This window comes from Hydra viridissima, unplaced genomic scaffold, assembly GCF_058129835.1.
Source record: "Hydra viridissima isolate aposymbiotic clone 2 unplaced genomic scaffold, HvirCarnegie_v1 scaffold_1, whole genome shotgun sequence".
In the NCBI taxonomy this organism is placed as follows: Eukaryota; Metazoa; Cnidaria; class Hydrozoa; order Anthoathecata; family Hydridae; genus Hydra; species Hydra viridissima.
Window position 1 is genome coordinate 13,756,833 of NW_028324300.1, and position 132,607 is coordinate 13,889,439.

The 132,607-nt window shown below is 28.7% G+C and overlaps 17 protein-coding genes, 2 long non-coding RNA genes and 2 pseudogenes across 31 annotated transcripts in view; 8 read left to right on the forward strand and 13 right to left on the reverse strand.

The window, feature by feature from the left end:
- Window positions 1-6,668: 6,668 nt before the first annotated feature.
- On the forward strand, window positions 6,669-8,090 carry LOC149893451 (lysophospholipase D GDPD1-like). The gene is made up of 2 exons (XM_090097743.1): window positions 6,669-7,024; window positions 7,178-8,090. The coding sequence occupies exons 1-2, from the start codon at window positions 6,785-6,787 to the stop codon at window positions 7,898-7,900; spliced, it is 963 nt and encodes a 320-aa protein (XP_089953869.1). The 5' UTR covers window positions 6,669-6,784; the 3' UTR covers window positions 7,901-8,090.
- An 858-nt stretch (window positions 8,091-8,948) lies between these two features.
- On the forward strand, window positions 8,949-10,728 carry LOC149893452 (lysophospholipase D GDPD1-like). Its single transcript, XM_090099764.1, has 2 exons — window positions 8,949-9,425; window positions 9,977-10,728. Exons 1-2 carry the CDS (start codon window positions 9,192-9,194, stop codon window positions 10,673-10,675), a joined length of 933 nt encoding a protein of 310 aa, XP_089955890.1. The 5' UTR covers window positions 8,949-9,191; the 3' UTR covers window positions 10,676-10,728.
- Window positions 10,729-15,959: 5,231 nt separating this feature from the next.
- On the forward strand, window positions 15,960-33,689 carry LOC145187353 (putative insulin-like peptide receptor). The gene is made up of 21 exons (XM_090100460.1): window positions 15,960-16,274; window positions 16,611-17,023; window positions 17,792-17,969; window positions 18,199-18,380; window positions 18,458-18,629; window positions 19,751-19,894; window positions 20,044-20,191; window positions 21,101-21,312; window positions 21,686-21,863; window positions 22,206-22,444; window positions 22,688-22,912; window positions 25,792-25,910; window positions 29,473-29,724; window positions 30,024-30,238; window positions 30,338-30,610; window positions 30,750-30,820; window positions 30,912-31,151; window positions 31,294-31,385; window positions 32,142-32,298; window positions 32,418-32,550; window positions 32,646-33,689. The coding sequence occupies exons 1-21, from the start codon at window positions 16,193-16,195 to the stop codon at window positions 33,400-33,402; spliced, it is 4,482 nt and encodes a 1,493-aa protein (XP_089956586.1). The 5' UTR covers window positions 15,960-16,192; the 3' UTR covers window positions 33,403-33,689.
- Window positions 23,961-24,749, forward strand: LOC149893453 (uncharacterized). Its single transcript, XR_016456400.1, has 3 exons — window positions 23,961-24,105; window positions 24,283-24,458; window positions 24,654-24,749. It is a non-coding gene; the product is annotated as an uncharacterized LOC149893453 (long non-coding RNA).
- A 2,650-nt stretch (window positions 33,690-36,339) lies between the features above and the next one.
- On the forward strand, window positions 36,340-45,538 carry LOC145187235 (casein kinase I-like). The gene is made up of 10 exons (XM_080063553.2): window positions 36,340-36,883; window positions 41,141-41,181; window positions 41,509-41,578; window positions 42,326-42,474; window positions 42,558-42,792; window positions 43,235-43,405; window positions 43,979-44,127; window positions 44,259-44,327; window positions 44,400-44,584; window positions 44,658-45,538. Exons 1-10 carry the CDS (start codon window positions 36,703-36,705, stop codon window positions 44,707-44,709), a joined length of 1,302 nt encoding a protein of 433 aa, XP_079919679.2. The 5' UTR covers window positions 36,340-36,702; the 3' UTR covers window positions 44,710-45,538.
- A 3,019-nt stretch (window positions 45,539-48,557) lies between these two features.
- LOC145187365 (trans-1,2-dihydrobenzene-1,2-diol dehydrogenase-like) lies at window positions 48,558-51,942 on the reverse strand. The gene is made up of 4 exons (XM_090100499.1): window positions 51,484-51,942; window positions 50,826-51,156; window positions 50,552-50,729; window positions 48,558-48,889 (listed from the first exon to the last, which is right to left on the reverse strand). The coding sequence occupies exons 1-4, from the start codon at window positions 51,862-51,864 to the stop codon at window positions 48,763-48,765; spliced, it is 1,017 nt and encodes a 338-aa protein (XP_089956625.1). The 5' UTR covers window positions 51,865-51,942; the 3' UTR covers window positions 48,558-48,762.
- On the reverse strand, window positions 51,939-53,552 carry LOC145187364 (histone deacetylase 3-like). The gene is made up of 2 exons (XM_080063732.2): window positions 52,271-53,552; window positions 51,939-52,147 (listed from the first exon to the last, which is right to left on the reverse strand). Exons 1-2 carry the CDS (start codon window positions 53,539-53,541, stop codon window positions 52,078-52,080), a joined length of 1,341 nt encoding a protein of 446 aa, XP_079919858.2. The 5' UTR covers window positions 53,542-53,552; the 3' UTR covers window positions 51,939-52,077.
- A 3,092-nt stretch (window positions 53,553-56,644) lies between these two features.
- LOC145187442 (peroxisome assembly protein 12-like) lies at window positions 56,645-58,499 on the reverse strand. The gene is made up of 2 exons (XM_080063839.2): window positions 57,336-58,499; window positions 56,645-57,246 (listed from the first exon to the last, which is right to left on the reverse strand). Exons 1-2 carry the CDS (start codon window positions 58,104-58,106, stop codon window positions 57,043-57,045), a joined length of 975 nt encoding a protein of 324 aa, XP_079919965.2. The 5' UTR covers window positions 58,107-58,499; the 3' UTR covers window positions 56,645-57,042.
- A 293-nt stretch (window positions 58,500-58,792) lies between these two features.
- LOC145187441 (N-acylethanolamine-hydrolyzing acid amidase-like) lies at window positions 58,793-60,566 on the reverse strand. The gene is made up of 4 exons (XM_080063838.2): window positions 59,967-60,566; window positions 59,667-59,827; window positions 59,122-59,309; window positions 58,793-59,027 (listed from the first exon to the last, which is right to left on the reverse strand). The coding sequence occupies exons 1-4, from the start codon at window positions 60,430-60,432 to the stop codon at window positions 58,799-58,801; spliced, it is 1,044 nt and encodes a 347-aa protein (XP_079919964.2). The 5' UTR covers window positions 60,433-60,566; the 3' UTR covers window positions 58,793-58,798.
- Window positions 60,567-67,871: 7,305 nt separating this feature from the next.
- Window positions 67,872-74,295, reverse strand: LOC145187236 (uncharacterized). Of its 3 annotated transcripts, XM_090098253.1 has the most exons (11): window positions 74,110-74,272; window positions 72,887-74,033; window positions 72,544-72,714; window positions 71,276-71,479; window positions 70,759-70,818; window positions 69,958-70,038; window positions 69,741-69,842; window positions 69,475-69,607; window positions 69,247-69,395; window positions 68,878-69,116; window positions 67,872-68,758 (listed from the first exon to the last, which is right to left on the reverse strand). In XM_090098253.1, the coding sequence occupies exons 3-11, from the start codon at window positions 72,595-72,597 to the stop codon at window positions 68,566-68,568; spliced, it is 1,215 nt and encodes a 404-aa protein (XP_089954379.1). In that variant the 5' UTR covers window positions 72,598-72,714; window positions 72,887-74,033; window positions 74,110-74,272; the 3' UTR covers window positions 67,872-68,565. The 3 variants fall into 3 exon arrangements, with proteins under 3 accessions (XP_089954379.1, XP_089954370.1, XP_089954388.1); XM_090098244.1 differs by lacking the exon at window positions 72,887-74,033 and having other exon boundaries at window positions 74,110-74,295; XM_090098262.1 differs by lacking the exons at window positions 69,958-70,038; window positions 70,759-70,818; window positions 71,276-71,479; ... (1 more) ...; window positions 72,887-74,033; window positions 74,110-74,272 and having other exon boundaries at window positions 69,475-69,603; window positions 69,741-69,836.
- A 4,630-nt stretch (window positions 74,296-78,925) lies between these two features.
- Window positions 78,926-85,625, reverse strand: LOC145187240 (uncharacterized). Its single transcript, XM_090070440.1, has 11 exons — window positions 85,474-85,625; window positions 84,881-84,923; window positions 84,068-84,136; window positions 83,531-83,595; window positions 83,324-83,370; window positions 82,921-82,991; window positions 80,362-80,404; window positions 80,184-80,249; window positions 79,981-80,027; window positions 79,674-79,862; window positions 78,926-78,983 (listed from the first exon to the last, which is right to left on the reverse strand). Exons 1-10 carry the CDS (start codon window positions 85,517-85,519, stop codon window positions 79,676-79,678), a joined length of 684 nt encoding a protein of 227 aa, XP_089926566.1. The 5' UTR covers window positions 85,520-85,625; the 3' UTR covers window positions 78,926-78,983; window positions 79,674-79,675.
- A 6,147-nt stretch (window positions 85,626-91,772) lies between these two features.
- On the reverse strand, window positions 91,773-100,655 carry LOC145188343 (WD repeat-containing protein 93-like). Of its 7 annotated transcripts, XM_090089262.1 has the most exons (15): window positions 99,632-100,557; window positions 99,443-99,504; window positions 99,275-99,338; window positions 99,091-99,179; window positions 98,959-98,977; window positions 98,613-98,812; window positions 98,439-98,506; window positions 94,554-94,628; window positions 94,271-94,396; window positions 93,938-94,103; window positions 93,752-93,809; window positions 93,412-93,568; window positions 92,695-92,717; window positions 92,430-92,563; window positions 91,773-92,231 (listed from the first exon to the last, which is right to left on the reverse strand). In XM_090089262.1, the coding sequence occupies exons 4-15, from the start codon at window positions 99,150-99,152 to the stop codon at window positions 92,171-92,173; spliced, it is 1,149 nt and encodes a 382-aa protein (XP_089945388.1). In that variant the 5' UTR covers window positions 99,153-99,179; window positions 99,275-99,338; window positions 99,443-99,504; window positions 99,632-100,557; the 3' UTR covers window positions 91,773-92,170. The 7 variants fall into 7 exon arrangements, 4 of the variants coding, with proteins under 4 accessions (XP_089945388.1, XP_089945371.1, XP_089945377.1 ...); XM_090089245.1 differs by lacking the exon at window positions 98,959-98,977 and having other exon boundaries at window positions 99,632-100,655; XR_016452991.1 differs by lacking the exons at window positions 91,773-92,231; window positions 92,430-92,563; window positions 92,695-92,717; window positions 98,959-98,977 and having other exon boundaries at window positions 93,938-94,002; window positions 99,632-100,655.
- Window positions 95,634-97,757, reverse strand: LOC149893454 (uncharacterized). The gene has a single exon (XM_090089273.1). It carries the CDS (start codon window positions 96,838-96,840, stop codon window positions 96,070-96,072), a length of 771 nt encoding a protein of 256 aa, XP_089945399.1. The 5' UTR covers window positions 96,841-97,757; the 3' UTR covers window positions 95,634-96,069.
- A 3,523-nt stretch (window positions 100,656-104,178) lies between the features above and the next one.
- LOC145187678 (uncharacterized) lies at window positions 104,179-107,096 on the reverse strand. The gene is made up of 2 exons (XM_080064133.2): window positions 104,986-107,096; window positions 104,179-104,595 (listed from the first exon to the last, which is right to left on the reverse strand). The coding sequence occupies exons 1-2, from the start codon at window positions 105,299-105,301 to the stop codon at window positions 104,246-104,248; spliced, it is 666 nt and encodes a 221-aa protein (XP_079920259.2). The 5' UTR covers window positions 105,302-107,096; the 3' UTR covers window positions 104,179-104,245.
- A 1,081-nt stretch (window positions 107,097-108,177) lies between these two features.
- Window positions 108,178-110,909, reverse strand: LOC149893455 (uncharacterized). The gene is made up of 2 exons (XM_090089282.1): window positions 110,774-110,909; window positions 108,178-110,266 (listed from the first exon to the last, which is right to left on the reverse strand). Exons 1-2 carry the CDS (start codon window positions 110,784-110,786, stop codon window positions 108,291-108,293), a joined length of 1,989 nt encoding a protein of 662 aa, XP_089945408.1. The 5' UTR covers window positions 110,787-110,909; the 3' UTR covers window positions 108,178-108,290.
- Window positions 110,910-111,469: 560 nt separating this feature from the next.
- Window positions 111,470-120,285, reverse strand: LOC145187429 (cyclin-dependent kinase 7-like). Of its 4 annotated transcripts, XM_090089291.1 has the most exons (13): window positions 120,010-120,285; window positions 119,831-119,915; window positions 119,688-119,750; window positions 119,306-119,339; window positions 119,146-119,213; window positions 117,344-117,412; window positions 116,810-116,920; window positions 114,680-114,798; window positions 114,415-114,514; window positions 114,106-114,192; window positions 113,707-113,856; window positions 113,121-113,265; window positions 111,470-113,012 (listed from the first exon to the last, which is right to left on the reverse strand). In XM_090089291.1, exons 2-13 carry the CDS (start codon window positions 119,891-119,893, stop codon window positions 112,984-112,986), a joined length of 1,038 nt encoding a protein of 345 aa, XP_089945417.1. In that variant the 5' UTR covers window positions 119,894-119,915; window positions 120,010-120,285; the 3' UTR covers window positions 111,470-112,983. The 4 variants fall into 4 exon arrangements, with proteins under 4 accessions (XP_089945417.1, XP_089945424.1, XP_089945427.1 ...); XM_090089298.1 differs by lacking the exon at window positions 120,010-120,285 and having other exon boundaries at window positions 119,831-119,972; XM_090089301.1 differs by lacking the exons at window positions 119,688-119,750; window positions 119,831-119,915; window positions 120,010-120,285 and having other exon boundaries at window positions 119,138-119,213; window positions 119,306-119,322.
- Window positions 120,286-120,461: 176 nt separating this feature from the next.
- On the forward strand, window positions 120,462-121,119 carry LOC149893456 (uncharacterized; annotated as a pseudogene).
- A 1-nt stretch (window position 121,120) lies between these two features.
- LOC149893457 (uncharacterized) lies at window positions 121,121-126,489 on the forward strand (annotated as a pseudogene).
- A 1,147-nt stretch (window positions 126,490-127,636) lies between these two features.
- Window positions 127,637-128,523, forward strand: LOC149893458 (uncharacterized). The gene is made up of 2 exons (XR_016450553.1): window positions 127,637-128,326; window positions 128,424-128,523. It is a non-coding gene; the product is annotated as an uncharacterized LOC149893458 (long non-coding RNA).
- LOC149893459 (uncharacterized) lies at window positions 128,311-131,847 on the reverse strand. Of its 2 annotated transcripts, XM_090081189.1 has the most exons (7): window positions 131,041-131,847; window positions 130,744-130,832; window positions 130,621-130,671; window positions 130,372-130,441; window positions 129,276-130,031; window positions 129,090-129,188; window positions 128,315-128,584 (listed from the first exon to the last, which is right to left on the reverse strand). In XM_090081189.1, the coding sequence occupies exons 1-7, from the start codon at window positions 131,216-131,218 to the stop codon at window positions 128,541-128,543; spliced, it is 1,287 nt and encodes a 428-aa protein (XP_089937315.1). In that variant the 5' UTR covers window positions 131,219-131,847; the 3' UTR covers window positions 128,315-128,540. The 2 variants fall into 2 exon arrangements, with proteins under 2 accessions (XP_089937309.1, XP_089937315.1); XM_090081183.1 differs by having other exon boundaries at window positions 128,311-128,584; window positions 129,090-130,031; window positions 131,041-131,800.
- Window positions 131,848-131,878: 31 nt separating this feature from the next.
- The window catches only part of LOC149893460 (uncharacterized), a 4,161-nt gene continuing 3,432 nt past the window's right edge, over window positions 131,879-132,607 (reverse strand). The window contains exon 2 of the mRNA XM_090081173.1: window positions 131,879-132,607. This exon is cut by the window's right edge and continues 1,847 nt beyond it. Coding sequence (XP_089937299.1) covers window positions 132,217-132,607 — 391 coding nt within the window. The 3' untranslated portion in view covers window positions 131,879-132,216.

Below are 132,607 nucleotides of genomic sequence, written 5' to 3' on the forward strand. Positions count from 1 at the left end.
ACTTACTCGGAGGCCCGGGCCACAAGAGCCTCCTGAAGTCGCCAAGGGGCTCCACAACTTAGGAACAAGATAATGTTCGCATGATTATCCCATATGATCAAAGCCTGAATCTGACTGAGTTTATAGATGATAGACGCACGGACCCCCAAAATTACAGGCTCTTAGGCTGCAACCGAGTTAACCTAATAGACAGTCCGTCACTGGTTTAAGGTCTAACATTCTGCGGGCACCTCAAGAAATATTTTTCAAAATGTTTTTCAACTTTTATAATGAAGTTTAAAATCTTTTGATCATATAATCAAAAAAAAAATCATCTTTTGGGAAATTATGATTTTTATTACTTTAATTCTATCAATATATATACATTTTTTTCTTTAATAAAAGTTAAAGCGTTTAATAAAAAAAAGATGTGAAAGAAGAAATATTAAACAAAGTATTCATCAATTTTTATTTTAAACTAAATAATAATTTTAGTGCATCAGTATATGAAGATAAAATATTTCAATTGAATTATTTATTCCTGTTAATTTTATCTATTAAAGTTTCAAAATTTTACTTCGGTGGTCTCCACAAGCTTGAACACAGCATTGCAATCATAACTATTGACGCTTTTTTCCATAAAGTTTTAAAATCTCTGATGTTTCTATAACTTCTTTTTTTTTTTTTTTTTCTTTTGTTATTTTTAGTTAAATATTCTTTTCAGTAACTCTCGATTTTGGACAGTTTGGAGTATCAGCTGTTTTAGGCATCCATTCCATATCCAGTTTACCATAACAACTTACTCTTAACTACTCTAATTAGAATAGTTAAGGTTTATTAAGAATAATTAGAATAATTAAGGTTTATTAGGAATAATAAGAATAGTTAAGGTTTACTAAGAATGGTTAAGAATATAAGGAAAGAAAAGAAGAGAATGAAACAAGAGCAAAGAGACTCTAGGAGAATCCAAGATTTAGAAGCAGTAGAATACAAAATTCCGATTCAAGAAGAAGTGTGACAATTATTTGTGTTCCAACAATTTGCAAATGCCATCGCTGTTAGGATCAGTATAAAGTTCATCTGCGCTAAAGTTCCAAAATAAAGTTGTTGGCGAACCAATCATGGTGATTCTAAACCTAAAAAAGGTTTCTTAAAACAAATCTTACAAAAAATCGTTTGAGCATTCATTTCTACTGATTTAAATGAATTGGGAACCGTGAGAACAGAAAAATCAGATTAACTCCTGCTTCACCAAAAAAACTTATTGTTTTAAGAGCTTTACGAAATATAAGATTAAAGAGGAGTGCGAATTACAAATACAAAAAGTTTTTAATATTTATTATTTTTTCATATATTCTACAACGAAGTTGCGTAACAAAACAGTAAGCTTTCAAATCTTAAAAAATCTAAACAAGATTTTCACACTGTTTTTGCTAAAAACAGTTTTTAGAATTTTAATCAAGCGTTGTTTGCAAAAATAGACGCATTAACCTGCTTAAATTTAAAAACTGGTAAAGAAATCGAAACCTTAACTTGCGCAACTTAAAAACCGATAAGAAAATTTCTTCATGAAAGAACTGCAGCTTGTAATGAAACTTTTAATTACTTGAAGAAAATTCTACACATTTTTTTACCGTAAAAATTAGGGCCGTGCAGCTTATTTTTGTTCCAGTATATGTTTAAAGATCCTATGAATAGACTTTCCAGTTTTTTTTTACCGATCAAAAATCTAAGTTCATTTTTGTCAAGAAATTTGAGACTTGTTTTCCTTTTTATCTGCTGATATAAGGGATATCTGCTGATATCTGCTGATATGACTTTTTGTTCACTTTATTTTGTTAAATATCAACAAAGTTTTCTTTCAAATAAAAGGTAATCTGATTCTTGAGTTTTCTCAATCTTCCCCACAATGCCCCACAAATTTTGTGACATTTTTCGCCTATGAAATTTTAAAGAATGGATTTACCACACGTAATCTTGTTCCAAACATAGTTTGGAACAAGATTACGTGTGGCAAATCCATTCTTTAAAATTGGACTAACGAAAATACTTTGCTTGGATTCCCTAACAATTGTCGTGGAGACAAATTGAGGGGAGAAATCAAATTTACAGAAAAAGAGGTCACATTGTCACTTTAAGTAAAAACTTTTACGTCACTAATCGGCAACATGATATTTACTGTTTGAATTGTTTGCAGTTTCAATAATGAAAATTATTCACATTATTGCACGCAACTGTGGCACAATAATGTATTAAACCATCCCAAATTAATCAACTGCGGCTTGCATTGAATTTTTTTATATTTTTGTTCTTATTATTTTTATTCACTTTAAAGAAGTGTGGAGAGCATATACAAATTTTCAAGATGTTTGTGATTGAAAACTTTGCATTTCTTGCAATTTTTTTAAAAGCTTTTTTCCATAGTTAGTATTCTTTAGTTAATACAAATAATTTATAAATATGTAAATTATATAGAACTTAAATATAAATTAAAATCAATTACAATCAATTTTATAATTTCTTTATTTAAATTATTTTGTTAAAATTAAAAACATTAATGATGCGTGATATGAATTTAATGAACGACAACAAATATATGCTCTCAATTGCTCTTAATTGATAAAACCCTATCGTAATGAAAAAATATTAATTATAATTATAACTTAATTCATGATTATGTTTTATCAATTATCTTCAAGAGATCCAAAAATAAAAAATGATTTCATTTGTTTATCAGTATTTAAAAATATAAACGTTCAGAATCAATAAACGAATATATGACTATTTTGACGAGATATACAACATTAATTGTTGTATAGTATATGTAAAACAGTATGTATAATATAGTTATTCAAAATTTTTTATAGGAGATATAAGCAACCATTGTATGATTAAATTTTTCAAATATTATATCAGAGATTTCAATTGAAAGTATGTTAATTGGATATTTTTAAAGTAAGACATCCAATATGATCGAACTTTCGGTGCGTTTTTTTCTCATATGTAAGAATAAAAATAGCTCTATTTAAAACATCTATTTTTATAAATGCGATTTTTATTTACAAGTATTATTCTTATTTTATTGCGGTTTTCCGGGACAAAAAAATACGCTTCAATAGAGTTTTCAAATTCGAAAGTTAAAAACGTTCGAAATTTATAAAAGTTCTTAAAGACTCCAATGGAATTCCAAAAGTGTATAAAGTTCTATAACATTTCTAAATAACTCTTTTTTCTGGGTGACGAAATGTAAATGGCTGACATAATTATTAGAATTTTATATTTTTATTGTTTATCTATTATTAATTCATTTTTATAATGAGGAGTTTAGCTTTTAGATATTTTATTTTAGTTAATTTTGCAATTTTAGATATTTTAGTTAACTTTACAATTTTATATATTTTATTTTTCATAGACAGACCTTTGTAGCAGGTATTTCTGGAGACTGGAATATATATAATTTATACTTAAAAAGTATATACAGACTTCAACAGCTAGTTTTTCAATAATTATTGAAACCGCCTATACTTTGATTTTCAATTTAACATTCGTTAAAAACTGTATGTATAAAAAGATTAGAGTAAATAAATAAAAAACAACATATTAACATGGTCATCTTAATTATGATGAGTCAGCAAAAAACAGCTTCAGTTGAATTTTTAAATTGTGATTTCTTCTTCGCTAGTCAAAGTTTAAGGGTAAAATTTTTTAAAAAGGTCAACCACCTGGTGATAAAAAGATATGAGCAGAGTCGCTGTAATAACTTTTATAAATTCAGAATGGTGACATTTTCAATTATGGGTTGTTTTTTTTTACTTTATAGTAAAATGGGTGTCAATATCTCTATAATTTTGGTAAAATCACTTCACAGTGACCTCATGAGTAATTTGTGAAAATTTTGGCCATGCTCTCCATATTTTAGCCATCGTCTTCAAGTAATTAATAGATGAATTTTTGCTCAAAGTTGAAAAATTCATTTATTCAGAAACGAAAGAACATAAAAAAATTTTTCTTTTTAAACAAATGTGAGTCACGATAAAAAAAATGATTTGTTATGGCTTTCAACTTTTTCCTTTTCAATTGTTTTCTTTTTTTCCCTTTATTTGAGTTATGCGATTATTTTCCTTTCATACGAGTTATGCGATTATTTTCCCTTCATACGAGTTATGCGATTATTTCTAAACAAGTTGTGCAATTTTTGTCTTTTTCAAGTTTCAACCAAAAAAGAAATATTTTCCACAATCCAAGTTTTTGAAATGTTTCTTTATGCGAAATGTAACCCCTCCCCCCCCCCCTCCATAAATGAACAAACTGGTGAGAAAACACCTCTAAAATATATATTGAAACAAAATGGGTTTTTAGGTATTAACCCTGTCACAAAATTGATGGTGATTATCTATTAGCTTAAAGGAAGCATCGTTAATTGTTGGTATGCAGTTGCATTGCAACAAGCACTCATAAAACAGGGATCTTCTCTCTTTTTTTTTTTACTAAAACAGGGATTTTCTCTCATTTTTTTTACTAAAACAGGGATCTTCTCTCATTTTTTTAAACTAAAACAGGGATCTTCTCTCTTTTTTTTTACTAAAACAGGGGTCTTCTCTCTTTTTTTTTAACTAAAACAGGGATCTTCTTTCATTTTTTTTTACTAAAACAGGGATCTTCTCTCATTTTTTTTACTAAAACAGGGATCTTCTCTCATTTTTTTTACTAAACATTTAGTAACTTCCATTTTTGAAATCTACAAATAATTACATTTTTCAAAATTGTAATGAAAAAAACACATTGAGTTTATATATTTTTTAAGTTAACACCACCAGCTTTTTTTAAAAAGCTTTTGCATACACAGTCTATAAGCCACAAACAACGTCACAAAGCATAAGTTATGACACAAATAAACCATGACACTAATCAATGTCTAATCTGTCTCAATTTTCGTTATTTTTTATATTTTTATATATTCTTTAAATGTATACTAACGTATCCAAGCGTTGAAGATATTTTGAGTTAAAAATCTTAATCTATTAAGTGTTGTTCTGTAAGTTTCAAATTGCAAATAAAAGAGTAATTTAATGCGTTCGAGCAAAGTGTAGTTTTTCTACATTTTGAATTGTGGTTGATATTTTTAGCGCAAAAGTTGTTCGTGCTTTTTTTCGAAAGTACAAATTGGTGTCCGCTTTGTCTCGAATTACGCAAACTTCAGTCATCATGGTCTTTGTGATGAAAGAGACACTAAAGAAAACTAAAGCTTTTTAATCATTTTTAAAAATATTCTTTTTCTTTAAATCATACAAGTTCATACATTAGTTAAATATATGTTTTCTTCTTAAAAAAATAATTTTTTGGAAAAAGCAAGTACACAAAAACAATGTGAGTGAAAAACTTTTTTAATATCACTTTGCGGGTGTACTGGATGGCTCCTTGCCAATGGTACCTCAACATGTGATCGAATAAATTGCTTACAAATGATTATAATGAATGCTGATCTAATAATTACTCCTCAGGGAATCTCTCAATAATTGCAAGCACAAAAATGTAGTCAGTTAAAGTTTTTCATAAAACAAATAGCTTTCATAATGTAAACAGATTTCTTCTTAACGTAAACATTGTTTGTTAAGTAAATGATTTTTCTTCTTGTTAGTATTGTGGGGAGCATTCTCCAGCTTTTTTTTTGTTAAACAGCGGAATTTTTTATTATTTTTTACTTTATAAAAAACGTTTTTAGACGAAAGAGCTCCTCAATTGATTTGATTGTGTCTGGATTTAATTGTCACTTGATGGAAAGTTATTGTTACATTTTAAAAACACAAGGTTATCAGACAAGTGTGTTTTTTCACAGACTTAACTTTAATCGAACAAATCAATATTTTCGTTTGCGTATTTAATTTTACGAAAGCGTCGTTAAGAATTACGAACTCACGCATTAAAATAGTCGACATAGCCCTAACTGCAATGGTTCTAGTTATTTTTCTGCGTCTTGTCTGTTTTCATTTAAAAATTTAAGAAGCGGCTGTCTTTGTACCAAGAGCACTTAAGATCGGTAGACAACATATTTTTTAAAAGTAATCTGAATTTAAAAACTGGCGTCAAGTCTAAAATGACGCCAGTTTTTAAATTCAGATTACTAAAATGTCTTCGAAAAATAAAGAAATTATGCCAATATAATACAAGAATCCCAAAGCTATTAGCCAATTTCTGGTTGTCAAATTTTTAACATGATAAAACTGTTATTTAAGTCTGTCATGAAAGAAGCGACCGGCAATATGCTTAAACAATAAAATTACTTAAACACATCATAATATTATTTTTACTGAAAAGTCCGTCATAAATGGACTTTGGTAATGTTCTAATTTTAATTACAATTAATCATACTTTACTACTATCTTAAAGCTAATTTAGGATAAAATTAGCTATACACCTATTTATATAAAAACAACAGTTGTTTATATATATATATATATATATATATATATATATATATATATATATATATATATATATATATATATATATATATATATACACACACACACATACACACACATGCATATATAAATTTATTGCTTGCATGAGCTAAACGTGCAAAAAGTTTGATTTGCTTACTTAATTTAGGTGCTTTACATGATTTTTAAAATTATATTTAACATATTAACTATGCATTAGATTATTCTTGAAGCTTTGTTGCAGATATAACAAGCTGTCTATGTATATCTGTGATTGAAGTATAGGTATTAAAATATTCATTCTAAGATAATATTTAAATTAGAACATTTCACAAGCTTACAACCACATAGACTTGCTACTTAATATGCTGGCATTGTGGGTTTTTCTGGGAGTTTTTGGTGTGTACTTCATAACATCAGTTTTCTTTTTAATCAACCCACACCTACTCCATCAAAAGAAAAAGCATCCCTTCAAATGCAGACATATAAGTCATCGTGGCGGTGCTGGAGAAAATTTGGAAAACACGATGAGTGCATTTCGCCATGCAGCAAATGAAGGTACAGAAATGTTTGAAATTGATGTTCAACTAACTGCTGATTTGCAGGTAAAACTTATTAAAATTATTTGTGAAATATAGTTTTTCAAACTGGATTATAATTTGTTAAATTATCTTGTTAAATATTATTCAATTGATGTTGATCTAATATTTTTAAAACTTAAAAATGTATTTAATTTATAAAAAATCTTTTTATTTGAGGTTGTAATTGCTCATGATAATCACTTACAGAGATTAACTGGTGAAGATTGCTATATATCTGATTTGTGTTACAAAGATTTGCCTTTGCTTCTCAATACTTTACAGATAACTTTTACTGCAAAAGAAACTGTAACTTGTTTGAACAATGATCGGAAGATACCTTTACTTCAGACCCTTTTTGAGGAGTTCCCAAATATGGTAGTAAACATTGATGTAAAGTCTCATAGTGAGTTGTTGGTTAATAAAGTTCTTGAACTAATAGAAAAATATGAGCGAAAAAACACAGTAGCATTAGGTTCTGTTAACAAAGAAACAGTGGATTTAATGTATAGCAAAGAAAAGAGTATTCATTATTTTTTCTCAATTAAACAAGCCATTTTAATAGTTTTGTCTTTTTACCTTGGAATTTTACCTTTTCTCAATGTGAAAGAATATTTCTTTGAAATACCATTAATAAAAGCATTTTTAAAACATCCAGATATTCCAAAAGTTTTAAAATTTATACTATGCATTGTTGACTGGCTGTTAAGAAGTCCAATACTATTTAAACATCTTCAGAAGCGTGGTATTCAAGTTTTTATTTGGGTTATCAATAATGAAGAAGATTATAAGTATTGTTTTGAACATTTAAAAGTTGATGGTGTAATGACTGATTATCCAACAAAGTTAACTAAATACCTACATAGCATGAAGAATGGTTATAAAACCTTTGGTTCACAGTAAAGTTGTCATTATTTTAAAGAAAATTTTAGCTAGAGTTTCAATGTAGTTATTTCAGTTTATTTAAAATTTTATTGGTTTTGTGCAAGCGTTTAAATATTTAATTGTAAATAATCTTTTTCATTATTTAATATTTGTTCTGTTTTTTTGTTTTGTTTTTTTGTTTTAAATTGTTAATAGATATAAACCTTCATTTCAGAGTTTTTTATCAAAACTCACTTAGATGTAATTTTTTGCAGAAATTAAATCTAAGTGAATTTTAATTATTAGTGAACTTATATATTACTTTAAATTACTATTTTAAATTGTAAATTGTGATAGATTAAATTATAATAAATTACTATTTTGAATTTTAACTATTTTAAACTATTTTAATTTAATTTTAAGCGGGTTTAATCTTAATTAAAGAGATTGTGTCAATGTTCAGCTATGCATCTCTTTTTTCAAAAGAGCTGACAGATTTTAAAAGTATTTATCACATGTTAAATATATTGTAATTTTTTATAGATATACTTCTTTTTTAGGCATGGTTTAATGCATAACATAAAAAAAGAAACTCTTGATATTTATATTGAGAGTTTGTCTAAAAGTTGATTAAGAATTTTCTACAAATAAAAAAATTGCTTAAAAAATTGATCAAGAATTTTCTACAAATAAAAAAAAATTGCTAAAAATTTTTTTTGAACTTTTCAATACCAGTTTCTGATAAAGAGTTTGCAGGATGATCAGTGGTTCTTACAACTGATAACTTTTCAATTGCATTTTCAGGTTGAGGTTCTTCAGAAAACATTCTAGTCAAAATATTATTTTCATGCTTTGTTAGAACTTTCTGTCATGTTTTCTGATACAGGTTGATCAGTGCCTGTCACAGTTAAGAACTTTTCAATACTAATTTCTGATACAGATCTGTAGGATTTCTATCTTTTTTTTTTTTTTTTTTTTTGCAATTTAATTAGTTAAATTAAATTTTGACATTAAACAAATTATATATTTCACATCAAAAGTAGAACAAATAATAGCAGATTTTTGTAAAAAAAAAAATAATAATAATCGTAAAGAATAGCTTTGTAAGTGATTTTATGTCATATTAAATCTTCCAGGAATATCAATTATTTAGCATGTATTCTTCACAAAATTTTATTTTGTTTATGTCTTTTTTTTATCAGTTGTTATTTATTTTGCTTCTTATAAAAAACTTTTTTGAATTATCTTTTTTATATCACTTTATTGTTTAAATTTGAAAAATAGTATTAGTTTTTTGTTTGTTTTAGTACTGAGTTGTATAGGATAAGAAATGCTAAGAATTGGAGCCATTTTTACAGCAGGCTATGTGACATCATCATTAATACTTTGGCACAACCCCCTTCTAATTCATAAAAAAAAGAATATTTCTTTTTCCTGTCAGCATATCAGCCATCGGGGCGGGGCTGGAGAGAACTTAGAAAATACCATAACAGCCTTCCGTCATGCTATTGAAATGGGGACACAGATGCTAGAGATTGATGTTCACCTAACAGCAGATGGTCAGGTAATATTTTTGTAAAAACAAAATTCAAAACCCCACCATCTTCATACATTTGTTTACTTCACATTATTTTGCCTCATTAACTTTGAAACACTTTTGTTATGTAATTTATTTAAACTTACAAATTTTATTTGCTTTACTTTGTAATCCTAATACAAACTTGGGAAAGAAAAAAAATATTTTAAGGCTATTTTTTGGGGGGATCCACTAACCCTTCATTGCATGATTTTTTATTTTTTGTAAAAAAAATCACAGTAATGGTAATGATGTGTTCTTTCAGGGAAAAATAATTAAATATTTTAGAAACTAAATTAAACAAGTACTTGCAGTATGTAACATTATTACAACAATATGAAACGGTTGGCTCTAAGTTTATATGGAATTTTAATCAGGTGTTTGAGTTTGTAGCAAGCTTGCAACAATATGAAAAAATGGACTAAAACCTTATCATTGTTTTTGTAAGTGAGGGATTCACTAAATCTTATCATTCAACAATATGCCAGTTTTCTATAACATTGAACTTTGAAATCTTATATTTTGTATGATCGTTTCAGGTTGTTATATCTCATGATGATAATTTGAAGAGACTCACAGGTATTGATGTCAATATTTCAGATTTAAACTTTAACGAACTTCCAACATTGCTGCAACAAATCCCTGTGACATTTAGTCACCAGAATATTGCAAAATGTCAAAATAATGACTGTAATATTCCTTTACTGAAAACTCTTCTTGAAGAATTTCCTACTACTCCCCTCAATATTGATCCAAAGATTTATAACAAAGAACTCATTAATAAAGTTGTAGCTTTACTAGGTGAGTTTAAAAGGAAGGACCTGGTAGCAGTTGGAAGTGCTAACAAAGAAGTAACAAACTATATTTATAGTCAAGACCCATCCATACCCATAATATTCTCAAAAGCAAGATGTGTAAGTCTTATAATCATGTTTTATCTTGGATTACTGCCATTTATATCACTTAAAGAAAGTTTTCTTGAGATACCTTATCCCCCAAGTATTCTGCAACGAAAAGACTTAAGTACAGCAGAACGAATTTTACTTAAAATTACAAACTGGTTGCTCATTCGACCTGCGCTATTTCAGCATTTACAAAAGCGTGGTATTCAAGTTATCCTGTGGGTGGTAAATGAAGAAAAGGATTTTGATCATTGTCTTAATCAACTGAAAGTGGATGGAATAATGACAGATTACCCAACTAAACTTACTAAGTTTTTAGTAAAGGTGGCTAAATGATGTTTTGCCTGCCTATCTTAAAACTCAATTTCAGCTGTGATTATTTACCTCACTCTCCTACTTTATATATATATTTATATATATATTTATATATATATATATATATATATATATATATATATATATATATATATATATATATATATGCATGTATGTGTATGTATGTATGTATGTATGTATGTATGTATGTATGTATGTATGTATGTATGTATGTATGTATGTATGTATGTATGTATGTATGTATGTATGTATGTATATGTATATGTATATATATACAAATACATATTCAGAACAGAGTAATTTTTAAGTAAACTAGGTTCTTTAGATGTGTAAATATTGTAACTTAGGCAAGTTATAGAAAAAAAATTTTTTTCTAAAAACTTCCATTTGAAGAAAGACTTTTATTGATATTTTTTTTTGTAAATTACTTAATGATTTAATTTTTTTAAAAAAAGGATTCAAAAAATAATAGCAGAGAAAATAATTGTACAAGAAATTGTTGTTTACGTACTTAAGCTATGTAGAGTTATTTTGTAAAATAGTTGAAGTTTTTATCTATTTTCACAACATATATTTCAATCAGGGTTGATAAAAATCAAGATTTTTTTTAAAAAAAATTTTAAAAATCGAATTTTTTTAATTTAAGTTACATTTTGGAGGAATAAACTTTTAATTCCATAGTTTTTAAAAATATAATGAAATCATACTTAAATTAATTTAAAACATTGAAAAATCTTTTTTAATGTTGATAATTTACAAGTTTTCAAAGATTCAATCAATTAAATTCATTGATTCCATTGCTTTTTGATTAAATAGTTTGAATAGGATAACCAATTTGCCTGCTTTCTCAATTCCAAGTCTATTTCTAATGTTTGAATGCACAAGACCAAATGATGAAATTATTCTTTCAACTCCTGCAGATGAAGCAACAGCAGTAAGTAACTGTTCAACAACTTTCAGTATTTCCTGATTCACAAGATCGTTATGAGATTTCCACCAATCACATGGCTTAATAGTTTGAACAATCTTATTATGGAACATAAACTTTTGAAATGGTGCTGCTTCTGCTTTAAAGTTAACCAAAAGTGGAAGAAAATCTAGATTCTTTGAAGCTGCAAAGTCCATTCTAATCTCTATTTCTTTATCAGTTAATTCTTTACCTATGTATTTAGGATTTACAATATTAGCCAAAAAATGAGCTGGGGTCATTGCCTGTTGTATTCTTTTGGATAAACTCTTCTAAGCATCTTGGCTAAGCTTAGGACTTAATTTTCTCCAAAGATTTTTCCATATCAATACACTGTCTCCAATAGTACTACTGTCCTGCTGTATCAGGTCTAATACAACACCAATTGGTTTAAGCATTTGTAACAGTTCTTCTGCACTTCGCTTTACACCAAGGTTATTTACAATATTGGGGCATTATAAGTTGTTGCCCCTCTTTTACTTTGTATGTAGCAGCAGCAAAGTGGTTGTTTCTAAAATATTTAACAACTTAAACAATCTGCTCCTTGATGTTTGGAACTGCCAAGTCTTGGGCTAATAGATTGAGAATATGAGCTGAACATCTGTATGCAATAACATTAATATCATCTCGAGTTTCCAATTGTTGTCACATTTTCGACACATTTACTGTGTTATCAGTTACTACACTGCGAACTTTACAACCAAATTGTTTTTCGCATTTGTTGATAGAATTAACAGCAACATCAACCAAATAGTCAGAAGTATGTGAATGGCCAGAGTTATTAATTGTATCTGCAAGATAGATATCTGAATTCATTGTTGTTACTGTTGCACAAACTATTGGTTCATTATGAACATTGCTCCACCTATCAATACTCATAGTTACAGACTGATCATGTAGCAAACCTAAACAGCTAGTTAAACTGTTCTTGTGAACAGTATCTAGTAGTTTTCCACCAATATCAATTCTAAAAAAATGGATCATCTTGATAAACTCTGGATGGTCAACCATTCTGAAAGGCGAGTTAGTAGCATAAATCATTCTTTCTCTCTTTGCTCATCAATAGCTTCTTTTTCAGATTTAGTGGTTTTAGTAAGGTATGAATCCAATTTAGTTGTCACTGTCTTGTTACTGCTTGGTCTTGTCACTGCCTTTTTATTTGAACACAAAAAACTTGTTTTATCTACAGCAGATTGACTAGATTCAGTTTTCTTAATAGAACATTGTAGTTTGTAGTAGTTTGTGGTTCTTCAGTTGTCTGGTTGATATTTACCAAGGTGTCTTGACAAATAATAATGCTTTTGTCATCTTAAACATCTTTCAGAAAATTACATTTACCAGCACTTTTGTGGCTTCTCATTTGAGCAACCAAACCTTGCATTTGAACACCACAGCTTTTGCATTTAGCTTTATTATTCTTTTTCCCAAACTTTACAGGTATTTCTTCAAACCATGTCCAAATTGCATCTCTTTTTCTACCAGCATCAGACATTTTTATATCTAGTTGTATCATTTTTATTTTCAACTAAAAAATAACAAGCAATTATAAATTAATACTGTGATTTAAAAAAATTTGAATATACTCTTATATAAAAGAAATATATTTATATTTATTGTATAAATAGTAACAAAAACAAAAATTAATGTAATTAGTCAATAAGTTAAAACAAGAAAAAAAAAATTTACTTATGGATAAAAAATCTTACAATAAATTTAAAAATTTAATGATTTGTATGACTACTATGTATTTTATAATGCATTATCTGACTATTATAACTAATGTTAGTTTATGCAGTAGTTACATTTAGCTAGTGCAATTTACTTTAATTTGATTAATCAATAAATAACAATTAAAAACAATTAAAATAAAAAAAATCATTTTAAATCATGATTTTTATTCGTCTGATTTAAATCAATAGATTTAAATCAAAAAAACTCTGATTTCAATATTTAGTTGCTCCTCCTTTTGCTTTAATTACTTCTGCTTGGCATTTTGACATTTTGATTCCACTAGACATTTGATATGATTACTGTCAATATTACATCATGATTTAACAACGCCTTTTTTACAATCTTCTATTTTTGTAGATGATCTATTTTTTAATGTAATAAAATCCATAAATTCTCTATTGGATTTAAATCTTTAGGCCAGCCATTCTAAAACATTTGTCATTTTAGAAGTGTGTTTTGGAAAATTGTCCTGTTGAAACATTAAACTGCTTCCTTATCTAAGTTTTTTAGCTGAAGATTTTAAATTTCACTTCAATATAATAATATAAAAATTAGCATTCATATTTTCATCAATAAATTCTAATTAAACAACACCATCCCATGACATGCAACCACAAACCATCATATTTCCACTGCTATGTTCAATAATTCCTCTCATACAACTCAAATGAAAAGCTTCTCCCTTCTTTTACCAAACCTCTTTACCAAACCACTTTACCAAACTTTCTGCTCCAAAAAATTTTTTTTTAAGTTTTTCATAAGACGGATTCATAAGACCAAAGAAGTTTTTTCCAAAAAGAAAATGGCATCTAATAATACTTTTATGCAAAATCAGTTGTTTCTTCATAAAATTTTTTGTTAGAAATAGTTTTTTACAAACTACATATTTGTTAAACCCTGCTTTGTGAATAAGATTTCTAATTGATGTTGGTGAAATTGTGGTTCCTGTGAGGTTTTTCAGATTATTGGCATTTTTTTTTTTTTTTGCATTTTCAAATCGATTTTTTTTACAATCCCTAATATTTCAGTATCATCTTTTGGAGTTGTCTTTGAGTTTCTTCCTTGACCAGTACAAATTCTTTTTCTTCTCTGCAAGATTTTTCTTGTTTAACCAGGTCTATAACAAGTTTTAGTTGAGTTTCATTAAAATATTTTTGTTTAGGTGCCATACTTATTGACATACAGAGTATTTTTTTTTTTTTCAAAAAACTGTGATTAGTTGAATAATATTGTTGAAATGTAGCATAAATAATAAAATGGATATTCAATAAGTTAGTAATATCAAAAACAATCATTTTCATTACAAACTAGCAATAAAACAGTGTTGTACAATTAATTTCTGTGCAAGCAAATTAACACCTGTCTAAGAAAAATAGCAAAAATGTTATAACATACAAACTTTTTTGCACTTCTGATGAAAAACTGTAGACAAAGGATTGCTATAATGATTTGTAAAAATATCTTGTAATTATTTTAAACCATTAAACATGTTCAAAAATAATTTTAGCAAAATCGAACTGGAAATTGACTCTGTAATTTTTGTTCTGACTCTGTGTGTATATATATGTGTATATATATGTGTGTGTGTGTATATATGTGTGTGTGTGTATATATATGTGTGTGTGTGTTTGTGTGTTTGTGTGTCTGTGTGTTTGTGTATGTATATATATATTGAGAAAATATCTTAAAATACTAAGATATCATTTTATTATTTAATGATATCCAATCAGTGATTGGGCATTAGTTTAGGCCCTGTCTATATTACTTGAGATTTCCTGATGTTTATATATATATATACTTGTTTCTTAATTTTAAATTACCTTTAAGTAAATAGCAAATTTTCTTTATTAGAATTCAAATTCATATATAGTTGCTTTTAGTAAATCTTATAATTTGAGATTTTTATTCAATTGTGAATTTTATTAAGCAGAACAATATTTATTGAAAAAAATTATTAAAAATAGTTCTTTTTTTTTTTCTGACTAAAAGTTTTTTGCAAGAGGCAGAATAATCTCAACACCAGGTGTATTTAATCCTCATTTTAAAGCTAAAAGAAAAAATAGTTGAAACCTTTGTCTTTTGCTCGGTTGCTCAGTTCTATGGAGAGTTAATTCTGGAATTTCAGTTATTTAAAGAAATAAAAACATTGTATTTGTTATTAATATCTGCAGATCATCTGTATGCTGCAATCAATAATTGCAATCGCTCATTCATTTAGTTGTTGGTTGTTTGTTTTTTAATATTATTTGATATGATATTTATGTAATATTTATTAAACTTTATGTAATATACCAATAAATAAGTAAAAAACTAAAAAAAAATTATTTTTGTGATATTACCTGTGATTTACTGACAACAATGGATTATATTAGATAAATAACTCTATAATTGATTCAGACAAAAGATTGTTTAAAAATGACGCAAAGGATTGATAGTCATACCTATACATAAAAATATTTCTTTATCTTGCATATTGTAATTGTTTGTGACACAAACTTTTTATTAATTGTACATATGTGCAAATTGTCTAATCTGATATTAGATAAATTGTATGATAAATGATGTCAGTCAATATTATACTTTTTTGTATCATTCATTGTGTTTTTATGTTGAAAAAAAAAAGCTGCATTTTTGTTATTTTTTATTGATTTAATCTTTAACTTTTTAAGAAAAAATATTGTTTTGAAATAAAAAAAAAAAAGACAACAGGCCATATTTACCGTTTATAATTTTTTTCTTGGTATACAAAATAGTAGCTATAAACAAGTATGAGAAAGATGCTAGCTTGACCATGGTTTAGAGTTTGTTAGATAATGTAAATGATGCAAGATGTACAGAGTTTCTTTTTTTTCTATATATTGATTGTATTGACTTTTCAAGAGAGAAATTCTTTGTATGAAGGTATTTTTTTTTTCATCTGTTTTCTTTTATTTTGTTTGTTTTTTTTGTTTGTTTGTTGTTGTTGTTGTTGTTGTTGTTGTTGTTGTTGTTGTTTATGTTGTTTTTTATTCATTTTCTTTTTCTGTTCTTGTGAAGAAAGCTTGTGAAGAAAGTTAACTCAAGTGTTTATTAGAGTTGCAATTTGTACAAGAAGCATTGTGCATTCATTTTTATCTGATTGTAAATTTGGGTTTAAGTCCCTTCCTTTTTTCTCTTCACAAAAAAAGTCCACTTAACAAAATTGTGTAAAGCATAAGGAGATTTTGTTTTAATTTAATTTACTTTAAATTATTTTAGACTGCACTGGTCACCAAACTACTATTTGGTTATATCAAAATGGACATTGTCAAGATGTTGGTTTTTGCCAATACCTTCAAAATTGTACAACTTGGTATGGTAATCTTATTGTAAAATGTTCTTTAATGGAGTCAGATAACACAATTGAACCTCATTTTCCAAACCTTCGAGAGATTACTGGGTACTTAGTGATATCAATTTACTGTCAAACCATTTTTGACCTGTTTCCAGCACTGTCTGTAATTCGTGGAGACAACCTTCTAGGAAATTATGCACTTATTATATACTACAATGATGAAATGAAACAAATATACTTCCCAAGTCTCACCACTATCCTTCATGGTGGTGTTCGTATTGCAAGAAACAGTCGATTATGCTATGTCAAAACAATACGGTGGAAATCTATTGTGAAGGTAGCAGTGTTACTTCTTTGCATAAAAGTCTAAAAAATATTGTTGCTAAAAAAATTTTTTTTTTCTTTTCATGAAGAATTAATTTTATAAATATTGACTTCAATAATAAATGCTGTTGAAGTCAATATTTTGATAGTAAGAAAACCAGTTGCTTTTTTTTTAAGATATATATTTATCAGATTGTTCCAAAAATGGGACAATGTGATAAATATATTTTTATTTGGTCTCCAAAGACATTCTCTTTGAAGAAAATAATTCTGGCTGCTTCTATACTTTATCTCTGGCTGAATCTCTGCTTTATCTAAAGCTTTGATGGTTTCTGTTTTTTGTAACAAATTCATATAAACTTATAAACTTTTTATTTTATTTTTTCAAATATAAAACACTTGAGAAAAGATAAAAAAAGTGTAAAAAAAAACAAAACAAAACAAACAAATTATATAGATTTCTGTAATCACCTTGTGCGAAAGAATTTTTTACAAGCACCTGAATGCATAACAAGAGAGTGTCTTTTGCTTTTGACTGTAGATTTCAGAGTATTAACAAGCTTGAAGCCTGACTTATCTGAACTATGAATAGTCCCAACTAAATAGCCCCATCCATAACATCTATATTTAAACCTTTTTTTTTTATGGGATTTTTTTCGGGTCCATTTCTCCAACTGCAGTTGATTATGAATTAAAAATTAAAAATATTTAAAGTTAACAAAATGAAAAATAAAGTTAATTAAATTGATATAAACTTTTTATGGTTTGTTAAAATTTTTAGGATATTCATCAAACAGAACAGTATGGAATTGTTTTAGAATCCAATAAAGTAAACTGTGATTCTGGCTGTCTTAAAGATCATTGTTATCCCGCTCCAGGACATGATAATAATCCTAAAGCCCAATACTGTTGGGGACCGGGACCTGGAAAGCCGCAGCGAAAAGACCAATGCCAACGTTGTAGGTATCATTCAAATATGTAATAATAAAAAAGGGCTTCATAAACATTAACTTTTAGACAATTCTTGAAATGACTCTGCTATTCTCTCAAAATGTAGCAGATATTAATTATAACAACTTTACCTGTATTATGACCTGCATAACCAACTGCTACTTCAATCAATATATACATTATAAATTGATATATACATTTTATAATATATTGTAAAAAATTTTTCATGTCTTTTAGTTTGTAATATTCAGTGTGGTTATGAGGGTTGCTTAGATGGCTCTGATAGCTTATGCTGTCATAGTGAATGTTTGGGTGGATGTTCTAAACTGAATTCTACAAATAGTTGTCATGCATGCAAAAATTATCGGGTAAAATCTACAGGGGAATGTGTTAGTCAATGCCCAAAAAACCTTTACCTGGTAAATTAACTTTGAATTCTGAAGAATTTGTTTTTAAAAAATCTTAATCTGTTTTTAAAAAATTTCCTGTTTTTCAGATTAACAAATTACTCTGTCAAGAATCTTGCCCAGGTTGGTCAGCCAATTCCACAGTGTCTCCTCACTACTCATTAGATGGGGAATGTGTCATGAAATGTCCAGCTAATTATGTAAACAATGAAAAAACTAGAAAATGTAAGAAATGCAAACCTAAACAGAAATGTGATAGAGGTATTCTAATGTTTATTTTATTGTTCTCAAAGCTTACTGTTTAAAGTTTCATCTTGTTTAAGAAATATATATATTTTAAACAAAACCAATCAGAGGTTATTACAAGGCTCAGGAAAACGTTGCAGTAACTATTTTATGTCAGAGTAACACTTGCTTCATGTCAAAGAGGCCCAAAATATTATACTTCTTCCTATATGTTTGACTGTTGGTATACCATACTGAGGAGCCATATTTTCCTTTACTATTTATAAGCTCTCTTTGCCATGGAGTTAAGATTCTAAATTTAAATTGATTGGCCCAAAAAATTTAATTTTGTCTTTCATATTCTAGTTGCTATGTTTCTTCACAGTTTTTCTGATGGAAAGATATATACTTTTAAGGGTTGTAATGGTCTGGCTGTCTTTTTCTTATTATAAAAGTAATATTCTATATCTTACAGAGAAATGCAACAAAACTAATGCCTTAGAGGGTTTAAAAATAAAAGCTGACACTTGCATTATTAGTCTCAACTTTTATGACTTAATCTACGGGAAATCTGGGAGTTCAGTTTTTGGCAATCTAAGCTTTTTTTCCCAACAATTTTAAAGTGTTAAAAAAATTGATCTTCATCAGTTTACTTACTGCTAGATTTATTGCTAAAATTTTAATAAAAACTGAAAAAATATATTTTTTTAAAAATTCATATAGACTCAATTGTTCATGTTAGTTACTTATATTCTATTCTTAATAAAGAATAAAAAATAAATCAAATGAATGTTTGAAAATTATTATTAGAATACAGAGCAAAAAAAACCATCTAATGTATTTAAAGGTATTCAAGTATATTTATATATTTTCAAATATCTTCAAATATATTCCAAGATTGTCCAAGATAGTCCAAGATATTCAAGTATATTACATCATATTTCTGTCTAGATATGTTTTTTGCAAATGAATAAGCTCTTTAAAGCATAGTAATAATTTAGTATCTTTAACACCTGATCAGTATTGTTTTGTAGATGTTTTGTAGATCTTATCATAATTTTCGCAAATTATCTCACACATAATTATGCATGTCACACGCATAATTATGCAGTTATAGAGAAAACAAGATACAAAGTATGAAATGATAATCTTTTTAGTTTGCACATTAAAGGGAGAGATGGAAAATGGTGTTCTCTATGAAGGTGTGACAATACGTGTACCTTCTGATATTTACACTAAAGGTTTAGATGGTTGCACTACAATTATTGGAAGCCTTACATTTCAACTTCAAGAAGGAACAGGTAAAAAACTAGTCAGTATAATATTACAACTAATTTGCTTTGCTGTCATTTAAAATGTTACCATTGAAATCTGTTATCTATAATTTTGAATATATAATTTTTTTTTAAAGTATATTCAAATTTATTCAAATAGATTTATTCAAATTTAGGAAAAGCAGAAGATTCATTAAATGCTTTAAAATCACTGAAAATTCTTGAAGGTCATATCAGAGTTCAAAAATCTTCTCTTAAATCGTTAGACTTTCTTTCCAATCTTGAAGTGATCAAAACCCCAAGAGATGCACTGTTACACAATAAGTTAGTTTTTTTTTTTATATTGTTTTTATATTATTTTTGTTTTATATTATTTATATTTATATTGTTCTGTAGGCTTCAGAGTCAAACATCTAGTACTTAATGTTTTACAATATAGTGATGATGCATTAACTCTAACCCTAATGATTAAAAGTAACTTTTTCTGTTATTTTTAATTGTTAGGGTTAAAATGTTTTATGAAAGTAGTTATACCAATGTTTTTCATTAATGCTGCATTTCATTTCTAAGATTATTGTTTGATTAATTATTTGTGTAAGAATATAGTTTCAAATGTTCATGCTTGTTCTATAGCAAAATTACTAAGCAGCTGTTAAATCATTCTTTACATGGTTGATCCTTGAGAACCAACATTTTTTCTCATTGTATTCTCTTAAATGTCATGTCTTAAAAAAAAACAACAACAACAACATTTTTTTGGTATTTTGTTTAGTCCAATTTTTTTGACTTTATTTATGTTCATGCCTTCTGATAGAGAATTATTTCTTATTGGTAAGTTGATGTAACAAAATTTATGGTAGCTAATACAATGTTACTTGGCTTGTGCTACAAAATCCATTTCTTTGATTGGAATTTTTTAGGAGCAACTTTGAATATTTGGAGTTTTTTAAAAATGTGTACAAGTTTTTTCAGACAGGAAGAATTATATTCTTGCAAAAAAAACATAAGTTTAAGTAAAACAATTCCAATATTTTAGCCTTAACTTTAGCTAAAGTGATTCTTAAATTGCAAAGCACATTTCCTGATGTTAACAATAGTATGATTTAACTGCCATATAGCTGCCATGTACTTCGTAAAAAACTAAAAGTTTGTCATGAAGCACATGGCAAAAGTTATTTTAATTTAAGTTGTTTTGATTTTGGTTTGATATTAATTTTGTATTTTTATCCTTAGATATGTTATGGCTGTTTATGAAAACAGCCGATTAAGTGAGTTGTGGTCTGGAAATGGAAATGTAACTGTTAATGATGGTGCCATATTTTTTCAATATAACCCTCGTCTGTGTCCTCAACATATTTTTGATTTACAAGACCAAATTAAATATAAAAACGGTAGTAAAGTTGTTGGAGAAATTTCAACTCAAAATAATGGGAACAAAGTCTCATGTAAGTCCTTGATCCTAAGATAATGAATTTCTTTTGTATTTATTTCACTCAAGAGTTTTGTTCATATGCTTTAAATCTAATTTGAAATAGATCTTTAAAATCTTTAAGAACCACCATTTGTCAATGTTACTTTTCATGTTACTACATTTACCACATTTCAATTTACTAAGTTCTATCAATAAAAACAAATAAAAACATTTTTATGAGAAAGCATATTGTTAAAAATTTTTTATTTTTGTAAAATTTTTAAAATTGACTTTTTGCATTACTTATAAGTGCAATAAAAATGGTTATGTGCAGTGAATATAAAATTTAAAGGTTATTTTTGGTACATAACAAATTAAAAAGCTGAAATTATGCAGTTACTTTTTAGGTGAGACACAAAAATTAGGCATGCATGTGGAAGAGTTTGTTGCTGACATTTTCTCTTTAAGTTTCCTTGAAGATTCAATGATTTGTTTGGATGTTAAGTGTGTCAAGGTATCTTGGAACTTCACAATGACTAGTGCTTCAAAAAACATACTGTTTTATGCTATATACTTTAAAGAATTGTAAGCTTTTTAATTTTTACATGTTTTAATATTATATATAGCATATGCAATATTTTATATCAAAGAAATTTTTTGGTTGTCATTGCTAAACATTTAACCTCAAAATAAATTTAAGGAAGTTAACAATTTTATATAGTCAAAACCAGTTGCATACTTACTACTGACTAGTTAAAACCAGTTGCTAATATTTTAATATTTTGCATGTTTTTTTTTGTGACACCTCACTTAAGTTAATTTGAACTCCTCCTAAATATTATGAATCTGAACCTGAACAAAAAAAGATTTAGTTAAAAATGTAAGCTTTTTATAAAAGTTCTCTTGAGAAATGAAATTTTTTTTCAGGCGCTTAAATCAAGAAGCTATTGTTCAACTAGATAATGAATGTCAAGATGCTGATGACTGGAATGTGATCACTGTTGACAAACCAGTCATCTCAAATTTAGAGTACAATCTTCAGACTCAGTCTAAAGTAATTCAAAAATTGACACCCTATACGAGATATGCATTTTATATTAAAGAGATTGTCTCAAAAGGAGAGGAAAGAGCTAGCGAAGTTCAATATATCAATATTTCACAAGCACGTAAGGAAATGTTTTTGTGATGCAAAATAATTTGAAATTAAAATAAACTAGTATAAATAAAAATTATTATTTCACAATTTAAGTTTATATGGACTTTCTCACTGTAAGAATCAAAAGAACTTATGCACTTTATTATGGAAACTTGTGTGTTGTATTTCTGAAAAAACAAAAACCATATAGAAGTATTAACATTTATGTAAAAACATTTAAGGCTACCTAAATTTTTGTATCAAATATTTTTAGTCCCTTCTGCACCACTTGGTATGGAAGCATCAGCTCTTTCTGAAGACAAAATCCAACTACAATGGAGAGCTCCTGACAAGCCAAATGGAATAATTATTGCATACCATATCTATTACAATAAAGTAGGTTATTCTTTCTGGAAAGAGCAGCAGACATTAGATTGGTGTAGTCGAGATACAAATGTAGCTGAAGTTCCTTACTCAAGCAAGAAATTAACAAACAATCGTAAGCTTAATTTCTTATCTCTTTACCTACATTATTTGCTTTTTTCAGCTACTAAATGAAATTTTTTCAAAAATTTTAGGAAAAAAAAAAAAAGGGGGGGGGGTTGTATTGTCTTTTTATTGTTTTTTTTTCTTAGCTAAAATAGTTCAACTGTAAAATATGTTGGATTTATAAACTGTACTATTCATTTTCTTAATATTTTGCATTTTTATACTTAAGGTAAAAAAAACTGTTCTCATGTCATGAGTTTGATTTGAAGCTCAATATAGTTACCAAAGTTTGATAAAAATTCGTGCTTTCAGATAAAATCTTTTAAACTTTTCATTTGATTAAAAAAGTCATTTATTAAAAAAAAAGAAAGCAACTAAAAAAACTATTTACAGGTACTAGCACTGCAAAAGTACACATCACCTACAGAAGTAGTCACCTATATATTTTTTTACACAAGATGTGTTTATAAAGGATATTTATGTGTTTTATAAACACACTTAAATTTGTCCTGAGAGCTTTTTAAAAAAAAAACAGCTCAGAAATGTAACTTATTTGTTATGTTAAAGTTTGTATTTTTTAATCTTGCATCTCAAAAGTGTGATGACATAAAATCTAAAAAAAATTCATTGATCAGCCTATGACTTTTGGAAACACTTCAAGTTACTACAAAAAGGAGTAAAAAAATTATAAGGAGTCAATATGCACTAACAATAGGATTATCTACAACGATATGGGCTGTAGTGACAAAATATTGCTGTTCAGATGGTGAAATTGTAACTGGCAACAAATGAACTGCACAATTGTATCAGAATGAGAAAAAGGAGGAGTGTTCTATTATTTATTATGTAAAAAATAAAAAAAAGATCAGTTTAAGACATCAACAATTGTCTAAACGAATACTAAATGTACTAAGGATCAGGTACCATTTGAACCAACATTTAAAAGGGAGCAGAAAATATCAAGCCAAATCTCAGCCAGCACAAAATCAGCTTTAACCCTTGACTCCAGATTGAACATAATATTTTATTTCATTGTTATAAAAAATGTTTCTTTATAGATTAGGTTACAAGTTTTATCTTCAATTTCATGCCAAGCAAAGCAGCCTAACAGTCAAGTACAAAGGTCAACAAAGTGTTAAAAAAGTGTTAATAAAGTCAATAAACTGTTAACTAGTGCACAAAAAATGACTTGTAATCATTCAGGTAATTGTTAAACTTTTCTAAATATTTTTTTTTTTTTGACAGCATGCTGCTTTAATGAGAACACTGATGAAAAAAAATGCTCTAATGCTTACCGATGAAAATGAATGCTCTAAATGCTCTAAAAGTGTTTTAGTAATGAAAAAAAAAGCTTATAGCTTAAGTTCTTTTCTTTTGCAGATTTGGAATTGGAAATTTAAAAACCAGAAGTTTCAAGCTCTGCAGTTCATCAGCCATGAAATTGATGGGACTTCTTCTAGTTCTGTTTATACAGGAAAAGGAGGTCAATGCTAAATGTTTATACAAAGAAATCAGGAGTGTGTATTGATGATTTATCCGTTTGTGTTGCTTTCAGGGTACCATCATCATTTTAACCATATTTCAGAGTCTAAAATAATAATTACAAAGAAGGATGTGATTATTATAGTTATATAATTATAAATTAAGTATTAATTTTAGTTAATGTTTTACCTGTTTTACATGCTATGACTTGTTTTATGCCAATATTGTGATGTTTTGTAAATTTTCATTATCAAAAATGTTATTTTCAGATAAAGTGTGCATGTGATTTTTGGTAATATTGGAATAACAATGGTTATAACAAACAATAACAATGAATAACAAATCAGATGCAAGAAGAAAAAAAATTTAGCACTTGCTTGTATTACCATCAGATCAAATGTATTGAACAAACAAGCTTTCATGTTTATCCTGGCTAACATCTGGAATAAGTGGACTACAAAAGCAACCCTGGTAAAAGCTTCTAAAAGAGTTGCTATTACACAAAATCAGCTAAGTGTAGAATTGATACAGCAAGGAAAATTCATTCAGACAGAAATCTATGGAATAACCTCTATATCTTTTTTATCTCCTGATAAGAAACACACACTACACAAGTTCATGGTTTAATGAAAGCCAAAGATGTACTTGAAAAAACAACTATGATTTCAGTTTCAGCAACATAGAAAAACATTCAGAATTTTTCTTGATTTTGCATTTTTGAGAGTGATAGTAATACTGAAGAGAATGCTGTTGTATCTGTTTTCGATAGTTTTATTATTAAAAACATGCTCTTTATGCAATACAATATACTATTAAAATATAAAATAATTTATGCAATATAAAATAATTTATGCAATACAATATACTACATATGATATATTTTTGAGCTAAAACACTTCTGTTATTTTTTTAAATTTTTTGAAAAATGTACTCAAATAACCTCATGGCTGCTTGTAGTTAGTTGACTCCTTTCTATTGTATGTTATAACATAACGTTATGTTAAGATATGACAATCCAAGCTTACTACTTTTGTAATGGACACATAATGCCATTGAAAAAATGTCTATTTTTTCAACTGATAAAGCATATTTATTGAACAAAAATTTATCTATTTTTTGATCAATGAATGTTTTATCAGTTCTTAAGACATCAGTAAAAAAAAAAATTAAACCACACTCTCATACTTACATACACCAGTACAGGTTTTGTGGTTGCCATTTTGTGGTGCTCCTACCTGTAAATGCTTTGTTGATACATGCTTGTAATTGGTGATGCACATTTTTATATTTAATCAGTAATAAGCTTTTGCTTTTGTTATGAAAAGTACAACTAAAATTACAATCAAAACATTGATGAACATTTCAAAAACCTCAAATTAATTGAATTTTTTTTCCTTTTACTTGCAGAAGTTTGCAATATCAATTTTACATGTGTGTGCGATGCTGAAAAGGAAAAATCAACAGCTGTGAAAGCTGATCGTGACGCTCACAATTTTAATGTCGAATTTCAAGATAGAATAAATCAGGTTTGTTAGTTCTTACATAAAACAAAATTTTTTTTACAAATTTTTATGAAGCAAAATAAATAAAAAAAAGTTATAAAAACTTTTTAAAACCAAATTGGTTCACTCAATTTATTGAATAAATTCAACCATAAATAGTTAAAAGTTAAAAATAATCTGCAAATAAAAGTATTATGCAATATGTAGTAATCAATAGCATTTTTATAAAACTAACTGGTATCTTGTGTCTACAACTCCAAACATATTCTTTGATTGACTGTAACTGGCTTAGCAACTTTGGCCTTATTTATTCCGAGTCTAACATCTTACTTCTAATATTTATGAATTTTTTTATTGGTCAACAGTGTACATTGTTAAGCATAAATCCTAAAGTAAGAATAGAGTTACGTTTGAAGTTCTGTAAAGTTGGGCTTATCTTTCAGGAAGCAGTATACCTAAAATTACAATGCTTGAATAAGTGTAGTATATAAGGTCCAGACTCTTTCAGAATTGGCATCATCTATTGTAAGCTTCTGCATTACGGGTGACAAAGTCTTTCGAAGTCGAAGTTTCGAAGTGTACATTTGTAACAACGAAAATTGAAGTCAAAGTTTCAAAATCAATCAAAGCAAATTCGGACTTTGAAAATGTTCGAATTTTTTTCCGAAGTATTTTTAATTTTTTTTTAAGTATTCCGAAATTTTCCTGATGTATATCAAACCCAGTTTTAGACCATTTTTAATGGATTTAAGAGTGTAAAAATTATGCAAAACAGAAAAGTAAATATGTAAAAAATTTTTTAGATTTTATTCTTTGTAACAACTATTATTGCTTGTAATTGATTTGTATTACAATTTACAGATGTACAAATTAAGTTTAATCATCAGAAATATCAATGGAACTACTGTTTGTTTGGAGCCTCTTGTTTTGTCGTAGTGGAGTGACAGCAGATTGATCTTTTTGGTAGGTCTTGGATTTCCTTTCTGTTTCCTCTTCTGCTGTTTCAATTGTTAAAGCAGATCGTGCATTATTCATCTTTCCAATGTCAATGCCTGCAGCTGAGAAAACTCTTTTACTTGATGCAGAAGTTAAAGGAATGGCCAAGTATTTTCTTGCAACTTGGGAAAGTAGTGGAATCATTTTTGCATGGCCTTCCCACCACTTTAGGATATCAGTATTTGAGGAATCAGGATGAGGGAGACCTTTGTATATGTCTAACTCAATTTCAATTTTTGACTTTCCATCTCTGAACAGAATTTCTTCTCCAGACATTTCTAATGCCATTTTTTCAGCTTCGTCAAGGTCAAAGCCAAACCCTGTCAGATAAAGAGAAGCATTCCTGATTTGGGACAAAAATTCTTGATGACTTGGATGCTCATTTACCAACCTGTCCTTGAGCCCTTCCAAATCACCATACTTTTTCACCAATGCACCCTTGAAGAAAAGGTGGAGAAAATTTCCCATGGCATGATAGTGATTCTTTGTTCCACTGTTTGGAAATCACCTATTCAGCTCACCAATCAGAATTTGGACAAAGTCTTTTGTGGCAGATTGTATGTCTGATTGAGCAGTGGAGTTTAGCTTCATCTGAAGGTTGACCAGTTGGCTTCAGGCAAGATGAAGTGTAGGATGCTTGTCAGCAGAAAAGACCTTGCTGACTTTCAAGAATGAATCCAAGATGGGTTAAACTTCCGCCAAAAGTAAAAACTGACTCTTTGACAGGATGACATCAGCAAATTCACATATACTGTCTCTCGATTCTTCAAGGACTTCTCTCAACCTAATTACAGAGGTGATCATCATGGACTTCGAGTTCCATCTTGTCGAGCAGTCTGTGATGATTTTGACATAAGAAACTAAAAAATAGAAAAACAAAAAATAAATATTAAGTGTCACAATTGTTTACATGTGTGAGGAGGAGGAGGAGGGGGTGGACAATATTGCAGTGTTTATGAGATGTGTAATGTTAATTTTTACCAATTACTTTTATTAAATTAAAAGTTTCAATATTAGACCAAAATATTATTAATATTACTTTCATTTTCTTGACACTTTTTTTTTAATATTATTGTTTGATTGCCTTGTAGATGTAGTTGTTGTCTTCCTCAAAAGATTGGGATGTCCCATAAGGCTTGAAGACATAAAAATTTTCTTTTCGTTGGCTTTTTGCAGCACTAAGTTAATCTAGAACTATAAATTAGTGCTCAACAAACCATACTATCTGCTAAACATTTATTTAACTTTGAAAATATAAACTTCAAAAAATTAAAATTAGAATTTCATTACTTTGAAATACTTTGATTGTACTTTAAAAACTAAGTTGAACATATTACTAATTACTTTTCATTGGTTACAACAATATTACAATAAAACTCGAAAAACTCTTAATTAAATTTAATATATATTAAAAAATAAAAAAAATCACTTCAATAAAATGGTAAACAAAATTGATACCAACAGCTACTCATTTGTAAAAAAACACCGTTCCAACCTTTGCCAACCTTGATATTAACTTTAATTTAAAAATTATTTACGTAACAAAAATATTTCAAAATTAATTATTTTTTATTCAATATGCAATGTGTGATAAGCAAAAAGTAGCAAACTTTTAATTAAAAAAACTTTGACAAAAAAATTGAACTTTGAAAATATAAACTTCGAAAATTTAAAATTCCAATTTCATTACTTCGAAATACTTTGATTGCATACACAATTATAAGGACCATTTTGTTCAACTTCGAAAAAATTGAATTCCGTGTTTTCGAAGTCGAACTTCGAAATTGAACTTCAAAATTCGAAGTTCGAAAAATACTTCAATTCTCAAAGTTTTTTGAAGTAAAATCTTTGTAATACAGAAACTTAATCTATTGTAACTTTGCCTAAACCTGATGGAGGTGTGAGGATGATTAGACAGTTAACTCATACATAGAAGCTGATCAATACTCATTACTAATAGCTGAGGAACTCTTCAACAAAATGAAAAGGGAAAAAATGGTTTTGAAGATTTAATTAAAAACAGATTTAAAAAATTACACTTAGGAAGGAAATGGATGCTTTATGGTGTTACATATGTAAGTGCTAAAGTACAGAGAATATTAGAAAACAAGCTAGTTCCCCTTCCAATGATGGTCATAAATGTTGATGATATTCTAAATCTGATATTCTTTGTACTTTGCGAGATATGAAAAGGAGGGAGTGTATTGGCCAGTTTACTGTGATGACAGACAGAAAGGACCAGAGCACATTGTAAACTTGGAACTAGTGCTACTGTATACAATCCTCAATTTACTTATCCATAATTTACCTTAAACTATAATCCTACTGTTTGCTTAAATCTTTTGTGATTAACAACTCCTATAATCTTTTACAGTAAAGTTCTTTATTATTAGCCATTTTTAAATTAATGTCATTTGTTACAATAAGTTCTTCAATTTATGTATTGTGTAACTTACATATGAGTTTAGTAACCACAAGAACATATTAAGTTTAAGGTTTACACTTAATGTATTCTTGTGGTTATTAAACTCATATGTAAACCAAATGAAGTCTTTTTTGATCAAAGATCATACTGTTTTTTTTTTTAAAGGTACTCTTTACAAAGAAAAAAAGAAATGAAGCAGAAGATGAAGTTCATACTAACAACACATTTTCAAATATCCACACAACAGATTTTAGCAGAAGTAGTAGTTTACCTGAGGTTGCTACCACAGCATCAACTACAAAAACACTAAGAACAACTAAAAGCATCGGGTTAACTTCCTCCTACATAAATGTTTCTGGAAGCACATTTTCTTACACAATCACTGGTTTAGAATATTTTGAGGATTATGAATTTAAGGTAAAATAAATGCAAGATGAAAATAAATCCAAGATATTTACTATATTCCTTGTTAAACACTTTAGGTAAAAAGTCATATTTGCTTACTATTATTTTTAATATCGTTTCTGTAATAAGTTTAGAAGTAAAATAAAATATTATTACAAAGTGTTAACAATACTGTATTAAATGTTACATAGATTTTTTAATATTTTTATGGTAGCAATTATTTATTGCACAATTATTGTTTGTTTTTACTATTTTAAGTTTTTAAATATTAATAAATGTACTTGATAGATTTTTTTTTTTTAATTTAATAGGTGTGTGCATGCACAGAAAGTGGTTGCACAACACCTAATTCAGGAATAAATCTTGAGTGTGGAACAGTCCAATCACGCTCTGGTATTAACCTAACTGCTGATAACCTTGATAGTAGCTTGGTCAAGGTTCAAGTTCAACAAGAATCTTATAATATTTCTTGGCAAGCACCACAGAAACCAAATGATGTTGTTCTTAAATATGAAATCTCAATAAGGTTTGTAATTTTAAGCATTTTGTTTTCTTGGTTTAATTATTTTTTAAATAGTTTTTAGTTAGTATTTAAATTGTTTTTTTTTTTGTTTTTTTTTTCAAGACTTGCATCAGATAATGATGAGCTTATTATTTGTCATCCTGGCTATTTACCAACCTATTTGAGTAGAAAGTCACGTTTTGGAAACTATGTGACAAAGATCCGTGCAATTAGTCCTGCTGGAAATGGTTCATGGACTAATGAGGTTGCCTTTAAAATTGTTGAATTGTCTGTTGTGAAGAGCGGCAATCACTTAATTATTGGGATCATATCAGCTGCCTCTGCAATCATTGTTTTGATGCTTGTTTTTATAATTTGCTATACATTTTTTCATAGGTTTTACTTATTTTCTTACTTCCAGATTATTTTTTTCATAGGTTTTACTGATTTATTTATTTACTTGTTTCAAATCAAATTTCTTGCATTATCCACTTAAACAAAAGAAATAAGTTTACTGAAAATAACTTTTTCTTAGAAAAATGGAGAAGGATGTCCCAGGAGTTTTGTATGCTAGTGTTAATCCTGAGTATATGAATTCAAAGGAAGGTAACAGTCTTAGTTTGTCGTTTTTTCTTCTTCCCTGATAATTATGATGAAGATAGTAGTAATAATTATATTTTTATCAAATTATATTTAGTTTATGTACCAGATGAGTGGGAGTTAAACCGTGAGAAAATTGAACTGATTCGTGAGCTAGGCCAAGGTTCGTTTGGAATGGTGTTTGAGGGAATTGCACATGGTATTGGTGATCATGCAGAGTTGCGTGTAGCTGTTAAAACCACTAATGAAAATGCATCAATACATGATCGGATTGAGATTTTGCAAGAAGCATCTATTATGAAAGCATTCAATTGTAACCATGTAGTAAAACTTATTGGTGTGTTTACACTTGACTTTTTTGTTACACCTTTATCTGGTTTCTTATTCTAATGATCATTTATTGAATATGTCTCAAAAACTTTACGTTTTTTGTTTGAAGTGTTGAGCATGCATTTTTAGTTTGTTTTTTTTTTCTTCAGGTGTTGTGTCTCAAGGCCAGCCAACATTTGTTGTGATGGAGTTAATGGGAAGAGGTGACTTGAAATCATTTCTCAAGGAAAGAAGGCCAGAGGTAAGTTAAATTATTAAGTCCACCCAATAATTTGTGTATTCAAAATCTGCAAAATTTTATTACAATTTTTTATCTTAAAGTTGTTTATTATTATTTAAAAATAACAATATGGTTATCTGCATATGCTAATCTTTAAGAAAACTTAGGAGAAAAAGTTCAAAAGGAAAGCATTGATAATGATGGAGATAATATTGAAGCAGATTTCTTGTGTCTCCTCATGACGATGCAATAAATATGGGTAGTTTATATTTTGATGGAATAAAAGTGTTTTAAAACAACAACAAACTGAATTCAGTGGCGTTGCAACACAGTATAAGAAGCCTCTAATAAAAGTTTATCCCAAAAAAAAGAAGTAAATGTAATATTTTTCGACCAGATTTCCATTTACAGGCTTCTGGAGCAATGACGTCTGGGTAATGCACAGTATGCAAGTCAACAAATTTATTGAACATCAAAATTTCCATTAAAATATATGCAATAAGAAGAGGCTTTTAAAGAAATATTGCTGATTGTCAAATGATTGTTAGTTATTAAAGTACATAGTGCTTGTTGGTCAAGAAACAATATAAGCAGGAGGTAGTGAAAAGTTGTGTAAAGAGAGCTTTAGAAAATTTAACATAATATAAAGAGTTAATTAGCAGAGGAGAAGAAATAAAACTGAAATCGAGATCATATATTAATAGTGCTTGTCAATTTAATTTTTTTTTTTCCCAAAATTATATCGTTTTTTTCATAGACATTTTCCTTTTAATATAGGAAGGAGGAATTGACATTCCACTTATGCGGCAGGAAATTTATCAGATGGTAGCTGAAATAGCTGATGGTATGGCATACTTAGCTGCAAGAAAGTTTGTGCATCGTGATCTTGCTGCCAGAAATTGCATGGTAGCTACCGATTTTACTGTTAAAATAGGTAAGCTTGAATAATATATTTAGATTACAAAAAATGATAGAAAAAAAATATTTGCACTAATTCTTAAGATTGACCATCAGACATAACGATGTTATATTTATCAAACGGTTTATATTAAGGGGATTTCGGCATGACCAGAGATATTTATGAAACAGATTATTATCGAAAGGGCGGTAAAGGTCTTCTTCCAGTACGTTGGATGGCACCCGAAAGCTTGAAAGATGGTATTTTTACAACTTCATCTGATGTTTGGTAAATATACTGTTTTAATTTTTATGACTCTAATTCTGTTTAACAGTTTTTTTTTGTAATCTTTTATTTTATTCTTTTAAAAAATTGTTTAACAGGTCTTTTGGCGTGGTGCTGTGGGAGATCTCTACTTTAGCTTCTCAACCGTACCAAGGTAAAACCAATGAACAAGTTTTAAACTTTGTACTTAATAATGGTCAGTTAGATTACCCAGACAACTGTGACAATCAAATACGTGAGTTTATGTCTCTATGCTGGCAACGGGACCCGAAGCTAAGGCCTTCTTTTCTTGAGATAGTCCGTGTGCTTGAAAATGAAGTAAATGATGAATTTGTAATGCGATCTTTTTATCACGAGATGAAGAGAAAAGCGCTAGAAGATATTTACATGAAAAGCGATGCTTATATAAAGAGCGATGCTTACGTAAAGAGCGATGCTTACACGAAGGGTGATCCTTACGCGAAGGGTGATTCCAGCATGCAAGATATGTTAAATCGCTCACAGAATCGAAAATCCATGGCAAGTAAATCAAAAGAAAGAATTTCTGTATCATCGTCAGATTCAGGCACTTTTGTTGAAAAATTTGGTGCTATGAACACACCTGAGCTTCATCCGAGAAATATTTTTCACTCTCATTCGAAAAGAAGCTCTGCTATTGAGTCGAAATTAGATTCAAATGCATGCGAAGCAAGACCTATGCTACGTGTTGACAGTTTATATGACAATTATAATGCTTTTTCAGAAAATATGCAGTACGGCGATACACCTGTTGGAAAAAGCGATCAAATTCACCCAGAAATAAATCGTGAGTTGAAGCTTAGCGAAATATTTTACGGCAAGCCTGTTCCTGTGTGATATGTGATTGGTATGCCTGTTATATAAAACCCAATAAGTATCTCCTTAAAGAAGTATCTCCTTAAAAATCCCAACAATTCGACTTTTACACTTTGTTTCAGTGAAAAAGTTTATTATTAATGACTTTCAATGAAAATTAATGAGACTTAAGGACTGCTTTTTAAAGGTTTTAAATTGAATGGACAACGGAGTTGCGAAAATGACTAAGCGCATAAGAATATTATTTATAATTTTTTATATTTTATTTTTCTAAATTTTTATAATTTTGTTACCTTTTTTTCTTAAAAAATTTTATACTAAAATTTTTAAGATTTTATTTTCGCTCTGACAACTTTTTTTTGTACTAATTCCGTTTTTAATGCTTTTATTGCTAAGCGTTCAGAAAAAATCAAAAAAAAATTTCAAACAAATCTTGAAATCGATATTTGATTTTGTTTTTGACATTTTTAAAGGCTGCTGCGAAACGCATCCAGCTGTTTAAACAGTTTCCTGTTCTTTGTCCAACATTCTTACGTCATTAAGTCGTCTGTAATTTATCGTGTATATAATCTCAAAGTATATATATTTATTTTACGCTAGTAAAATGCTTTCCCTGTTTTGCTCTTTTGTATTTTATACTGGATAACCTTTTACTAATATTGATCGGTATTTGAGTTTCTTCATTTTTATCTGATATATATTTTTCATTAACTAATTAATGGATTGAAAATGTTTATTTTGATATCTATGATTGAGTTCTATTCCGAGATTCCGCCATTAAGTTTTATTAATTTGTACCTTTGCCCAACTTTTTAAAATTTTAACATGAAATTCAAATTTGTCAAATAAGCCAAACAAATAACTCGATCATCCAGTAAGCTTTTTTGCAGCTTCAACAATCCACTTTTTTTAACCATAAGTAATCATTTTTTCCAAGATGAGATTTTATGCGCTGGGCATTTTTATCTAGGTGATTTTAAGAATTTAATTTTAGTGCGGATTTTACACCGAGTTGTAAACGTTCAAATTCTTAAGTTCGTAATAAAATTTTCTTTTAGCTTTAAATGCATTTAATTACCTTTAAAATAACAAAACGCTCGAAGGATTCAGCAGGATAATTGATTTGCATTTCGTAACACGTAACTTAATGCTTATAAATGGGGTATTATAAAACATTATCACATGACTACGTTTTTTATTAATTAGTATCTCTGCTTGAGTTTTGCTTTAATTGAAAGGCTTAGTAGAAAAAGGATAATTCTCCAAAAATACGAAAAATAAACTGAGCAAGTCATTTCGTAGCTGAATGACATATTCATTAAATAAGCTTATAAAAAGATAATATTTCATAGAAACTCTGCTTAATATAGTACATGTAATGTTGTTTCTATGAAAATATCATTTATAAACTCAGTTAATAAATTTGCCCTTTTCCGACTCAGCAGTTCATTTAAGAAAAGAATTTTGGTTTAAATAAAGTATCAGCTTTTTTAATGCATAATTAGGCTTGTAGTATATATGATTGTCATAACCGTAAAAAATGACGTCTGTCTTAAATATCGTTGAGAGTAATTAGTTTTTGTGTTAACAATCGTTTGACCACACATTTCATTAATAACTATATTTGAAATTTAAAATGAAATTTAAGTAAGCAGTGAATTATTAATATCGTTAATAAATTATTTTACAAGTTATTTAATTCTCATTATTAAAGATTTTAGGAATTCTGTATACTTGATAATATTATAAACATTTCGTAGATTTTACACTCAAAATCATAATAAATTGAACTTTTTTTTTTTTTTGAAAATGCAGCATATTTAAATATTTCAATTGTAAAGACAACTGGTTTAAAATGACTCGGTTAAAGTTATTATAACCTCAATACAACGCAAGGCAACTTTATTAGATTTATCATGACTTAAGCATATACTGTGCAAGGTTATGCAACTATTTGAAAAGTGTTAAATACCCTAATAAAGCTTTTAAAAATTATAAATAAAGGTTTTCAAAAGCCTAAAAACGACTTACCTCGAATCGAAACTCGCGCCGCTTACTTTAAATTTTGTGGTTTGTTCTTTTAAATTGGCCACCTAAAAACAAGAAATTAAAAGTACTTGTTAATTTTCCTTAATTTGAATTTTTAATTACAAAGCTATATATATACCCCCTGTAACACCTTCAGTTCAGTAAAATAAACTAAAGCGGTTATAAAATTAAAAAGCGTTCAATATCGTTAAAAGAGCTAGAAGTGAGTTTGCTAATTTTAGAAAACAAATAAAAGTTCCCAGAAAATATCTTTGCAGTATCTTTTTTTTTAATCATAGTTTTTAGAGTTTTATAGTTTTAATCATTATTTTACTCTTTTCAACGCTTTTCTAATAAAAATTTGGTCCCGCTGTGTCTCTTCCGTCATCTCATTCTTAGATATCAATTATTTTAAATAAGTTTGTAAAGTTCTCATTATCAAATACACTATGCGTTAAATTGGCATGATAGATGATTGAAACTACGGGCCCACATACTAACTACGGGCCTATTATGCATTTGCTGCAAATCGTTAGATTACTCACAACAAATGTTACAGTCAGGAAAATTATTAGAATGATTTAATCCACTTCTTTTTTCTTTTTCGTTTTTTTTTTTTCTTCTTAAAATCTGAAGAGTAGCTTCGGAATCAAAACGAAAATCGAAACATTACTTTAAAATTTTTCCGTGGAAACCATCCTTTAAAAAAAGTGTTAGCTTATAATTCATAGTGAGGCAGAGGGTGTGTGAGTGTACATCGAGAAATATATGAAAAAAAAAATTCTTTTTAATGCGCATGCGTATGAAAGCATTGAAGTAATATGTCCTCCATATTTAATTTCTATATCGTATTGGTTAATCAAAACAGACACTTTTATACATAGTTTCCCTACTCACTATTGCTGTATGAGCCTCCTTGAGTTTATCTGTGGCTCAAATACTGCCGTGAAGTTTTTTATGATCTTACTCTCATCTTGTTAGATGTACTTTTTTTTTTTCATTGATTTGGAAATATACAAATATTTTCTTTACCTTATTAGATTATAATATATACCGTACCTTGACAATCTCATACATATATTCATATATATGTATAATAAAAGATCAAGAAGATAGTGTTTTTCTATTTTTGGTGGTGAAATTATACTGTATTAGATTTCACATGTGTGGTGAATTGATTTATGATAAAGAAAAAGCATTAATAAATGCTAGAATAAGCCTATTTGTGTACTTAAATGAATGTGGACAACAAGTTAAATATACATAAAATAAAGACAGTTCTAAAAAAACAACATGGATCGTGAGAAAGAGTCTCGTAGAACTAGTGTTCCTCCCCGACTGCAAAGTTCATCCAGTCGACCACGTCATGGAAGATCCAGTGGAAGTGGTTCCAATTCAGGAGTTTTAATGGTTGGTCCAAACTTTCGTGTTGGAAGAAAAATAGGATGTGGCAACTTTGGAGAGCTTCGATTGGGTATTTATTGATATAAAATTTATTTATGATAATAGTACATGTGTTAAAGTATTTTAATACCATTATAAATTCTTATATAATTAATGCCTTCAAAAAAATGCAAATTGCTACTTAATTATATATTGGGGAAAAAAAAGATATTTTTACTTGTTTTAATCTTTATAAATTTTTCTTTTTAATCACATAGTAGGTTTTGTTAGTTTGTATGTACAGTAAGAAAGTGTGTGCTTCTTAATAAACCATAATTATATAATTGATGTTTTGGTGTTGTAACAGTCATCTAACAAATTAAAAGCAAACAACCTTGTGGATTTAAGACTTAATATCATTTTTAATGATATAAAGAGTTTTCACTAGTCTCTTGCTCAGTGTGTTGTCCTGTAATCCTGATAAAAGGTTTGCCCTGGTATAATTTTTTTTTTTTTACTTGCAAACATGCTTTATCACTACTGGGGTAACTGTGGTTGCCTACCATCTTTTAAATCACTAATGAAAGATTTCATGAGTTTTTTGCATTCTAAAAAGCATGATAAATCATTTTACTTTTAGAAATTTGAAAAACATTTTTCAAATTTTAAAAAGTATAATGATAAGCAACATCAAAAAGATGATTGCAAGTTTCTACTAAAAGACTTTGGAAAATTTTGTTTTGTCAGAAGTGTAACTGTTTTTATATTTTAGCATGAAGCAACTGAACATTTAGACCATACAAATACCGTTTATGTATGTCTTTCTAGACCATACTGTTAATTTAATAAAGCTATGCTTTTAAATAAAGAATATATACAACTAAAAATCTGTTTCTGTTGTATTGCTAATAAATTTAATCAGTGAATTAACTACTTTTAATAATAAGAAATTTTACTTTATGATTGTAAATCATGCTACTCTTTTAACATATTCAATGGTATTTGCTTTGCAATAGATACATTAAAATAAATTTTTAAAGGTAAAATACATTTAAAAGAGAAATATTTTTTTTATTTCATGTCTTAAATTAGTAAAATTATTTTCTTTCTTTTTCTTTTTTTTTTCTTTATTTAAATCAAAATTTTTACTCTTTGTCTCTTCTTTGCTCCAGTGTTTTGTGAAGCACTTTGAAGCAGCTGGCACTTGATTTTAGTCAATGCACCTTATATATAGTCATATGACTGATCATCAAATAATAGTTTGCAGAATGTTTTGCCACTGACTTTCAATAAAGGTAACTGTAGTATTAGCACACCTTCATTTGGGTATCAGAAAGCAGGGAATAGGAGCATATGATACTCTAGAGTTTCATCTTGTACTATCCAATGGTTATAGCTTATACCACTTATTTTTTGGGAATTTACCATGATTCTGTAAGTACCAAAAAGCTTCACACATAACTTGTAGAAGAATTTGATGTCATCCATTCTAAGTTTGAGAAGGGATTAGTCTGGCCTTCATATTTTTTTTTTGTGTGTTTGTGTATGATTTCATAGTTTTCTGCTAGTTCTTTTACAAATTTATAATCATAACCAGGAGTTATTAATTTAAAGTTTATAAAGTAATCCAAAGCATGTTTTGTAATGAAAGTGTATGATGTTGACATCTTAAATAATATGGCTCAGTAAAACCTCTGCATTCTATTTCATTTTGGATTTTAAAAAAAAAAACACTTTCTTTTTCATATTCACTGCTGTTGTATAGCATATAATCATATTGGGGTAAAAATAAGTTTTGAACAATTTACAAAAGATGGCATAACTAGCATCAAATCACATCAGACTATCTTGTAACTATATTTGTGTTAATGTATCAGTTTCCCACTAGAAATCAGTATGTACTATGTGACTGAACTGCAAACAACATACTTTCTTTGTGTTCTAACAATGTCAAACTTTGTAACAACAAGACACAATTTCTGGAAAGTACTGCTTTTTTGTTTTAAATTGCAAAAAGCCCAGCTGACAGAATTAGTTGCTGTTTGAAGCATATGGAGAACAAGCGTACGATGGAGAACACGCTCCATCAATAGGAACATGTAAGGACTGCACAATTTCAAATTGTCTTGAGAACTTGGGTTTGATGCAAAAACAAGGATTATGAAATTGGATTGTGTATGAATTCAAGCTAAGAAATGTCAAACACCATTTTTTCAATGCAAGCAAGACTCTCGCATTGAATCATGACATAGGACAAAAAGTGGGTCTACTATGATAAACCAAAATGCGGTAAGTCTGGCCATGCATAAAATTCAATGGTAAAACCAAATATTCATGGTAACAAACTTATACCATATATCTGGTTGGATCAGCTCGGAGTGATCAACTATGAGCTACTTCAGCCTAATTTTACCAACAATAATTAATGCAATTGAGGTGACCATTGGAGATCAAACACCTCCAATATCCCAAAAGATATGACAAAGTGATCTCTTAGCACAAAAATACTTGGCCACATGTTGCAAAAGTTGCCAAAGACACTTTGGAGGCACTTCAATTGGATGTCTATCCCACCCGCTGTATTCACCTGATATTACTCCTTCCCACTATCACTCATTTTGGTTGATTACTCATGGTCTGGACAAGCAGCATTTAATTTCTTATGAAGAAGCAAAAGTTGAATCAATTCTTGGATTGCTTCAAAAGATAAGAAGTTTTTTTAGTGTAGAATCTGTATGCTGCCTAAAAGATGGGGAATACTTTGAATAAAATTCATTGTATTAATTTCTCTCAATAAAGCTTCAAAGTTACAAAAAAAATCTCATTTGTACAACCAATGATAATACATCTCATCTCATAAACAAGACGGAATACCAAGTTGTGAACTTGCAAAACAAGAATTAAATTAGAAAAATTAATTCTTATTTTGCAAGATCACAACTTGGTATTCCTTCTTTTTCTTTTTTTTTTTTTTCTTCTAACAAAATGAATACAGAAACATTTTTCTTTATTAATTTTTTTGATTTACCATTTTCACTAAAGATTTTTACAAATTTTAAATAATTTACTTATACATAAAGTCTCGATTATTACAAGGCTTGTAATAATTGAGAACAATCCCTCTTTGGCTCTGCAATAACTCTCTTTCTTGGTTTTTCCATTTAACTGAATCTCAAAACTTTCTTTGGATTTAGTTAAACAGTTACCTGGGGAATTATTTACTTTGCTTGTGGAAGGTGCATCTTTTATTTTCAAAACTCAGGCTCTTAAACGATCAACAATGCTTTTGTGTTAGAGCTGTGACCAAATTCTGCTTTGTATATGTCATAAAAATCACTAAATCATGTGCCCCCATCAGTGATATTATAAAGGTTTCTAAATACCTTTCACTTTTCCATGCAGCCAGGTTTTTTGAAATAATTACTTTGGTTTTATATACTATTCATAAAATCTGTTGGAAAAAATTTTCCAAACCTATGCAATTTTAGTGAAAGCTAATAGTTTTTCAATAGAAGGTAGAGTTCTTGGTTCTATATATTTTTAAAATGGAATACTTTTCAACAGCGGTTTTATATTATTTATTGACCATAGCAACCACAGCAACCATAGCCATAACAGCAAGAAAAAAGCGTTGTTCTAAAAAGTATTAGTAGATAGCCTACACTTTAAACACTTTTTTTTTTTATGCCTTTAACTTACGATAATCTCAAATTGTATACTAAACTGAAATTATTGTTAAAATTGAAATGACATTCTAAGTGTGCAAATTTTTTTTCTAAGTGTGCAAATTTTAAAACAATGAAAACAATTATTCATTTTGGGGGTGACATTTTTTGTAACTAGGTTCTTTATCAACATCATTTTCCTTAATATTCTACCACTTTTTAATGTTTCTAAATTATAACTAATTTAATTAAATGACAAAAGTTTGAAAAGGCCTCTAATGAACTTAATTCAATTTTTAATACTTGAACTTAAAGTTATGGATGAAACCTATGATTTGAACTCAACTTATCCGATTGAGTCTGATCTGTTCTAATCGTTTTTGATGGATCTTTAAGTATATTAATCAACATTTAAACTTAAAACATTACCTTTTAATGCTTAGATTCCATGTTTTGAATTCTTACTCGTCTAGTGCTAAAATGATTTATTTTAAGTAAAAATTACATTTTGCCTAATTATTTGTTAATTTTCTTAAAAATTGAAACTTAACAAGGTTGTAATTTCAAATAAGTTTGGTAATTAATTATTAAGAAATTAAAAATCAAAGAAAAACAAGTTTAACAAGTTATCTTTTTCTTTAGTTTCTTTTTTTTTTTTAAAGTTTTAGAATGATGTTTTCTAGGTAAAAACTTGTACACAAATGAGCATGTTGCTATCAAGCTGGTATGTTTACCTTTCTTTATCCATTTTATATAAATTTTTTGTTTGACTTTTTTAAACATTAAATAGAAAATAAAAATTTAAACCATAAAAAAAAAATTTTTTGATATTATTTCTCCTTTATATCCAAATATCTTATTATTAGATTAGTAAAAATTGAATTTTACTTCTTCCAATTTTTTAGTTATGCAATTTTGAAAAATCTTAATAGATATTTTTTCTGCAAAAAGTTACTAATTCTACATTATTCCTAAGCTATTCTTCTGTAATTAAATTTTTCATGATTTATTTTCATGCTACCAATTATTAATTTTAATTTTTTACTTACAGGAACCATTAAAGACTCGTGCTCCTCAGTTACATCTTGAATACAGATTTTACAAAGCTCTTTTGCAGTCAGGTAATATTGTGTTACATTTTGTTTAGAAAACAATAGTTTTCAGATTTGAACTGAAAACTGAAACTAAAATGATAATATTTTTAAGAAACTTAAAAAAAGTTTGAGTTCACTTATGAAACCAAGTTGCAGATTTTTTAAAAAAGATCAAAACTCAGTAAATGAAAAATTGTTACTAAACAAGGGAGAGCAGGTTTCACTCTACACACTTGTCTGACCAAAATGCTAAAAAAACTTTATTATTTTATTAGATATTCTGGAGTTTGGTTAAAAGGCCAACTGAAACCAAAGTAAATTTAAAGTTTTTAAGTTCACTTTAAAATCTCATCATTTAATAAAAAAAAACTTTTTTTAACTGGTAAAGATCATATCCACAATTGCCTGACCTCCTAACAAAGTAGATTGTTACTCTATTAGAGTTCAAGTTACTGTCTGAACACCAATCAAATATCATTCAACATTAGTATACTATCTTAATATTGGTATTAAATTACTAAGATGATTATATGATGTTAACATAGTATCTTCATATATTAGATATTGTCTTAATATTGGATGGTATTTGATTGGTGATTAGAGATTATTTTTAGCCCTAGTCTAGCAATCGTATAGTTGTTAAATTTGTAGCTGGTCTATTTTTTTATGTTTTTTATTTTACATGTTGTTGTTATTGATGTTGTTGTTATTATTATTTTATAAATATTGTTGTGAGCTTCTGAGTTTATAATAAAACTTTGATTATTTTTATAGAAGGAATGCCTCAAGTCTTTTACTTTGGACCTTGTGGCAAATATAATGCCATGGTGATGGAGCTGTTAGGGCCAAGTTTAGAAGATTTATTTGATTTGTGTGAACGACAATTTTCTATGAAAACCGTTCTCATGATTGCAATGCAACTGGTATTCTTTTTTTTTAATTGCTAATAATTTATTGGCATAATTTTTTTCAAGTTGATTTGTTACAAACAAAAAAATTATTTTAGATTCGTCGAGTTGAGTATGTTCATTCAAAGCATATGATATACAGAGACATAAAACCAGAAAATTTTCTTATTGGTCGACGTCAGAATGGCACAGAGAAACTAATATTTATAATAGACTTTGGACTTGCAAAAGAGTATATAGACCCTGAAACAAAAAAACATATTCCTTATCGAGAACACAAGAGCTTAACAGGGACAGCACGCTATATGAGTATCAATACACACTTAGGGAAAGGTTTGTAGATTCTTAATTATTACAATTTTTCTTCAAGAATTTTTTACTGACCTTATTTTATCTTTTAGTTTACCTGTAAAATTACTGCAACATTCAGCAGGGGAAATTTTTCATTCTATGATAATGAGTGCAAAGTTTGCTAAAGAATGCAAAGTTTGAAATAAATTGCATTAATTTTTAATGACTTGGTAGTTTTTGCAGATTATTTTAATATGCATGTAATATATTACTTTTTAAATTACACATATATTATTAAGAAATAATAGTTGTGTAATAGTTATAAAATTAGTGAATGTTTAGGTAACATTTATTTGTGGTTGACTTTCAACTATCTATTTTTATAAAATGATTGAAAGTATAATTTATAATAAATTTTTTGCATTGTCTAATGTTTTATCTTTTTTTTTTTTTTTTTGAAAATCTTTGAGCTTTTGTTTTCCAGAACAAAGTAGACGTGATGATCTGGAAGCCCTTGGGCACATGTTTATGTATTTTCTAAGAGGAAGTCTACCATGGCAGGGTTTAAAAGCTGATACACTTAAAGAGCGCTATCAAAAGATTGGAGATACTAAAAGATCAACACCTATTGAAGTTTTGTGTGAGAACTTTCCAGGTAAAAAAAGGTTTTTCTTTTTTTCCTTTCCATGCTTCAAAATCATTAAGCAAATGTTTTGAAAGCTTTAAAAAAAAACTCACTGGGTTTTCCACATTCACATTTAACAAAACTTGTTTTCCAGTTTTCTCTTAAATAAAAAAACAAAAAAATATGAACACTTAAAATAATACTCCCCCTCTGTCCCGTAATAGTAGCAGTTGATCAATTTATTTCATTTCATAATGATAGTAGCAAAAGAAAATATTGAACACGTTTTCAAAAGGTACATGTAGTTGAGCAATAAAATAAAAAAATTTCACTTCCAGTTGTTATTTTGAGTATTCAACTTTTTCAATAAAATTTCGTTGCTGAACTTTAAACTTGTAAGTTAAATCCCTTGGCAGGATCTTCATTTTTTAGATCTTCAATTTTAAGATCTTCAATTTTAAGATCTTCAATTTTAAGATCTTCAATTTTAAGATCTTCAATTTTTTTTTTTTTTCTTTTTTCCATTTGTTTCTGTCTTTTACTTTTGACTCGGCTATAATTAGTTTGTTAAATGAATTAAAAACAGTTCATAACATATATTAGACGAGTGGTCAACATATCTTCGGTACGTGAGGAGACTCGATTTCTTTGAAACTCCTGACTACGATTATTTGTATGGGTTATTTCGTAATCTCTATGAGAAGAAGGGATACGTTGATGACGGAGAATTTGATTGGACGCACAAACCAATTGTGAGTGTTATTTTTAATATGAAATGAAAGGGTTTTTTGGGTTTTTTTTGAGATTTTATTGATGAATATGTCAAATTTATTTTTGTAAATTTTTCGGAGTGGCATTCTTAAATATGGGTTCTTGTTTTCAGCCAACGCCTGTGGGTTCCAGCGCCATTGATGTTTCTCAAAAGCCTACGGGTGTACAAAACAACGTTAGAGTAAGCTTTTTTCTGAAGTTTTTTATTTATTGACTTCAACTCATGAGATGAGTCCAATAATTTCTACTTTAGCAATCAAACGACGCATGGCAGACCTCGCAGCGCAATAATTATGGTGGACAATTTTTGAAACCGCCTTTGGGTGGTTCTGTGCAAGTTGTAAATTCTATGAATGGTGAACTAGAAGGTGATGATATGCGAAAATCAGATGTTCCCATGAATCCAGCTCCAGAAGTTGATGTAGTCGAAGAGACGAAGTTAGTCATGTTCTTCCTCTTCTTTCTATCATGATACTTTCCCATTTATTGACTCTCTTTCTTCTTCTTTTAGATGTTGTTGTTTCTTCAAAAGGAAAAAGAAGAAGTCACACCGAAAGAAGTGATAAATATGAACAATTTATCTGTAAATTTTTATGATCACCCCTCATACTTCGCTTGGTGCTCCTGGCAAACTTATAAAAGCGACGTGCGGTTTTATCCGACTTAAAACATGGGTCTATAGTATTAATAATTAACGACTGATATTTGACATGTTTGCCGAACTGGAGAAGAGTCATTGATGGACTTCATTTTCCATTGATTAAATTGATAGGCTCGCTATTTCATACAATGAAAAATTTTCGTCATTAAGGTTTTGTTTTAGTGGTTTAATTCTTTACGCTTGATTCTTAATGTTTTCTACCTGGATAAACAAGTTTGACTATTATTTGTTACCCAGCTTTATTTGTAGTCGGCAGCGTGATTTTTTTTTAAAATGATTTTCATTAAGTAATTAGCATAATATCTTAAGTGTATATGACTTGTACTTGGGTTGCTTTATGTCTGGTCGTTCTTTTTACCTTAAAATTATTGATCGCATTCATTTTAAACTCTTATGCGATGTTAGAAACGGGTGGGTTCGTCGGTGCTTGAGGAGCTTGTGAAATTTTAAACTCAAAACAGGTTTTGCACTTTTTCTTTTTTTAAGGTTGGTCAATTTTCTCAGGATTTGTCAAAGTTCTCTGTGATTTATGCGAGCGTGATTTTGAAAAAAAAAACATTTGCTTTTGACGTTTGAAACATGGCAGGTTGATAGCCTTTTGATAATTTCTACTTCAGGACACGTTTTAGTTGTCTGGACTTTTCTGAGCCAAGCGAAACAAATTTCACACTTTCTGTTTATACTGACCGGCTGTAAATTTCTTTCTCAGATAAATATGAACTTTTTTTAAATGTTATTATCCTGCTAGAGTTTTTCATTTGATATTACTTTTCTAATTTTTGTGAGGTTTTTTTGAGTATTTCTAGAAGTTTAATTATAGCCCTTGTTTGCTTCAAGTGTTGTTACCGATCTTTTTTTTGCAAAGAAAAGTTCTTATAATAAGCTAAAACCGTCATTTGCACTCTTGTTTAACTTCTATTCATCTGGTGTTGTTATAAGCTTAACTAATGTTATAACCTAGTTATAAATAGTTTTTGTTTTTTACTAAAAATAAAAACCTGGATTGCCTAACAAGAAAAAATCAATCGGAGTAATAAGGAACAACTCTTATACTAAATAACTTTTTTTTTATGAGTTAAAAATCTTTCAGGTTTTGTGCTGTCTCTAATTGAAAATGTTTTCAGCTTTTTTTTTTTTTTTTTTTTTGGTTTTTTTTTTTTTGTTGTTTTTTCAAGTAAGGTGCGTATAAGAAAAATGAGGCTCAGAATTTAAGAAACATAGCTAGGCAATCAAAATGCGCCATCGAAAGCAGTGTGTTTTCAAAGCCATATCATCTTTCAGCATTCTTTTCTGAAACCAGACTTAATATCAGTTCCTGTGTTTTCTCGGAAACACTCGTCGATTTTCTGGTACTAAGATTTTTTTTGATTTCAGAAATTCGCCTCAACAAGTCCGGAAGGACAGCTCTTGAAATATTTCTAATTTTAGCAGCTGTCCTTCCGGAACGAAACAAATCTGCAACGTAAATTGTCACTTTTCTAGATCTGATCCTGACTGACTCAATCAAACTTTTTTATATCGGTTCTCGGGAGTTTTCGGCTGAACATGTTTTGGATGTTGATAGTGAATTACAAAGGAGCTTAATTAACATTTCTCGCTTTGGAACAAAACAAATGCAAACTGGATCACAGCTCTTTTTTTCGCTAGATTTAACTAAACCCTATATCAATGCTCCATACATTTTCCTTCGTTTTCAACCATTAAATTGAAGAGTGACATCGATTGTTTTTTCTCCTCTCTGCAACTGCAGTAGCTTTAGCTTTTAATCTATTGAAGATTGCTTTTTTGACATCATTACCACAATGTTTTTCGACTACATATTCCAAAATTTTATTGGTTCACTCTAAACTTTTTGCTTGGACTGTGTATTTGAAGGTGAAGTAGAAATTGAATCATTGTAGATTTTCAATCATTGTAGAACTTCAATCGTTAGTAGAATTAACAGCTTTAGATTGATTGCCTGTGTTTCGATTTTAAATGAAAAAAAGGCTGTTGCCTTTTTCTAATTTTGGTATGTAGATCGTTTTTTTCTATGCATGATCTTTTTTTTAAAGTAAAAGGCCATGAGCATATTTTGTTTTTTCTAAAACATTTTGAATTGCAGGAGTGAGCATATGAATCTACTTTTTTATGCTAAAACTGGATCTTATAAGGAAAACAAAATATTCAATGTATTTTTTAAATTATGCAATTTTGTTAAATAATTAATTTTTTTTAAAACCAAATCCTAGTATATAGAAACAAGAAACATTTGAGGCTAAGATTAGCCGAATATTAAGAAAAATAAAGGTTGAACTTGTGAACCAGGTTTCTTATTTTAAAAAACAACATCTGTTTCAAATGTATACCGTGATTCAAAGCGGATACTTGACATTTTCTTTTTAAACCTTGGGGGTTATTCTTTCGAGTTAGGCTAAATCTATACAACTTATACATCAAGAAAGATTCCCCAATTATACATCAAAAAAAATTCCCCAATTATACATCAAGAAAGATTCCCCAATTATACATCGAGAAAGATTCCCCAATTATACATCTATAACTTAAAAAACTTTAGGAGAAAAAAGATGCAGTGCAATAAAAGATATGAAAAACTAACGATAAATGTTTTAGCAAACAAAAAGCCATAGGGCATCAATTTTGGACATTTCTTTTTAAATTTTTCATTTTTATACTTCAAAAAGAAGATAAAGTAAAACACTTAAAATATATGTATTAAAGTGGCATATGGCGTGTAAAATTAAACGAAATCTGTAACTAAAGGTACAGAATCAGTTAAGTTTTTTTATATATACAGCTGTTTAATAGTTTAATAGCTGTTTAATAGTTTAATAGCTGTTTAATAGTTTTTTTATATATATTATATAGAAAATAATTGAGGTCATATTGTAAGAGAGCTGTAGGTGATACAACAAAACTGATGCCAAATACGACTTCACACCCAAAGTCATAAGATTCAGCTGCATTTGTTTATAAGGTTTCCTCGACATATTTTTTGTTGGTTTGTGTTAATAAAATGTAAATTGCCAGATGATGTGATGCAATTATAAATTAACATAAATTAGTCATACATTAACATAAATTAGAAAACAGATTAGTTAAGGAAAAGAGATTTTTTATTCATACCTTTGTGAATTTTATGAAAACGCGTTTAGTTGTGAAAGCCATTATACATTTTGGTTTAAAAACCATTTAATATGGCACCCTAAACTAGATAGAAAACTATTACTCAGCTGCATTTTTTTTAACTACAGGGAAAATGTTTTCAGTTTTTTTAACTTCATAACAAGACCCCATCAACGGTTATAACAGATGATAAAAGTGGAAGATCATACTGTTTTTAAAACACAGGAAAGGTGATGCCTGAGCTCAACAAAGACAATCTAGCAGGGGGTGAAGAAACAGAGTGCATCTTTTTTTAATTAAAGAATTGATAAAGCTAATGATTGAGCGCGAAGGCTGAGTTGAACTTTGCAGGAACTATAAAGGAAGAACATTACACTGTTTGCATGGAACCGGAGGGAGATTATTTAACTCTACTCCTGGAAAAGCAACCAAGAAACATGAAGATTATTCCAAATAAATGTTTAATTATTCCAAATTGTTGAATGGTTAACTGAGAGGAGTACAGACAAGTCTCTACAGACTGTTAGTGCAAGTTCTACAAAAGTTAATACTGGGACTGGGATTGGATTGGGATGACTAGCAGGAAATTAACGGCAACGAAATAACAGAAAACAAGACTAAAAATGAAAAAAGGGACAGCAATTTTTTCATGGTATAAAATAAGTTTAATCACGCTTTTAAAATTTTAAAAATCTTACAAAACTTTATAAAATTTGTTAATATCGGTTGGCCACTTAAAAAAAAACTTCATAAAACCTGTATATATCGGTTGGCCATTTAAAAAATTACACAGCTTATCTTTATCAAATTTAAAATATCTGTTTACTTATTATTTTAAAATCTGCTTTTTACACTCGTCCATATATGACAATATACGTCGTGATGTTGCATGAGATACAAAATCACTCTCAAGGTTTCCTGCGCACAAACACTCTCGTACATGTTCTGCTTCGAACCTGAACAGAAAAAGATTAAATACACCGCAAAATTAACGCACCACTTATAAACTCCGACATATTTAGAAAGATATTATGTATTTCCCGGATTTATCAATTGCAAAGATGATAATAATGTTTATTGTTACGCCTTTTGTAGGTTTTATTCCGTTTCCGTTATTTAATTTCGAAATTATAGCAGCTTTTCATAAGTAGCATGTTTTGCTGTAATTAAACCTCACTTCTAAAAGAAGAGTATGTATTGGTTTAAAATTGTTTTAACAGTAGAAAAGATAAATGTCATTTGAGCAACAAATCTGTTCGCAATGTAGCGCTCTAGACAAAACGTAAGTCGTGATGAATGTGTTGCAATTGCTACTTTGTCCAATGAATTATTAACAAATCGCAAACTTGTTAGAAGATTTGGAGTGTCTTATACAACAGTCGGTAGGGTTCTAAAAAGGATTGTAGAGACCAATTATTACACAAGACGACTTGGCCTAGGCAGACCACGAGCTACCAATGCCATGAAAGACCAATTTTTAATGCTTCGAACATTGAGAGAACAGTTCACTACTCCACGAAGTCTCCAAATACAACTTGCTAAAGATCATGGAACTGCTGTTAATCAAGATACCATAAAAAGAAGATTTTTTGCTTTAAATTTACGACCTCGGGCAGCAACTACTGGTCACAGATTGTCTGTAGACCATCGAAGAAACGGACTGGCTTTTAGAAGGTATATGAATTGGGAAATACATGATTGGGGACAGGTCATATTTACATATGAGTCAAGGTTTTGCCTTGTAAGTTCTGATCGCCCCCCAAGAGTGTACAGAAGACCAAATGAAAGATATTTTGCTTATAACATTTGAGAAAGCACTTTATATGGAGGCGGCTCAGTGATGGTATGGGGCGGAATATCTTTAACAGCTCGCACAGAGCTTTTTATTGTTGATGATGGACGTCTGACTTCTTAACGATACATAGCAGACATTTTAGAAGCTTTTGTTTATTTAATGCACCGTACATTGGAGATGGATTCCTTCTTATGCAGGATAATCCAAGACCACATACAACACATATTGTTACTAAATGCTTAAATAATGTTAACATTCAAGTTTTGGAGTGGTCAGCTTGCTGTCCAGTTATGAACCCAATAGAACATTTTTGGGATATAATGGGACACCGTGTCAGAAGCCAACATCCACCACCGCGTGTAGAAAGATATCCCTCAAGAAACGATTAGATCTCTAATCGAAAGTAAGCCACGGCGCTTCAATAACATCAAGAGGTGGTAACACTAGTTATTGATAAGTCAAAAATGTTTCAATTTAAGCTGCATTTGTGTGCATAACAATGATAATCATTTTATTTTGTTAAACGAACCATATTTTTGGTTTTAGTTTTTTTTCACCATCCTCAAAGTCAATTTTATTATTATCATCGAAATAATTGTGTTTATGCATTCTATTCTTAACATATTTTTCAAAATATATGATAACATTGACGACAATTAAAATAAATTGAAATGTATAAGTGTGCATTAATTTTGCGTTAAAAGTGTATGTTGCGTTAAAACCAAAAAATTTCAGATGGGAAGTTTTTTTAACACCTGCTTTATATTTTTAATGAGATTTAATGATTTATTGACTTTTGAAGATCAAGTAGCATTTAATTTACCTTAAGCCAACTGAATGACCAAAGTTTGTAGGTTCTGCATCAGGAAGCGGAAACTCTCGGACATCGACTTGACCGTTGTTGCTTTTAAATATGTATTTTGTTGGACACCAAAATGGTGCTTCAATAATCAAAGTGCCCTCCGAACAAAACAGAACACATTCATTAGGCAATTGGTGATCTAGAAAAAAATCGAAGCAATAAAAAATTGCGATAAACAGGAAAAAAGCTTTACACAATAATTATAAAGATAACATGTAATCAACAAATAAGTTACCCCCGTCTATTAAAATTTGAACAATTTTATTCTCTTCATAAAGAATTGTGATACTTTCTGATCTATCTATACCAGTGCTTGGATCAACATGTCCACATGCTGTAAGTTTTTTCACTGGAACTCCACCAAACAACATATCAGCAACAAATAGACCATACACACCAATGTCAAATAAGACACTTCCACCAAGTTCTGCCACACAAACCCTATCCTTTTGAAAAAGGTTTTGGATACCAAACGTTAATGTTGCAACATTCACTTTTCCATAACCTCCTTTGTTTATAATGGATAAGATATCACGATAGAGAGGGAAGCAGGCCGTCCACATTCCCTTTATAAATCATACGTTAACTATAATACATTTAGCTATTCATTTTTGTGCTTTACTATAATTTAAAGCAAACACTGACAGCTTCAGTGTTCATTTTATTAGTGTGTTAAAGAGCCTAAAAAACAATGGCTTTTTTCAGGTTCTATAAGTTAGCACTAATTAATAAAAAGATGTTGGCTCAAAAACACAGATTATTTTATTCACTTAATGAACACGCAAAACAATTAACTAAATTAAATTTAGCTAAAAAATACCTGTGTAAACAAGTCATGACTGAGAGAAAAGATTTAAATTAAAACAAATAAAGAGGTAAAATATATTAAAAACCTCCATGAAAAAAACTTTATTTCTTCTTGCACAATTTAAAACATCATCCAACTCTGCAGAACTCATGCAAACAGGTTTCTCGCAAAGTACAGGTTTCCCATGATTCAAAGCCAAAATACTCAATGACTTATGTGTAGGGTTAATAGTCCCAATATATATTACATCAACATCAGGATCTTTTGCAACACTTTCATATTCCCCACTGAATGACTTTGCATTAAACTTCAGAGCAAACTCTTCAGCTTTCTTTGGGTCTCTCGCAGCAACATGTGATACAACATGTTTTTCTTTTGACAGTGTTGACAATGCAACACAAAAATCAAAAGAAATTTTTCCACATCCAAAAAATCCCCAACGCAAAGGCCGATTTTCTAGTGACATTTCACTTTAAATTATATAAATATGTATATAATGAGTTTTTTTGAATGCTCAATGTTAAAATAAATAAACAAGAATTTATTAGTTATTTGTAAGCTATTTTTATATGTATATAAGTATATAGATATAAATTCTTATAGCAAATCAAAGCTACACAAATATTGTTTAATTTTGCAACAAAAAAAAAGTGCATAAATGATCCAATAGTAAAATATGCTAAATATGATCATAATCAGCTTTATCTATATCTTGATCGTCAATATAATGTTCTCCCTCATGTTCACGGCTAAACAGTAAAAAACAGAGAAATTAATAAAAAATAATTTGATTTTCTTAGATAACCTTAATTTTACTTTAAAATGAAAAAATATGTAGCTACTCTATTAATAGAATTACCGTATATAATTACCGTATATAATTAACAGACTCTCTGGTATCTGGGTCATTATCATCTTCATTTTGATCAAATAAAAACAAATCAGGTGGTACATCTTGCATTTGAACACTTGGTGCACCTTGAATAAATTTTAGGTGGTCAAACACAGTCTGTTTTATATAATCCAAGTACTGTTTACTGTTTTGATTTAAAAATGTTCCAGACATAACAGGACACAAACAATAATCAGGGCTGAAAAACTCAGCATAGTCTGATTTCATAGGAATTTGCTCAACAACAGGTTCATCTAATAGCAGAAAAGTCTCATAAGTCCAACATCGTGCAACATTGCGTATTGTATATCCCCCTCCACCTAATACTAGTAAAGGTATACCAAAAGATTTAACATACTGAACACATTCTCCGTGTCCTTTAATATTCAATGAAAAACATCCCAGTCTATCCAATGCTAAAGAATCTGCACCACACTGCAGCACAATTGCAGATGGCACAAATTTTTCTATAACAGCTTGAATAATAGGTTTAAAAAGACTTGTATAAGATTGATCATCAATACCATCTTTAAGAGGAATATTTAAAGAATAATATCGCCCATCTTCTTCCCCAACTTCATACATTTCGCCTGTTCCAGGAAAGAAAAAGTTGCCATATTTATGAAATGAAACTGTCATTACACGATCAGTAAGATAAAATGCTTCTTGCACACCATCTCCATGATGGATATCAATATCAATATATAAGACTCGTGCATGATATTTGAGTAATTCGAGTATTGCAAGAACAATATCATTAACATAACAAAAGCCAGAAGCTTCGAATTTCTTAGCATGATGAAGACCTCCTGACCAATTTATAGCAATATCACATAACCCATGATTTAATTTTACTGCTCCTTGTAGAGAGGCTCCAGTGTATGCTGAACAAAAATCAAATAAACCTGGAAAAATTGGACTATCATCACCAACACTAAATTTATTAAGTGAACTTATAAAGCCAGCCTTATTAGATGGTGTTACACGTTGCAGAAAATGTATATATTCACTAGAATGAAACCTTGTCATATCATGTGGAGTGGCATGGGATGGTCTAAACACATCCATTTTTTTATGCAAATTGTAGCTAAATACAAGATTGTGTGTCAATGACAAACGGTGAGGCTTCATAGGGTGACCACTTCCATAATGATAATTCCCAATATCAGGATCGTAAAAATATGCAATTCGATTTTGTGGCATTTTGTAAACAAATGACTCTAAAAAGAAATATTCTGCAATAGAATACATCTATTGTACAAATTTATTTACATAAAGAACATTATTTATTGAAAATATTTTAAACAACATTTTGTATCAAATTTAAAGAAGAGAAACAATTAAGATTTTTTTATTTTTTTGACAGTTTGAAAATTTTGGGAAGGAAACGCTCCGAACAACAAAGACTGTGATTAAGAAATCATGCGAACCGTAAGGGAGTCCATTTTTCTTTTTATTTTAGGGTCGCGTCAAATTAACACCGAATCGAAATTCAAAATTCACATTTTTTTCTTTCATTTGAGAGGTTTTTATTTCAATTTCATTTTTCTTCTAAATCAGTAAACAAAAATTTCTTGAACAACATGTAAGATTGATTAATTTAAAAGCGCAAGATCAAACTTGAATGAACCATAGAAAAAAGACAATAAACATTTTATTGAAGTATGTTAAAAAAATTATTATTTTTATAAAAACACCACAAATTCCCTATTGAGAACTTGTCACGAGAACGCACCTATCGATACTTATAAATCAAAAAACCAATCTTAACTTGTTTCTTAACCATTTTTATCTGTTTTGAATAAATTATCATCGAAAGAGAAAATCTTTTTATCGCAACATTTTCAAAACTGTCTTTAAAACATCGTGCGTTTTGATGGGAAGAATATAGAAGAAAATCAGTTGTGCTGAAGATCTTTTTTTTTTTTTAATTTCGTCTCGCTGTCAGCTTTTTTAAAACAGGAACGCAAATATTACAGTCTGCAAATGAATATGCACCTCCAAAAAAAAAAACTGAAAAGACGATCAATTTTGTTCAAGGACGGTAACAATTATTGAGAAAACATGTCATAAAAGTCATAACTTGAAAGAAAATTTTTTATTGTAAATAGTTATACATAATTCAAAAATAAATGTACCCCCCCCCCCCACACACACACACACACTCACGCACCTTTTTCTTTTTCTTTTTTCTTTTTCCTTTTCCTTTTTTTTTTATATACATTCAGTTAAAAGATAAATCATGGACAAAATTAAATTGGAAATCGTTTCTTGTGGTATTTCTAGCCAAGTAGTATTTATTTGGTTCCATAGTTTATTCCTTATAGTTGCTAGATTAGTGCTTTCAACTAGCGGCGTCCAATTGTATCCCAGAGGTTTTCAATTGGTGATAAATTTGGAGAACGTAATGGTAAAGGCATAAAATTTACATTATTTTCGTCTAAAATTCTTAGTGCTGAACTTGCTACGTGAGATCTGGCGTTGTTCTGTTGAAATATCTCATTTGCAATACCTTGTACGAAGAGAAGTCCTACAGGTTCCAACAATTTTAAAGCATAATTGGTGGCAGTTATTGTACCTGGAAGCAACACTAGGGTTGACCTAGAGTTATATGGAACAGCACCTCATGCCATGATTCAAGTAGTAGATACAGTGTGTCATGTTAACGCATAGCTATTTTCATCCCTTTCTCATACCTTTCTTCGTACATTTATTGTCATCATGAGCCCATAAACAAAAGCGTGATTCATTGCTTAAGATGATATTTTTCCACTGATTATCTTATTGTCTTTCATTACACCAATTCACACATTCAGTTTTATACGTCGATGTTTTGAAGGGTTTCAATAAAGGTCTCTACCTTCTTAATCCCATTTGAATCATTCAGTTATAAACAATTCTTAAGGGTATTCTTTCTATTGCAGACCACCCAGAAGGTGGCAGATGCAAAACAATTCCTCAAAATAATTTTTTTCAACAAAAAAAATCTTTCCTAGGGGTAGTTTTGCTTACTTATCCAAGAATTTCAAGATCTGATAATAGTTGAGTGGTTTCGATGTAATTTACAAGATATTTAACGAAACGAAACACCGCCTTCACGTAGCCCGATAATACCTCTTCGTTAAAATGGTGTTAGTTGCGAATAAAATTGTTTATGATGTTGACGAGCCAACTTTGTACGACAAAAGATAACTCAAGATTGAATGATAAGTGATAAGAATTTATTTTTTATATTCCTAGAAATGTTTTTTTAGTAGTCCATTATTTCGAATTAATGCTTCTGAGAAATTCATATCAACTATACCCAAAATAAATTTTATGGCCAAAAGTTTTTATTATTGAAAAATATGTTAACCAGAAGCAATTATTAAAATTTTTGAAAAAATTTTTGCAAACGAATATTTTAGAGGTGCAATTTCGATTGCAAATAGTTTATTTCCATAATTACTGGGATAACCCAGTATGACTTAAGATCAAGTAGATTGTTTGAAAACAACTACGAGGATTAAGAAAAACTTTAATGTAAAATATAAAACTTTGCAGCATAAATTCATTGGCGTGATTGTACCATTCGAAATAGCTCTAACCTTTTTTTTTTTTTTTTTTTTAAACTCTTTTTCTTTGAAGAACGCTAAGTAATTCTTTTGTTTATTTTTCAAAGTCTTCCTGGTATAAGAAAAGAAGCAATTCTTGAAATTGAACTTATGTGCAACTTTAACTTTACTGGCATTCATGTTTAATTCAGGGAAAAGTTTCTCTTTGTGGCAATATTGTGGTTCAATGCTTTTGTTCTGCGATCAATGCGATGGAAGCCGGCTACGCAGTTTATTAGATGCTTTATAGAAGTATCTTAATAGCGATTAAACAAATTTAGAAAAAAAAATTGGAAAAAAGAAGATTAATGAGAATAACTTAGGTTAGTACGCATAACCTTCGTATGCCATTAACAACTCATGCTACAAAAGAATTTATAGAACAGAATAATTGACAAACGCAGAAAACCCTTATACCACCCTCTTTCTAAATATGAAACAAAATATAAGAAAAAGGTAAGGGAAAATTATGCGAATTATACACTTTCTCACTATCTGATTACACTCGAAAGAACTTACGCGTCTATAATAAACCAAAAACTTTTACTTTCCCGTAAAAACCAGGCTGGAGATGTTTTGCTCGTGAAGACATGAATATAAGTGATTCGTTGAATTTTTTTGTATTTTCAACTTCAGATGAGAGCACTTTACATTGATTCTGAGACCTATTTTTTTATACGATTGTTAATTAGCATAAAATTCTGTATCATAATCAATCATAAAAATAGGAGGGGGAGGTAGAGAGAGAGAGAGAGAGAAAGTTAGTAGCGCCAATACTGCGATAGCAAATATTTGGTCGCTAAACCATCGTGTATATTTTTTCATAATATGAAATAGAACTCAATTTGCAAAATCTCCCTTATAAAAAGTAATTAAAGATTTATAAATTATAAAGTAAAGGAAAAAATATGGACAAAAACAAGACACAGTTATCTACTTCTTTCGTCTAAAAACTCTTATTTTTAGAAAAGCACACTCAAACAAAGTTGCGATATTCATATCTCTAAATAATTTAAATTGTGTTTATCGTTCAAAAGAGTTTTTGTTAAAGATAGATTTTATATGTATTTATAGACAAAATTTTATAAGGATGATATTAGAAAAAAAAACGCAAATAATAAAGCTAAACGATAATAAACACTCCACAAACCGTTTAGGCTTAAGTATGTATTCTTATCATGTCTGTAATCTCACAAGGTCGATACGTTATAGGACAGCATTTATGCTTTTCAACGTAACGAAACAAACACGCATAGCAAAAAACAAAACCAGAATTAACAGTTGTCGTAGGATTAGTGTGAGGTAGCCGGCAGAGGGGACATTGTTTAGCAGACGGTGGTAATCTTATAGCCGTCGATGAAACCTGATAAAATTAAATTAACAAAATAAGTTTGCTTTGAAGGAGAGAAATATTTTTGAGGTAGTTTCTCAACAAAATAGAAAACAACATACCTTAGGCATTGATGGGGCAGAAGGAAAAGGTAACGAATTCATCAATTTAGAGACTCCAGTATCTTTATCATAAAACATATCAACAAATTGCAGAGAGTAAAACAATAAGGGCGCTAACTTCATTAGAACTGAGGCAGTTAAATCTGGGATTAAACGCACTGCTTGAAACAAACCATAACTTTTAGAATGATTATCTGAAGTTTCAGGTTCAGTTTTAACACAATATTTTAACTGAATACCTGTCAAGCGAAGTAGAGGTGTAGCATGCCCAGTATAACTGAACAGGTACTGAATGTAGTTAAGAACACGAATCCATTTTATAAAAGTCAAAAAAACTGGGTGGAATTTTATAAAATATTTCTGTTTTGAAGTCAGCTTTAAGCCTGAATTCGTAGCTGAAATCAATTTATCATAATAACTTTGTAACTTGTCTGCCATATATGGTAGTAATACAACTGTTATAATTGAAATCCATTTTACATGTCGAAACATAAAGGAATTTTCGGGAAATGAACATTCACGCTTTAGTTCATAAAAACATTCTGTGATTGAACCAAGTTTTTTTCGTAAACTGTACTCCTCTAGCAGTATTAGCAATACAGCAAATACTTCATCAGAGTGTTTTAGTAGACGTCGCATTAAAGCTGGGTACCTTAGAGCTACCACATTACAAAAATATATCCATGCTGGTTTTAAAGACAACCTTAATGACTCTTCAGCAGTGACATCAAATAAACTGGCACATTTACTAGCAGTTAACTTGAATGACATTTTTTTCCAGTTAACTATGAATCTTCAGGTTAGACAAAGCTGATATTAAACCCATCAAATTAACGCATTAAACTCTCAAATATATAAACTTAAGAATACTATAAAAAAAGTTAAAAGCAATTTGGTATTTCTTACTGTTATCAAATTAATTCTTCTCATCATTTGGAGCTTATTTTGACAATTCTCAAAAAAAATTTTTCAAAAAGATCAATGAGCAAAAAATATCAACAACAACAACAACAAAAAAAACACAGAATAAAAAATTTAAGATTAAATTCTATGGTAATGGGAACAAATATGAAAAAAAAAAAAAAAAAAAAAAAAAAAAAAAAAATACAAATGAACAAATATTAAAGGACAAAAAGAACAACAAAAAACATAGTCGAAAAATGTTTAAATTATATTTTTAAAAAATTTCTTGTAGCACATTTATAACACATGACAATTATACAAATATATATAACAAATTTGCATATAAAAACATTGTGTAAGCAATAAATCATACATAAAATATATTAAACTCTACTTCATATAATTATTCTTACAAAAACCTAAAATACTGCTGATTTGATACAAAAACATTATATTTAAAACAAAAAGATATTTTGTTAAAAGTAAAAATAATAGTAACATACTAATAAAATAATAACAAACTAATAAAATATTTACTTAGGCCAAAAACAACTATGGCCTTAGTCATGCTCATAAGCAAAATAATAATTTGGATATCTTGCTGACATCAGTGTTGTATAAATTGTATCTTTAGCAAAAACAGGTGGTGTTGATAGTACTTCATTCATTCCATCTAATGAGAATTTTTGTAAACCAATCTTCAACATGTGTTGAATAGCAGGATGACGTCTATCATCCCATGATGGTGGATTTAACCAATGATCATAATTGGTTTGTACCAAAAACCAACTACAATTATAAATTTTAAATATTACAAAGCTTAAATAGTTATTAAGACATAAATAAAGCAAACAAAATTTATACTCAATAACACTTTTCTCACCCATATTTTGTATCATTTAGATAATATACATCCTTAATGGTATATTGACCTCTGGTAATTATTACACCTTCATCTTGTGTAATACCCCCAACAATAAAATATAAAGAAGCCACTAAGTGAGCTTCAGAAAACATAGTGACAGCTTCAGTAAATGATGAAGCAGTCTCTACAACTTGCCGTATAAATACCTTAAAAAAAAATTTGATGAAAGCAATTTTTTTAGGAATAATAATCATTTCAATAATTTTTTTTAAAAAAAAGATAAAAATGTATTAATCTCTAAAAGAATGTTTTATAGTTAAATATAACTAGAGTTGAACAATAAGTGGTAATCATATAGCAAAAGGCAAGAGACTGACATCAGAAAAGAATTCTTAATTGACAAATTTCTTTAAAAATGAACCAAGTCAATACTATGATGGTGAAAAACTTTCTCAAATCAATTATAACATAACCTACTTGAACACTATACAATTAAACCAGAAACATGTGTAAAACTTAAATCATTTTTATTTTTAATCGAATCTTATGATAGAAAAACTTACAGAGGCAGTTTTTGCTTTACTGTCTAAGATGGCCTCTAACAAAGCTACCAGAATGCTTTGATTATCTCTTTGATTTAATGTTACAGTAAACTTGTTAGGCTTCATTGCAGTGAAAAATCCAACCTGACCAATCCATCCAGTTGATTTAAAAACCAACTTCCCTATTACAAAGAAGAAAACGCAGATTTTATCAAATTATTTAGTAACAGTAGCTAAATATTTTAGAATAAAATGACAGTGATAAAAATTTTAGAACAAAATGTCAATTGATTTTTACCAAAAAAGAATAGCTTTCTTTACCTTTACGCATGAATTCAACATTTGCAGTCAATTGTTTTAAAAAGCTTGGAAAATCATAGTCAAGATTCCTTCCATGAAGTATTGTCCCATTTTCATTTCTTGCTACAATACTAGTGCACAAAGCACGAGACTCATAAACTATATTGATCAGGAATACTTCAGGTAATGTTAAATTCAAACCTCTAGCTACACCAACTAATTCAGATGCATATTCGTGAGGAAAGTAATTCTGTAAATGAAAAATACTTATGACTGATTCAGCAACCATAATATACTTTGACGGGATTATTTCTTTAATTAAGTTTCGAATGGGTTCAGCAAATTTAGAATAGTTTTTAGTTATTTCAACCCATCGAAGTTCAGGTTCCAAATCAAGGTTAAGGGTATAGGTTGGAACAATTTTTTTAGAAAAACAGGTAACCGATGCTAATAGCATAAAGTATGCAAATTTCAATTGAAAATTCATATTTAAAGTAAATTCTGTCAGTTGTATAAAAACAGTTTTGATAACGAACTAATGTAGCTTTGATCTTAATCTTGATATTTAGAAAAAAGAAAATATTTACATGGTGTTTCTGCTACGTCAGTTTCGATATAATTATAAATATTTTATCAGTGGGGTGCACTGATCTCAAAATATAACTGGATGGCGTATATACGCTTCAAAAAATTTCCCGTACACGGAAAATAAACTGGAATTCAAATCTATGCCAATTAAATAATACTTAAATTTTAGAAGATAATTTTATAAATTAAAACATAAATTAAAATCACATACGTTTCAGATTTTAAACTTATTTTTATCATATATACGAAGGAACACTAATTCTGGCTACAAACTGGCTTCAAAAAATTTCCCGTATACATGAAATTTTTTGAAGCCAGATTTGGCCTTCCAAGATGGCGGCGGAATTAAAGAACGGTTATATGAAAATTAAGAAACTGATGATTATCAAGTTTTATATCTTAAGCTCAAATATTGATAAATAAATGAGTTTCAAATGAAAATCTGTTTTTTTGTTTAACGTAAGATTTTTTTCATAAAAATAACGGAGTATTACATATTTACATAAATTTCAAATATAAATATTTTTTTATTTAACAAAACTTATTTTTAAAATAACTTGTTGTATATTAACTTTCTGTTTTTCATTTTTTAGAATAAACATAATAAAATAAAACAAAAATTCTCAGTAAAACTAGGTACAAATTTTAATTTTAGTTTGTTTAAATTTAGTTTGTTTAATAGCAGTGAAGAAAAAGTATTTATTTGCTTGTGCAGAAATCTCAAATTTCAAATAATTAGCATTTGTTATGTAATTTATATACCTTTTAGTTCTAACTACCCAATGCTGTGTGCTAGAAGGTTAATAACACAACTGCTTGGTAGGTAGCTGAGTTTCTTTTTGAATAGGATAAGCTTTGTTAATTGCTATCTAATCTTTTTTCCAGTTAGTTTGGCAGTTTATTCTTTACTGAGGTGATAAAGACTGATTTTTGAATAGTTTTCTGAAATAAGTTTAGTCAGTGAAAATAAGTGTTTATCAGTTATCAGCTGAGTCAAACATATCAGAAGCTTGTTCATTAAATATTTCTATATTCAAAAATTTACTAATAGATTATGAATTTTTTCTTAAGGCGTTTTTATATGTGTTTATATCTTAAACTAGGAGCAATTGTCCCTAAATTTTAAGGGAAAATTAACATTTAAAGATATAAATTTATATGTATCATACATTTTTTGATAACAATAATGTATCAAAAAATTCCCCACATGATTTTTAAAGTCGTTTTGAATAAAAAAGTCAAAAAAATAAATGATTCAATTATTGAGAGCTGAAATATTACAAAGAACAAAATATAAAATAGTGTAATATTTAAAAAAGTTATAATTCGAATTTAATATTTTTATTAAATATTATATTCATTAACTGCATTCACGTATTAAATAATCCTAGAAGGAACCCCTGAGTTGTGTGTGCTCACAACAATCAGCTAATAGTTCATGCAGCATGTACATATCCGGTACTAGCTATAAAAATTTAAAACATAAAATTTGTCAAAATTGTAAGTAGACACCACAGCCGCTTACCATGCAATTATGTTATCAATCTTCTAGCACACTGCATTGGGTAACTAAGAACTAAAAGGTTCATAAATTATACATAAATATTCATTTAATCATAATTTGCACTTGAAAAGTTTATCGAATATTTTGAAATTTAATACTTAAATTTATAATTTCTTTAATTGTCTAATTTTTTTAAAACCATTTCGTTTCTTTAAACTTTTTAAAAATTATCGTCATAGTCTAGTTTTTCTTTCAAAACTCTGTTTAATTATTTTCTTTCATATTTCTGTAAAGCCTTGTAAAATGTACATTGGTCACCGCTAAGAGCTCTGATCCCTGCCATCTTGGGAGGCCAATTTTGGCTTCAACATTTTTTTGAAAAATAAAACAATAGGATATGTTATCCAGTTACATTTTGAGATCAACGGTAGGGTGCCGCAGTCAGCGTCTTGCAAATACTTTTGGCGATATCTAATTTGATTTTTTATTTGGTGAGTTAACGAAGGAAAGTTTCAATGTTTTCAAATATTTTTTCAACACACGTGTCATTTTATAAATAGTATGGTTGGAAAATTTATTTTAGTAAAGCCTTAACAGATAGCTGGTAATAAAAATTTCTGGCGGATATGTAAATGCTGCACACAGTTAAAACTCAGTAAAATCCGACAGATATCGACAATATACACAGTGGTAAAGTATGATATGAAAAAAACGCAAAAATTTGGAATTCAAGTATTTTGCCAAGTTTAATGAAAAAATTATTTGATAGTTAAACCTTTTGATTTTTGATTTGATATTTGTTATTTTTACTCAAAATTTCAACAGAAATTCAGAAAAAAAAAGATATTTATTTATTTTTTTGTTAGACTACAAATTGAAAAAAAATGATGGAGTTTTCTATAGGAAAAATTTGTAGAAAAGAAAAGACCTTTAAATCAGCGATTTGCTGATAAAATATGTCAAATCTTTGATTTATATTATAATTATATAATAATACATAGCTGATTAAAACCAAAAAGTCATGTTAAAAAAATTTTACAAAGTTGTTAAAATGTTTATTTCTTTCATGTATTTCATCACAAATGCCACAAAAACCTCAATTTTCTCATTTGGTCCGGCCTGGTTCTTGTTAAAACTTAAATTTTTGTTAAATTGAAAAAATATTTTTCAAGAACTGGAAATTGTATTTGCAAAAATGCACGAATTTTGAGTTAAAAAGATCATTTCTAGCTGGCTGGCTGAAGGTCTACGGCCAACTGTTTTGATATTTTAGGGATATTTTCATGCATTTGAAGCTTTTTTTTGTTTTTTGAGCTATCCAGCATTCAAGCCAGTTTTTGACTTCTTCAAAGCAATTAAAATGCTTCTCTCCAAGTGAATGCTGCATTGACTTGAAACAAATGATAATCTGATGGAGCAATGCGAACATGCGGACGAGCGTTATCGTGCTGAAAAATTACTTTATCGTGTCTTTTGGCTCGTTCTCGATCTTCTGGTCGTTTTTCTTTAACAGCATAATTCAAAGCGATCAATTGTTGTTGGCAGCGTATACCTGTTATAGTTTTTCCAGGTTTTAGCAGTTTGTAATACACCGCACTTCTTTGATCCCACCAGATGCAAAGCATAACTTTTTTACCATGAATATTTCGCTTTGGCGTAAATGTTGACACTTGACCAGGGTCACACCACGATTTTTTTCGCATAGGTTTCTCAAAATAGATCCATTTTTCATCACCTTAAACAACTCAATGCAAAAAGGATTTTCTTTTATACCTTTGGAGGTTTTCACTCACTACTAATCTTCTTCCCAAATCTCTTTTTATTAATCATATGGCACCCATTTACCTTCTTTTTAGATCTTTCCCATCTATTGTAAACGCTTACTAACTTCAGCTTCAGTGATTCCTAACGCGTCGCACAATTGTTTTAGAGTTTGAGTTGAATCCTCGTTTAGTGATTCTTGCAATTCCAGATTTTTTGCATGTTCTTCATAAGTTTCTGCAAGCAAGGGTTGACTTTCAGTAGCAGATTTTTTTTTGATTAGAGCAGCGCATGTCGCAAATGATCTTTCGAAGGTTCAAAACTGGTCATTTTTGGTTAAAAAATAAATAAACTTTTGTTTAAATTTACTAAATAAATTATGCTATATAAATTTTCAAGATTAACTGCTAGATTATGATATAAAATGCTAAAATCATATTTAAATTTAAAATTTATGCTTAATTTTAAAAAACCCTCTAAGTTAAGTTAACCTCCTTATAAACCAAGAATTCACAAACCAGTTGATGAACCTAGAGATGGTGGATTTGGTACCATCAAAATTGGCGATGTTTCAAGAATTATATTTCAAAATTCTGCTTTCACAGATCAGATTTGTAGAGTGCCTAGGAGTTTTGTTAAAACCTCTTTGTTTTATTGGGAACTTTATCTTGGGCTTGACAAACTTCGCAAATCTACTGAAGACATCTACTATATAGGATGCATGATGTCTTTTTTAGACTTTTTGACATTAGTAATCCTGTAATCCAGGATACATCCATTTTTAAAACAAAAATGCAGTGACTTCAAAAAGAAATTGTCATAGAGAAATATTAGAGCTTCTAAAAGTTCCCAAAAACCCTGTATTCGAGGAAAGAGACGGCATCCAGTAAAAACCTCTTATGGCTAAACATACATTTTTTTGTCTCAAACTTCTAGTAATAAAAGTTATGACTTCATGCAAGTTTAAAGATTTTTCTTAAATTCAAAGCGTTTAATACCTTGTTTTCAAACTTTATTTTTTGAACGATATTTTAACCATAAAAACAAAATTGAAAAATTTATTTCCATGAACTATACAAATTTTAAGTTAAATTTTCATTGTTTGAGGTGGAATTTATCAAAATCTGAAAACTTAAATGTTTGAGGAAAAAAAAACCTTTGTGTTTAATATTTAAATACTAGAATTAAATAACAAGATGATTTTATGAAAGATTTTTTAAATTTCATTTAAGTTTTTGACCATGTGAACAGGCTTTTTTTAGATTTTTTTCCTGAACTATGTTAGTTGATGCTAATTGCTAACATGCCAATTTAGACTTATTGTATTTTAAACGTACGAGTTTTTTTTACATAGTTTCTTACCATTGTGCAATAAGCGTCGATTACTGTAAGGTAAAGAATGGTAGAATACTGAGAACTGAGAACATCTGTAATTTCTTTTGTTACACCGGTCAACAGAAAGTTTCACACGAAAAATTTTGATTTTGCAGCTTATTGGAATGAAATTTAAATCTTAAGATTCTCAAATACATTTCTTTAACATTTTACAAATGCATATAGTAATATGCAATCAAATGTCATTCAGAAAATATTCTCTCTTACCATCTTTGGAACTCATAGCAAAAGTATCTGCTTGTTAAGACTTATAATTTATAATTATTGTAGCTTACAAATCTTTATCTTATCTTATCTTTATCTTATCTTCTCTTTGAAAATATCCCTTTAGATTAGGTTGGGTTAGATTTATTACTTAGATTTATTACTTTGTAAAGAGCAGGGATCTTTTCACAGTGAGCAATTGGTCGACTATTCTATTATTCTGGTCTCCAAGCTTCATCTTAAGAGCATCTTATGGGAGTAGAAGTTTTTTGAAATGAGCGAAAGATGATTTATTGAAAATAAAATTAATTGAAAGATGATTTTGAAAAATTGTTAAGGTTTTTACCAGCATTCTCAGACGCAATTCCAATCATTGACCTTTCATTTCAATAACTGTTTTGATCTTTAAATATCCACAGTGTTAAGAATATTTTCTAAATATTTTCATTTAATCCAATATAGGAGATTTTAGTAACACAGCACGTGATGGTGAAAACATATTGGATTTTTTTGAAAAGTTAATGGCAGAACTTAAAGCATGTTATTGCTTATACTTTAGGAGTAAAAGACCTTGATTGGTTGTTTAGCTATGGCCTCAAAGAAAGGATCAGTGATTCTTTCTTTGATCCTATAACTAAACAATCAATTTTCTATTTGTTGAACTTTGATTGTTTTTTAAATAGAAAGCACCTAATTATTTAAATGGGCACATCAACTTAAATATATTTAAATGGGCACATCAACTTAAATATATTTAAATGGGCACATCAACTTAAATATATAAATGGATAAATAAATGTGAATAAAATTTAATCACATCAATGCTTTACTATAATCTCAACATTTTATTATGGTCTTTATTGTGCCTCATTCGAGAAAAAAAAAATGCACAGATTACGTATCTGCAAGAAAGAAAATGATCCAAAATACAAACTAAAAGTCCTAGTAAAATAGAATTTATTAACTTAAAATTTGTCGCTAATTTTGGAGTCTTTTGTTATAAGATGTTTGAAAATATGTTGTTTATGAATACTTACCTCGGTACTTCACCTTTTGTTGTTCTAAAAGAAATGATATCTTGAAAACGATTACAACTAGAAGCGTGATTTCAAAGAATAAATTCGTGAAGACACTTTGAACTTCATAACAAAAATAACATTTGCTTTTGCACCAAGTACACTGTAAAAAACGAGTTAAAAATATTTTTTAACTTTATTCCTTTTTATTATAAATTTTTTTAAATATTTGTTTAAACAAAACTAAAATAGAAAAATAAAAATTTAACAAAAGCAAAAAAAAAAAAAAAAAAAAAAAATTGACAAAAGTCGTAATAATAATAGTTAAAGAATCGCTTAAATATTATTCTCTTTTGACACCATCACAACCTAAATCTTTAATTTCATCAACATATTTCCTCTAAGATGTTGTCATTATCGATACCTTTTATTGAACAGCATGATGGGTTCTATCGTTTAAATACAGTGATGGATTGTTTTAGTACGGGCAACAAAAAATATTACTATTATAATAGCTAATATAATTATATTATTGACATGTATAAAATGACAGGAATAAAATAATGTTATCATGTTGACATAGGTAAGGAATTATTTAAAACTAAGGATTTTGATATATAAATGGAAAGAAAGAATCGCTTTAAATGGTGCAGGATCAACCCTTGAAGTTTGTTAGTATACACACTAGACTTGACCAAGGGGAAATGCGCGGAAAAGAAAATTACTGAACAACATTGTTTCTTTCTTTCTTCCTTTTTTTTTTTTCTTCCCAGAAAAATGCAGAACTATATTTTTCTTCAAAATCATATTTTATTGTGTAAAGATACATAATAGGGTTTATTTTGGCAATATTGGTCAAAAACAGATTTGAGGTGGAAGCATGTTCTAACGGCAAAATGCGCACTTTTTGTTTATTTTTAACTTAGACATCCAATATATCTCAACTACATACGCTCGAAACTTGAATTTTTCTTACTTGAAGTGTTTACTATTGATAGAAAATCATTAAAAAAAAAAAGGATCGGAGAAAGTCTGTTCCACTATTTTTGTTCAAGTCCTCGCATATAAATGGTATCAGAGTACTTAAATCGTTCAGATGCGTAGAAAAAACAGAAATTGAGATGTTAAAACGTACTTAAGAAAAAAATTGAAATTCACATCGTTATCCTTAAGAATGACCATGGCAATTCGACGTCAAACAGTTGATTAGAAAGACTGCTTTCACAGATCGTTCAAAAATATCTTACGTCAGTAATAATCGCCTAATTTTTAAAACTATGAAAAGTGAAGAATGAGAACCTTATTTGACTTGTAAACATTTTATAAAGTTATCATTTTAGAGGAGACGTTAAATTTCAGCGAAAGTGAAAATTGTATGAAAATTTCATTAACAGATTCAATATTCGTCTTCATAATTGTGCACTTTATCCGGGACCTGAAAATCTCTAAACCTTTAAGTGAGTTTTAAAAAAGATATCTCAAAATAAAAAACTTTATTTTACAAAAGTTATATAACCCAAAACAGAAGAAATAAAATTGCATCTCTAAAGTTCTATATACAAATCCATTTAATATATAGTATAAAACAGAATTATTAACAAAAGAAAAATTTTTTTTGAAAACAAATACATTTACCAAAACTTCCCAAAAAGCTTTGCACTTTTTTTTTTTTGCGAAACTCATAAAATTCAATGGAAAAAAAAAAATTCAAAAAAACAAAAAAAAAAAAAATTTGGGAAGTTTACTTCCATGTTTAATTCTCGTGCAACTTAAGCATAATTTTATTTATATGCATTTATAATTATATGTAATTATAATATATACATATACATGTAAATGTTTATACACATAAATTTATGTATGTATACACATGAATACATATATGCATGTATGTTTATATATATATGCATGTATATATATATCCATGTATACATATATATGTATATATTGATAATTAACATATAAAATATTTCCAAGTGTAACTTCATTGACCTTTTTTTTTGATTCTCTTTCACAGTTCCTTTCCTAACTCAGCTTTTCTAACACTTCAGATTAGAAAGACTGATTTGGGCCATTTAGCATGTTGTTTAGAGCAGCAATAACACATCTGCAAATGCAGAAAATTGCAGAGATGCAGAAAAAGCTCTAAACATCACGACCAGCCATCACTATGCATTTCAATTCGAGGTCTTTTGCTATACAGTGTATCTTGTGGAACATTACCAGGTTCCATCATTTGTTTATGACGTGGATATTGTGAATACGACTGCATCAAAGATGGTGAAGAAACCCGTAAATGTTCCAGAGGTTCAGCTTTAACATTCTTATTATGCATAGGAATTGATCTAAATTTAAAATATTAAACTTGATCTTTCAACAAAGGCATTTAATATTTTTCATTTTATGTCTCGGCTAAAATGTAAGATAATTTTTTTTATTATAAACAAAATATTTATCAAAAAACCTTTGCATAGAATTAGCCATTTCTTGTTGATGAGCCATTGATAACGAATTGGAGATTGAGGGACTTTGATACTGCATTGAGTCCATTTCACTATAAGATACAGAATAATTGGATGACATCCCTGATGGAAAACTTGAAGGCATTGAAGGAAATGTTGGAGTGGCAAGAGGTGTTGAAGTTGACATTAGAGTACCATTTCCAGACATATGCATTAGTTGTTGATTAGGAGTATGACTTTTCTTTAAAAAGAAAAAGAAAAAAAAGTATAATTTTATAAATCCTTTTTAAACAAACATGTACAATATATTACAAGTAATCTTTTAACATAACTATTTTATACTTTTAGAGTCAGCAATAGATTCAATATACCTGTGGTCTAGAATTAGACATTCCTCCATTTTTAACACTAGTGATGTCACCTCTGGAATTATTAATTTTTTGTGATGACATATGCTGTGAGCTGTGTGGGCTGCGTGATGGTAAATTTGATGGTGGAGGACTCATTGTATGATGGAAAGCTAAAGAAAGTAATTTTAAAACTCAAATTTTATGATTTGAATATTAATTTAAAAAATTTCATCAAAAGAAATGCTTTACAATTATGAGGACTTGATGAAACTCTTTCATCTCGATTCAGGGGTGTGTTGGATCGTGGATCTTTAGCCATGGGACTATCTTCATTTGGTGATGATATTAAGTGCATCTGTTGAGAATAGCTTCCTGATGCTGTCTAAACAAAAAAAAAAATTCAAAAAAAAAAAAAAAAAAAAAGGAAGTTAAATATTTGTTAAAAAATCCCTAAATATTTGTTAAATAATCCCTAAAATTTTTCTTTAACTTAAACAACTCAATTAACATATTACCATTTGCATCCTTGACAACGGTTGCTGCTGCCCATAGGCTTGCTGTTGCGATTGTGGTCTATAACTTGGTGGAGGAAGAGATGATGGAGAATCACTACCGCTCTTCAAAAAATAGAAAAAGAAATTAACAGCAATATTAACATAATGTTAATTTCAATTTTAACAAAAACGAAAATAAAATTAAATCAATCACAAAATTATAAAACTCAATATTTACCCCATTTGACTTTTTCATCATCATTTCAAACTCTTCATTGATTTTTTGATACTTCATCTCTGTACGAGGTGTTAAAACAAACTATAAAATAGATACTTTAAATGAATCAAAATGCACTTTACCAGGTTTTGATACGAAACAGAAAAAAACTATACTGTGTTGTGACCTAACAAAGTCCTATGCTATAGGAAAAATTTGAATGTAACAAATGATAAATTTTATATTGTAACAAATATTTGGGGAAAATGATTTTTTTTTTTTTTTTTTTTTTTAAATTTTATTTATATATCTGGTTATTATTTAAAAGTTATAAAGCATAAGTAAATATTTATTTTATAATATACAAAATTTATCATTTGTTACATTAGGACTTTCTAATAGCATAGGACTTTGTTAGGTCACACCACAGTAGTTTAGAAGCAGACTGCATAAGATTGTGTGTAGGATGCATTGAGAAATATATGTAAACCTATTAAAAGTTCTCTTACATCAATTTTATGAGAAACCTTAAGAATAACCAATGGATAATACACTTATCTTTTTTTAAAAAAAATTTTTTTCAACATATTTTTAATTTAGATTTTCCTAATTGAGAGTTACTTTTAGAATTATACTAGAGCTAAAATTAAGACAATCATTAGTTATCAAATACAAACCTAAATTTAAGACGAGAATTAATTTTAACAGTATTAAGTCATATTTTAAAAACTTCTCCGTTCGAAATAATTTAAAACTGAAAGCTATGCGATTGACGTGCGTAGTTTGAGACTAAAACTTTTAAAAAGTATAAAAAAGACTTACACTAGCGGTTTCCCCATCGTCAGGAGAACCAGTTTGTTTGTGTTCTTTTCTAGATATGGTCTAAAAAATATGAAGGGTAAACAGCATCAAACAAAAAGCACCATAAAAAGCTAAAAGCTGTGCACTTACTAATGTCGACTAGAACAGTGTTTTCGAGAGAAAAAAACGGACTGATTACGGAAAAAGAGACAGACGGTTCCATGATTTTCATAATTACTTGATCCCCTAAAAAACTTAATTAGTTCCAAAACACAGAAAGAGCGTCGTAAATAATTTATTTCCTGCGCTTGATTGTATTAGAAAAACCGCGTTTGCTTGTTTTCTGGGAACTTATAAGTTTTCAAGCTAACGAGTGGCAAATGAGTTGCAAACAACGCGCATTAAATAAAATTTCTTTTCGAGAAGACAGCTTTAAGTTTCTTAAGCACACATACTCGCAGGTGTTTATTTAATTGCTGCTTTATATATAAGTATAGTTAAAACTAGCTTATTAAAAAGATAGTCGTATTAAAAATACCTCGTGGATATCGTTGTTGGTTCGGCTCTCGTGCGGTTCGTTATATTCAGTATATTTGAGTAATATTTTATCCATATCGGTGCTTGCATACTGGAACAGTTTATTTGAAGAGTTGAAAATAATTAAAGCGATTTCGCATTCACACAGAATGCTCAGTTCGTATGCTTTTTTCATTAAACCGAATTTCCTTTTGGTAAACGTAACCTAAGATAGATTAATAACTACCTAAAAAATAACCACCTTAAATTGCATTATAAAAACCAAATAAAAACTAAAGATGTGCGTGATAAAAATCTGATGATTTTAACGAAGGAAAAAAAAATTACTTTCATACAATAACAAAAACAACTGCGAATTTTTGCATGAAATTCGAAACTATGGACTGTTGGCAAAATATTTTTTTATTTCAAATTCTTATTTTATGTTCAAAACAGTTTTTTTACCCCCTCCTCTCCCCTCCTCCCCCCCCCCCCCAAAAAAAAAAAAAATTAATAAAAAATTAAAAAAACCAACAAAATTACACTTCAAATAAACATTCAAAGTTGACGCAAAATTGAAGGGTATTTCAATAGGGAACTTCTTTTTTTTTTTTTTTTTAAAAAAAAAAAAAAAAATTGTCAGTGAAAAAAGGTCACTCGCAGTTCTAATTTTCGCGTTTTCGAAGACCTGATAAAAGCGTGGGAAAAAATTTCAATTTCAAAAACGTGGCTTATCAGTAACGAAAGACACACCTTTCTGAATTATTAATTTTTAAGATTTCAAAATCAAGAATCAACCACAACCTATACGAAACTGTTTACATTTTACAATTAGCCGTTTCTTAGGCATAAAACTAATCTCATTAATAATGGATTAAGGGTTTTGCGGTGGATCAATTAATGAAAATTTTATGTTTTTGATAATACAGCGTCCGCGTGAGTCATAGTGGTTTTAAATTCGCACTGTAAGAAACATCATCCTTCCTTCTTTTTTAAAGTTATAAAATAAAAGCAACACAAAAAAAGAATCAAGGTATTGGCAGTAGACAGTGTGAGGTTCTCGACAAAAATAAATAGCAAGTCCCATAGCAAGATTACGTCTTACTTATGTAACGCAAATAAAAATTCGAAAAAAAAAAAAACAATAGCGCATAATTAAAAACATTATCCCTACTTACAGAAAAAGAATTGAAATTTTTAAAAATAATAAAAGACACCAACAAACAAAAAAGATTATCAATTGATAACAGATTAAAGATTAAAGCTTTGAGTGCACTTTATTTAAATTACCTGACGATTCCGTTCATCGTTTATGCGAGAAATTTGGATTTTTTTCCGACCCATTTTTGCTGCGTCACTGGAGTTAGTGTGAATAGCAAATGAGCTGTGGACCCTAGAGTTCAATTCCTCTTTGTCCGAAGCAGAAGCCAGTTTAAATTTGATCCCCGATAAAGAGGCGCACTATAAAACACAAAAGAAGCAGCATTTTAAAAAAGAAAAATATTTTAAAACAGATAACCTGAAAGTTTAATAAAATTTAAAATTTATGATTTTAAAAATGTTAATAAGCCCATTTCTTGCGTTTGGCGGAGATAACTCCACAAAGAAAAAATCCAATCTGGAAAAAACTTACCCGGTACAGAAATAACAAAAATACGGGACACCTTGGTCCGTTTTTTAAATTCGTAAACAAACAAACAAAAAAAAAAAGGTATTAAGAAATCCCTTTAAGGTTTAAATTATATTCGACGAATCTCAGATTTGAAATCAGTGTAAAATATGAAGTATGTTTGAAACATTGAAACTGATGGCAAGAATTTGTTGAGAAACGCTTCAGCGATTTTCAATAAGACCGGGGAATTATTACTTCAAACAGCTTTCTGAACAAATTGTGACCTTATTTTTAAAAGACTGAGGCAGTAATTGGAAGATTTTAAATAGAGGTTTTTTTTTTTATCGATTGTCACATCCTACGAAGATTTTTGATTTTCTTTTTTTTTCTTTCTAACTTCGTGTCGCTGGAATATTTCATAATTTAGATCTTCATCAGACATTACCCACATTTAGAATTAGTTTAAAAAAGCTTTGAGCTTTAGATCAATAATGCATGTCGTACGTGATTTGTTTCCCGCAATGATTTTTGAATGAACCATATTTTGGTCCAGCTCAAAATATTTAACTAAACGATATAATTTGATGGTCGTTGATAACGTCAGATTTGAAACAATTAGTGGTAATAATGATACCATTCCATTTAAATAGCAGCATCAGAAATTGCAACTACCGATTATTGTTAATACAGGAAACTTAGAGTTTGTGCGAAACTACTTTGATTGCAGAAAATATTCCAAAAAATATGTTAAGACAACACGTTTTAATACGCATTGCTACTTTGTAGACACGATCGTTTTGAAAAAACATGTCCGTTTACACGATTAAAATAATAAATGAGCAAATCCAGAGTTACTGAAAATTTTAAAGAAACATCGTTTCAAGTGTTTCCAAATATTTAGCGTTTTTAAAAACAATACTAAACACGTTTGTGCGAAAACTTCGAGTATTATGCATGATACGCCTTTTCATTTAATTTAACCATTTTCTTTTAAGATCGCAACTTTCAATGTTTATTAATTATTAGATGTTTTTTTTGAATAAGTCTGAATGTAAAAATTTCGCAATTTTCTCGTTAAAAACAATTGTGGATGTTGAACATAACGATATAAAATCTTATTGCAGAGTGGATATCTTTTGCTTGTTTTAACGATTTATGCATCGAAGACCTGGTTTATGAAAAAAATAAAACTTTCGTGGCGGTAAAAAAAATATAGTAAGAATAAAGTTTCTAAAAATACTAACCAATCTGTACGCCCAAAGCTGCTCTCAATTCGCAAGTTGTTTTCAAGCTATTTCTGGCACATGCTTTATTTCCAGTGATTTCTATTTAAAATTTTTTAGATATTCATCAGGCAAGTAAGGAGAATTTAAAAACCAATCTTCTTTTTAAAATGTACTAAATAAAAAAATTTGCGATCGAACAAAAAAATATGAAAATATAATGGTTCTATATTGTCTTTGATTTCATTTTAGTTATATCTTAAAATAAAAAAAATATATTACTATTGAATTATATAGCGTTGTATTTTTAACATAATGATCTTAAAAGAGTTTCTTTCCCTAAATAAATTAGTATTATCAAAAGGCCAGCGGCTTAATTACAAAGCTGGTTTCCAAGCCATAAAATCCACATTTCTACTTGTAAACAACAATCCGCAGTTAGATAAGTAAACACACAAAATTGCGGTAAAAAAAAAAATCATTCTTAAAATTCCAACTAACCACAATCGACTTGAATACGGTTTAACTTGCGTATAAGCTTTATTAATTGAACGATCTATGAAGTATATTTACATAACTTATATTTATATTCAATTATATATATAAATTAATTTACTTTTAAGTTTTTTAATTCATAGTTTTATTGAATCAACCGTTTTTTAATTTGAACTTTTACTCTAATTGACTTGATGTTGGTTAGGTATAGCGGCGATATCTCAACTTAACTCAATATCTTGATTAGTTATAGTAGCGATATCTCAACTTAATGCGATATTTCGGTTAGATATCAGGCATTGCTTAACAGCTTGGAATTGATAATATATCATATGCAGTTAAGGCTGATAAGAACACTCGCCCCTAATAAAATACTTCTTTTTTTTTTTACATGTTCGCTTTATTTTTTTATTTTTTCATTTCATTTCGATAAAAACTTATCTTTTCTAATGGCTATTTACAAATGATTATCACTGCAAATGTATTTCAAAGATTTTCGAGGGGTGAAATGATTTTTTTTTTAAAAAAAAACAAAAAACAAAACAGAAACAAAACAAACAAACAAACAAAAAAAAAACAAAAAAAAAATGTAAATTCTTTGTAACTCTTAGATTGGATGAAATTTTATAGCAATTGTTATTTGCATTCCTTTTTGTGTTATTAAATTTTTGCGGACTTTACGTATATAAATTTATATGCTTTGCAAAGTAAGCAATCAAACCTTTTAGTACAAACGTTTCTCCATAAAAACTTTAAGGTTTTCCGATTGCAGTTTATAAGAAGTATTTGCGCAACATGAGGGAAAGACATTTTTTTTTTTTTTTTTTACAAGATTATAAAATACTGTTAAAAAAAAACCCAAAAGCAATCCAAGGTTTTGCAGTCTTGTCATCTACCTCGAGCTGTTAATACTTACGGCGATCCATCATAAAAATGAGCGGTTGTGAAGCCGCAGTTGTATCGCGTTCAGAGAACTGTTTTTGAATCTAAAATACAAGACTCTCGACGGTTTGGTTTCTTAACGACGCTTGATAATAAGTAAAAAGATCGACGTCGGATGTGCAAGTTTTGCTTGTTTCAATGTGTCGATACCGTACGAAAGAACGGTTCAACCATTTATAAAATGTTATATGATCGTGGGAACAAAAAAAAATCAACTAATAGTAAAAAGGCGCGATATAAAGTATGACAACCCCTAGAGCAAAAAAATGGAAGAAAAATTGCAAACATTTTTGGGGTTTTTGAAGCAAAGAATGAGCGAACAAAACAGCTAGGCTCTAAGCCAATTAGGCGGATGAAATGTTCCTATTTATAATTGAAAAGAGAAATTCGGATTTGGAACCGGTTAAATTTCAGCCGTAGCATCCTCTAAATTAGACCACAATATATAAAGTGATTTAAATAGTACTATTAATTGAACCTTTAATTAAGCATCCTAATGTAAAACAGCATCTAAAATTACCCTTAGTACGACACTTTTTTTTTAAGAGAACTCAATATAAGTTCCGTTTTTTGTAAATTCATTGTGATTTATATTAAGAAAAACGTATCCTTGATATTATTTGAAATTTATAGATACTAAAATTTGTTGCTTAAATATATTTGTAGTTCGATTTTGAGGATATAGCATTTAACTTTAAGCTTCAGGTATTCAAAAACCTATTTCTAAAAATATATTTCTAAGAGAAGAATTATTAATTACAAACATTGTACTATTTACGCTCTTTTCAGCTTGTTCAGTTTTTTTAAATTTTTTTAATTTGAAATATTTAGAAAATAATGTGAAGAGTACCCTAAATTCAATGTCTTAACGTTTGCATATAGTTTAAACCTTGGTATCTTACTGAATGAGAGAATGTTGAACAATTTTTTCACTCGATTGTAATTCGTTAATTTTTACCCTTAGATCGACAGTATTTTTTTCAGAGCAATTTGTTCAAAATTACTTTTTTTTTTCTTTTCATATCATCGAGAAATATGAAAAAACTAGTTTAGTCTATAGCGGCACGGTAACAAGAACTTTTCCTCCGGTTACAATAAAACTTTTTTCTATTACTATTGCGGTGATGGATGTTAAAAAGCCTGGTTAGAGTATCTTTTATTTTAAAATTTCAAATATAAAAATATTTTATGTTAAAAACTGTTCGCGGAAATATGTAAATAAATACGAGCAAATAAGCACATTAATAACGAATTAATAACGAACGAAGTATTTCGTAGTGAGCGAGTCAACTAAATGAATGTAAATTAAAAATGTAAATTACTAAAGATGTAACCAACGCAACAAGGATGATAAACACGGATGTCTTCTAATTCAAATCTTTCTATGCAGTTGTGAACCAAAGTTTTGTTTTGGAGAAGATAGTTAATTTCTAAGCTCTAGTTTATGCCAGGTTAAAGCTGCAGGAGTAAAAGCCGTGGTTCTGGTCCTCGGTTAAATTTTTTTTTAAAAAAAAAACGTGCTTAACTTCATTCTAGAACCGTAGTATGACCTTCGTACGCGTCAATTAAAAGATCAAATGATTAATAGAACAGCTTTCGCCGTTTGGTTCCTCGTTGGTGAATAAGAAAATTGCGTGGCGTTTTATTCAGAGACTGATAAATTTAAATTCGTTTTTTCAAATGTTGAACCCGACATCAAATAATATAGGCACTATTATATTTTACCTCCTTCTGCTAACAAATAAACAAATTTCTTATAAAAACTAAGTGATTGACAAATATTTGCCTGGTTTACTTTTGAAAAATATATCGATTACAATTTACACCCTTGTCCTTGTTTTTGGTTGAGAGAATTCTTAGCTAGAATAAAATATAATAATCTGTGGGCGCCATTTCAGCATCATCATTTTTTGATGTGATGCTACCTTCCTTGTTTGTAAAGCCTTGGTTCGGCAACAACGATGATTGCATCCAGCCTTTTTAGTGTGTGTTTTTTAGAGACCAGCAGAATTCATCCGGACGTATGAGCAGCTCATAGTGGTCAGAATGCACAAAAAATGCACCGAAACTCCAAGAAACTGAGATATTTTGATAGTTAGTAAAGTAATGTAAACTTGTTCGTTATGATTTGAAAAGCCAATAAGAACTTTTTTTTTAAAAAAAAAAAAAAAAATGACCGAAAAATTTTATTATTAAACACAAAAATGCGTAGTTTCAATGCTGATGCAAGTGCTTACGAAATGACAAAAAACTCGCAAAATATAAGCAATCAAAAATGCAAATCTAAAAAAAAATTGACAATAAAAACTGCCAATAAAAACTGCCATGTAAATTTAAATATTTTACTATTAAAATTCCGATGGGCACCACAGGAATTAAAAACATCCGATTTTAAATGCTACCAAAAACATACTAAACAAAACATCGTCTTCCCAAAAAACTATTATATTTCAAAATGTCAAGATTTGTCATCATAACATGAAATTGATTTTGATTAAAATGCATGTGATTAATGAATTTTAAACGGCAAAAAACGGTTAAAAGGGATTTTTTTTGACAAACTATTCTTAAGTTACTATTAAATTTCCAGATTTCTGTAAATTTTCCGAAAATAGCATTACATATCATGTTCGTGAATACAAATTTTTTTGGTCTTTTTTTTTTTAAATAAAGGTCGGCTTTTCAAATCATAAAGAACACATTTACATTAGTTTACTAAATATTATAAAGTCTAAATTTCTTTTAGTTTCGGCGTATTTTTTGTGCATTCTGACCACCGTGCGATTGACACGTGACAGTACTTATATAATTGCAGTCGCATGCAAAAAATAAAAAAATAAAAAAAATACGGAACGAGGTCAGAAATACACGCAACCTGCAGCCCAAAAGGTTGTTATTTAACTCAAAGATCCTTTTTTTAATTGTAATTTTTTAGATCATTTTTTAGCAGTATTAAAAAAAAAGTTGATATAACTATATTTTTTGAAGGTTTTTTTATAAATTTTTCTTCAGAGTGTTGATAAGTGACTGACTTAACGCCTAAAGAACACGCATATGACCTGGTAATTAAGATTGAGTTGGGTCGATCTGTTTTATAAAAATGTGCCTTTACTTTTTAACGACTATATATTTGATTTAAAAACCAAGATTTTCTTTCCAAGCTTGTATTAAAACAACTTTACGATTTTCTCTTTATTAAACCAACCCGAATTATCACTTTTAAATTTTTTAAACAAATTTTTGAAAACCTTTTGTAGCTTAACTTTTACAAAGACTTATTTTTCAAAATTTTAAGACAAATCTTGGCCTGTTAAATACAGGTTCCTTCTTGACACAAATACGATCAGTGTAAAACCAATTTTCAGGGTTAAATAACCGGCAAAAAAACAACTCAAAAAAATAATCATTGATATTGCTTCAAGTATACATTTCTTATTTACACCGGTAGAAAACTCAGCCTAAAAAGAAAAAAATCTAGAAAAAATATTTCATTTTGATTTAACTGTCGTTAGAGAAAATTATAATAAAATGTTTTTTTTATCTCTGGAATAGGAAGCTAATAATTGAGGAAGATGTAATTTTGTCTGTAAAAACATTAGTAAAAAGATTATAACTCAAACTTCATTTTCTCGTATTTAAAGAAGGTACGGGTCGAGAGGGGGGATATGAACAACTTAAAAATCACTGCAAAGCTGTAGAAGAGTACGAAGAACTCGCATATTAATACAGGACTGATAATTGTTAATTAAAAACTGTTGTTTCTAAACAAACTAACAATTAAAAAAAATACTTATACGGATTTTATTACGGATTATTTAAAATTACGGATTATTTAATTTATTACGGTTATTACGGATTTTTTAAAAGTTCGCGCTGGGTCTAAAACAGAGCTCTTTAATAATGGAATAAAAACTCTTATTTAAAAAAATGGTCCTCAAGGGTCTAAAAAAAAAAAAAAGGGTCTAAAACAGAGCAAAAATGGGTCTAAAAAAAAATGGGTCTAAAACAGAACAAAAATCTCTTTTTTTAACCAATCGAGATTTTTAACTTATCGTTTCTTTTAACTCAATTAAAAAGATATATTTACTAAATAACATCATAATTTTAGGTACAAATTTTCTAAAATAAAAAAGAAAACTCCCACTTACCTTCACTTTCGATACCACATTCTTATGTTCCGTGTTCGTTTAATTTTTTTCTGCAACTGCAACACACCATATAGCAATGCTTCAGCAGTTGGTGGACACCCTGGTACATAAATATCCACAGGAACTACACGATCACACCCGCGAACAACAGAATAAGAATAATGATAGTAACCGCCGCCATTTGCACAACTAAAACAACCAAAAAGTAATTCTTTTGGTTTTCATTATCTTTAAAAAAGGATCAGATTAATATAATTTTCGGCGTTGCTTAATGTTACTCTAATGTAAAATTTGACAAAACACGAACCTGCCCATTGAAATAACCCAACGTGGCTCTGGCATCTGATCATACACCTTTACAATACATTAAAAAGCATAAAGAAAACATAAAACATTTTATAAGCGACTTTCATTTATTTCAAAAGTTGTTCAGAGTAAAGCTGCTAAAACTTTTTTTCAGCTTGATTTTGTGTTAAAATATCAATTAAAAACATCAATCCCTCAACATACCCTACGTAAAGCTGGCGCCATTTTGTTTGTTAAAGTTCCTGCAACTATCATAACATCTGCTTGCCTCTGAAAAAAGATACATTCATATAAATTCTTCTGCCTGAAACATATTGTCAACCCAAGCAAAACAACTCTTAAAAACGTGTCAAACTAAACCACAAATATAAAAATAACTTACTGGGCTTGCTCGAAAGACAACACCAAATCTGTCCATGTCATATCTATATGATTCCCAATATAAAAACCATTAAAGAAAAAGTAAGACCAAAAACAAGTAGAACCAAGAACTAAGCTTCAATTTTTTTATCATTTGGATTTGTTATTCATGTTTGAATAACTTTTTTTTCTTCACAAACCTGACTAAAGAATCATAAAATCTGAACATGCTAAATCATAACTAACAAGGATACAGACTAAATATCTTCTTCTGAAAACATCTTTTATATAAAATATTTTCTGTGTTAATAGACATAAAAATGGGGCGAAAAAACTTAATCTAGTTTTCAAAGGTTTATTATAATTCAGAAGGAATAGTTGATCTAGGTAACATATATGAGGGGAGTTATAAAAAAGGAAAATATTTCTTTTCATCAGAACCAAAATTAGTTTCAGCAGGTGGTTTTTTTCAATTTATTTATATTTCAATCTATACTATATTATATTATATACTACTATATTACAATCTATACTAACTATACCTCAAAATTAATATTTCAATCAACAATTTATGTATCTATTAACAACTGATCAAGTTGTTAATGGATCCATAAATTGTTGATTGAAATAAAATCAAATTTATCAGAAAATATACAGAACAAATATCTTCTGAAAACATCTTTATATCTATGTATCAGATAAATTTACTGTAGATTTAATTTAATACATCCAACCACTAGAGGGGCCTGTCTACAACTTCCTAAAGTTGAAATTGTAGATAGGCCAAAAAAATATTTAACAAATAAAAAATGGAGAATGGAATGAAGTAAAAAGATAAGAAGACAGATTTAAGAATAATGCATATAAGATAAAACTAACTTCCTCTACACATGAGATTTATACAAATGTAAAATGGAAATGAAACTGAAAACAATTAGCAAATTTATTGTCTCCTTTGCTGTTAGACTTATCATTTCAGTTTACAAAGTCAAAGAAAATCTAAATTTCATACAACATATCAAAAAATGATATAAATTTAAGCATAATACTTAAGATTTTATTAGTTAAGATCTTTGATAAAATTTTAACATAAACTATCATGCAAGTTATGTCATTTAAAGTTTGGTAAAAACAAAAATAGGAACACAATTTGAAACCAGTCTGCAGAAAACAGTTATACTCAAAAGAAATTGATATAAGCTGTATTCTTTAACATCTATTTAAACAGCAAAAGAGGATCCACAAGAATTTACTAATTTATTTTTTAATAAGCAATATTTAAAATTGTGTTTAACAAGCAATATATATTCTAGGCTAAATATATAACTAAACTAAATAATATACTTTAGACTAACTTAAAACAAATATAGTATATATATACATATACATATATTTAATTACTTTAAATTACATATCTTTGAAGATACATCCTATTCAGCTATCTATGAACTAATGTACAATTAAATACTTATTAAGTGCAATTAAATATATAAAATACATATGTTTTTGTTGTTTTAACTTGCATACTTCACAGATACTATGAATGACTGTAAGCATTTGTCTTGTATTTAATAGAAAACTTAAAACAAACAATTTTTTTTGTGTTGTGTGATGATTAAAGTAATGATATCAGTTGTTGTTAGTATTTAGTCTACTTGGCTTAATTGGTAAACACTCAACATAACATTCACTTAATCTTATGAGAGAGGGAGAATTAAGGAGCATTTACAAAGGAGTATCTCCACAAAAATAAGGAGCATTTTTAACCTCTTTAAAAATGCTCCTTATTTTTGTGGAGATACTCCTTTGTAAAAAAAAAAAAAAAAAAAAAAAGTTTCTAGACAAAAATATTGCATCATGAAAAATTATACTAATGATATCTAAGATATCATTAGTATAATTTTTCATTTTGATTTCAGTTTTAATATTTGTTTTATATATATATATATATATATATATATATATATATATATATATATATATATATATATATATATATATATATATATATATATATATATATATATATATATATATCAGATAACAAATATTGAAACTGAAATAAACAGGAATACTAAAACAATTAAGAAAAAATACTACAATTTTTTTTCCTTTACTAAAATGACATTGTGATTTGTTTAAATTTATAAATGAATTTTGTTAAATCAGGAGTCTAATATAAATGATAGGTAATATCAGTAGAGATTGCAAGTAGTAAGAATGTAGTAGACATGTAGCATACTATAACAATTATAGTCTACATGAACCATTATCTACTATTCAATTGTTACTTCATTGTGATAATTTAAAGCTATATGGCCAACTATTATGGGTAATATTCCAAACTATGTTTTAAAAATAAACTTAAAATGGAAATCAAAATAGAATTGATTTTAGATTTAAGTTAAACAGATGTAAAAATGAAATTTAAAATTAATAATTTTTATTACAATTTTAAACATTCTCTTTATTATAGTTGAACACTTACTGATAAAAATTACCATCACATAAACTAGCATAGATTAGCATAATATAAACAACACATAAAGTAAAATAATTTTTTTATTATTACAAAACTTACCTAGGAGCAGCAAAATGCATCATCTCTATAGCACAGCATGCAAGACCAAAAGTCATTGGCCACAATGATGACTAAAAAAGAAAACTTTAATAGGCTAATTTTTCAATCTGTTACCAAGAGTAACATTTTATAGATGTAGAGATGTATATCAATAAAAAATTCCTCACTCATATACATTAACTATGGGTTAGAAATCATTATCACATATGCTTACTTTTTTTTACTTTTAAACTTACAAAATAGTAATTTTAATCAAGAAAAGTTTGCAAAATAAAAATAATAAATAAACAACTTATAATGACAAAAGCAGTTATGTTAGGTCTTTTTTTTTTACTTGAGTCAGACAATCCAAACTTTTACTCAACACCAAAAAATAACAAAAGCAATAAAAAAAAAACATTACCCGCCTTGCCCAATTTACCAAATCATCAACTTTTGCAATTACAAACTCTAATTAAAAAATTGTTCACCAATTATTTTAAATTTCTATTTTAAAACAAAATTTAACTTAACCCACTCATTTACTTAAAAGAGAAGAGGTAGATGCAAAAGAAAACAAAAAAGAAACAAAGGAAGAAACTGTAAGCAGAAACAATTGTAAAAAGCTCACCAGCAGCATTACTAACAAGTCCAGGCTTTGAGGCTGATGTACTTTGCTCTCTGTAAGGAACTAGACTGAAAAATAAGAAAAGTTAAAACGTAAAACATTTTAAGGTTATAATCTAAAATTAATCTTTCTAAAAGTAATATAGTAGCAGCAGCAAGCTTCTAAAAATTGAGTAAAGTTTCAGAGGAATTGTAGCCATGTAAACTTAATGTACTAAAAAATTAACATTAGAAATAGGAACCCTTTGACAATAAAATTTTAAAGATGATGAAAACTAATTCTCAACTAGCCATATTAATGGTATTTTTAACATTTCTGTAAATTGAGAAGGGATAAACAGATATGTTTCTAATTTTTCAAGTTGATTAATTTAAAAGTTACCTATATTTACAACTACAGTTACAATATGCATTATCTGCAGTTTTGTAAATGTTTTTTGATAAAAAAAATGTGTGAAGTTAATATTGTTGTAATAATTTAAAATTTCAACTAAATCAGAATAAATAAAGAATCTACACACATTTATGTATAATAAATCACCTTGTTGTTGTGGATTTTTGGTCATCCTTGATTATGGTATGTATTCCATGAGCAGTACAGGGTAAGATCCTATAAAAACATGATAAAACTTTATGAAATAATTTAATATTTTATAGTTAAACCATTTACAACAATAAGTTTCATACATAAGTTTGTCCCAAGTCACCCCACCATCCCCAGTAACCCTACTGTTCTAAGTCACCCCATTTTACGGTACTATGAAAAAAGAGGATTAATAACTTTATAGTAATATTTTAAAAACTCAAATTTATATACTGCTTTTATTAATATTTAAATACTTTGAGCTTTTTTTAAAAAGATTCAAATTAAATTTTGTTCTGATAGTAAATTAAATCAGTTTTCTCTGATTTCATAAAATGTTTAGAGCTTTTAATGAAAAAATAATATATTTGATGCAAGTTATATAACATATCTTCTTATAGTCTTAAGGAATGTTTTTAACACAGTCTAAACGGCTGAAAGTCTTGACATATACACCATTAGATATGGTATATTGCTGAATTAATGTGAACTTTTATGCATGCAAGTGTATGTGCATTTGTAACCTATTTATGATTAAGCATGTATAAATTAAATACATAGTAAATAAAAAACAACAACACCAGAAACTCTAAAAAAGATAAGAACGTTTTTTTAAAATTAAATTATTTAGAGTTCCTTGAATAGTAACAAAAACAAAAAAAATAGACACCATGTTATGTAATAAGGATCCATTTTTAAATCATCACAAAACATTATACAAAATGTTTGATAGAATACTAAGAATTAAGATAAAGCATATATTATCTGTACCTTATTTTGGTGGTATTTGAAGGGTTATAAAGAATCTTTGAGGCTATAAAATAATAAATATAACTAGAACAGCATTTAAACCACATAAATACAAACACAAATAGATTTCAGATTGCAGTTATGAAATGAAAAATAATAGAGATAGATTATAGGAAAATTACATTTATAAATACTATATTTAATTATGTTAGTCATAATCACCAAGAATCTGTTTAGAAAATGTTTTTATGTAGCATTTCCTATTTATCAACAGTATATTTAGACTTTTAACTTACAATTTTAAAAAGTTCACCTAATTTAACAAGTTTGGTGTTATTTTAATAACTTTTTAACATATCAAGAAAGTATCGAGTGCTTTTAGTTAAAGTACATGTAACTCTCTAAAAACGGAGTATCCCCTGAGTTCAAGAGTCCTCTAAATTCGATTTATTTCTGTTGAATGTGTTATGACTGCAGTATTGTTAACGATACCAAAAGAAAAAACTTTTCGTAATGGAAGAACTATACTTGTTTTTACTCGAATCAATCTGTTAACATCAAGACAAGTAATAAAACTTAAGAAAAATTTAAATTATAAATCTGTCAATACTTACAACTTAAAAGAATAACGTTTCTGTGGAAAATATTTTTCATCGACATTGTTATGTTGAAAATAAATCTATAATAGGCCGCTAAATATACTGTGCCTCTTTACGCCGGGAGCATCTGTTTTTAAGACAAACATGTAGTGATAAAAAAATTTTAACAGTAAATTTTTGGTTTCATGCTAATATCATTAGTTTGATTTTTAGTAGCAAACACACAAGTTAAATGTTTTATGAAACTAATTTAGTATTTACTATATTTTATTTTGCTTTGGGATTTTTAACAATTATCTTATTTCTCCGTCACAACCCTTGGATTTTGGCTGTAACAGCTGACTGTCAAGATTTTAGTTTGCAATTTTATCAGTCAACGAAAGGACCGATAAAAATTTCATCATGCAACATGAGACCGAACAAGAATATTAGATCAAAGTTCTACGACGAATCATCACAGTTATCAAGCATCTTTCCTCTAAGTGTGTTCACAATATACTAAAGATTTTTATTTATCAAGACCAATGTTTCCTAACTTTTTAACTAAACATTTCTAAAACTGGTATGTCTTAATGCAATATATGCATAATTCTAATAGTTAAAAATTGAATTGTTCATTGAAGAAACTTAAAAGTCCATTTTTTGAATTTCATTGATTAACAAATTACCCCCTTGTGGGGAGTGGGCCCAAGTTGTGAAACACTGAGTTAGACAAAATGTTAATGCACGTTTTTTTTTTTTTTTTTTTTTTTTTTTTTTTTTTTTTGTTTTTGTTTTTGTTTTAATAAGAAACCAAGCAAATGGGCGAGTACTAGAAAATTTCTTATTTCAAGAAAACTTTTTTTTACAACTCTGGTACTAAAAGTTTCTTAAGAATTTCTTAAGTTTCAGGTTATGTAAAGAGAGAAAAAGTACATAAAATGCAATTTGCAAACATGTTAAGAAGTAAGATGAAATGTTTTACCGTCATCTAAAGTTCTTTGAATTCCATTAATATTATTCAATGTAATATAATCTTAAGATTTGTCCCTGAACAGAACATAAATTAGGAAATATTCCTCGAACTCTTAATAAACTATGTTTCTTATCGAAAAGTAACTTAGTACGAACAGTTTCTTAAGATTTTGGAGCTTCTATTGTTAGTTTCTTATAAAAACATTTCTTATAACAAAACAAACAAACAAAAAAAAATAAAATATGTAATCACTTTCTTTTATTACGTCATAATAAAATTTTGAAATTTTTTTTTTTTTTAATACCAGAGGCTTACCATTCTGTGGATCAGATGCTATGCATAATGAAAACTTGGATGTTTGGAGCTATATGCGGCATTCGATCCTTCCTTGCCTTACACTTTATCACTTACACAAAACAAAGTAAAGGGAAGCACCTCGTATCAAAAGACATCTATGAAGAACTACCCTTGATGGCTACCAAAGTTGTGGAATTTATGGGTAATAGTTACTAACATAGCACGCTGTATAATATTGACTTTTACAAAAGTCCTGAATTCTAGCTTTAAAATTTCCTTCAAAATTTTTCTTAGTTTGAAAAATTGAATTTGCAAGATATTTCATCGTTGGTTCTACACCTGATGTTACGCAAGTCGATCAACTTTGCTTCGTACTAAATTTACCAAACGGAGAACCAGTTGAGCGATTCTTAGCATCTAATATTATTTAACCATTTTTCTGTTTTAATCTTTGATGTTAAATATGCATAAAGTTAAACAGACGACCGCGGTCAGTCATGTGACAATACCCGTATGCTTCAGTGACCTATCCTGGACTACACAAATAGTAAGTACAACGGAAGACTCAGAAAATTCCCAACTCGAATAGCTGTCAAGTTCCCTAAGATTTTCAAACAAAGATCTTAATCAATCTTTGTCAATGATTGTTTAGCACTAGAAAAAGACATATCTCCAAGGTGGCTAAACATTTAATTTAAGCTTAATGACTTTTCTAAAATTTTGAACTGTAACGGTTTTTTTTTTTAACTGTATAATAATATAATGATTCTTTGAGAAAACTCTTGAGTTTAATGATGATACTAGTTAGCTAAAAAAAGATCTTCGGACTTTCAACCAAGATGGATCATCTTGAGATAGCTGCATTAATCCGTATTTGGAGCGACCGTAAAATGCTGCCGAAAGGTTTTTAAAAAGCTTCTCCCAGCTACAATAGTTTTGGAAAAGCATAAAAATTGAGAATTCAATAAAATTTGACGAGTTTAACACAATTTAATCACCAAAATCCTTGACAGTAAAGTATACGTTATGAAGTGTTTAAAAATTTACCCAGTTTAAACCTGAGGCCCATATGATAGGAGCTCTATAAATATATGATTGCATATTCTCGTTAATTTTTTTATATAGCTTTAGCTGTAAGTTTTTATGGTTAGTTTATATTGTAAGTTTTTATCGTTTGTTTATCGAAGCAAACTATTTTTAAGGAAGGATGATATTGCAAATTTCCTCGTGCAATCTATTTCGTTTACAACGAATTAAACTTCGGTATGAAGGTAATTTTTGTTTAATATTTTTATAAAAAAAACATTTAATCGCATCCACCAAAAAACATAATTATATGACAAAGCTATTGAAGATGAAGGACAATTTTCTTTTCACACAAGATGTTACTTTTTTGTAACCCTGTGGAAATGCTTATTCCGTGCTAAAATTCTAAGAGATAAGTTAATTAGTAGCAGGTTTGCCTTTGCGTAAAATGTTCAAATAAAAGGGAAGACAATTCTCTACAGAGATGTTCTTAGCACATTATTTTCATTAATATATATCTACTTACGCGCAGTTTTTTTTCATCTTTTATGTCTGCTTTAATGATGCTCACGTTATATTTTATTGGTTGTTGATGATGATGATGTTAATGATACTCAGGTTATATTTTATTGGTTGTTTATCCTTCATTTTCAAAAGCCACCGACAATGGTTTACATAATTAGGTCTACCGGAAAGTTCTGTCCGTTTTTTAAATAAAACAAAATATAAATTGTTTTTTCCGATAGACCTAATATATTTTTTTTACGTTGGGTAGTTTTTCCTTTTCATGCGTTCAGAAGTTTTTTTTTATATTTAGTTAACCTATTTTTTTTTTTAATTTTACCGACCTTTTTTATTTTATTTTCTCATAATACTTTACACAAGTGTTTTTAAACAATAAAAAAATAAGTTTTGCAGGTTATAAAATTATCCTTCAAGCTCTTCGAAAAATTATACTACCCCCAGCTAGGAGATGACGAAACAACCGCGTTGGCATTAGAAACGTTGCATGTACGCTGTGTATTCTATCCTTTTTTGAAGTCCTAATTTATCTTAACTAATGTACTATGGACTGGTAACGAAGATCAAAAAAAAGCAAAGTGTACAAAATGACAAAAGATCCCAAAATATACCAAGTTGGGTGATGATGTCAAATCAATGCCAGAACTTTCCAGTTCAAGAAAAGTTGCAACATCGTCACTTTCAAAAACACTTGGTGCGCTCGGCGATACTTCGTCAATTAGTTGAGTAATGTTTAGGCGGTAACAAAAAACCTGAGTAGTAAATAAAGCTAAACACATCCATGTTATTCTTTTCATTCTTGTTGGTATCAGTTCATTGTTCCTTTCGGTCTAGACAATAAATCAAAAAGATTTCCAAAGAACTGCTTGCGAATAATTTATGCTCACACAGCATCTACTTCTGTGCGAAAATCTTTCTGAATAAACCATCCAAGCAGAAAAAAAAAGAAAACGCAAATATGTTTCGTAAATTATTTTTGTAACAGAAATTTTGAAATTAGTTAAGTTTCGGTGTGCGTGTTTACTGATAAAAAATTACAAACCACCTGGTTTTTTACGCTTAATTCCAAAATTATGACAATCCATTAGTTAAACATCTAAACATTCAAAATGTATGAGGTTTATCTTAAGTCAAAGCTCGGTTTACACTAAGTTTTGACTTTAAAAAAACCTAATACGAAAGGAGAAAGCACATCAGGAAAAAGTCACACCATATTCTAAATATTAAATATAATTTTGCTTACAAAGCAAACAATATTTTGATGTAGTCTTGAGTTTGAACTTTAAAAAAGATTATTTTTTTCGCTGAAAATAAATAAAAGCATAAAACTCATAAATCATCTAAAGAAATTGACAAGAACGATGAGCATTTTAATAATACAGGTCAAATTCTTCTCTTATGGGTGGGATTGAGCAGCTACCAACATTGCAGGTAAAATTTAGTGTCTGCCATGAACGAAAAACGATTGCTACAAACGAGAAACAACAAATGAGCTTATGTTCTACTTTGTAAAAGAGCTTCACTTTTGGATCAGGTCATCGAAATTACCTTTCAGGTTATCGGTTCAGGCTAATGAAAGCAGCAAACTGATGTTACGCAAAATTTATCACAGATAAAATTGCAATCGAAGATGCTTGGTTTCTGTTACAATTATAAACCTAGAAGCTTTTTTGCAGAATAGGTCAACTTAGAACAAGAAATGTTGGAATTCCAAAAGGAGCAAATTAGCAAGTTAGAAGAAAATTTCTTCAGTTGTAGGTCGCTTCAATTGTAAAATGCAATCACACCTCTAACTCTAATCCTAATTTTTACTCGATTACCCCTAAAGTTGTTTTCCTCTTTAAACAGTTATTGCCGCACATTAATTCGTATGAGATCATCACTTAATAGAAAAAAATCTTCAGCGATTAGTTTGATAGTTTCTTGCTAATGTTGCTAATTATGGTATGGTGACAAAACTAAGCAAAACGTTTCTTCAAAATCATTTTGATTGGGCGCAAAACCTTAAGTATTTTATCAACAACAAAAAAAAAAACCCACGGAACCTTAACTATTTTGCGTTAGGAAATTTTGAGACGTAATTCATACACATTCCGTTGATTTCCCTAATTCCGAACAAAATCGTACTTAAAGTTGAATAACTCCGCTTGCTTTTTAAATTTAATATTAATTTTTTTGAATAAATAAACTGGAACCGAAACTAAGTCAAACCATATTAAGCAACAAGTATATTTATTATAAAAATATTGTTAACTTTTAAATTTAAAAAGTAAAGTTTTCGTTCGGAATTAGGAATACGTGTTCCTAATTCCGAATGTACATATCAAATCCCAAAAAATGGCATTCAGTTTAAAAAAGTAAATAATTTATGCTAGCGTAGACCTCTAGCTTAGAGTAAGGTAAAAAGATTTTTAAGATTTAAAATTACTTTTATTTTAATGTAAGGGTATAACATTGTGTTGGTGCAGAGTGTGCATTATCTATTTGTTACATCCTGTCTTCCATTATGTTTTTGTAATAAGTTAAAAAAAAACCTTCAAAGTCACTGCCTGTTTCTGTCAGTTAACCAGAAGAAATCTCAGTTATTAGTATCAGGTCGGTTGCAGCCTTAGCGAATGCTTCCACATTATTCAAATAGGAAGCTTGTAGTGCTTTTTTATCATATAGAAATGCAGTTTTATCCTTTACGCAGCTGTATTTTGAAATGACAGTAATTCAAAGATTGAAACATAGTTCATTGTAATTTTGCTCACTGAAATATATTATTCTGAATGACATCTTATCATTGATAGTCTCAATACAAAGTTCAATTTTTCATTCGAGATCTTCATTTTTTTAAAACTTTGACATTTTTTCTTATTAACAAACGTTAAGAAAAACAAGAGGTTTAGAAATTCAATAAAAAGGTCTAATTTGTTTATTAGTTTCTAAGTTAATGTCGTTAAAATACTATTGTTAAATATTGCGGTTAATTACTTGCGTAAAAACGCAAACTTTTGCAAAAAAAAAAGTGCATTCCAAAATCTGTTCGGAATTTAGGAAACATTTTAATTGTGCAGAAAAGTACTGTTTTTGAGATATCTTACGAAGTATTGCTAATTTTTGACTTTTTTTTTCAGATAAATAATCACCATCAAATTCTACGTCTAACAGTACGCAATTTAAATTCCTTTTTTTTTTTTTTTTAAAGTCGGTTTTATATTGTTGGTTTTTCAGGGTTTTAAAAAGTGTTTTTCTTGCAATTAAAAACTTTAATGGTAGCAATATATATTTTGAAAATACTTTTTCATATTCTCATTGCCCTAGTCTTCCAATTTACTAATCAGTTTTCCTTTTAAAAATCCCACAAAAATAAAAGATGTAACAATAAGTGAACTAAAGCTGTTCGGAATTAGGGACTGTTCGGAATTAGGGAAATCTACGGTACAATGTGAATTGTGAAAATGACCTCAAATGGCAAAAATATATGGAAAATTGGTGCATCACTAATAAAAAAAAAATTGAAGACGGAAGATTGAACGATTCTTATAGGTTTTTTATCTGAAAAAGTTTTACATAAAGACATACTAGGATTATTTATGCATTAACTTACATGAATTATGAGGCCAATTTCCTTTTTTTTCCATTACTATAACATATAATAAATAAACCTGGCATAATAATTACAAAATCATCTCGGAGAATGCAATACTGAGAAAATCATAACCAAATTTAAACGTAAATTTGAACAATTAAATATTTTAAAACTCTTCTAAAAAATTCTAATACCTACATAGACTTTTACATTATTTTACATTATTGTATTACATATATATATATATATATATATATATATATATATCATGCAGCACAAACAGCATCTTTAACTCTTGGTAAAATTACTGAAACTCTTGGAAATATTGCTAACTGTCATTATTTTTGTGACTCAATGATTTTATTCAGATGAAAAAACATACTTTCTTCCTTGGAAATGCTAAAAATATAATAAAAAACAAATAACATCAGCATTAAGATTTTATACCACGAAGAAAGAAAAAGTGTCACTTTTTTTATATTTATCAAGTATATAAAAATATATAAAAATATGTTCTGCATTTAGTTCACTCATCAAACTCGATTAGTCAAAATTTTGTTATATGTATATATATATAACCAAAAGATCAGAACTTACATTTGTTGCAGAAGGTTGTACAGATTATCTTCTAAAGAATTAGTCTTCAAGTTCTTTTTTAAGTCTTTTGTTTCAAAATATTCCTTCAAAGTTGTATTATTTGTTGGATGAAATAAGAACAATCGAGTTGATTTCTGCAACATAAAATTTCTTTTTATGTTTAAATTTCATGCAGAAATTTAAACATAAAAAAAAAAAAAAAAACCAAAAGAAACTAATAACAACAAATCTCATAATAAAATAACTCATCACAAAAAAAACTTACACTTGTATTTGAACTTTTCTCTCCTTAAGAAAAAAGAAAAAGCAAATTTTAAATTTAATGAACTCCATTTTTGATTTAAAATTAAAATCAAAATATACCGAAATAAAACAAAATGAAACGTGAGTGAAATGTAAACATTTTTGAACAAATTTCTAAAGTCATCTGAATGTTGAATGAAACATTTCTTTTGATTTAAAAAAACAATTATTTTGTCTTTTTCATAAATCAGCAGGCAATTTTGCAAATATCATGAAATAATAATAGCACAATTTCTTTTATTTCTCAACTGTCTGATTCTACCATGCATACAAAATCTCTATGGTTTTTAAAGTCTTTATTGTCTTTTCATTGTTTGTTGACAGTTATTCGTAACATAACTTTTAAACGTTGACGTTCAAACCGTTTTTGTGCACATTATAAACATCCTAATGAAAATATGTTCAACTGAACTTTTATTTGATTTCTATTTCAACATTCTTCTTATGAATCAACAAACGACCTTTATTGAAATCCTTGATTTTATCTTTATGTCTAACTAATAACGTTACTAACATCCTCCACCTATTAATATTTTACTATTATTTCTCATATGAATTTACTAAATCTTCCTCTTTGTTATACATGGATTCATGCATAGGATACATGCTTCTTCCCAGAAACCTACTTTAATACATAAATATAAAAGTTTTCAAAATTGAGAAAAAAAAATTTATTCACCAATAGCTAAAATAATATGATCTTGAGAGAAAACTAAGAAGCGCCCTAATTCAGCTGCCCATGAACCTTTCTGATTGTAAAACTCTAATTGGCAAACAATTGATGCAGTGGCTCCATTGTATAGGATCACTTCACCTGAACCCCAAAATACTGCTAGCTACAAGACAGCAAAAATACTGCTAGCTACAAGACAGCAAAAACCATATTAAGATTATAATATTATGTTAGCAACTATTAAAATAATTAGAACTATTAGCATAATTTATAATTACCAATATAATCTATTACAATTAGCATAATTTGTTAGCAAAAAAACTAACAAGTAACCAAACAAAAATACCAAATTATTTGGTCCTTGAAATATTTTTCCATTTAAATCCAGTTCTGACTCGTTGCTTCTAAAGAATTTCAACTTTGATGACAGTAAAATCCGGTTTCAAACTTTTTCTTACAATTTGCATCGTACTTTTTATAGCACATTTTTTTTCTTTTTTTTCCTATCTTGTTTAAGATTAAAAAAATTCACCTGTCTTCCACACACATAGGGTTGAACTTATCATCATCACAGTTAACCTGCCATATTTGACCATTCTGTAAAATGTAACTTAAATGGTTATGCAAAGTGCTTGGTTCTGTGGCAAATATTATCATAGACACAGATTGATGTAGTAACAAAGATTGCATTAATTCTCCTGAGAAAAGAACATCAAAGCAGTAAAACAATACAAACAAACTGTTTCTTAAGGTGCAACAAACCATTTAAATCAACAGAAGTCTTAATTATTTATATCACTTTATTGAAAAGTATTATCAAAAAATTACAAAGCTTAAAAAAAGAAAAACAAAATTAACAAAGAACCTTTATATCGATTCCAAACACATATTGTTTTGTTCATAAGGCCAATAGCTATTAGGTCAGTTTGTGCATTAACTGCAGTGATCAAGATAGTATCTCCTTGAGGTAAAGAGCATACAGGGCCTGCATCTGTATAAATAACCTTTTATTAAATAGAAAAATGAATATAAAAATTGCAAAATAATATACATAATAAACACTCATTCATTTAATCATGCATAATAGTGATTAATTTCAAAGAACACTATGGCAATACAGTGAAAAAGTTAAAATCTTGTCCACGAACCATTTCCATTTATTTCAATTTCATAAAAGAGAAGCAGATTGCTATTCTTCCACCAAACCAATATTGAATCACAATCTACAGAAAATTTTTATAGTTTAATTAAAAAATAGCATTAAACTTTGATTCAAACAGCCACTGACTAAAAGTAATTAGAAAAATATAAAATTTAATTTTTCAAATTATAATTTTTAATTTTTAGTACATTTGAATATACATTGCTAAGGGATACTGAACCAGATTTGAAACTTCTGCGCTAGTGAAATAATTAGTTTTATATTTTTTTGTGAAAGCTATGTTTAATAAAGATGTTTTAAATAAAGTTTATTTAAATATAAATAAATATGTTATATATATTAAATATAAATAAATATGTTATATATAAAATAGTTAGCAAGTTGCAATTGTTTACAACACAATTTACATTTCAAACTGCATTTAAATAATAACTAATGAATAAAACAAAAAACAGTTTTTATATAGTTTTTTTAATACTACTTATAAATTATTTCAGTGACCAAAATATTTTAAAATTTTACAAAATAACCCATAGAGTTATTATCAAATATAGTTTTCATTATTGAATTATTATTTTTATTATTACTGTTATTATTATTATTATTATTATTATTATTATTATTATTATTATTATTATTATTATTATTATTATTATTATTATTATTATTATTATCATCATTATTATATATATATATTTTTATTATTGAATAGTTTCAACATTGAATATTAAAATTTATTATTGAACACAGTTATCAAATTACCAAAGACAGTTTAATAGAAATCATTATCAAACACAGTGATTGATTTATCAAACATAGTTTAATAGAATTCACCAACTTATCTTTAAACTTATCTCATGACAATGTTTAAAACAACATCTCAGATAAAAACATTCTTCATTAATTGAGCTAAATGCTCAAATATTTCTTTGCAAGGAAGAGTTTACTTAAAAGGAAAAAAAAAGGAAGGAGATGGAGCAAAAGAAGAACGGGGAGGGTATATTTAGTTATTTACTAAATAGACTAAATAATTTAATGCGTTATGTAAATATGAGACAGGAATTAATGAAATACAAAATTTAATTTAAAAAAACAAGCTATATTAAAATATACATAAGGTATCAATAAATAATAACAAGTAGAAAAAATTAAAAAAGATAAATAGAGCATAAAAATATACGGCAGAGTGCACTTAATAAAAATATTCCACAAAAAAGGATAAATAATAGAAATATAAATACAAACATTTTTTTAAAACTACTAATGAATGAAATTACAGTCAAAGTCAAATTGTGTTCCATAACATCATCAGTAACCTACTTAAAATTGATAATACATACGATGCGATTAAAAGTTTACTACAGTTTAAAATGATTAACATTACTTAAAAAGAGCAAGGTTTTGAAAATTGCTATAAAAAATTGAAAAGTATTTTTTATGATTGTGAACCAGGACCACATGGCTACCAGATTTTGTTTATAAAATCTATAATCTTATGTAATCTATAATCTTGTGAGGTTCTTTTTTATTTGTTCAAAAATAAAATTTCCCATTTTATCATAACCATGTGGAGTGTAATGCAAACCATCATCCCAAAACTGTTTGTCATCTATTAAGTTGTCAACAAATTGACCAAAATCAGCAAACAACGTGGTCTGCTTGTTTTTTGATGAGTAAGTAATTAGTTTGCTATTTATAAGACCACGTATTTTGTTAAATTGTTCAAAAAACTCTCCTCTAGTAACGGGTGGAATTGTTATTACAACACTAAGCACATTATTTTCTCGACAAAGTTCATGCATTTCTAAAAGTATTCTGACTGTATTTTTAATATCTTGCATTAATGTTTTGTTTTTTCTCTGCCTAATCATGTCCAAGCAATCATTGGTACCACCAAGAATTATTATAATGCCATTTTTTAAATTCAATGAATTGTCTTTAAGAATAAGTTTAAGCCTTCTTTCCATTGATGGCACCCGCTCACCACTAATCCCTGAGTTTATCACTTTAAACTTTTGGCTACTAGGTAAACGTTTTTCAAGTTGCTTTGTGTATGGGTGGAAAGATCCAGGCAATGATCTTGACATATTACGTCCAAACATGCCTTCTGTTAGACTGTCTCCTAAAGCTAGTATTGTGACAGATTCTGTATCATAACCCTTCAGCATAATAGGTGAGAACCAGTAGAACAAGACTACTGCTGTAGCAAGAACAGCAAATAGTATATGTTTCTTAGTAATGTGCGATGTTGCAGCACACAAAAAATCAATCATTTCAAATATCAATATTATATAAAATATCTAAAGAAAAATATTATAATTATGAAACTTGGAAATAAAATCAACAACTGATTAAAAAAATAGGAAAACTCAATAAGCAAAAGTTTTAAACGGCTATTAAAACTGACCGTGTAATGTTATAGTTAAATTTATTATTAAAAATTAAAAGATAGAGATCACAACCATCTATAATTATTGAAGTTTTATCTAATATAAACAATATAAACAAAAATAGAATTAAATGCACACTTTTATTTTGTAAATAGATAGCAGATTGATTTTTGCACAGCAGCGTTAGTGAGATACTAAGATCTAGTATGTTGACTTTTAACTTAACTATTCATAAGTTTCAATTAAGATACAAATATATATGATATATATGAAGACCTCAGGCGGAAAAACTGCTTTTAAAAATCAAACTATTGCTACTGTCTAACATATAATCAAATTGTTTGTTTTGAATTAAGTTTTATGTGAAAAAATGGTCTGGCCCAAAAGAAGAATTTAAAAGAAAAAACCATAAACAATAGAACAACAACTATGACCCAACTTTAAAAGTTAATTATCTTTAATCATAAAAGTGTGATTCAGATGTTTTTTCTTTCTTTCTGTGATCTTTATATTTAATGAAAAACACGTCAAAATAAATTGTTGAATAATCTTAGTTAATATCTATATAAATTTGCAACTTTAATTTTTAATTTAATAACATTAACCTAAACACAATGATTCTATAAGTTAAAAAAAGGTCAAGTAATTTAAGAAAAAAAGGATTTAAATCATAAAGTATCCATAAAATAGTTAAACAATTATGCTAAGGATTGTGTCTTTAATTATGCAAGGCCTAATTGAAGAAACAATTCTTAAAGCATGAATTATGCATGCCTCATAATTGTATGCAACTTTTTAAAATAAATGCTTTTGGTCAATAATGAACAATTTTCAGCAGAAAAAAATTTATAGCTAATAAGTAAACAAATCAAAATAAAAAAACAAAAAAAAAATCATGTGGAACAATATGATCCCTATTTACTTGTTTCAGTCAGAAAGTTAGTATTTCAGATAAATTAAAATATTTGTAATTAATTTGATTTTTACAACACAAATATACAGCCAGACATACGACAATCTAATGAAGATACAAACAAAGAAATATAACAATTACAGTCAAAGCAAGATACAGGGTTATGTTATACAGTAATCTTGGTATATGTGCCAATGATTGATATAAATTTACGGTACTACGGTATTACAGTACATACATACATACATACATACATACATACATACATACATACATACATACATACATACATACATACATACATACATACATACATACATACATACATATATATATACATACATCCATAAATACATACATACATACATACATACATACAAACATACATACATCAGAATATACTCAATTAACCCTGGATACAATGTTTTAAGATGCTCAGAAATCAATTTGAAAGAATAATTGTCATCATCATAAGGTTGTTCATTAAACTAGAATAATAAACCTTTTTTATAAAAGAAAAAAAAAAAAAAAAAAAGAAAAAAAAACTATAAAAATCATAAAAAATTACCTTTGTTATAACTTTTGGAAACAAACGCTCTTTTTGTAGGTCCTTTCAAAAAATGAACTGTTGCAGAACTTGAAAGAATAAAAATATTTTATTAGTTAGCTTTCATAACAACATTTTTTACATTTTTTTATAAATAACTGTTTAAATAACTAATCAATTTCTATAAAGCATTACTTTAAAGAATTGTGGTTTTCATTCATTTCATAATCAAGTTGGAGATTTCTGAGAAAATTTTCTGTTAAATAATGATTTAATCCTGTTCCAAGATTAGAAGGACATAGCTCAATAGCTTTAAACGCTGCTGCCAAATTACTGTGGTGAGTTGGTTTGAGAGAAATTGGCTTTATCTTTAATATTGAACTTAGTGGTGCAACCTAAAAAAAATTCAATTTTATCAACTGAAGGATATCAGTCACTGCTAATCTAAGCATAATTTATCTATCAAAAAACAATTTAGATAAATAAGAATACTATTATTAATGGATAATAAATAGGCCAGATAAACTATGTAAATACTTACCAAATGACTGATTTTATTTCTGATAAAAAAAAAAAGGAAAGAAATTCATTGAAGAAGGAAAGAAATAAAAAATCTAAGCTATGACACTTTTAATTTGGAAAAAAAAAAGGAAACTCCTAATTATAAAACTACCTTCTTATTGTTGTGATCTTTTTCTGGAAAAACTGATATCCACTCTCTAATCTGGAGTTCATAAACACTTAACCATAGAGTCCCTTGTTCTTTAAGTTAGAAATTAGATTTGGTTTAATATTACAAACAAACAAAAAAATCAACAGCAAAAAAATAATAAAAATAAAAATACTCAACATCTAACCTTTCCAACAAACTGCAAAGAAATCTTTTGATAATGTAACACCCTCAGCTGAGCCATCCAAATCCTAAAAAAAAAAAAATTACTCTGATATCAATAAATACTTTAGAACAATTAATGACAATTTTCAGATAAATTTCTAAGTGAATATTTTATGATCAAGAGAGAAACCTCAGATGTCTGACCCAAACAGCAGAAAAAACCATTTGAAAATCCAATGATATCCACTGGACCTGGATAAAAAATCATGTTTGTGAACCTTTATTACAACCATATTACAAATAATAACTTTGTTAAACTAAACATATTGAAATATATTTATACATTTTTTTCATACACAATTTTATGTCATATGCATACCTATATCATAGACAAGTAATATCAAGATAATACTATGAGAACTGTCAATTAAATGCAAGTTTCGTAGCTGAAGCCTACTTATTACAAACTTGCTATACTTTTCAAGGCTTGGAAGTTTATATACAATGATTCCATCAGTAACACCACAGAACAAACAATTGCTTCCTGATTTGATGCAAATTACTTTCTCTTTAACCAAAAGTTCTTCTTCATAAACAATTTTTTGAGCAACTCTCTTTGTAGAAGTACAAAACCGATTCTTGTCTCTGGTTTCTATTATTTGCCAGGCTGAATCAAAAATTTCCCATAATAGCTTATCGATTCTATGGTATGGTTGAGGTAACCTATCATGAAATAGGTCTAGATCATGTATACATGCATCATCTGTTCCTCGATCACTCAATAATGAAGGAGAGGGAGGCTCATAACGATTAAAAATTTTCTTCTTAAGCATTGCAAAGCGCGAAGAAAAAGATTAAATGGTCAAAGAAGTCTACTACATCGTTTTATGTAAATAATTGGCCTATAGTCAAGTAGATTAAAACTAAAAGAATTCCATCAACTATTTAACAGGTAAATACCAAATTATATAGCAGTAGCAAACAGCAGCAAAATATATTGGCGCAGTTTGAGATGATTATGGGGTGCTGTAGACAATATTAGGCATTACATATTTCCCTGTAATGGTTTGAACTAAAATTGCCAAAATTCTACAAGAGATTATGCAAGTACCCCACTAATTATGCCAAACTAACTGTAAAAATTACAAAAACCGTACGACGAATGCAATTTAGCCAACGGCAGTTGATAATTTTTAAATTGATTTTAACATGGTAAATATGGATTACAAAGGTTATTGCAGAATGAATAAATAGCGGAAATCTTCTCACCTTCTGCAACCAATGACGGCCGACTCCCAAAAACGTTTTGGCGGCAGAATGTTTCGGATTCCGCTTCCGAATTGGCAGCAGCCACCAGAACTTTTTTTTTTTAGAGGCAGAATGTTTTGGAGGTTGCCGTCGATTGTTTGGAGGTTGCCGTCGAATGTTTTGGAGGCCACCTCCAGTAAGTTCTCCCTCCTAACTGGCATCGGTCCACTGGAGACGGAATTTTAATCTCCCGCCGCCAGTTGAAATAAAGATAAAGGGCGAAATTTTCATTAAAAAATCATTTAACATTTGTTTTTAAAATAACAAGAAATTTTAAAATTTGTTTAAAGTTTACATAAAAAATAATTTTCAAAATTGGGTTTTATATAATTGCCAAATTTGCAAAATTAAAAAAAAAATAATGATTTTTGTCTCTAAAACTATCGAATAAATTAGAAATTTCATGTTTACACCAAAAAGTAAATATATTCGTAAACTAATTTTGAAATTTTTGTTGCTGGTTTGTTGTTGATCTTTTTTTTTTTTCTTTTTTTTTTTTCAGGATATATGATATGCCACTAAGATGCTCGGGGCAAACCACTTCAATTACCACCCCTCATCTCTCTCGACAGTCTTATTACTTGTGGCTTTCGCATAACTTTGCGTGAATTTTATAGCTTTATTAAACTATATGATAAATATTGATCCGAAGGTGATTACAAGTAATATCGATAGCGTATTATAAATTATATTTTGATGATCTACACCGTTTACATGTCACTTTTAAATCAACATGTTACTAATAAAACTTTTACTCTATTTATACAAGTTAAAACCGTTTAAAATAGATAAATTAGTTTTAATAGTCGCCGTAAATGTGCTATATATGGCACACTTATGATAGTTTGGTACATAAAAACACCCAGACACCACAACCACGCATAATTATAGGATCGGCATGTCTCTTCGTATACCAAGTTACAACAAAATAATTTTGACGTACCATATATACTCGCGTATAAGTCGATCCAAAATCAATACAAAATCAATATTAAATGAAACATTTTTTAATCCAAAAATAAGAAATACGAAAAAAAAAATTTCTATTAATAAATTCGTTTTTTTTCTGAACAGCATATAAGTCGAATGTTTTAGAGAAAAATATTTCGTCCATATTTTCTCGACTTATACGCGAGTATATACGGTAAATTTCTTCCGATCAAATAATATTAGGGAAAAATCTGTCTTAAAAGGCATGTTTGTAGAACTCTACAAATGTAAGGGAGGGATCATGTCCTTGTACTTGCATTCTATCAGGATGTAATAAAAAAGATAAATACTGCAATCTTAAGCATCGCTTTCTTTTCTTTTACTGCTTCATGACTATTTTTTAGCTAAACAATAACTTTAGTATTTGTTTAGTGAGTATATTTTATGTTTTGAAAGCTTTTAAAAACAAAAGAAGCGCACGGGAAACCTTTTGGTACAGGGAGGCAAGTAACAAAGCTAAAGGGTGAGAACTAAGCAGAGTTGATAACGCCTCTCGGCGGCAAAGTAACTTTCTGCCGAAAGGCCGACTTTTTTTGGAGGCGGAAGCCACTGGCGGCGGCCGTCAGAAGATATTTCGGAGGCAAGTTGGTTTAGAGACCGCCTCCAGTGGCTTCTGCCCCCCGATTGGCGGCAGCAGCCAGAACTTATTTTTGGAGGCAGAATGTTTTGAAGGCCGCCGCCAATCGGGAGGCGAAAGCCACTGGGGGTCGCCGTCAGAAGATATTTTGGAGGCAAGTTGATTTGGAGACCGCCTTCAGTGGCTTCCGCCTCCCGATTGGTAGCAGCAGCCAGAACTTATTTTTGGAGGCAGAATGTTTTGGATGCCGCCGCCAATCGGAAGGCGAAAGCTACTGGGGGCCGCCGTTAGAAGATATTTTGGAGGCAAGTTGATTTGGAGATCGCCTTCAGTGGCTTCCGCCTCCCGATTGGCAGCAGCAGCCAGAATTTATTTTTGGAGGCAGAATGATTTGGATGCCGCCGCCAATCGGAAGGCGAAAGCCACTGGGGGCCGCCGTCAGAAGATATTTCGGAAGCAAGTTGGTTTAGAGACCGCCTCCAGTGGCTTCTGCCTCCCAACTAGCGGCGAAAGCCATACTGAAGTTGTTATTTTAGTCTCCCGCCGTCAGAAGAAATGAAAACAAAGGGTGTTGCCATGTTTGTCAATAAAGGAAAAGGAGCTGGAGTTTTTGATTGCTCGTAATTTTGCTCATTATTGATTGCTCTCGATTTTTAAAAGTGATAGCAAGGGAAATCACAATCGATAGCAAGGGAAAAAACAGCTTGGTTGTCGTTTGAGGCTGTCGTAAAAAACTCTCTTGGAAATAAAAAAGAAGAAAACTCTGCTGTTTAATTCTTAGAAAGTTGAAAGCCTTTTGTGCTCTTCGATGCGAAATAAGTATAAAACTTCGTTTTATAAATAGGCATCTTAAACAGTTTTTTGGTCAAGATAATTATTTAAAGGAGAGCGGTCCCACCAATATCTTAAGAAAATGGATGATCGTTATCAAGGACGTTTGGAAAAACACATGATGGCAGACCACTGTCCAACAGTACTGTCCAACTTTCTTTTGTCAACTTGCTTGATGCAAGTTGACAAAAGAAAAGAGCTACAAGCAAAAGTTTCTTCCCGATTAAATATTTATGAGAAAACGATTTGTTCGAAATCCTTTTCAAAATTAAAATTTACGCTACTTTTTTATAAATTTATAAAAGGTTTGACTTTGATAGGATGATGTTTATGCTATAAATTGTTTATTTTAAACATGTTATTGACTTTTTTTTTCATCTTTTAATTTTATAAAAAATAAAATCTTTCAAAATATACCCTGGAATTTCCAAATAAGTTTCAATTCAGAAATACTTCGGAAAAAATGTGCTAACTACCTAAAATTTGCAAAAATTAAAAAATTCTATGCAAAAAATCTGATGTGACATTAAATGGAATCCTTTTTTTTATTGCTTGTATTATAATATAATTCAAGCTTATTGGAAGACTAATATTATTTTGTCAATTTAAAACTTAAGATAGTAAATAAAAACTTTTTTTCGATACACTCCAGTTAGATACTTTAGACTTGATAAGTTTTTCCACCATCCTGACGATATTATACAAAATTTAAAAACGATAAAAAATGACGTTCTTCAAGAAAAAAAAAAGTATAAAAGTATTTTTTAATGACGTCAAACACCACAACACTGTGATTGTTTTCATTGTGGTTTTTTTAATCATAACTTGTTAAGGACTAAATGTTTTTTTTTTATTAATCAAGGACTTGCCTTGTCATTATTTTCTAATGTTTCAGTTAGCAATGTTAGTTCAAGTTGAATATAGTTATTTAGCTATCAGCAGAGTTTGTAAAAGACGGAAAAATTCTCAACTACACTTTTCTTTCGCAGCCATTAGCGTCCGCCTCCCCAAAATACGGAAATCTTGAAAATCGTTTCATAACATTGCCAAATTTTGAGTATTTTAACAAAATTATGACTTTGTCAGAGATTGGTTTTTATTAAAAGTTATCGAATAAAATATTTTGGTACTTTTTTCTATTACATAAACTTAAATAAAAATTGATTTAATCATCGAAACCAAAGTCAATTTTACTGAGTGTTCAAAGACAAGAATTAAAGTTTGGGTTATGTTTTATATTCCATTTTAAAACAAGTAACATAAAATAGAATCTTTTTATATATATGATTAACGTAATAAAGAGAATTTAACTTTGTCAAGCAAATCCAAATTTTGTCTAACTACTAAAATCGCGTTTAATGTTTCATCCGAAAGCCGAGTTCTCAAATGGGTGTAGACCATTGCAAAGCTACTAAAATCTCGTTCAACTTTGACCTGAGAAAATGCAGCACCAAAAACAACTTGAGAAATATTGTAAAGTTCCTTCCAGTTAGGATCAGCACATTTTAAGTGCCAATATTCAAGAATATTAAAATTCTCATTCACACCAATACGTGGCTCACTATATACAATATTTGTTATTTGCTGATGAATTCTTGTGTTTTGTATAAAATCTATGCTTTGACGTTGACCTCCTCCTGAAAGAAGAGATACCAATTATTTGTTTATCAAACAACAAGTAATGTCTAATCAAACTGATTATCGAATCATTAAAAGTTTCAAAGTTTTTCAAACACTTAAAAGATAAAAACTTTTATTTAAAATTTGACTTTTTGACCTTAAATCAATAAAAGGTTAAACTACTTTTGTTTGGTTTGTGAAGAAAAAAAAAAAATGGAAGAAACGAATAATACTCTACGATGACGAAAATCATTAATATCAAGTTATTGAGTAGTATTGAACTTTTATTGACACACAGTGTGGAAATTCTTGATTTTTTAATGTAATTGAATAAAATTTGTTTAATGAACCGCTTGATATCAAATACTGGTTAAATATCAATTACTGAATGATAGTAAAATCTCTACCTGAAAGTTGAGTCAAACGTTCTTCATCTTCATCTCGTAAGTTTTCAGGCTGTCGAGCAATTTCAGCAAGTTGTCTTTGTGAGTTTGCAAAGTGATGAATCTTCAGTAAATGATCAACTCCACGGCTTCTCAATAAGTCGTTGAAAACTTCATGACTAGCACTATTCCATGCAAAACGAGGATCCAGTAAGAGAGCAGCGATGAAAGCATCACATTCAAAAAACCTTTGTGAACGTAAATTTAAAGCTTCTAGAAGTTTAGATGTTAAATTATTTTGTCCATCGGCAATCTTTTCTAAATTCATCACACTTCTCATTCATTGTAAAAAGAAGTCCGACATGGTATAGTCTGATCTTTGAAAATCCTTCATTGCATAAAATATCGGCTCGAATGTTCTTGCATATTCCTCAATAAGTTACCAGGTTTCATCATTTAATCTTAGCTCGCGGTTATTTCGATTAGTCCCAATTTGTTCATATTTCGCGAGTTTTTCAAACATGTCTGATACCATGACGTAAGTACTACTCCCTCTTGGAGCAATATCTGGTCTCTTGAGATTAGCAAAAATTGTATCATATTTAGGCGATTGTCTATTTCTTATAAATTTTCTTATTTCAGCAAGAGTGGCTTCAAACGGCTCTGTTACGTCTTTTGCAGCTAATTGGCAAACATGCGCTCCACAAAACATTTTGGTACAAATTGCACCAATATTGTTTGCTAACACATTTACTTTTCTCTCTTGTTCTTGAGTATGTGATAGCCTTTCGATCCCATCGTCTGTATCTTCAGAATTTTCTACAAGTTCTTCTTCAAAATTGACTCGGTCAAGCAAATCGAAATCTTCAAAATCAAACTGTTGTGCTTTCTCAACAAATTCATTACAAACGATCATTTGATTTTGCATTTCTCTGATAGCATCAGAAGCTTTGATCATGTTTTTACCTTGATCTGAACAAGTTGAGTAAATAACATCTGCCCCTTTCCCTACTTTCGCAATCAGAGTAATTAGCTGATCAGCTAAAACCGCTCCAGCTAAAAGCTTGCCGTCCGTGCTGAGTGATCATTCCCAAAGTTCGATCGTGCAATTTTCTATCTTTTGTATACCGAATACTTGCAGAAAAAACATTTGTATTGAAACGAGATGCTGAATCAAACATTAATGACGGATATACATTTTCTATATCCTTTGCAATACTTTCATAAATTTGGCCAGCAGCTTTAAGAATAAATTCTTTTGCTTTTTGACGATTCCATCTCACACCAAAAGCTTGAAGAGCCTTTCTAATCGTCTCATTCTTCCCCATGTCATCAGCGACTGTCATAGGCAAATTTCTCATCAGAATCGATTTTATGAAGTCTCTTACTGTATCGTTGATATCGAAGTCAAATTTAACTTTTTTACGCGAAACGAAAATAGCATTTTCTTCACCGCTACCCTCATAATGATTACTATTTCGAACTCTCCTCCTTTCCGAAATTCCTAGTTCTATATCAATATCCATGTGTTTTGAATGCAAATGGTTTTTGAGATGAGAAACATTTCCGGCAAGAATTGCTGGCTTTTGTTCTGCGCACACTTTGCATTTCCATTTGTTATTTTCAGTCAAAAAGTATTCTTTTACTCGTGTGTTTTGCATTCTTATCTTAATCAATCTCTCAGAAAAAAAGGTTAACTAAAAAAAAATAAAAAATACTATTGCTTATTACTCGAACCTTAATGAATAAGAAATTCGAACAATGAAAATTCCATCGTCTAGAGACGCTTTTCAAAAAAAGCTTAATGATACCGGTAAAGTACGAGATTTTTACTCCCACGTTTTTATTACTTAGTAAAAATCTCATAATTAATTTTTACTGTATTTTTATGTACAAATTTATTTTGCAACCACGTATTTTGCCAATACTTTTAAACGTTGCATCGCGTGGGGAAATCTATAGGGTAAATAATTAGTAAGAAAGCGACGAGATAAACAGTTTACATATTTATAGTTGTTTAAAATAATTGCATAGAGTTTTCAATTGTGTTTTGTAGTGGTGCGATACTAGCTTAGTTTGGATGTACTTTTGTATGGTGCAGTTTTCAACTAAAAAAAAGTTCAAAATTTTTAAAGAATCTTTTTTTAAATTTTTGTTTTGAGGAAAGTTATTTGGTGTAAAGAAGAGCAACACCACATAATTAAGTTTTTGAATGATGCTTATGATATTTCCAATGAGGCAAATGCATTATCTGGCCGCATAGGCATCAATTCAACCACAGATAATATTCAAAAATTTTTTGGTAAAGAATGGTAAAGTACAATGCCACTTTTGTTTCAAGATGTAATAACTTTCAAAAAGCTGAAAAAAAGAACCTTCAAGTGAAACCAGTTACAAATCGTTTCAGTTTAAAAAGTTAACATAAAAAAAGTTATGATTGATTTGATTCGATTGCCATAAGTAATATGTTATTTTCAAAAATTTTGAATTTTTTTAAGTTAAAAACTGCACCACACGACAAAAGTGCAGGCCAAATTAAGCTAGTATCACACAATTGGTAATATAAAATGAATATAAGTAGTATAAACAACTATAAATGTATAAACTGTTTACCTTATCGCCAGATTTACCTAGATGACACAACTCATTATTATCAACTATGAATAACTTTGTTTTTCTTCGAAAATTCTATTTATCAACACCATTTACTAATAGCTGTCTTTGGATTATTTTGTCTTTTAAAAAAATACAAACGTCAACTAATTCAGTATGCGGCGTTTAATTTTTAATAATAAAATGCATTTACAAATCTAAAAGAGAAAATTTTAATTTTATTCGTACGAAATGGAATCGCTTCTTTATTGCTTTTCAAGAAACCACAATCTTTAAAGCGATTAAAAGTAATGACAAAATACAACGCGGTCGCAAATTACGTGTTGCCGCAAAATACATGTTGCCGCTAAATGCACGTTAGCCACAAAATACGTGTTTGCCGCAAAATATTCTAACTAGGGGATAAATACCTGATGATGACCGTAAGTTTTATGAGATTTTTACTACTTACTATTTTACTAAAACGTAGTAGTAAAAATTTTATTGCAAACTGGAAATTTCAACAAGTAAAAAAAATCTCCTTAATATAATATTTGATTCGACGCACAGTGGAGTATTTGTATGACAAAACCGCTCAAAAATATTTTATGAATTTTTTTTCGCTTTATTAGTTTAAAACACAGAGTTTTATTAAAATTAAATGTTTAATTAAAAAAATAAAATTTTTTAAAGAGCAATTTATTATTAACAAAAAGACATATTCGCTTATCAAAGCTTCATGCTGAGATCATCATATTGACTGCTTCTTTGGAAAAAGGCAACGTTTTTTTATGCCGTTTTGATCTAGAACTACTTATGTATGGGTCTGAACTCAATAGCAGCCTATTTAATACGTCTGTATTGCAGTCGATACGAGAAAACTTTCGACTAAAATTTTGTCTGTACTGCCGAAAGTATTTGTTTCGGGCTTCAGCTGCCTCCTCGGATAACTGGCCGATAGGGAGGATTGCATGAGTTATTACTTCGGCACCATGCATCAAAACTTTATGCATGGTTGGAGACATGGGATACCAACCATACAGATTGATATACAGTTTAGCAGTTTCATGAGCAAAAGCGTCGAATTTAACAGCATCAATTTTATATCCACTTGAAATGACTTCAAGAATAACGTGTAAACCTTTTATCAAATCCAAGTTAACACCAGTTATTTGTGAAGATAATTCCGGGTTTGAAAAAAATCTTCTTGACGTATTGCCGTCATTCGTATTTCCAAACCCTGCTTTAGGTATATCTACTTGAAGCCCTAATTCTTCTTTGAAGGATGTTTGTATTTTCTTCTTTGCTTCTTTGACAATTTTTTTTTCCTCGTCTGATCGAGCTTGCCACTTTTGTAAAGGTATTTTATAAGCTAAATGAAGAAGCGATTCAAAAAAGCGGATCCTTGCATGAAGAATCGAGAGTCCAAATGAGATGGTTTCCGTATTGATTGGCTCTTTTTTAATCAATTTATTAAAATCTTTCGATGTTTGTCCACAAATGTAGCACCTCATAGTTGATGTAGTATCAGTTGCAGCGTTGCACACTTTACCATCTACTATTGTAAAAAGCAAGGTATGCTTTATTTTTCCAATTTCATTGGGCAACCTTGTTTCCCTGAGATTCCTTATTTGGTTTTTTACGTGCTCTATCTCGTCCATTGTTATGTCTTTAGATTCACTAATGAAACGTATTCGAATGGGCCTGCAGAACCTTGGAGATGAGGTGACTGAGTTTTGCCATATAATTTTTTCTTGTTGGCCATCAATTTTAACAATCATTCTCAGAGGTACTAAAGAACTTTGAAAAATATTTGCATCACTGTCGGTGTTGTTTTGAAATTTTTGCTTAAATTTTGCTTGTTGCGATCCATCACAGCCCCATTTTGATATTAAAACCATATTTTTCTTTTCTTCAATTGAACACTTTTCTACAACCTCTGAGACATATTTATATAAGCGTAATGTAGTGTGGTCAAGTAATGCTTGTAGTTGAATTTCAGCTGTTGTTTCGGTTACTTGTATCGATTCCTTATTAGGGTAACATTCTTTTTTGGCTTGTTGTATTATTGAGTAGCAGGGGTAGACACTTTTGTTTCTACTTTGAATAAGTTCCCACTGTTTTCTGGTAAAATCGCCTTCTACAAACAGTGCCAGTGCCTCTTGAGGTGTTAATTTATTGACAGTTACTTTTTTAAAAGCAGAGTTAAATGCTTTTCGGTATTTCTTTGCTCTGGTAGGCGTGGCCGTAATTTCTTTAATAAATTTTGAAACATCAGTATTTCCTGAAGTGTGCTGGCTCATTCTGGCTGCGTACGTCAACTCATCAACAGAGACCTGTTTGCGCAAATCCATAGTTTTTCGACGCTTGCTGCAATCACTTAGTTCTATAAATGATTTTGATGGTCGTCCAGGTTTCTGTCGAATGTTTATTGACCAATAAGGTAGCTCGATGTTTGATTTGAGCCATTGTTTATTGTTTTTTATAAAACTTTCTTGTTTATAACTTGCAGCTATCCATCTTTTCTTGAAATCACTCTTAAAGAATTTTAAAATTCTTGTTATGGTACTTTTTTGATCTATTGGATATTTCATGACTGTTATAAGGTGTTCTTCTAACAACGAAAACTTTTCATCAAATTTTTTACCTTTACAATCTTTCATTATTTCATATAACTCTCTTCTAGTGAACAACTTTTTGACTTCTGTCGAATCTACATGATAAATAATAAAATCAGTAAATACATAGTGGTGTGACCTTAATGAAAGACAAATAAGATATATATATATATATTTTTTGAGATTTTATAGTTTGATAGTTTAATATATTAGATACAATTTAAGATTTACGTACTTTGGTTAAGTTTGTACAAAAATATTCAAAAATTAGACAACAAGAATTTATTTTATAGCTATTTCAAGACGTTTTACGAGATTGTGTATATTACGAAATGGTCTACACACTATTTTTGAAGCGTTAATATAAAAAGTGGCGGACGTTGGCGGATAATTTTACAAAAGTATCTGATTGTTTACAGCCTATAGTTATTGCTCGTAAAAAAATTATAACTCGACAAGACCATACTTGTTAACAAAAACATTATTACATTATAATTTTATATGAAAATTAAAACTCAAATAGTCCATCATAAAAACGCTTTATATCATGCACAATAACTACAGAAATTTAATGTAATTTTATTTTAAAATATAGGTCATACCTTCCTCTGCCATAATTAGCCGTTTATTTTTTCAAAACTGAACAATATTATAATAATAGCTGCAATAGCAAATGTCACAAATTTTTGAATTTTTTTTTCCCACGAAATTTCAAATAACAACGCCACGTTCTGAACAAAAATGCGACAAAAGGAAAAATCGAGAAGAATTTTCTGTTACATAATCTAATGAAGCAATTATCTAGCTTGAAAATAATAAAGTTAATAAGACTTTTATGCGAACTTGATTTTTTGACTTTTGAGCGGTTTTGTCATACAAATACTCCACTGTGCGACGATTGCGCATTTTCCATTTTCAAAAAAAAAAAAAAAAAAATCAATCTTCATAAAAATTTTGATTATTGGAAAAAATTCAATTAAAACCGATATTAATTTCTAAAATTTTTAATGACCATTTAAGAATATTGGGTTTGTCAAGAATTTTTAACAATATCTAATGAGTCAAGTTAAGAATTTAATGTTATGGTTGAAAAATGACAGTTTTAATTCAACCGATGAACGACTTGTTCAAAAGTTCAAACTTTGATCAAAAAACTAACAATTTACTTTCTATTAAGTTTCGTCGAAAAGATTTTTTAGCCTATGGCATGGATTTAATATTTCCAACTTTTAACTCTTGTTTTAAATATAAAACTTCAAATTTTGTTAATAGCTATAAAAAAACAAAAAACCACTCTGACAAAATCATAATTTTTTAATAGTCAAAGTTTGGCAATAAATTTCATATAAAACACAATTTTGATGTCAATTTTACAATATTTGAATCCAATTAATCTTTAAATTGGTTGTTAATTTAAAAACAAACGTTTTTAAATTAACAAGCAATTTAAAGATTTAATTTTTTTTAATGAAAATTTTGTCCCTTTGTTTTCAACTTCAGGCGGCGGGAGGCAAAAATTTCGCTTCCAGTTTAGCGGCTGCAGCCAACTGGGAGGTCGAAGCCACTGGAGGCGGCCACCAAATCAACTTACTTCCGAAATATCTTCTGACGGCGGCCGCCAGTGGCTTCCGTCTCCCGATTGGCGGCGGCCTTCAAAACATTCTGTCTCCAAAAATAAGTTCTAACGGCGGCCTCCAATTGGGAGGCGGAAGCATCTGGAGGTGGAAGCCAGAACATTCTGCAGGCAAAAAAAGCTTTGGGAAGCGGCTGCCAATAGCTGCGGAAGAAACGCGGAGGCGAGAAGATTTTTGCCGTTTATCATCTCTGGAACTAAGCATCTGAGTCTCGTATGTATGATACTATTGTAAGGATACCAACATCGACGTATCGTTGATGTTTATGATCTTTCTTGGCTTGGTAACATTTTCTGTAAGCGGTACTTTGAAATTGGTATTGTTATGGTAGTATCGTACATACAAAACTTCAGAGACTCTGATGCTTACTGATGTTTACAGGAAAAGTTACCGAGCTGAGAAAGATCTCGTCGAAAAACATTTGTGGTTCAATTGCTAATGATAACCATACTAATAGCGGTTTTTTCTATATTAAAACTAATTTTCTTACATGATTTATGCATAATTCTAATAGTGACTTCTGATACATGTTTATGTTTACGTGTTTGTAAATATGTTGAAGATTTAAAGCGTGCAATATGCTGATTAGGTACTAAAAGTATTTAGTTTAACCTATGTTCCATGAATCACCATATGCTGATTAAGTAAAATTTATTTATTACATATATAGTATAAACAATAATTGTTCAATTTTGAAAACTTATATTGGATTGTGTACCGATATTGACTAAAATAGTTAAAATACCACGGTATTTGACCTACTCACTCTACACGATCTGTATATTCTCCTATGTTTTTGGTAAAAATATTTATATTTGTTGCAACATTGTACACAATATTGCATTAAATACAATAACTTAATAAGTAAATTTTTAAATAAATTGTTAACTTCTTACATAAATAGAAATAAAGAAAAATAATGAATATTCTAAAAAAAGAAAGCAACATTTTTTTTTTTGAAAAGTAAAAACTACTTTTATAAAATACTTAGAATTAAAAAGAAACATAACAAAAACACTAGAAACATAACAAAAAAATTAAACTATTTTCTATTGCTTTAGAGTCAACTTCTTATCTTGCCTTTTTAATAATGGAATAGTTGACAATCTTCGCATTTTTTAACTTTTCACTATATCATCTGGTTGTTAACCAAAATTTCTTCAAACAACAAGCATGGTTCAGAATATCAACTTTTTTGCAGTAATATCTGGGGAAAAAAAAAAATTAACTGGAAAAAAACAACAAATTAACTTTAATTCACACAAGGAATGAAAATATAAATGAGAGAGCAAAAAATTGTTATGAAAATACTAACCTTGACCTGAAGAATCCTCCATTTTTCTTTTAAGAGAAATACTAATTGATTTGACCTCTTCATCTTCAGCTTTTTTACTTGGCTGAGGAAGCAAATTGCATGGTGTTGGTGCAGGACGATTAGAAAAATATTCATGTTTCAGAGCCTAAAAAATACATTGTTTTATTGCCTCTGTAACAAACTGGCTCTGATAAAATTTATAAAACTTACTGGAAAAATTAAGACTCCATAAAAAAAACATGACCTTAAAAAATTCCAAAAAAAAAAAAAAAATTATAAAAACTTAAAAATTAAGACTCCGTCAAAAAACTTTACCTTTTACTGGTACAATGAACCAGTAAAAAATCAAGTTTTTTTATTTCTAATTTTATTACTTTTAATCTTAGAGAAAATGTTAAGCATAGTTAAGCAATTTAAACATAATTAAGCAACTTAAAAATAATTAAGCTCCACCACCACCAACACATTAATATCCTCAGCCTTGAGATATACTTTATACCATAACTTTATGATGCCATTAATTGAGTTTACGATGCCATTAATTGAGAGAATTATTAAAAATCATAAGTAACTAGCCAATTATTACCTGAGTTGCAGTTATTCTTTTAAGTGGATTGTAAAGAAATAATTGATTGAGCAAATCCAAAAGATCATCACCAGCTGCAGAAAATATTTCGTGTAAAGGTATTCGTGGAAACTTTTTAAATTCAACAAAATCGGATAACTCTCTTAATTCCTAAAAATTTAGATAAATTCTAAAAAAAAGTCTTTAGCCTAATTAAGACTTGTTTTAATTTTTATAAAATTAATCTTTACTTATACTTACAAAAAAAAAAAATTTTTAGAAAATCTTTTTTTATTTTTCTCTTGTTATCTTTTTGAAAAGTTATGTAAATAATATAGCAATTATAAAATAAAACAAAACAAACAAAACAATTTTATTGTGTCAACAAAGTAATGAAAATAAAATTCTGAACTAACTCACTGGCCACTCAGCAGTTGTTGGTGTTCCAAGAGTTTCAAAGATTTTAGACAACTGGCTTAAATCTGACTCTCCTGGTAAGAAAGGGACCTGGTAGCAGGTAACATAAACAGAACAAAACTAAAGGTTTGACACAGTTTTAAACACCAAAAGAATGAAAAAAACACCTTAATAACTAAAGCTAAAAGATTATTGTGAAAATACAATTTATATACAGTTATAATTGCAATAATGTTAATAAAAGAAATCTAAAAAACACCACAAGTTTTTTCATCATATTTGAATTTGATGCAATTATTAAAAACATCTTACTCTCAGCAATAACTCTGCCAGAACACAACCCACAGCCCACATATCAATTCCTGTTCCATAGTTTTTTGCACCAAATAAAAGCTCTGGACATCTATACCATCTGAAATTAAAAAGTTGCTTTTTGCGCCTCTATTCACTTCATTTAAATGAAAGATAAAGCTATGATTCTTATGGTAATAAGTAAATAGTTGTGTTACTAGACTATATTGTGCAACTAGACTGTGTTACTAGATTATTGTTAGAAAAGATCAAGAACAAAACTTACGGTGTTACCACTTGATTTGTGTACACACGATTTGGAGAACCAAATGTCTTTGCCAAACCAAAATCACCAATTTTTAAAACACCTTTTAAGTCCAGTAGCAGGTTGTTTGGCTTCATATCCTGAAGGATGATTTATAGTTTAAAATGCTGTAGCCTTAGAATCAGGCAAAGTTACTTTGTGTAATTCTATGTTCAACATCAAATAACACTTTTAAACCTTTTGAAATAAAGTTAATACCATAAAATTAATTGAAAAAAAGACTTCAAAATATTTTGTATGTGATACTTTCAAATACTACATACATACATACATACATACATACATACATACATACATACATACATACATACATACATACATACATACATACATACATACATACATATATATATATATATATATATATATATATATATATACATAAATATATATATATATATATATATATATATATATATATATATATATATATATATATATATATATATATATATATATATATATATATATATATATATATATATAAATATATATATACACACTGCCAAGCAAAAGTTTCTGGTCACTTAAAGTTTTAATAGTGTAATAATTTTTAATACCTGTTTTAATATGCTTGAACATACTTAACAAAAAGTTTGTAAATAAAATTCAACTGTTCTTTTGAATCAAAGCATAATTTCGTTGAAATTAATATAAAATATTGGATTAATAAATTTAGTAAATAGTTTATATAGCTGAATAAAGTTTGATATATTTTTTTAATTTCTAGTTTATAAAAGTGCGTTTTGATTATATTTAGACTAAAATTTTAGAAAATAATATAAAATGTCAAAGAAATGTAATTTATCACTAGAAACGTGTTCTTCAATTGTTGCTCTGGTAAAAGATGATCGTTCTACTAGATATATTCAGAAATTGTTGAAAATACCGCAATCAACTGTGAGTGATACTATTCGTTGGTTTAAATGTACTGGTACAAATAAAGATAGGAAAAGAACTGGACACCCCTGCAAAACATCAAAGGCTAAAGACAAGTCGATTATACTCTCATGTAAACGAAATAGACATTTAACAGCCCAAGAAATAACATCTAACTTCATTGCTGCTCATAATAAAACTATTTCAGAAAGAACTGTAAGATGTTGCTTGAAAACTGTTGGCTTAAATGATAGAGTAGCTGTTCGAAAATCTCTTCTAAAACAAATAAATCGGAAAAAGAGACTTCAATGAGCCCTTCAATGAGACTGGCAAAATGTATTGTGGATGGACAAATCCAAACTTCTTGTTTTTGGAACAAAGCGATGGATCTATGTGAGACGAACAGCTACTGAAAAATTTCATCCAAAGTGTATACAGCCTACTGTCAAACATGGTGGAGGTTTGGTAATGGTGTAAGGCTGTTTTGCTTTTAATTAGGTTGGTAATCTCGTGAAAATAAATGGAATTCTTGATAAAAACATATATCATAAGATGTTATGTAGACATGCCGTGCCTTGTGGAAAGTGTCTACTTGGCCATGGGTTCACCATGCAACAGGATAATGACCCAAAACACACAGCTAAATACTGTACAAACTATTTGCAAAAAAAAGAAGCTCGCGGAGAACTCAAAATTATAACATGGCCCCCACAATCCCCTGATCTCAACCCAATGGAGTTACTATGAGAACAACTGGATCGTGAGTTAAGAAAAGAGTGTCCTACATCAACAACTTATTTGAGGTCAATTTTGCAATGAGTGCGGAAAAATATTTCTTCAATTTATTTGGATAATTTAATCAAAGGTATGCCAAAACTTGTTTGTGCAGTAAGGAAGGCAAAGGATGAATTTTTTGACGAAAAAAAAAAGAAACTTTTGTTCGTGTTATATTGCAAAAACTTGTTTATTTATATCATAGCTTTAAACACGTTGATTAGTTTGTAATTATTTGTAATGATATTTGGTAAACTGTAATTAGTTAACTTGTTTTTTATACCATTTTTACAAAAAACAGAGTGACCGAAAACTTTTATCGGGCAGTGTGTATATATATATATATATATATATATATATATATATATATATATATATATATATATATATATATATATATATAAACTATTTTAAAAGTAAATAAAAATAGCACCTTACCCTATGTAATATCCAATTTGAGTGCAAATATTCTAAACCTTGAATTGTCATCAGTATAAAACTCTTAATATGAGGTGGACTTAAAATGAGTGAAGTGTCTTTAATTATCAGCTTGAAAAAAAGATTAAGTAAAAAATTTAAATCTGTAAAGTTAAGATCCTCAATTTTATTTCCATTAAAATTATTAATTTTTAGTAAAGAATATCACTTAAGGATTGAGAATAAATTAAAAAACACCACACAAATAAACATTTATTTTTAAAAATTTAAAGGGAGAATGATGGAGAACATAGCAAATAAAATAGATATTTGGGAACTAAGTCAATAGAGATGGCAAAATTGCAAAAATAAAAAAAAAAAGGCAAACCAAATTGTTAAGACCATGTAAAGCCTGAAGAAACATGCTGCTCAATGCATGAGAAACATGAGAAAACATGAAGGATGAGAAACTTCTGATAAAAAGTTGCTTTTATGGGTCTTACTAATACTAATTTGAAATAAGTTTTTATGAAACTATGAGTTAATAAATAATACCTCTAAATCTGTTTCCATAAAGTCAAACACCAAACTTATACTTGATTTATGACCAAACACATCAAGCAACTGAAAACCCAATTAAAACAAAATTTTTGATAATGTTGATGCTGAATTTGTACATATATATATATATATATATATATATATATATATATATATATATATATATATATATATATATATATATATATATATATATATATATATATATATATATATATATATATATATATACAGTACTGTGAATAAGTTTTAGCCCACCATAAGTTTAAAATTATTTTTGATCTCCTGGGAATTGATTCATATAAATTTGTAATAAAATTTTGTGGAATATTGTCCCACTCTTTTTTTAATATTCAAAAACATTCTTCGACATTTTTGGGGTCATATTCAGCCTTTTTTTTATCCAAATAATTCCAAACATGCTCAATAATGTTCAAATCTGGACTTTAAGGAGGCCAGTTCATTACTTCGAGAACTCCCTCCTCACACATGTCCTGTAAATATTTTTTGGCCACTCGGGAACAATGTTTGGGATCATTGTCTTGCTGTAGAATGAAATTATTACCAATTAGTCTCATTCCAGATGGTATTGCATGATGTCTGAAAATTTCTTTATACTGTTCTCCTGTCAGTTTGCCACCAATTCTGATTTAATCACCTACTCCAGATGATGAAATACAACCCTAAACTAAAACAGAACCTCCCCCATGCTTGATTATTGGATGTAGACAATCAGGGCGATAAACCTCTCCTACCCTTCTTCTTACATACTGTTGTCTTCTGCTTCCGAACAATTCAAAATTTGATTCATTTGTGTATAGTACACGGTTTAACATTCCTTGAATCTTATTATTATGCTGTTTTGCATATTTAAGTCTTTTTTCTTTATTGCCACGACACAGTAAAGGCTTTCGAACTGCAACACACCCTCTTAACCCAGCTTTTAGCTAATGTCGTTGAATGCAAGATGAGGAAAAATTTGTCCCAGTTGCAGCCTGAATGTCTTGGGCTAGTTCACTGGAGGTTTTTTTCCAATTTTGCAGAGACACATTTTTAAAATACTTTATGTCATGTTTTGTAAGCTTTGGAGGTCTTCCACTTCAAATTTTATCCTCAAGAGATCCCATGTTTTAAAATTTTTTTATAATTTCTCTAATTGCTGTCCTTGAATATTTTGTTTTTTGGACAATTTGTCATTGAGAATAACCTTCTTCATGAAGCACGATAATTTTTTTACGTTCCAGTAGTGGAATTTTACCCATTTTATTACTAAATAACAATAAAAATAATAATACAAAAAAAAAAAAAAAAAAAAAAAAAAAACGTAAATTAAAAGAAGTTTTGCTCTTAAAAAAACAAAAAATAATATTAAGCACACAGTATCTATGAAATATCTTTGTAAACTGTACTATTATCTAATATGAAGCCTTCACAGCAATAAATAAACAAAAATGCAAGAGCAAACTAAAAACAAATGAGCTGATATGAATTGGGTTTAGATCAGCATACAATAAAAATAGATATCTAAATACAAAAATCTATGTAAAATTTTGATAAATATTGCTTTTGTTTGTTAAAATAGTGTTTAGTATTATTTGAAGTTAGACATTATTTTAGATAAAAAAAAATTTGGAAGCTATTATTCAAAATCTGTTAAAAAAACACGATTTTAATAAGTGGGCTAAAATTTATTCACAGTACTGTATATATATATAATTGTGATGATGATAATAGAAATAACATAAAAATCATTTATATCATTAAAAAATAAATAAAAGCAATATATACATAATTACTCTTATTATGTTAGGGTGATGAAGTTCCTGCAATAGTTTAATTTCACGTAGTGCTGTTCTGTTGATACCTGAAAGAAAAAATGATAAAGAAAATTTGAACCCAATTTTTACTAAACAAAATGGTATATAAATCATTAAGAACTTATTTTAAACAAAATACCATCCTTGGCTTCAGAACGGTGGCCCAATTTTATCTAATAGAATCAATAAAAATAACTAAAATAAAATGATGCAGAGTGACATCAAAACCAAAAAAGAAAAATATCATACATACATACATACATACATACATACATACATACATACATACATACATACATACATACATACATACATACATACATACATACATACATACAAACATACATACATGCATACATGCATACATACATACATACATACATACATACATACATACATACATACATACATACATACATACATACATACATACATACATACATACATACATACATACATACATACATACATACATACATGCATACATACATACATACATATAGAAATAATTATTGTATGACCTTTTTAACGGCTACAATACAATTTTCTTTTTCTGTATCTTCAGCTTTGTACACAGTAGCAAACTAAAAATTGTTATTTAACAAAATAGCAATGTTTTATTTGTCAAAATAATCAAAATTACAATACAAAAACTTTTACTTACAGCTCCTTCCCCTAAGAAAGAAACCTTTTTGTAACGCTTTGAGCGGTCTTTTAATTCCAGCATCTTGTGTTCTTATGTTTTATTTCTTTATATAAACACCAATATAAAAATTAATGAGCCTAAGAGGAAATTAAAACATATCAAATTTTATAGCATAATCAAAAAAATGCTAAACTGACCAGGATTTCACATAAGTATCATCTGTCCAGCTAATGACTTCATTGCAGCTTTAATAACAATTTAATAACACGCATATTTCGTTATGGTTATCTAACTCATGGAATAATTGGATACATATATAGAAAAATCGTTTAGCTCCTATTTTATGGGTGTGTTTTTTTTTATATAAAGTCTATAATTACATATTTTCTGGAATTATTTTAGGCAGCAAGAAATTAATGAGGAAGATGTTTAGTTAAGGACAAAGTCGTGTAATTATTTGAGACTTTGTTTATAAATCTCGGTTGACGTAGTTTTCACATTCGATCAGAACATGGTCTTCTTTAACAGGCCGCGACAGCTCATTTTCCGTAAAAATAGCGAAGGCCGACTTTTTTACGTAGAAGTATAGTTTCAATGAGGATTTTGGTTGTTTGATTTAAACTATTATAGTTGAACTTGTAAAATACCTAATAAATGCTGCGTCTATGGTTGCTCCTCAAATTGCTAATCAAAAATAAAATATAATTTTTATATCTCAATGTATAGATTTCCCTTTAAATCCGAGGATCGCGAGTGATGGGTTAAAAAACTTCCAAATGCAAACTTTGTGTTTACAGATTATAAGCGAATTTGTGCTCAGCACTAGCCTAAAGATGCAGAATTAAAAAAGTCAAAGGTGATAGTTTTGTTCCAGTGCATCCTCCATCAGTCTTTAAAGGTATACCAGTGTCTTGTATTCCAAAAATGTCTAGAAAACGAGATGTCACTGGGTTAATGTGCTCTGAAAGAAATAGTTTACCTGATGAGTTCAAAAACTGAAACAAAAACAAAAAAATTAACGCTATTCAATTTAATTCAATTGTAAAAAATTTGAAGTCAATGATAAATAACTGTGAAGAAAAATTTTATTTTGTTGAAAAAGAAAAAAATATATCTTTAATGTCATATAAACATTGTGGACCAGTACCTAAGTTTTCAATATATATAACTTTAGAAGATTCTGGAGACATTTATTTTCTTTTTTAAACAAAGGAATTATTAAATATTATTCTCAACTGGAGAATGCTGTAAGTTATGCTATTAACAATGAAACAGATTCTAAGCGAGCAAGTTATATGAGGCATCAAGTCACCAAAACCAATTGAAAGATAAAATTATGGATCAGTTCTCAAAGTTTTTTGTGATGAAATAGTTGCAGCATTACGTGTATAAATTCCTGAAGTTAAAGATACTGCACTTTTTATTGAAACAGTTCTCAAGTGATGGCTTATTGTCAACAGTAAAGTAAAAGGTCTAGATATTAGATTAAATGATATTCGAAGAAAGCCTATTACTTCAGTCAATAATTGGCAAATAGACTTCTTAGAGAACTATATTTCTTATTTTGCTGAAAATTTGAAATGCGTAAATTCAAAATTAAGAGAGAAAAAGTTAACAATGGATACTGCAAGTGCTTTGCAAAAAACTTCTAAAAGATTAGCAAGCTGCAGGCGCGGGTTTAGCCAAGAAATGTTAACGCTTCTAGGTATAGAGAGGGGCGGGGGTGGGAGCCTAACTTGGCCTAAAGTTACGCTACCGAACGATGAAAAAAAACCTCTAGTTAAATGAACTTAACAACTTTTTGGACTCTCGTTTGCCGAATAAACGGGCCAAGTTAGGCGCAAAAAAGTTTTGCCTAACTTGACCTGAAGTTACGTTACCGGAGAATAAAAATAAAATAATTTAATAAGAATTTATACGATTTCGAAATCTCGTCAGCCAAGTAAACAGGCCAGGTTAGGCGCACCTAATATGGTCCGAAATTACGCTACCGATAACAAAATTAGAGTCCACTTTACAAATATTTCTTAAATTCGGAAGCCGGTAAAAAACGAGCAAGATAGGGAATTTATACTTGTAAAAATTCCTTAGATATCGCTAATTTACACCCAAAAAATCACAAAATAAAATTGAAGGATGTATGTTTTTAAAATTAGAAAGTTTTTTTAATTAAAAAGTGTTTACCAAAAAAGATGTTAGTCGACACGCCAAATAAGCCTAACCCTAAACCCGCCCCAGAGCTGTGCCAAGTATTTGTTGAATTGCGGTGTATCTTATGTATTGCTAGGACACATGCAATCAGATGCACTAGAAAAACAGTTTAGGAAATATCAGCAAGGCACAGTGGAAAATTGTAGAGCACCAGCATATCATAAATGTTTTTTACTAATGTCGCTACTGTCATTATATTTCAATTTTATTTAATAGTTTAATGGTCAATCATTACTATAATGCAGGAATTTCACATAATTTTATGTAAAAATAAAAGATTTGAAGCCCTATTGTTTATTACTTTTGCGGATGTTCATTTCAAACCTGTTCGCTTCATCACTTTAAAAGTTAATTTTCTAAAAAACTTTCTAGGAATAAGTATAAAGTATTATACATTTTTGAAAAGCTCATGTTATGGAGATTTTAAGAAAATTATACATTTTTACTTATATGGTTCAGTTTAGGAGTAATTATTTGAACAATAAAATAAATGAAAAAAAATAATATTCTTCAAGTTCACTGAGACTTTTGGTAGTTACCCACGCTTCCCCACGCTTTACATTTAATGAAGTATTGTAGCCAAGGTGTTTATTAAAAACATGTATAAGAATGAGTTGCAGAAACGTGCGGTTTGAGTGATAAAAGTAAAAAAACAGAAAACCGCTTTTTATCGTGGTTTTAAATTTTGTTCATTTGTAACAATAGCTTGGTATATGTTTTTTAATTTATTATCAATTTTTTATTGATACCATGGCATTCTTTTATTTTTGCACTCATTTTGTGGTGAATGTACACTGCCAATATATAAAGTGTTGAAACATTTATATCAGTATAACAAATTCACAGTGGAAATTAAACCGACTCGTTTGACTATTGAATATTACTTAAGTTACTTTTGTGACTTGTTAAAATGACAACTTTTAAGTGTTTGAAATGTAAATTATTGCTTTCCTATATTGATGGAGGAAAGACAGTTGAGGCACTGTCAACAATTTTAAATGAAAATTATCAACTTTCTGAGGACAACTTGTGTTTCATCATTGGTGATATTTAAAGGCACATTATTCCGTCTTTTAATAAACGATGGATTCTGGCGTCACGGAAAAAGGAAGCTTTTTTATCTAAGAACAGTGATTGGTTGGATATTGTGTATCTTTACCTAACTCAGAAGAGGCAATTACCGACTCCACGCCATCTACTTCTTTTGAAAAACGCGGAAGGCCGTGCGTGTCTTATGGATATTCATCAGAATCCAGCAAAAAAAGAAAAAATTCCATGTTACTTAAGGTGGTACATCCCCATTAATTTTGAAATTTTTTAGAAAAAATCAATTTTTTGAAAATTGGTTTTTTAATTTCAAAATTTTTCATAGAACGATATTATTAATTTTTTTTTTAATAAATAAATAAGGAAGTGTGTATAATTATGTGTTTTTTGGCCATAGTAAATTGAGAAGTCCGTAGCAACGCCATAGCAACGCATTTTAAAAACAAAAAATGTAAACTACTTACTAATCATATGATTTAATACGAAAAGGACCCACAATATAATAGTGGAGGTTTTTAATTGGGCTCGTGCTTCTTTTCCTAATATAACGAACTTTTATTTTGTTTTTTGTGTTTTTCTCAAAATGTCATGTTTACCAAATACCTAAATTTTAAAACGCAATATTTTCTGTTTGGGACCATATGCTGACTTGAAATTTTCAGGGTGTTTTTGTTATTAATTGACTTAGGTAATGAACCAAAACTACAAATAAATATGATGTATAAGTATGTTTAAAATCTTTTTTTCTTGCTTTTTTTGTTAACAATTTTTTTAAATATATAGAAAATTATTTTTAAAATGTTTTATGCATCTTTAATGCATGATTTTGGTTCATAACCTCTTCGTACCTTTTAGGAACATAGTGTGAAAATTTCAGAGTTAAAAGATATATAGAACTGGAGATATCTTGTTTTAAATTACACCCATATTTTGGCAATTCGTATGGAATAAGTGAGGCAAAAGTTGAGCAATCGAGATTTCTTATTTAAAAAAAAAAATCAGCATACTTGTTTTAACTTGTGTATTGTAGTTTTAATTTTGTATTGATTATTTTAAGGAAATTTTTTAGAATGGGGGTGTACCACCTTAAGGAATATGGATTCGAGCATATCTTTAATACATATCTTCAGGCGTTGCATTCAATAGGAGAAGAAGCAGAAGCAAAACTTGTTGAATCATTAAGGATTGCTGATAAAGACAAAAAAAATTAATATCGAGTTTTATGGAAAACGCAAGCCAGAAAAATATGCTAACTGATGAAGAAGCACTCAGCGTGTTTATTGATTTAGATGTAACAAAAGCACAATATTTGTACATGAGGAAGGTGACAAATGAACGAAACTGTTCCATATTTCCACCATATTGTAAAATTCAAGAAATTAAACAGACCTGCTATCCACCATCTTCTGCAATAGAAATTACGAACACACATCCGAAAATTCTGGAACTGCAAGATTTATTGGATCACACTGTAGCTAGAATTTTGACCATAGATTCCGTGTACAGTATTGAATTCAAGCATTTACTTTCATATACTAAATGGGGCTGTGATGGTTCCTCTGGCCAAAGCCAATACAAGTAGAAACTTCCAGAGGAATCTGAACTTATTTCTTATGCAAATTTGTTTACTAGTTTTTTGACGCCTATCAAACTAATTGATAAAGTAACTGGCGCAGTTGTTTGGCAAAATCCGGCACCTTCATATGTTCGTTTTTGTCGACCTATATGCATAGAATTCTGCAAAGAGACTTCCAAGAAAACTAAAGCCATTGTAGATGAAGTAAAAAGCCAAATAAATTCTTTGCGTGAAATGTGCAAGAACTTGATGAAGATACTCTGCAGCTTTTGAAAGTCAACGAACTGATTTCAGGAACTGAAAGTCCCTATGTAGTTATGATATAGTACCTTTAAGGTGGTACCAGGGTAAAAAACGGCTATTTTTGATAAAATTTTGAAAAATACCAAAATTAATGTTTTGAATTCTTAAATCTACCTATTTCAATATGCGTTTTGCAAAAAATCAAAAATCTTATTAATCTTAATCAAATTTGGCCTTTTTTTAAAGAGCAGTTTGGTTCTTACTTCATAACAACGACCTTAGAAACGCTTTTTTTCTCGCTAAATCTCAATTTTTCAGAAAAAATAACTTTTCATAGAAAATAGATAATGGGCTGAAATTTTGCAGGTTTAAAGATGAACATATTACGAATGTTGTCTATGAAGCAAATTTTTGTTATTTTTTATTTAAAACTCATTTTTATCATGCTTTGGTCCCAAACTTCCCTTATATTTATATCTTAAAGTTCGAATGTCAACCTGGTAAAATTAAAAATGTTTTAAAAGATTCTGTTTCATAGAAAACATTCTTAATACGTTAAAGAATTCATGTTCAACTTTTCAAGCAGTTTTGACTCTTTTTGAGTTAGTTATATTAGATGAAAGAATAAGCAGTTTTGGGGGTAACATAACACTAATTATGCGCATAATTAATGACGTCATCATTATTATGCGCATAATTAATGACGTCATCATCATTAAATTTTTTTTTTTTTTGGCTACTGATTTATATATTTTTTTTGTTCATTAATAGAAAAGAGCTAAAGTCTATTAATAGTTTTCAATTTCTTGTTAAAAAGTTACCTTTACCCTGGTACCACCTTAATATACCTATACATTATTTCATAAAAACAACTATTTAAAAATTGTTATTAAGAAACTGTTTTAAATATTTCAATAATTAGTAGGTAAGCACTTTAAGTATTTTTTGTCGTTTTGAATAATTTTAAGGTATTTTCATACATTTGTAAAGCATTGTGTTAAAGTGTAAATTAACAAACTGCCAATTTTGAAGTTTTTGATTTTTATTTATTTATTTTTAATATTGTATTACAAAAAATTCTTATAAAAAGTATTTCATTAGAAGCATCATATACTACTTTACATTTGTGCAAAATTTCAAATCTCTATTTTTAGTAACAAAAAAGTTATCGATTTTTGGTCCGAAACACACCTTTATTTTCCACTGTGCAAGGGTCAGGTGGCACATATTTGATAACTGTGCAAAATACTATTCAAAAATTAGAATCAACAAAACTGCAAAGTTGCTAGATGAGCAAGCAGATTTTACAATATTTCCTCCTGCTCACCACCACTGTGATAACTGTGAACTTGATGTGGAGTTTTATATGTCAATATGTGAAAATTGTGAGGTTCAGTTGCCAAATGAATGCAAACAAGGGCTTTTATATATTGCAGGTTTTATTGCTTACAAACTTCCAGAATTACATTCAATTTTAGAAGAAACAGACATCTTTGATATGTTTCAAAAATATGGAACTTTGATTAGTTCTTTGAACAAGGGAAGACTAAGAGAAGCTTCTGACAATTTAGTCTACTTTGTTATTATTTTTTTTTTTTAACATTTGAAGTGAAACTTGTGAATAAAGTTTTACCATTGCTGTGCAAGAGAGGATTAATTGATATTTTTATTAACTGCAATAGCAAACTTCAATTCCTTGTTCAAGGTGTTAAAGAAGTTTGCTACATTTTGGCGAACATTTTTTTAAACAATTATTGTAAAAAACACTCTTAAGATTTTGGGAAGGAATGTTTAATAAAACAAGCAAAACTTTCAACTTCAAAATAAAATACTTTGAGTTAAAAAAGTCAAAATAATTTAATAAAATAAAGTTAACATATTTGTTTGTTTTTATCAAAAAATTTATTATTTGTATTACAAGTGTTAATCAGTTAAAATAAACATATAGTTATAAAAATGAGACTTAGTTTTTTTTAGCTAAACTCTTTAAATTTTTATAAACGTATTTATAAATTTTTATAAACTTATTTATAAACGTAAAAAAAATTCCTACAATATTTGCTTCCGAAATTTAATCAAAATGTTTCGTCCTAATAAAGCTCTTTATTTGTTTTTGAAGTTTGTTTACAAAAGCAAGGATAAAAAATAATTTTAACCGTAAAAACAAGTCGGCTTGCGTTTCAAAAAAACTTTTGTAAGTTTTTGCGTAAGTATCGGTATTCACCAAACTGAAATGGTATTCATCAAACTTTTAGAAACTTGCTCAGCTCAATTTAAGCAGGAAAAGTTACATTTGAAAAGTTACGCTACATGAACTTTCGGTTTTCGTAACCTTAATTGAGCTGCGCAAGAGTTACGAAAGTTTGATGAATACGCACCCTGAACAGCTATCAAATCGAGCCATATTTGAAACGTATCATAACCGTCAATAAAAAATGGATCACATACGACAATCGGAAGTGTAAAAGTTCGTTAAAAAAGGCATGGTAAGCTGTCACAAGTGTTCGCAAAGTGAGGAGCAAAAAAATGCTATTTGAGCGGTGGGACTGAAAGAAAGTTGTCCGCCATGAGCTCATATAATTAAAAAAACTGCATCATGTAATTAAAAAATTTTTTTTTTTTTGCAATTGTCTACTATAGATTCAGCAGCGTTCTATTTCAGAACTTTACAGCAAAAAATAAACTCATTCATACGGCATAGAAACTTTGAGAAGAGATTTAAAACATACAAAAATGACCAGTCCCTTACAAAAAAACCCAGTGAACTTCCAGTGAAAAATTGTTCCAAAACCCAGCGAACTTCCAGTGATCTTTTCCAGCGAACTTCCAGTGATCTTGTTCCAAAACCCAGTGAACTTCCAGTGAACTTCCAGTGAACTTTTCTAGTGAACTTCCAGTGATCTTTAAAGATCACTGGAAGTTCACTAGAAAAGCTTTCATAGCTAATTAGCTATGAAAGTTAACTTTCATGTTTATATATAAAAATTGGAAGTTTAGCGAATTCGCTGGAATTTTATTTTTTAGGATATATTTTTTTTTAAAACTTTCATAAACATTTTAAATATTTAAAACCGTGAAGCGCGAAATAAGACAAATTAAGCATAGGAAAAAAAAAAGTTTAATATAACATTTATTTAAAAATATCGATATTTAGAATAAAAATACAATGTATAAGTAATAAACTACCTTAAGTATGAATACAAATTTTCATAAATCAATTTTTTTTCTATTTTAACCATTTAAACAAACAAAACAGAAAATCAGTTGTATTTTTATTTTTTTGTTTTGATAGAGATTTAAATCATAAAACATAATCTACAAAAAAATTTAATAAAGCATAATCATTTTGCATAAGCTTACACGAGCTTGTTTGAAAAACTTTGAAAAAAAATTGAATTAAAAAAATGTGTATCTCATTAGTCGAGAACCAAAAGGCTGTACGTACATTTTTTGTTTTCGAATAAATGCAATTTGTTTATTTTTCCTGATAATTTATCTAAACTTTTTTAAATTTTATTTATTAGTATATTTTAGTATATTTTGAGGCGAAAAAATCATGAGTTTAGCGGTGTGTTCGTTCTCCACAGACAAGTAATCAAAACAAAAAAAAGAAAAGAAAATCGTAAGTTCGTGAGTACGTTCGTATGTCTTTTAAATTGTGCTTGACGCATTCTTTTTTGTTTGGGACTTCGGAGCTAAAAAAAATTGATACAATATTTAAAGGACATATATAATAATTATATAAAAACATATATAAAATAAACAGTAAAATAGTAAGCAAACATAAAATAGTATAACAGGTATAAACATAATTAACTTTAAAAACCAAGGATAAATTATAAAAACAAAAACATATGTATATTTCAAAATCGATAATTACTTTAAAATAAAAAAATTTGATTGGTGACTCTGAAACATAAACCTGGCCTTACTATTAGAGATTATACGGTAATCAAAATAATTAATACTAAAAAAATATACTAAAACAATAATAATAATTACAAGATTAAAATAAAAAAATAAAAAATCAGACGAAAGTCACAAGCTAGTTGAAATTAAAAAATCCTATTATTTATTGTTTTTCTATAAAATAAAATTAAGACATAGTAGTCCTAACAAAATTTTGTTATTTATAAAAGATGAAAACTAGTGATATAATTATAATTAAATACGAAAAGTAATACAATTAAAATATAATACCTGCTTTAAAATAAGCTCTGCGCTCGTCATTAATTTTTTCACAGAGCGCAACACTGACATCATTTTTCGAAAAATTCGGAAACTTGGATATTGTAAGTTCTGTAAAAATTGCAGATAAGCAATTTCTCGTATTGAATTGATTCTGGAATTCCAGAGTATAAGTGTTAAAATTTAATAATTTTTTACCTGTTATTAAATGCAACACAGCTGGATCAAGGCCAACTTTTTTTGAAACAGAAAACTTTGAAGAGCCTTTTTTTCCTGATAGCGAAGCATTCACCAACTTATTTCTTTCATAAAAATGGCCTAATAACTGTTTGACCAGCTTTTTTCCTGTTGGTGCTGTTAAGACTCTATTAGGAATCATGTTTTCAGTGACTTCTTTGTCACTGCATATATAATCTGTTGGTTGTGTTGTATGGGAAACTAATGAATGTGCTGGTACTTGTTCTAATAGTTGTGAATGCATTGATAGTGGAAGTTGTGAATTTGTTAGCGATGTTGGTTGTGAATGCAACAATGGTGGTGGCATTTGTGGAACAGAATATAGTTGTGCTGGTAGTGAAAAAGGTGGAGAAGGCATTTGAAATGAATTTGAAGTCGATGGAATGTTTTCCGATTGAAGTCGATTGAAGTCAATTGAATTGAACAAATTTTCATGAAACGAATTATGATTGTTAAGAAAAAGTGAGGAATCAGGATGTTCATTAATGGAGTCATTAGTTGAAAAAGACTGGAATTGTTTGGGTTGGGATTGGGTTGAGAAAGGAGGAGTTGTTGGTAATGTTTGTGATAAAAGAGGTTGTATTTGTGAATTTGTTGGTTGTAAATATAATGGAGATGGTTTTGAATGGATTGTTGATGGTTGGGAAATCAACATTTTTGCTTTCTTTCTTGGCAACTCTTCGCTTAAGTCACCTTCTTCTGCTTTGCTAACAAGCCCTAAAAGTGAAATAAAATCCATACATTTAAAAGCATAGGGCATTATAAAACTGTGGGTATTTTAAACAGAGGATTTTATAAAACAGAAAAGTTGAGCATTTAAATTTACTGAATGGTCACAAGCAGTGAATGTCTAAAAGAAAAATGAAGTACACTAGAAATAGTCATAAAACAGCTGATAAAGTAAATCGCAAATGTTTAGCTATTATAATTCCATTTAAAATTTTTAAAACATTTTATAATAAAACTCTTATTATTGTAAAAAAAAGAAATAGAATTGCCAAAATTGATCTCAGCTATGCCAGTATTTTATTTGGAATACAAATGACTGTTTACTTACTTTCTATTTTTTTGTACAATGTTGTTAGCTTCTTAGCAAAATCTTCTTTTAATGCTATAGTATGAGTATTCTAGGTATTGTAAAAATATATGACACAAAACTATATTTTATGAATAAACAGGATAGGTCAATCAATTTTTGTTTATGCATAATGTCTGCTTTTCTAAAATTGTATGATTTTGATGAGGTTCCATTTTGGAAGAGTTACAGCCATCTTTATAAATGAAACTATTAGCAGAATAAACTTACCAACAATAACTCCATTTGCTGAACTGTTATATATTCAACTCTAACAGAACCCTTAAAAGTAAACAAAGTTTTATCCAGAGTTTGAACTGATCTTGTTCAAAGTAAATTTTATAATATATAAACCTCAATTTCATTTGTTATGTTTAGCAATTTCTTATCTTTTTTTTTCTTGAGAAGTGAGCCTTTTTTCAATAATGCTTCTTCTAAACTGTCTAAATATAATAATATAATTACTATTTCATAAATGTTAAATATATCTTTAAAAACAGATGTTTGTAATACATCAAACATAAAAGACTACTAACGATGTCATTATATGAAATATCTTAAATGCTGAAAACATACGCAATTGAAATAATTAACAACTTTAAATATAAAATTTCAAAAGAAACTTAAAATATTTTCAAATTTGAAGCTTACCAACCACACATATAACTTTACCCTTCTCAATGGGGCCTTCATCTCGATTAGTAAGTTTTGTGTATCTTATATCACCCTCTTTGTTATTTACAAGAAAAGCCCTGTTAAGTACAGATGTATCCCATTCAACAGAGACAGTTCCGTTGCGAGACCATTGTACAACAGCAAACTTAGACATTATGAATACTAAGACTTAAGTCAATTTAAAGATTACAAATAAATACATAATTTTGAAAAAATTTTGAAGTAAATTATAAGTTGCTATTAAATCTGATACCTCATTAGCAATGTATAGTTATAGATCTGTATTACATAAATTTATAGATGTATATTAATAAGACTTTAAGTATTTAAAAATTGTAACAACAAATAAGCAGTTAAATATATTGTAACCGAAATTGCAACGGTCTAGGGAGACAGTAGATTAAATGAAAATTATCCAATTTTAACCAGTACCATGCTTCTGAAATTTTTTTTTTGTTAATTCACCTCCCCAAGGCTGAGAAGGCCACTACAGATGAAGAGGCTACTTAATTGTGGTTATAACCCTCTCTCAACTCTATAACTCCAAAACACAAACCTTGATGAACAAGGCCGCTGCATGAAGAAACAAGTTGAGCGCGGTACTACCAGGGACATGGTGGGGATCGAACTTGGAACCTCTCGCTTATAAAGCGAGCGCTCTACCACAACACCACTACCGCTTAAAATAACAACACTCTAATTGTTGCTGTGTAGGAAAGTGAATAAAATGACCTAGGTAACCCTAAAAAAAAAACAGTAACCCAGTAGTTATAGAAAATGTAAATATTAACTTTATAAAATAAAAAAACAATTCTAAAGAAAAACAATATTTTTAAACCAGAAGTTTTTACAAAATTGACAAGCCAACATAAACTGTTGAAGGTTACATGTAATTTTTTATCACAAATATAAAATGCAACAGTTTAAAAAAAAAAAATAACAATTCACCAAAAAAAAATTACAGTTCACCAAAAAAAATTATAGTTAACAAAAAAAAATTGCAGTTTACCAAAAAAAGAACAGTTCACCAAAAAAAAATTATGTAAACAGCTCACAAAAAAAATTACAATGTTACAAACAAATCATCATGCAAAGATAAAAAGCAATAATAATACAAATAATAATATTATGCAAAGAATAATTATAGAAGAGTTAAAAAGGGCATAAATCAGGAATACTAACAACACAATCTTCAACCAAAAAAGCTTTTTGTATAATTTGCTCTGCAAAAATTATAGATAGACATTCTGCATAAGTATACATAAAAATATGCTTAGCTGCTTTCGGACTTGTTTTTAAAAATCTAACACAAGCAAAAACATTCATCTCAAAGATAAAGAAATATTCAATACTACAAAATGATCCACAAGTAAGTTTAACAAGTGAGTCACAATGACGAACATTCTTATGACGAATATGGTAAATGTTTTTGGCAATAGAAACTTTGTAATATTTTTGAATTTCAAAAATATGCTTACCTAAATAATGCTCAAAAAACAGTTTCTCACAATAAGGAATATTATAATTACAGCCTTTATCTAAG

Bases quoted from the DNA above. Each gene is read 5' to 3' on its own strand.
- LOC149893451 (XM_090097743.1), top strand. From the start codon at position 6,785: ATGCTGGCATTGTGGGTTTTTCTGGGAGTTTTTGGTGTGTACTTCATA. The intron at 7,025-7,177 runs GTAAAACTTATT...TTTTTATTTGAG, and splicing joins AACTAACTGCTGATTTGCAG to GTTGTAATTGCTCATGATAA.
- LOC149893452 (XM_090099764.1), top strand. From the start codon at position 9,192: ATGCTAAGAATTGGAGCCATTTTTACAGCAGGCTATGTGACATCATCA. The intron at 9,426-9,976 runs GTAATATTTTTG...TGATCGTTTCAG, and splicing joins ACCTAACAGCAGATGGTCAG to GTTGTTATATCTCATGATGA.
- LOC145187353 (XM_090100460.1), top strand. From the start codon at position 16,193: ATGATGCAAGATGTACAGAGTTTCTTTTTTTTCTATATATTGATTGTA. The intron at 22,445-22,687 runs GTAAGGAAATGT...AAATATTTTTAG, and splicing joins TATCAATATTTCACAAGCAC to TCCCTTCTGCACCACTTGGT. The intron at 32,299-32,417 runs GTAAGCTTGAAT...GTTTATATTAAG, and splicing joins CGATTTTACTGTTAAAATAG to GGGATTTCGGCATGACCAGA.
- LOC145187235 (XM_080063553.2), top strand. From the start codon at position 36,703: ATGGATCGTGAGAAAGAGTCTCGTAGAACTAGTGTTCCTCCCCGACTG. The intron at 41,579-42,325 runs GTAATATTGTGT...TTATTTTTATAG, and splicing joins CAAAGCTCTTTTGCAGTCAG to AAGGAATGCCTCAAGTCTTT. The intron at 42,475-42,557 runs GTATTCTTTTTT...AAATTATTTTAG, and splicing joins TCATGATTGCAATGCAACTG to ATTCGTCGAGTTGAGTATGT.
- LOC145187365 (XM_090100499.1), bottom strand. From the start codon at position 51,864: ATGTCACTAGAAAATCGGCCTTTGCGTTGGGGATTTTTTGGATGTGGA. The intron at 51,157-51,483 runs GTTTTTAATATA...TGATTTATAAAG, and splicing joins ATAAAGTTTTTTTCATGGAG to GGAATGTGGACGGCCTGCTT. The intron at 48,890-50,551 runs GTAAATTAAATG...TTTTCTGTTCAG, and splicing joins GGTCATTCAGTTGGCTTAAG to GTTCGAAGCAGAACATGTAC.
- LOC145187364 (XM_080063732.2), bottom strand. From the start codon at position 53,541: ATGTATTCTATTGCAGAATATTTCTTTTTAGAGTCATTTGTTTACAAA. The intron at 52,148-52,270 runs GTAATTATATAC...TTTACTGTTTAG, and splicing joins GAGTCTGTTAATTATATACG to CCGTGAACATGAGGGAGAAC.
- LOC145187442 (XM_080063839.2), bottom strand. From the start codon at position 58,106: ATGTCATTCAAGTTAACTGCTAGTAAATGTGCCAGTTTATTTGATGTC. The intron at 57,247-57,335 runs GTATGTTGTTTT...TAATTTTATCAG, and splicing joins CTGCCCCATCAATGCCTAAG to GTTTCATCGACGGCTATAAG.
- LOC145187441 (XM_080063838.2), bottom strand. From the start codon at position 60,432: ATGAATTTTCAATTGAAATTTGCATACTTTATGCTATTAGCATCGGTT. The intron at 59,828-59,966 runs GTAAAGAAAGCT...TCTTTGTAATAG, and splicing joins TGTTGAATTCATGCGTAAAG to GGAAGTTGGTTTTTAAATCA. The intron at 59,028-59,121 runs GTGAGAAAAGTG...TTATAATTGTAG, and splicing joins CTAAATGATACAAAATATGG to TTGGTTTTTGGTACAAACCA.
- LOC145187236 (XM_090098244.1), bottom strand. From the start codon at position 72,597: ATGGGTCGGAAAAAAATCCAAATTTCTCGCATAAACGATGAACGGAAT. The intron at 70,039-70,758 runs GTAAGTCTTTTT...TCTATTTTATAG, and splicing joins ACGATGGGGAAACCGCTAGT to TTTGTTTTAACACCTCGTAC. The intron at 69,608-69,740 runs GTAATATGTTAA...TTTTTTGTTTAG, and splicing joins CGTTGTCAAGGATGCAAATG to ACAGCATCAGGAAGCTATTC.
- LOC145187240 (XM_090070440.1), bottom strand. From the start codon at position 85,519: ATGTCGATGAAAAATATTTTCCACAGAAACGTTATTCTTTTAAGTT. The intron at 84,924-85,473 runs GTAAGTATTGAC...ATTATTTTATAG, and splicing joins AAACGTTATTCTTTTAAGTT to CCTCAAAGATTCTTTATAAC. The intron at 82,992-83,323 runs GTAATGTTTTTT...TTTCTTTTTTAG, and splicing joins TGGTAAATTGGGCAAGGCGG to TCATCATTGTGGCCAATGAC.
- LOC149893454 (XM_090089273.1), bottom strand. From the start codon at position 96,840: ATGATTGATTTTTTGTGTGCTGCAACATCGCACATTACTAAGAAACAT.
- LOC145188343 (XM_090089245.1), bottom strand. From the start codon at position 100,085: ATGCTTAAGAAGAAAATTTTTAATCGTTATGAGCCTCCCTCTCCTTCA. The intron at 99,505-99,631 runs GTATGCATATGA...TTTTTTATCCAG, and splicing joins ATTACTTGTCTATGATATAG to GTCCAGTGGATATCATTGGA. The intron at 98,813-99,090 runs GTAGTTTTATAA...AATTTTTTTTAG, and splicing joins AAGATCACAACAATAAGAAG to GTTGCACCACTAAGTTCAAT.
- LOC145187678 (XM_080064133.2), bottom strand. From the start codon at position 105,301: ATGAGAAGTGTGATGAATTTAGAAAAGATTGCCGATGGACAAAATAAT. The intron at 104,596-104,985 runs GTAGAGATTTTA...CTCTTCTTTCAG, and splicing joins ACGTTTGACTCAACTTTCAG to GAGGAGGTCAACGTCAAAGC.
- LOC145187429 (XM_090089291.1), bottom strand. From the start codon at position 119,893: ATGCTGGAATTAAAAGACCGCTCAAAGCGTTACAAAAAGGTTTCTTTC. The intron at 119,340-119,687 runs GTCATACAATAA...TGATTCTATTAG, and splicing joins GTATTGTAGCCGTTAAAAAG to ATAAAATTGGGCCACCGTTC. The intron at 114,799-116,809 runs GTAAGGTGCTAT...ATCATCCTTCAG, and splicing joins CAAATTGGATATTACATAGG to GATATGAAGCCAAACAACCT.
- LOC149893459 (XM_090081183.1), bottom strand. From the start codon at position 131,218: ATGTCTAAGTTTGCTGTTGTACAATGGTCTCGCAACGGAACTGTCTCT. The intron at 130,672-130,743 runs GTTTATATATTA...TTTACTTTTAAG, and splicing joins ACATAACAAATGAAATTGAG to GGTTCTGTTAGAGTTGAATA. The intron at 128,585-129,089 runs GTATTATATTTT...AATTTTTTTTAG, and splicing joins CAGAGCTTATTTTAAAGCAG to CTCCGAAGTCCCAAACAAAA.